Below are 125,035 nucleotides of genomic sequence, written 5' to 3'. Positions count from 1 at the left end.
CCATACACAAGCTCACACACAATAGATCAGATCTTTATCTGTACCGGCAGCACACACACCGTCTTCCTGTTATCTTATTTAAGGCCTTGTGGCATGTGCTTGTTCACTTGTATGAAACGGTGTGTACATTCTTGATTAAAAGGCTGGAGCTGTGTCTGACTGAACTCTGTGAATCTACACTTCAAAGGTGTAAACAACATCATTCTTAAAGTACTGTATGCTTTTCCCTTTTTCAGACATTAAAGATGAGAGTTCATCTACAGTATGAATCCAGTTCCAAGTCTGACTTAAACTTTATAATCTTTGTCATTCTATAAAAACCATAATAAGAATCTATACTACACTTCAAGTGTAAAAAAAAAAGTTTTATTGCAAGTTTACCTTTAAATTTAAATGTTTATAATAATTTAGTTAAATTTTTAAAGAATATTTGCTGTTTTTCTGTTCAAATACCTAAACATTCTTAAATGAACTTACACTAACTTGAGAATTCATTTTGACTAATTTTAAGTGAAAATTTTCAGTAAACAAAAAGTGTTATTACTCCGTTTTTGAAAAGATTTAGCAACTCACAAACTTATTTAGAATTTTCAGTAAACGACACTTATTTGATTATTACTTTTGCTTGTCATGTAAATGATTTATATATTTTTAGAAATAAACATACAAAACTTTTATTTTATAGCTATTTTAAGAAAGTTTAGACATTTGTGCTAGAAAAACAAAACAACAATTCCGATGCTAGTATCGGAAATGCCATCAATACCAGAAAAATATTCTGCCATTGGTATTGGCAAGTACTTGATCCCACAAACCAGGGCAATTTTAAAACAATACATAGTTATGCTAGGCGTCATGATTTTGCCAAGTATGGTGCAATCCTGGATTAACATCCTTGTTGATCCTAGAACATCATTCCAGGGAAATGTAATCCATTCCATACCCTTAAACTCAAAGTTATGCACCCTGCATGATTCACGTTTAACGCCTGCTGCGCATCGCAGTGTTCGTGTTGTCAAGACAACAACGAAGACTTTAAGATGGAAGACAGACTTGTGGTTGCTGTTTTGAGTTAACTGGAGCTGTATGACTCACAAATCTTGAATATCACAATATTATTAATTATTAAAGTTATATTAATATCAACAGAAACACTCTCGCACAATACCCAGCTGATTCAGTGGTTGCCTAGCAACATAAAGCGTACCGCGCTTCTTTTTTTCGTCAACAAAAAATGCAGTGACATGCGCCTCGCTTTTCTGGAACGTAATTGCACGTTTGGTGTGATCGACCCTTTAGACCCCATTTACACTAATTTGTATTAACTTTAAAACGACATTTTAGAATACAAACAATCCACATCCAGCTGCCATTTTACCAAGCATTTAGTTATTTTTTTAGGACGGTAGAGGTTGCTGACAGGAAAGTATTGAGAGGAGAGAGAGGGGAAGGGTCGGCAAAGGACCTCGAGCCGGGAATTGAACTCGGGTCACCGTGAGCCCCATGGTGCTATATGTCGGCGCACTTAACCACTAGGCTATTGGCACCGACCTAACTAGCATTTATGATCAGTTCTCCATCCACAGTACACCGCTGAAAACACACATCACGTGACCAAACACACACACTCTGGCATGCGCTGCAGCAGCATATGCACACGTCTGAGTCCAGGCAGTCAGTGGGTGCTTTAAGCACAAAACTCCAGAGAGCAGTGCACGTAGGACAGTTGTACTGCTATATCGCGTCTCACTATAGTTGTTAAAGGTGATATTTATTTAATCTTGTCTCTATCTAACGACTCTTCTGTCTTTTGAATCTATCAGGTAAAGTGTCACAGCGTCAGTACACTGCTTCAGTCTTTCACTTTTACACTTGAACTTAGTAATTTTAGCAAAAAACCTCAAATACTGTTAGTTGGTTCCTGTTGGTTGTGCACATTTTGTGCTAACCAAGTTTGTCGACACCATTATAACGACACAATCACTCTGCCTATTCATGCCAGTCTCGCAAAAAAAGTGATTGACAGGTGGTAATTTGTATGCAACTTATCTTTTTTATTATCTTCATTTATGATTTGATTGCTTATGAGTAAAACAAAGACAAACTAGTGTTATATTTGGTCCACGTAAACCAAACAGTAGGCTGCAAATGATTAATTTGCTATGAATTAATTAACTATACATAATTAATTCACCGCCACCTAGGACGACGATACCATCATCTATCGCGATGTTTCACATTAGACATTGTACTATGCCAAATTAGTCGACATCACACAACACTACTGTAAACTATTCTCAAAATCAGAGGGGATTATTAGTTGGATAACAATAATGTAGAAGTGCATAAACCAAACCACAAGCCTAAACGTAAGAAACTGTAAATTCCTTAATTGTGATTGGCTGATTAAAATTTTGTTCCAGGGTCAACAAAGATGTTAATCTAAGAACCTGATCCAAGATGTCCTACTTGGCGAAACCAGGTTGGCGTAGTTATGCCCACTAGCCGATATAGCTTAACGTAACGAAAGCAAAAAAGAAGCTACAAGAAGCTACCACCCTTGTTAGATCAGTGTAGAAGAAATGAGAAATGGCACCTTCAACATTAGCAACTTTAACATGAGTAACTTAATAAAGCATTTGTAGAAACCTTATACTGCAGAACACAATGGTTTCAACCCTCATTTTAAGCTCACAAGATAAGCAGTGACAAAGTTGGAAACTTCCTTAAAACAAAAAAAAAAATTCAAAAACAACCAATGAGCCATAAAGATTATCTTTATTTTGATAATTATTCCATTTTATCATTTTGCCTGACCAGTATACATTACCGTAAATGCCTTTCATTTAACAAAATTAGAGGTTTGGAGAAGAAAAAGAGATTATTTTATTATAATATTCACATAGAATGTTTTGTAATTAGATCAGTACTCTGTATCAGCCAATGCCTCGAGGCCAGGTATTGAATCATTTCAGACAACTAAAAGCATCCTAAAATCTTAAAATATAGAAAATATAATCAACATATACATTTGGGAAGATTACACTTTGGGTCAGGGTGTCTGTTTTGAAGCACACACTTGTTTTCATCACTGTTTCAAAGCTGTTAGCATGATGTACTTTAGTTCTTTGAATTTTCAACACCAGGCCTGAACGGCAGTGACACTATCCAGAACATGTCTTTTCTGCCACTGGAAAGTGCTGTGGGTTTATGGACAACCTGTGTGTATACGTGTGTGCTATGCTAGCAGGCTAATGGAGGCTAAATCATAGAGAGGGAGGCTACAAGCTCTTCTCTCTGTTAGCATACATCAGATTTATCTGCTCTTAGTGCTTCAACTCTTGCAAATATGAACGCTGAGTGCCTGTACATCATGCTTCTGCTGCAATAATAATAACAAAGTTTATAGCACCTTTGCTTAGTAGAGAAATGAAGAATATAGCTCTTCATCCTCTCTGTCACCGGGCTATCTTTCAGTATGTGACCTTCTATGGTTGCCAAATATTAGAGGGATTTTTATTAGTAAATATCTTGCTTTGGCTTCAATGATAACTGCTGGCGTAATGTTGAAGCACATCATATTTCATTGATTGTTTTGCTCTCTTGAAGAAAATACATCATCCTTTTGGAGTAATAAAAATATATGAATGAAATCACAGGAATTAGGAGAGGAAATGGATATGATCATCTATCCTTTCCATGGTAACATCATCTGGCTTAGTAGCAAGAGTAAAAAATAACTTTAGTTAAAGCAGATGCAAGACACTGTAAAGAAAAGAAATGTGCAGAAATGCTACAAATTTTCAGCCAGGACATCATCCATTAATTCTGCATAAATTACATAATTAAAAACCTTTTTATATAACATGGTATGCAGCATATATTTTCTCAGATTTAATGTTAAAAGAGCTAAAACTTTAAAAAAGTATAAATACCTGCTATAAAAATGTTAAAATATTTCAGGATAAGATGACAATAAAAATGACGATTGATATTAAGCATATAATATTTACTATTGTCACAATCACCAGCGATCAACCGTCTTAAATGGCTGGAGAATGTTCACACCCACACGAACTACAATCCTGCCTCAACATGAACGACAAGTCCTGTCATGCAACACACTCACACCTGCTCCAAGTCTCCATTGATTACACTAACACAGCTGATGCTGCTCGTGTACTGACTACACTATACAGCTGACATTCTCTTTGTCTTGTTAGGTTTACACCCTGTAACATTACAAAGCATTTCCTGGTATATTTTCTACGTGTTCAGACCCTTGCATTGTTTTATCATTTACCCTGTCTGCCGCCTGTACTGACCATCTGCCTGTTACCTGACGACACCTCCGGTTGCCTTGTTTGTACCCGCTTGCGCCTATTGTTGAATATTCCCTGTCTTACTACTATTCTGAATAAAACCTGCAAAAGGAATCTCACTTCTCAGTCACTTGTCTCCCTTGTGGTTACAACTACAATTTAAACCAGCGGTACCCAAACTTTTTCATAGTAAGGGCTTAAAACCAAATATCATTATGAGCCATGGGCTGAAGGTAAATATACTAAACTATATTATATAAAAGGTGCCATGGGTAATTTCCTAATTCATTTCATAATATTTAAATAATCAACAAAAACATTACATTAAATTTTATTAACTAATTCAGTATAGCTTTAAAAATTATAACTTATTGCAATAAAAACCTGACAACAGTGGAGTTCAATGCTAGAACCACGAGTCAAGCAGAATCTCACCAAAGCCGTCGTATTGTCCTCTATCCATGAGGTGACAGTATGTATATTTAAACTAACTGATAAATTTACAATATTGAATTGAATTGTTTAATTTTGTTAACTTTTAACAGTAAAGCAAATAAACAAAAGGTTACTTTAGATTTAAAATTTTAATCTTTAAACCAATGGTCTTAAACTCAATTCCTGGAGAGCCGCAGCTCTGCACAGTTTATCTCCAACCACCTCCAACTCACACCTGCTTAATAGTCTCTAGTAGTCTTGAACAGAAAGTAAACTATGCAGAGCTGTGGCCCTCCAGAAATCGAGTTTGAGAACTATGCTCTGAACCAGTGTTTCTCAACCACGTTCCTGGAGGACCACCAACTCTGCACATTTTCTATGTCTCCTTGAAAGGGTGTCCAAACTCGGTCCTGGAGGGCCAGTGTCCTGCAGAATTTAGCTCCAACTTGCCTCAACTCACCAGCAAGGATGTTTCTAGAAAGCCAAGTATGAGCTTGATTAGCTAGTCCAGGTGTGTCTGATTGTGGTTGGAACTAAACTTTTCAGGACACTGGTTCTCCAAGACCGAGCTTGGACACCGCTGCCTTAAACAAACACACCTGATTCAGATCTTCAGTTCATCAGCAGAAACTTAAAGACTTGTAATTGGTGTGACAGACAAAGAAGATATCCAAAACATGCAGTGTTGGTGGTCCTCCAGGAACATGGTTGAGAAACACTGCTCTAAACCATCCCCATCAGTTTAACTCTTTTCTCAGAAGGGATGGCTAAATCAAAAGTTACCATGGGTCAACTTTGGCCTGCAGGCCCTAGTTTGGGTATCTCTGAACTAAACTAAAATTAAAAACAAAGATTAAAAATCTAAAGAAAATTATTTAAGTGATAATACATGTAAAAATAATAATAATACTTTTTTGCCTATTAAAAAAAGACATTTAGATAATTTGTTATCTTCTTGTGGACTTTAGTTCAAGAAGTTTAAGTGCTATTTTGCGAATATAAATATGAAATACTAAGACACACAAAGGTGATGTGGGGGCCAGGCATGGGAAGATATCCGTTTTCAAGGTATACCGCAGTTTGGAAAAGTCAAGGTTTAAAAACCACTAAAACTTTCTGTAATACTGTTCCTAAGGCTCTTAAAGTTAATTTTTTTCAAAGTTTTTCATATTAAAAGTAAAAAAAAAAAAAAAGCAGGATCTCCTCTAAATAAAATAAATAACTCCTGTATATCCTTGAAATAATATTTTAAACAGTGTATTTCTTGAATCTTCTGTAAACAAATATTTTAAATGTGAATAATCATTTAATATTCTTATATTTATTTAATATATGAATATGTAAATGAATATGTGAATGTGAATAATCATTCAATATTCTTATATTTATTTAATATATGAATATGTGAATGAATATGTGAATGTGAATAATCATTTAATATTCTTATATTTATTTAATATGTGAATATGTGAGTGAATATGTGAATATGTGAATGTGTGAATATGTGAATGTTAATAATCATTTAATATTATTATATTTATTTAATATGTGAATATGTGAATGAGTGAATGAATGTGTGAATATGTGAATGTGAATAATCATTTAACATTATTATATTTATTTAATATGTGAATATGTGAATGAATATGTGAATGAATATGTGAATATGTGAATAATCATTTAATATTATTATATTTATATAATATTCTTATAATTTATATTTTTAAAGTTATAAAAGTATAACATTTTAATATTTTCTATTACACATGTAATAGAAAATATGCCATCTCAGGCCATCTCCGGTGCAGCTTCCAATCATTGCCAATGCAGTGTAAAGGTACAATTTTTGAGAGGTGCACATGTACGCAAGCTTGCAAAGACTGCGCCACACCATAGATGTGCATTCAATGCAGAGGTATAAATCAGCCCTAACAGAGCGGGGTCATGTGACATGCGGTAGGAAAAGTAATTAAAAAAATTGACCCGAAAAATTTTGATTGATTATAGGTTCTGAATGTCGATTTCGATTACTTTTCAATTAATTGCCCAGCCCTAGTAGTATAATAAATATTAAAACATTATAAACACTTACATTTTAGAGTGAGGCAGTTTTTTTTAACTGTATAGTTGGAGTTTAACTCCCATTGAGAGTAACGTTTACTCCAAAATTTACTTGAATCTTCATGCATCAAAATGTCAAGCTTATCTGAGGTCATGCTGTACAATGCCAACACTGAGATGATCCACTTAACCAGCACTCACTGTCTCTTCTCCTCCCAGAGGAATGCAGGGCTGCTCAATTAATTGCATTAATTCAGCACATAAATTCCGGTTATCAAGGGAGCGAGTCAGATATGAAGTGAGGGAGAGCGTCTATCTGTCCCGGTGGGCCGAAGCAGAGAGAAGCCTTTCACAACCATTCAAACACAAAGACCAAACAAAAACAAACCACACATAGGCCATTTCTTTTCACTGGTCAAGCACAATGCACTGCCATGAAAAGGAACAGATTATTCATCACAGCTCAGAACAGTTGTTGTTTTAAAACAGATTGTATCCAGAAAACTCTGAAGAGCGTTGATCTGTCAGTGCCCTTGAAAAAGAGCCCCTTGGCTGCTTTATGCTCAGTGAACAGGGGAATTTTAATCAGGATCCTTTAGTCCAGGAACATATTTGTCACCTTCCCAAAAACAAATACAAACAACATGACTCCCTAGAGTAACAACGCAATAAACTTTCCTCCCATTTCAGGGAGACTAAAGGCCGCTGACTGCCAGTGGAGCTTCAGGAGGTGATGGGGAATAAATGAACTTGTGGGACGTCCCACTTTAGCATTTACAGAGATGCAGGTCAATACAAGACTGGCCTGTGTTTTTCCAAGACATATTTTCAAGTGGACTGTGAGATTTTTGTATATTATGCAAAAATGTCCAGAAGCATTCACTATGTGATGCAGTAAAATGACTCAATGATTTCAGTTATGAGAGTAGAAATGATCCCTGTATGGGTTTTTGTTCTTCTATGTTTGTGTTATGGTAAAGCTAAAGGAACACTCCACCTTCAAAAAAAAAAATAAAAGACTTAATTTACAAGTCTCCTAGAGCTAAACAGTTGACTTGTACCATTTTTGCAGCCATTCAGCTGTTTTCTTGTTCTGATGGCATCACTTTAAGCTTAGCTTTCAGTTTTGCCAGTAAAATAATTTCTGCTTGGTGCAGCCATTGTACCGCAGCAGAGTTTCTTGACTATTACATCAAAATGAGAGTACAGTTCCTAGCAATGATTGACTGAAGAAGACTCACGCTTTAAATAGTAAAATTATCAAAACTCTTTTTTTATTTTTTTATTTTATTTTAGTTTTTACAAAATGCTAATATTCAAAATCGGATTCAATTCATTATGTTAAGCAATGCTAAAAGTTACCCCACCAGGATAATAAAATCAGCTGAATGGATTTAAAAACGGTTCACTTCAACTGTTGAACAAAACAAACCTTTTTCAAAAAGGAGCAGTGTTCCTTTAAGTAATTGAGGATTTTCTATGTGTGCGCAAATGTGATGCTAATTTTAAGCAAGCTGCACTTTTCTATCGAATTTACTATATTAAATATTAATCCAGTTCAGGCTATTTTACATTTTAGTCTATTCCTGGGGTGAAAAAGCTGTATTTTCAATTATCATTAAAGTTTTCGGTGTGACATGATTAAGAAAACATGATGATTTGCAAATAATTTAATATTATCTGTATAATAATAATAATAATAATAAGTAGGCTATTGAAATAGCAATTTATAGATTATATTTATAAAGCTTATATTTTCTATAGGCTACCCATCAAAATAAAACTTATGATCCTCAAACTTCTGAACATTTAGTATAAACACCAAGTATGAAGGCTAACTGAAAACTCTTATAGCCTGCAGTAACGTTACCTATACATCGAGAAGTACCTAATAAACCTTTGTATTCTGTAAACTCGGTCGATCGTTTGATATTTAAGTTCAAGTAGGCTACTTTGTTATATATGAATACTTTTTAAGAAACTAGTAGCTATCACTGAGGTAAACATTTTGATTGGTATCAAAACTTTCGTACAAAACAACTCCAATGAATCATCAACAATAACAACCAACAAAGTTAACGGATTACCTTAGAATAGCTTGAATTGCGCCGTCCATCAATTCTTATATCGTTTAAAAATTCCTCTGACAAGACTTGAAATCAGATTTCCCTGTTAGTTCACGTATCTTATGGTTTAACCTACGTCGTTAAACACTCGCGATCTTTAAGTGTAGATCCTGATTGGCTGTCATCGTTCATCAAAAATAAATGGTTCTGCACGGGATTCACGCCATTTAATTCATTTCTCCTATGGACGAAAGTACCACTTTTCATCAAAACCGGTTGTTAAAAGATAATATTTTCAGCAGAAATATGTTTGTTTTGGTTACTAAGAAGTGTGGTCTATAACAATCAGGTGTTATTTTGTATCAATGTAGAACAACTTCAATATAACATCATTTTAAACAAATGTTTGTTACTTTTGACCCCATAGGCAAGGACAAAATAACACATGGGTGGGTCGAAAGAAATACAGTATTTGCTAGATTTACTGGCTTAACCTTCATTAACTCATTTCTTTCGACTTAGTCCCTTAATAATCTAGGTTTGCCACAGCAGAATGAACTGCTAACTTATCCAGCCTATTTTTTACTCCACACAGAAATGCCAACTGACCTAGCCGAGACTCGAACCAGCAACCTGCTTGATGTGAGGCGAACTTGCTTACCACTCCGCCACGTTGTCTTTCTTAATCTTGTCCAGTTCCATCAAATGTTTCAAAAGCAATTCAGTAATGCAAAATGTTACAATTTTCTACACTTTTTAAATATTTTTATTGATATTGGCAACATGAATCTATTCCATAAAATATATTTATCAACAACAATGAAAGCTCCAATGTGCACTGAAAAAAATGATGTCTGCAAAATTGGTGCAAACTATTTTTGTGTGTTGAATTTAAATAAACAAATAAAATTTAGTAATGTTCAATTTAATTAGTTTGTTTAAATTCAGCCCAAATAAATTGTTCACAACCACTCAACTAAAAAAAAAAAGTAAATTTAAGGAATCATCTTTGAATTATGGCTGTTAGCAGTGGGACATAAATAACAGGGTTACTTTTGTCCCCACAGGACCTCTTGCCATTTAAACCTGATTCACTTTTAAACTGAAAAACTCAGAGACCGCACACTTAAGGAAGTGTTATTGCACTGAATAAGATGTAGATTGATCATTACAGTGCTGCATGAAAAAAGAAACACCACTTGTAATAAGGAAAAAATAACCGCTACAATAATTTACTGTTGCACTTAAAAACAGAAATTTGGATCTAAGTCTCAAAATCACATGATATTTGGCAGCTTTATCAAGGGTTGCATGCATGCTGTGTATGCTGTTATAGCCTGAAATTCAAATGTTGTCAGTACTTCAAGAAAATAGTTGTTACTTTTATCCCACTTTTGTCCCCGCTCTTTTCATAATTGCATTGAATTAGAAATATTATTAAACGTCACTTGGTCTGAACAGGCCTTAAAAGTGTGCTGAATATAGACAAGGTCAAATCCAATCATGAACAAGGCAGAAAATATAAAAAGTTGCAAAAGCGTTAACTGCAAAACAGACACTTTCTGATATACTGTAGCTAGATATTTCAGTGAAATAGCAAAGAAAACAAGTAAAACACACCATTAATAGTCCTTAAGGACATTTTTTTTCTTAGTTTTGTGATCATTTCAGCTGTGTAATGCAACCAGCATACATCTTACAGGTAATATACTTGAAATCTAAAATAGACTAAACGACAACAACAACAACAAAAGGTTACAGTAAAGTCCAAAATGTTTCTGAAAATTGCTCTAAATGCATCTGTCAAATGAAACCGGTTTGCATTTTTCCTTCACTGAAAATAGTAGAAATTAACTATTAAAAGCTAATAAATATACTTAAAACTTAAACATGAAAAATAATAAAAATGAGACAATGAACAACACCTTAATGGTTAGTGTTTCAATTTTATTCTATGTATAAAAAAGTGCAAATTCTGCACAATCTGCAATGTTTAGTAAAGATCCAAAACAGATCATCTGTACATGAACATAAAAAAATCCACATTTTGGTCTTCGTTGTGAGAGCTTTGTAAGATGAAATGCCGGGCTTGCTGTGAACAGAATAGATTTACAAAAGAATAAATAATATTAACGAATAAAACTTTTACTGCTTTGTGTTATAAAGTAGCACCTTTACACTCTTAGAGGTATGAGGAATTAATTGAGACAAAAACGCATTTCCTTGCTTTATCCTGCATGAACTTCCAGTGTTAAGAATTGCTTCAAAAATAGCAAATGATACTGCAAACAACTTAAATCCAAGGTAGTTTATGTTTTTGACCGGGATATATATTAAAATGCAAAGCTGTCCATACTTTTTCCGTCTCTGTTTTAGAAAAGAGCAGATAGTTTGAGGAGATTTCATTTTGATAATACTTGATCAGGGGGAAATATTCATTTACCAGCTGAAAATGAAAATGGCAACCACTTTTTGAAGTGATTCAAAGAGAAAGGTTTGTCTTTTAACGTAAATAATTATGCAAAATGTAGTCTTTTCAGATCGTTCAATCCCACCTTTTTACAATCTCTATTCTGCATAGGTTGTCACTGCATCATAATCCCACGATATTTCTCTCAGTTCCTTTATCCAGTGTTAAAAGGTGATTCATTCTTCTCTTGCTTTGAACTTCCTGCTGATTCACCGTTTTATTCTTGAAGCTAGAAGAATCCTTTAACAATCCTCCATCTTTTCCCTCATGACTTTAAGCAGAAGTAGATCAGCAGGGTGTGAGAGGTGAGAATGGCTTTGGCTGCGGGTGTTTTGTGAAAAGTGATTAGTGCCATAACTCTTATTGTCCCTGGACACACTGATTACATAAATAAGATATGTGTGTGTGAGATTGCATCCCTCTGAACATCTATCTGAGAGAGAACAAAGGAAAGAGACTTAGTTAGCAGAATGTACTGAATATCATTATCATTATATTTGAGACATTTTATGTATTATTAGTTAGATGCTTTTACCAATGTATGAACAGCTTGAAACAAAAAAGACTTTCTAGGTGGTTTATGTAAGCCTATAGGCTGACTTTTATTTGAAGATAATTTTACTAGGACAATCAAAATGATGTGACATTTACACACACTCCAATATACCTTCCTTTTCATTCAATGACATAAAATAAATGCTTATTTTCCAGATAATTGAAACCAAAAGTGCTATTCTTTTCTAAAACATCTATTTATCAAGGATATAAGATTAATGTTAATTTTAATTTACAGAGTCATCTATAAACAGCTAAATTTAGTAAACATTTGGATCTTAATCTTGTTCTACATGTCCATTGTTAGTATATTGGTGCAAAAAATGTAATCAAAGATTGAAAAAAAAACATCACTGAAGTATTTCAGGGCATTGAATCATTTATGTGATTTAATGAGTAACACGAAGGCAAAAATAAGCAATAAGTTGGTGTCTGCACTTAATGGCCATCACTAATAACAAAGACTTCTAATTTCACTCATTGTTCTCCTATACAGCAGAATGAACCAGCAATTGCTCTGGCACATGTTTTACATGAATGGATATCCTTCCAGCCATAACTCGGTACTGAGTACAACCCATAGTGCTGGGAAACACCCATTCACTTTCCCATTCACACACTATGGACAAATTAGTTTATCCAATTAACCTATGGCTGCATTCCAGTCCACTTTTAGACACGCATTAGCAAACTTCCCTTTATATTATCCCTCGGAGGAATCCCCGTCACCATTTTGATGTACGTTAATTAGTGCGTTCATTAGTTTGGTTGAATTGCACTAGAGTTTACCCTCTTGGTGCCGTTTGTTTGGGCTGGTGTGAATGATGCAATCACACTCGAGTGCTCACTAAAAGCAGATCTAAAAAGCGTACCGAGACCGTACCAGGGCTTTATCAACAATTTTAAACAGAGAGAGTGGAGGGATTACCTAATGAATCGTTGGCAAGATTACCATGTCGCAGTTTAGCTAAATTAATTCATGCCTCTTGCTGAAGTGACTTGTGATGCGCCTTTTTTAAAACATTGTTGGCCATTCTCGAAATCTTTAGTTTGTCTAAAGTGATGTATACAAACTTTATACTGTAGTATACTATGACCAGAGATACAATTAGCCAGCGCAGTCATCCCTCCAAAGTAAAAAGCGACATTTTGTGTCTGCCAGTTTGTTTACTTGCCATTTTCCTGCACGTTAATTATGGCCAATCAAAAAGCAGTTTAGAAAATACATTCAATAACATCTGGCCAATGAGTGATGTGGATTTTGTCACATGGCTGTATTTTGGTTCTTTTCAACTAGTTTGGACCAAAGCATCAGTGTGGTGTGAAAAGGACATAAAACATTAGGAAAATGCTACAATCTATCATTTGCTGCCATTGGTCCAGACCAAATGAACCGAACCACAGATGTGTAAGCACCCTAAATGAAAAAAGGAAGCTTACATAGACATCGATTTTGACAGAGGGAGCGAGTCAGCTTTATATGTCAACTGCAGTTTCTATACTGTATGTCCCAGAATACAATGGGATTGTGAAGTCACAACAGTGTAGTTCAGCGTAGTCAGGGGCAGACTTAACCAATAAGCGAAGTAAGCAGCCGCTTAGGGCCCCATGGAGTTAGAGGGTCACGACCAATGCCAAGAAGCCTATGTTAATCATTGAGATTTTAACATTATTACTTATTTTAAAAACTGAGAGCCCCCGTAATGTAACGTTCCTTCCATACTGCACATGCATGGGGTGTGAGCACTTCACAGACACTGCCAGTCTGCCATCAATCAGAGTAAAGCTGAGGTAAAGGTAGGTAGAGTGTGCAAAAGTGAGAATTTTGAGAACATTTTGGGGGGAAAGTAGAAATAAGACAGACAAAGAAACGCAGCTACCTCCACGATCCTGATTTCTGTTTAGGTCCCCAAATCACTAAGTCCACCCCTGAGTGTAGTAGCCATTGACGTACATCCTAGGGAATTCGACGTAGGGAAGTTAGCAGGTGAAGGGCATACAAAAATGGACTGAAATGCAGCCTATATCGCATATTTTTGAGGAAACTGAGTACCCACATTAACACAGGGAGAATTTACTAATTCCACACAGAAAGGCCTCCTGGGACTTGAACCTGTTGCTGTGAGCCAACCTTGCTAACTACTTAGCCACCATGTTAAGTCTAGAAACAGTACATTTAGACGATACCTCACCTTTTTGTTTGTGTTACATTAGCAGAGCTCTCATGGCAGATTTGCTGATGCGATTGCGCTGTTTTCTCCTCTTTTTCGGGGGTTGAGGAGGTGGTCTGGGTGGTTTGTGTGGAGGTTGATGATGCAGAGGAGGAGATGTTGTTCCTGCTTGCAACATAAATAACAATTTTAGCGTGATCATGCAGTGTTGTGTGATATTGTTCAGCTGTTATTAAATACAATCACATTTGTCTTATTAATACACACATTAAAGAGTTATCCATTTGCTACACGCCAACTTAACAGCACAAGTTGGTGTAGGCGTAAGTGTTACTTCCTCTTCCTGTTGTGCATGTTTTATTCAAATACATATGACAGACACTGGCTATTGATAGAGTCAAACTGAACTTGGTCCAAGTGTGCCCCGATGTGCTCATTCTTAAAACACCACTTACGTCAAGTGGGTAATTACAACTGACAAAAGCACAGCTGAGAATGAGCAGAGGAATTTCCCTCTTCAACCTGTTCATAATGTAAGAAAATTGACCTTTTTTCTACATACTTTAGAAAATGTGGCATATGTTTCTGACATGTGGATAAAACATGAGACAAGATAACTCACAAGGTACATTAATTAAACAACAAAAATAAAACTGTCAACTATTTGCAAAAAAATGGCAATGCTATCTAAGAGGAATGTGTAACTTTTAACTAAGGACCCTATCATGCACCCGCACAATAAGGCGCAAGACGTATTTTTAGACCAACGCTAATCCCTCAATGCACCACGTTATTTAAATAGTAAATCCATCTGCGCCACTTTGTGGACTCATGGGTGTGCCGATCTATAAAGGAGGTGTGTTAAGGCACATTGCTATCCTGAGAAACTGAAATAGACTGCGCAATTGACCAGATGACAGCTGGTGTAAAGTCCAGTGCAGAGCACATTAGTTGTTTAATACACCCAGTATGCACAGCAACACAAATATCTTTACAAATGAAAAAGAATTAAAGGATTAAAATATTACAAAAAAATATATATTTTCCACATAAAAATAAAAGGGATGCACAGTTGCGCAGTGGGTATGATGTTTGCTTTACGGCAAGAAGGTCGCTGGTTCGAGCCTCGGCTGGGTCAGTTGGCGTTTCTGTGTGAAGTTTGCATGTTCTGCCCATGTTCACGTGGGTTTCCTTCGGGTGCTCCGGTTTCCCCCATAGTCCAAAGACATGCGCTGTAGGTGAATTGGGTAAGCTAAATTGCCAATAGTGAATAAGTGTGTATGGATGTTTCGCAGTGATGGGTTGTGGCTGCAAGGGCATCTGCTGCATAAAAACATATGCTGGATAATTCTGCTGTGGCGACGCCTAATAAAGGGACTAAGCCGAATAGAAAATGAATATATAAATATAAAAACCACTGTCTCCATGCCTTCTTCATCTCGAGGGGGCTTTTACAGTTTATGACAGTTTGCATTTGTATAATGTTATTATTAATATCAGTATTATTTATCATATGCATATTTATATTTGTTTTAATTAAAACAAGTTTAGATTTGTCCATCGGTTTTGGAGACGTATGCATCACCATATGGGGCATAAGAATAGGACATGTGTTTGTATATAACTCAGTTTTTAACACACTTCGTTATTATTGGTTATTTATTAATTTTCTGGAAATTAAAACTGAATTTAGAAATAGTTTTGAAACAAATCTTTGCACTTAACAAACGAAATTAACTATATAGGCTAATGGATTTTTTCAGTGGAGCGAGTTTCCACAGTTTCATCAATCCACGAAAGTAAAAGAGTAAAGTTAAGAGTTAAAGTAAAGCAAAAAGTCAGTGAAGAGGCAGAATGGAGGAGTGTCGTTCTTTATCCTCGCTGCATATGGTCTGTTTAACTGTTTTCTCGCTAGTAAAGCATTCAGTTTTTCCACTTACAAAGTCTACCATGTAAAAAGCAAATGTGACATGGTGTGATGCAACTGACTCTTAAAGGGAATAGGAGATTATAAACTAGTATATAAACCAAAATCATAGACTGAAGATTACGACAAAAAGCCAGTAAAACTCTCCTTACCCACTTTCTCCTATTATCGTCAGCTTAAACACCCTAACATCACTATGGACAATTTAATATTAATAATTTTTACCAGACAAAGACAAAACATGCAATAATGGAGGACCTTATGTTATCGGTGTCTTACCTGTCCGTTGTGTGGTTGTATAGGTGTGTTGTTGTTGTTTGTGATGGAGCTGCTGCAGTTTCTTATCTGGCTGTACATTGGTCTGTTGCACTTTGAGGTGAGGTTTGTGTTTCTCTTCATCCATGAGTTTGTGCAGAAGCAGAAGGTCTTCCGCCTCGTCCACCTTGACCTTCTCCACATCTGTAGTCTCACCTCTTAACTTCTTAACACTCTCCTCAACAGACACAAACACATCTCCTCGATTCAGATTGGCTGTTTCTGTGGCGTTGGAGTATGTCCGATTCATCGTTCGCAACTGTTCATTTAGTTGCGTTAGGTTTGACTGGTGCTTAAAAGTCTGATTGGTGGTTTCTGACACACCATTGTTAAATTCAGAAGTCTGATTTGTTATATTGCGGTTAGTGTAATTTTGTGATTCAATCTGCGTAATGTTGCGCAATGAAGTATCAGTTTCTTCTTGCTCAGTATGATTGGGAATAGGAGCCATCGTTCCCTGTGTTGATGTGTCATTCGTGGTACTGTGTTTTCTTACATCCACAGGGTGACGATGATGGCTTTTACCCCCTCCATATTGCGTTTCATTTCGAGTCCAGGCATCGCGGCCAAAATGGACAGTGTCTGGTGATTCAGAGAACCTGTCTTGGGGCAGCCAGCTGTGGCTGAGCAGGTCCTCCAGGTTTAGCCTCTGGTTGTGTTTGAGTTCATCCCTGCGATGGAGATCCTCTTTGGGTCGACTTTTCTCTGAACGATCACGTGCGTCTAGTTTCTGGCTGGATGACTTTCGGCGATGTGCGGGGCGAGGAGCAGGTTGACAACGACACTCTACATGATCCAGGACAGAGACCACTGCCTTATCATAGAGCGGACGCTTTTTCACGTACTGTATCTTCATCACCTGATGAAGAAGAGGAGAGGATATCAAAATGAAAAAACAAGGACCGACACATAATCATGAATATATGATGATTAATAGGGGTTTTAAAAAAACAATGTCACAATTTATTTTGGAACTTGATTACCCGCGATTTAAATTATATTATCTGATTCTAGAAATCAAGTACTTTTATTCATATTTTAATGTTACTTTAATATTTATTTAATGATTATGTTAATATAAGAAAAAAGAATTCTATGTGATAAATGAGTTAAAAGTAATCTAAAAGCAGTCACAGTATATTACACACAATATCTACTCTAATAGATTACTTTACGAACTCTAATTTTTGTCATGGAAATTTGTGATCAGCAGTAGACTACAGATTCAAACTTACCTACCCAGCATAATATAGCACAAAGCAGAAATACAAGTACCATGTACAGTAAGATCTGCTGCAGTTCAAACCAAACGTCAGAATGGGGAAGAAAGGTGATTTAAGTGATTTTAAAAGTGACATAGTTGTTGGTGGCAGATGGACTGGTCGAAGTATTTCAGAAACTGCTGATCTACTGGGATTTTCAAGCACATACATCTCTAGGGTTTACAGAGAATGGTCTGAAAAAGTAAGAATATCCAGTGAGCGGCATTTCTGTGGGTGCAAATGCCTTGTTGATGCCAGGGGTCAGAGGAGAATGGCCAGACTGGTTTAAGCTGACAAAAAGGCAACAGTAACTCAAATAACCACTCATTACAACCAAGGCATGCAGAAGAGCATCTCTGAATGCACAACACATCAAAAATTAAGGCCGGTGGGCTACAGCAGCAGAAGACCATACAGGGTGTCCACTCCTGTCAGCTAAGAACAGGAAACTAAGGCTACAATTCACACAGGCTGAACGAAATTGGACAATGGAAGATTGGAAAAATGTTGCCTGGTTTGATGAGTCTCGATTTCTGCTGTGACATTTGGATGGTAGGCTCAGAATTTGGCTTCAATAACATAAAAGCATGAATCCATCCTGCCTTGTATCAACGGTTGTGGCTGGTGGTGGTGGTGTAATATGGTGGTGTGCGGGATATTTTTTGGCACACTTTGAGCCCATTAGTACCAATTAAGCATCATGTCAACACCGCAGCCATCCTGAGTATTGTTGCTGACCATGTCCATCCCTTTATGACTACAGTATAGCCATATTCCGTTGGCTACTTCCAGCAGGATAACGCATCAAGTCATAAAGTGTGAATTATCTCAGACTGGTTTCTTGAACATAAAAAGGAGTTCACTGTACTCAAATGGCCTCCACAGTCACCAGATCCCAATCCAATAATGCACCTTTAGGATGTGGTGGAACGGGATATTCGCAACATAGATGTGCAAGTGACAAATCTGCAGGAACTGTGAGATGCTATCATGTCAATATGGAGCAAAATCTCTAAGGAATATTTCCAGTTTCTTGTTGAATCTACGGAGGATTAAAGAAGTTCTGAAGACAAAAAGGGGTCCAACCTAGTACTAGTAAGGTGTACCTAATAATGTGGCCAGTGAGTGTATTTTGTATACAGTCAGGATCAGAGTGCAAGCATCTCTGCATTTTTAACAAATGTATTTTTTTCAACTACTTTTTAACTGTTGATCATATGTTTTTAAATTAAAGGCAAAATTTGTCTGATGCATTATGAAAGTATCAAATCCTTTATTAAACTAAATCATGACATGAACCCATTGTTCATTCATTCATTCATTCATTTTCTTTTCGGCTTAGTCCATTTAGTGATCTGGGGATCTATACGCAATACGCTCAGCGGAATGAACCGCCGACATGAACTCATAGTAACCCACCTTAAAAGCCTGCACCTAAATAGAGTATGTGTATGTGTGTGTACCTGTAGGTATCTTGTGTGTGTGAGTACAGGAACACACTGCAGGGTCTTGGTGTTACAACAGCCTGAGCAACGCTGCACCTCCACGCACGGAGGCCACAACAGGAAATCTGCATTGCTACGGTCCAACATGGAGCGCGTGACCTCTATGACCTCAGTCCTGACCTTACAGATGGCTTGCTGAGCAGGCTGAGCGTCTGCAGACAAACACAGAAACACACAGACAGATAAACAATATGAACGACAAAACTATGAGAGGGACTGAATGTATATAGAAGCTCAGCGGTCAGTAATAGCAAAATGAAAGATTCCTTCGGCTTAGTCCCTTTATACATAAGGGGTCGCCACAGTGGAATGAACCACCAACTTACTCAGCATATGTTTTACGCAGTGGATGCCCTTTCAGCTGCAACCCATCTCTGGGAAACACCCATACACATTCACATTCACACACATGCACTACAATTTAGTTTTTCATTTTTCATTTTTCATTTTCATTTTCTTACTACAATTTAGTTTATTCAGTTCACCTGTACTGCATGACTTTGGACTGTGGGGGAAACCGAAACACCTAGAGGAAAACCATGCCAACACAGGGAGAACATGCAAACTCCACACAGAAATGCCAACTGGCCCAGCCGAGGCTTGAACCAGCAACCTTCTTGCTGTGAGGCGACAGTACTAACCATTGAGCTACCGTGTCACCCCATTTCTATTCATTTTCATTTAATTTCTTTCCTTAATAGATCATCACTCATTTTCTCTCTCCTGGTTTGCTCTTCTCTCCACCTTGTTCCACTCAGTCTCTCAGAACAGATACAGTACTAAAAAATGTCTTATTCCAGAAAGTGCTTGTTCAGCATGCATAAGCAGTAACACAATTGTGCTTGTGTGCGTTCTTCAGATTCTCTCCAAAATCGTGATTACTGTATCTGGGAATAATGATGATCTGACAGATTTGCTGACTTTGACATTGTTATTATGATGAGTAGGAACTGAAAGTTGAACTCATAACCTCACACACAATCCTTAGTCAATAAAATACATCATAAAAGTGCTTTAAATAAATTGTAATTTATGCACCGTTAGTCTATCAAACACACCTTTGAGGGGAATAAACCTACAAATGGCACATATTTATTGTGGTTTGTGTACATTGAATGGATAAATCTCCGAAAATGATAATTACCTCATAGATTACCTCATGTGTTTTTGAACCATTATGGGTTTTTCATTCTGTTGAACACAAAAGATGATATTTTGAAGAATGTTCTGGCACTAATCAACTCCATAGTAGTGAAACAAAATTACTATGGAAGTCAAAGTGTGCCAGCAACCATCATTTTTCAAAACATCTTCAGCATTCAAAAGAAGAAAGAAACTCAAATTGGTTTTGAACAAGTGAGTAAATGATGGCTGTGTTTTAATTTTTGGGTGAACTATCCCTTTAACCTGTTATAAACCTAAGTGATTTTGCACTCAGAAATAACTTCAAATAATAGCAGCTTTATAAAGTTGAATAAGCAAATATTACAGAAACAATTGAGAGAATAAAAGAGAAGTGAACTGACCTAGAAGACTGCGCGGCAGACGGTTGCTGGAGTCATTGTCATGATGGCTGTCAGGCTCGACCTCTGGAAAACAAAATCACAGCAACTTTCAAACACCACTCAGTGAAATAATAGTGAAAATACATGAAATCGGCAAAGTACAATGTCAGACCCTTGTGGAAAAATACAACACCACACACTGGTCAACATAAGAAATTACATCAAAGTGAACTGGCTTCTCAAACAAGATAAAATGTGGGGCAGAACTTCATTTTGCAGTGAAGATGTTAGGATGGTTGTAGTTTTACTATGGTTTTTTTAATCCTGACACCAAGTTTTGCTAAAGATGAGCGGAAAGTTATTTTATTAAAGATCATGAAAGCACTTGAATTACAAAACAAACACACACACAATAGCCAATAAATGATTTTATGCTGACTTTGTGATGCTCTTTTTGACAGTCTGCAAGGTTTTACACATATACAGTTAAGTGTACAGTGCTATAATATATGACGTCAAATAAAGCTCTAGGTAAGAGTGTCTGCTTAAATGTAAATGAGGATGGTATACATAGTTAGTTCAAAGTCAAAAAGGAGCTTTGTAATGTGCATTCAAAAGGCAGTCTCTTTGGGTTGATGTAGCCCAGGGTTATAATTAACATTTTTATTAAAGGGCAATATTTGCCTTCAGGAATGTCAGAGGTATTTTGAAACTTTTTCAAAACACATTACAAATGAGCTACATATTCAACAGCATTATCTCTAAAACATCAAATATGTTTATTTGCAAAGCACTAAAGTGTCTAGAGAGTCAGTGAATCTATAAATTAGACAATGAACAGTAGCTGGTTATGTGTCAGATAGAAAACAAAGGGGTCATTTTCATTTTTGTTGTTGCTTTTTATATATTGTTATTTTATTTATTTTTCTTTGACAAAATTTCAGTTTCTATAAAATGTCTTCTCAATATAGCTCACGGATCATTTATTATACTTTGTTATAATTGCCTTTTTTTTTGTAGGGGTTGGTAGAAACAAAAGCAAGTTGTTTTCTTTTGTTTTCTCTTTGTCTCTCCTGGTCTGCAGCATGTAAAAGATGACAACACACTGTTAAATCTAGCACAACATGGCTTTAATAGGTGTTGTTTGAATCCAAAATGTTGAGGGAGTTCAGAAACGATGCTTATTTATATAAAATACCTTCCTTTGGAGGATACTTGACAGATGTTTTTCATGCTCGAAAATGTAACATTAAAGACGTTTTCAGTGACATTTACATTTAGTCATTTAGCAGATGCTTTTGTCCAAAGCAACATACAAATTGAGGAGTCATAATAATAACCCTTTAATACCTTGGCCATTTTAGCACTTTATAAGTCATTTTCTGCCAAGGGGGCTAGGGATAAATATAGTGTATAAAAGATTCTTAAGAAGACAAATCTTTATCATTTTATCACAAAATATTTTTTTCTTATTTTATAACTGAAGAATATTTTGAATTTCCAAAAAACGTCTTAGGAATTTTCTTATTATTTATGGTAATATTGTTCCTAAGACAAAACATTTCACTTTCTTAAAAATAATGCTCTTTAAAATCATTTTAAATAACTCCTTAAAGGGTTGAAACTAAAAATTTTCAAGACTGAAAATTCTGTTCATTTACTCACCCTTTACGTAAACAACCTGCTTGAGTTATTTTTTTCTGTTGAAAAAAAAAAGTGATTTGAACAATGTTGGAAACCTGTAACCATTGACTTCCACTATGTATGCAGAGGTTTCCAACATTTTTCAAAATAGCATCTTTTGTGTTCAACAGAAAAAGGAAACTCATAAGTTTGGACCCACTTGAGGGTGAGTAAATGCTTTTAAGGACCAATTTTAAGATCTTGAATTTCTTTTGAAGAATTGCACTTATTGCAAAAAATTCTTACTAACTTCTCAGGATTAATAATCAAATGGTTTCTCCAAAATATGCGGTACAGTAAATAAAGAATGCATGGTGCATAAGATCTACAACATGTGACAAATTCAGAGCTACCTATGGATTTACCTATGGATTCAGAGAAGAGCAGAAACTGCAGGTCTTGAATTGAAGACACAGATCCAGCCTTCACCAACTCAACCACAGCGGCCGGCAGAGGATCAGCCTGCAAGAGAGAGGGACAAAAGAAAAGCAAACATTCACTACAATCAAATACATGTTTGTTCATATGGTTTAAAGTAGTTCAATTCAAAAGGTTGGGATCAGTAAGATAGTCCTAAGTAATTACTCTGTCAGTAAATATGCATTAAATTATCAAAAAAGGCAACAAAGACTTTCTGTTTTTCAAACTGCTGTTATTAGTCCTTATTAATCAAACAATCTTAAATTAAAAAAAAAAAAAACAAGCTAAAAATCTCTTATTTGGTGGAATTTAACGGGTAGAGCATGATGGGTAATGCAGTTTGACTTCCGCAGTATTTTTTGTTCGTACACTGTAAAAAAATTAGTTTTAGTGCATTATGGGATGCTGATCTCTGCTCTGTCGACTTTTGAGGTTGAAAATTCAACTCTACAGTTTAAGTAAGTGACTTTTATTGACATTTTAGTACTTATTTGAAATAATATAATGTATAACAAATAATATAGAGAGAAATAAGTCTGTAAAATAACAGAAAATGTACTGGCAGTTTACTACAAGGCATCACGGTTGTGCAGTGGGTAGCACAATCGCCTCACAACAAGAAAGGTTGCTGGTTCGAAGCCCCGGCAGGGTCATTTCTGTGTGGAGTTTGCATGTTCCCGTGTTCGTGTGCAGCAATCCCTGATTAATAAAGGGACTAAGCCGAAAAGAAAATGAAGGAAAGAATGAGTTTACTACAAGGTGTTTGTACCGTAATATACAACACCAACCCAGACAATCTATCACTTTAAACTTTCAAAATTGTTCAAAAAAATTTTAACTTTTTTTATCTTTTCAAGGTTGAAAGTTGTTGGAAGAAATATTAACGTCCCATAATGCAACTTAAAAGTATAAATAAATATGGAAAAATAAAAACATGAATCACAAAAAAACTGAAATCTGCTCATTTATGGCTTTTTTTTACTGTGTAGGATAGATGTCAATGGCTGTTTTTTTCCCAGTGTATGTTCTTGAGAATTTTGTGTTGAACAGAAGAAAGAAATTCATAAAAAAAAGTTGAGAACCGCTTGAGTTTTTCCTTGTGGAGCCGAAATGATATAATGCACACATACAAAAGCACGTGACTGTGTTGTGTGTTGGAGTGTGTGACAGTGAAACAGAGCACTATGGATGCTGGTTTGTCTCAGGGTGTCAATGCAGGTCTTGGGGACACAATGGCCCTGTTCATCTAGCATGTCCAGACAGGGGCCACTGACCCTCGTCTCCACCGTCTCATCTGGCAGCATTTATGCAGGACACAGGAAAGAGGTTAAGGAGGAAATGGGGGATGGAGAGACGGAGAAAAGGTGAGTTTGAGGAGGAGATGGATGAGGGAGGCTGCCGGAAGGATGGAGTATTTCACTAATCACCGCGATAAGGGAAATCGGCCACATTACTGGCTGCTGATTCAGATGGATTGGCTTGGGCAGAACAAACGCAGGAATACGAGCGTGCCAGGAGTTAAGAGGCATCCTAACTTTGCCACACCTCCTGCAAAGGAATTAATATTAAATAGAAATATATGAATGGTGAATCACTTGTGTATTTTACACTCTTGGGAGCAGCACAACAATCTTGTTTTGACGAAATGCATAAAAATTTGTGAATCAGAGTTTTCCATCTTTAGTTTCTGTGTAACATTCTTAAGCACTCTCTCATCTGGAAAAAAGCAGCAACAGATCCTGTTTACACGCATAGCATGAAGATCACGAGAAGATCATGAGAAGGTTCCTATTTACACCTGCCTTTTATATGTCTTTTCTGACTTCTTTGAGTGTATTAGGACTATGGGTATGTGTACTGTATGTATGTTTTTATCTGATCTTTTAATTTTTGATTATCTAATAAGGTCAAGTAAGCATGCACAACATACAATGTAAAAAATGCATTATATACTTTACTAATTAAATAGAGTAAACATACTGCCTTAAAAGCAACAAATTGACTTTACATAAAGTGGGTAAACACGTTGCAACTTGCATTGTAAAATATTTGCTTTTAAATTTACAGTCAATTATTCATTCATTCAATTACTTGTCGGCTTAATCCCTTTATTAATCCGGGGTCGCCACAGCGGAATGAACCGACAACTTATCCAGCAAGTTTTTACGCAGCGAATGCCCTTTCAGCCGCAACCCATCTCTGGGAAACAACCACACACGCATTCACACACACAGTCATACACTACAGACAATTTAGCTTACCCAATTCACCTGTACTGCATGTCTTTGGACTGGGGAAACCGGAGCACCCGGAGGAAACCCACGCGAAGGCAGGGAGAACATGCAAACTCCACACAGAAATGCCAACTGAGCCAAAGTTCGAACCAGTGACCTTCTTGCTGTGAGGCGACAGCACTACCTAGTCTCGCCCTTACAGCACACTGTCTCGCCCTTACAGTAAATTACTGGCTAATAATTGCATTGCAGTAAGGTACTGTATGTACATTCAAAGTTAATTATTGTGACGTACTTCAATATGACAATCATTCTGTCAATATTTTTAAATATAAAAAAGTACCTGTACTAGCATAAAAGTTAATGTGTATAAATTTCTAAGTTGAATAAAACACTAATAGTGTCTGAAATCCTATAACTAACACGTAAAAGATATAGGCAGTTTCACAGTAATCAGAATGCCTGCCTTAATCTCACAATAAAATTCTGCATGCGTAAAATGTACCGTTACATTTTGTAAAGTGAGACTAATGTTATGTGAAAAATTACAGTAAAGTGAAATTCAGGGAATTTATTATAGTGTGGAACTGTTAAGTTAAGTAAATTTTTATATATGCAGTTAATTTACTTGACTTTAAGCAATTGGTTTACTCACTTTTTTAAAGTAAAGTCAACTAATCATTTTTATGTTGTAGAAGACAAAAAAATTACAGCAAATCATAACTAGCATGTGTGTGTGTGTGTGTGTGTGTGTGTGTGTGTGTGTGTGTGTGTGTGTGTGTGTGTGTGTGTGTGTGTGTTTGTTTCATCAAATTTTCATTGAGCTTACAATTTTGTAGACAATATTTATACCTCTCTCTTTGGTACGCTTCAACAGCACACTAGTAAGTGTGAAGAGAGCAAATGCTTTCTGTTTGAACAGATTCAATCACATCAGCAATTAAAGCTGCAAAACCAAACTAACTGAATGTGCTTTAAGTGGACAAAGGTTTGCAAGCTCAAAACATTTTGGACGCCATTACATTACATTATAACAACCCTATGATTCATAAACCTTTATAAAAGGTCACACATACACTCTAGATTGCTTTATGGCTACTCAGTGTAAATATATTCTGTAGCATCACACTTACACAAAAAAAACACAATGAACATAAAGACACCAGATGGTCGACCAAAAACCCACACAATGAAGAATAGAATAGAATAGAATAGAATAGAATAGAATAGAATAGAATAGAATAGAATAGAATAGAATAGAATAGAATAGAATAGAATAGAATAGAATAGAATAGAATAGAATAGGACAGGACAGGACAGGACAGGACAGGACAGGACAGAAAGGATATTTGTATTTCTCATATAGGCCTTCCAAGTACAGTATATTTCAAAAACATTTACACAACACCATTTTCAACTGAAATTGGAAAATATTTTAGGCACTTTGGTACTTAGCAGTGACCTTTTGGGGCCTGACAATGCAAAAAAGTAAAAAAAAAAAAAAAAAACAGGTTTAAGGTTTTAAGTTGGTTTCTAAGTACAACCCCCCACCCACACACACAAAAAACACAATCATGTCCATGTAAATAAAAAATAATTTTGGGAAAAACAGCAAGTACTTGACAAATAATCAACAATGGTAATTTATCGATTCTTACGTGTGCTGGCACATAGTGGTTTTGCATTTGTAAGTGTGGTTGCTGAGAAAGTATCCTAAATGACTCTCTCATTTATGTATTTTCTTTGTCTGAAACATTTCTTCTAAACAAATGATTGACATCTGTATTTTTATTTTTTAATAATATAATAGCTCTCGAATCATGTGGTCTGTTTACAAGTCTGGTTTTGTTTGAAACTAGACATTGGTTATTCTAAACAAATGATTAAAATCTTTATTTTGTTACATAATATATTAAACTGACAAAGCTTTCAGCCTTAAGCACAGTTTGAGACAGAACTCTGATCTCTGAATAAACAAAAATTCTGAAAGAAAAGTGACTTTTCAAAAAGATAAAAGCAATAAACAGGACAATTTCTTCTTATTGGGAAAGGTCTGCAAGCAAGAACTCAAACTCGGGATGTCTGAGGAGAAATTTAAATATATGTCACCACACTATCGGCATCAACAATTAAGAAGAAATGTAATCAAGTTTTTCATTTGATCTAGCTACTGGCTATAAGATATTTTTCCTAATGTACATTAGCAATGTTCCTAATGTAGAAAAGTCAACATGTTTACTCTGAAGTGGACGTTTTTAGTTATATTTATTATATTTTCTATATGTAAAATAAAAAATGTAAAAATAAAAATGAATGAATTGCAGCATTTTGCATATTCTTTTACCAAAACAAACCAACACACTGATGTGTGATGGTTGTTTGTTGCTTGATCACCAATGCTGAACCGCACAACCCCTGAGCTCTCTCCCAATATCATCAGAGAGCGAAGGATTCTGGGATTGTGGAGGAGTGATGGAATGCACAGCCCATGTTGGGGAGTAATGATACATAATTACACATCTGCTGACAATGCTCTCTCTCTCACTCACACACACAAACATGCCCATATCTATTGACACATTCAAATGTGCACAACTATCAGTTTGTGTAGCTGCAAAAAAAAGGACAGCATGTCTGATTGTTTACCTTTTTATCTGTCAATGAAAACATATAATCGACTGAATGTGCAATACTACGTCTATTTTTTACCTAACAGGATTTTTCCATCCAAGTCGCACATCATAAAAAGATGAAAAATGATGTTCTTACATCGGGGAACTCCCAAAAAAATACATCTTAAAGCTGAGAGGGATCATAATCACAGCTTTTGAATAAGATTTGATCTTCCGTTTCCTTTCGAACAAAGAATTATACTCATTTTAAGCATTAAAATTTAAACACATCCTTCCATGCACTAGAGGATCTGCATGTTTCAGAGACGATAGATAACGATCCAATCTCTTATGATGTGTCACAATCTCTGACTTCTAAATAATAGGTTGAGGGTCCTGCGGGGTCACAGAAATGTCATATTTTGATTAAGTGCCTCATGCAACACAACTGTGATGGTCAGAGGAAGGGCAAACAGATTAAAGCTTGCAGACTCTGGGTGCTAAATGTCAACAATCATTAAATTACAAGCTTCTGGAGCCTTCAGGCATCAGCTCACAGAATCATTCGATTCAAGAGCCTATGAAGAATCCTTCATACGGCTTTATATGTGTGATTTATGATTTTGTGGGATGCCAGTGGTTACACCAGAAGACTACAGTAGACAATCGTGTGGCAATAGAAATATTCACAGGAGCTTTGATGCACTAGGAAGAAAAACCCATCCTATGTACACACAGATGCTCTCAAACGACTGACAAAATAATGGTTTCACCAGAAATAAAGACAGTAAAAAATAAAAAATGTCATTTTAATTCTGCATGCTGTTGATTCTAGCATGAAATACAAAATAAATCGTTTTACAGACTCTTCATGCATCTTTAAAATCAAGTGTTCCACCATATTCAGTATATAGAAGTCACTCAATTTGAAAGGATTTCTACATGCCAACAATGTCCTAAAAACATATTAAGGATTTTTCCAGGAATTCTAGCATTTAGATGACAGTGCTGTCAAAAAGATGCTGTTCTATGCATGATAGCCATTAGCTGGGAATGCCACTTTGTAAAGAAACAGAAAGCATCTGCACACAATCTGTCCTGTAGTCAGCCATCGTAGCTTTGATTGTAATGCATCTCAAATGTTTGTAGACAGAACATAAAATATATGCACATCGTGACGCCTTTTTCACAATATTGCATTTTGTTTTTTACACAGAGTGAGTACCATTTCTAAAAACTTGTACTCTAAAACTAAACTTTGCACATTCAGATGTCTGCGTTTTCAGAGAATGGTGTTGTGTAAACACTTCCTAAGCCTGGGTTTACACAAGTGCATTTTCATTTTAAAACACTCAGTCAGACTTGTGTTATGATTTTGTTTTAAAACTATGTGGCATCTCTGTTCACACTATACAACCTAAAGCAGTGGTTCTCAAACTGTGGTACGTGTACCAGGGGTACGCAGGCTTCCTTCTAGTGGTACGCGGAGGAATGAAATATGTCATGTACATGATACACACATTTACACACAAAATTTATCAAAAATTATGTATATAATATGTCATATATGACATAAAGCCTATATTTCTGATGGAATTTGCCACATTTTTTTTAACTGTGCAGAGTTGTAGCTGCTTTACTGGGCATAATGCGCTACTGTATTTCAATACTGCTCATTTTGGTGGTACTTGGAGAGACAATTTTTTTTTGAGGTGGTACTTGATGAAAAACGTTTGAGAACCACTGGCCTAAAGCACATGATACCTGACCATTCATGCACACTTGGCACTGTGCATATGTTCCCAGCTTCCATACTTGCATATAAGTGAGTCTTGATTAAACTGACTACAATATGCAGTTATACAGAAGACTGGTCAGTGAGTGATTTTGCATAGCTACATCTTCATTTAATCTGTCTATATTGAAAGGGAACCACATTTCCAAACTAAAATGTGATCTTCAGTGTTTTCAAAACACTCCATTTTGGTCAAAGATTGCAAAGTAGCGTGGGCACCAGGTGTAACTGTAACAAAACTGATGAAAACAGTCCAGAATATCCCACTCAGAGCTGTTTTCTGAGGTTGTGGATTCAAATGAATTAAATTAATACAATTCAGTATCTTGATTAAACCAACCATTTTTCAGGAGACCTTAAATGATCACCAGAAGCTATCATTTAATTGGACAATAGCAATTAACTTCAAAGTTTCACCTAAAAAAATATTTAAATGTTGTATGGAAGGAAAAATCCACCTACAGATGACCTGACTGTAAGTAAATGAACAAATAATATTTACTTTTAGATGAGCCTCCCCTGTAATTACTACTTCATAGTCAAAGATTATTTATAGACTCCTATAAATAATTATCTTCTGCATGCATTTTTCTTCTTTTCTTTTGCCATTCACTTTTATATTAAACAAAAATGGAGGAAATTATAACAGATAATCGTTTGTTTTAGGTTAACTAAATCAACTGTGCATTCAACCCAACAGGAAGCACTGACTGAACCCTCCCTGATTGTAAGTTGAGATTGATCAGAAAGTTGATGACTGATTCTTACCTCCGCACTGCCAAACCGCAGACACGCCGCCGCAAGTACCGCGAGAAGAAGCGGAATCCGCGACCTCATCTTGCTGCCGTGCCGCTGCGGGGCTCCGCGGGACAGCGCGCATTTAGAGGGAGAGAGAGACGCGCACGAGACGCTCAGCACCGGGGCTCCACTTAACGCGAGCAAATATCGGCTTAATTAAACTGCACTTTGAGTCCCTCAGCGGCTCTGCAGGCTCGACATTCCTCTCAGTGCGCAAACATTCAAATTGCCCTCCACGGCAGAATGAGTCTCTTTTCTGAGGAGCAAGTGGCCCATTTGAAGTCCTTTGTAAGCAGTTTGCGGATTAAAGTGAAGAGTCTTTTTTCCCAAGCCAAACACAAAAATCCTGGATTCCTCAGCTGGCGGAGTTTATTTACATGGTCCAGTCCAATAAAGACGACTAGTACTGTGATATTAGGCCTATCTAATAACAGTCATCTAACATACCTGTTTAATTATGACAGGTCGTTCAATTTACATAGAGTCTTACAAGTCAAACAGGGCTTTATTTATATTTATATAATTTTTTCGTATAATAATAAAGTACAGTGCGCGTGCGGTCCTTTAGGTTTACAAAATTCTCTTCAGCTATAAACTCCACTTCACCGTTGATAAAGTTGCCTTTAAAAAAGTTGTATACTAAAAGGTCTTTCCAGTCCAAGATGCTCCACGTGTGAACGAGGGTGCCTTCGTCTTCGCATTGTCTGTAATAAAATCGACATTAATGTTAAGATAAATATAACTCCTGGGGTTGCAGTTTTCCTTATCAGTGTCCAGCGCGTGCGCAGCCCCGCGTGGTCTGTCTGTGCGGGGTTGATTATGGGACTGTGGCTCTGAGGAGGATTTCAGGGGTCTGTATGTGGACTCTTATCTTGCCCTCCCCTTAAAGGCAGGGCTGCAGTCACTGAGACACACAGAGAGAGAGAGAGACAGAGAGAGAGAGAGAGAGAGAGAGAGAGAGAGAGAGAGAGAGAGAGAGAGAGAGAGGATGGGAGGCGGGTGAGGAGGTGCTGAAGACAGAATGTGGATGCCTGGAATTTACATTAATGGTAGAAACATCTTGTGCACGAGAACAAACATCACTTTATTATTATTAATAAAGTTCTTATTAGTAAAGTTCCAAATATAGCATACAATTTTCATACTTTTCACTCTTAAGTTTTTTTTCCTTTGACAGGTCATTTTTCTGTAAAACATAAATGGACATATTTGCAAAATATTCTTGTTCACTCAAAAAATAAGTCATTGGATAAAATTAATTTTATTTCCATCCAATAAATTAGTTTAGCACCAACATAAATAAACTGTTTAATTGACTGCAATTGAGTTGGTCCAACATGACTTTATCAAATAAAAGAACAAATGTGTATTTTTATTGAACTCATCCTCAAAGGTCTGATAATATTATGTATGTCTGTTATGTGTCGTAAATTTCTCTTTCGAAGTTTTATTGAAAGTTATCCTAAATTAACTAAAAGAGCCATTTTATCACATATTTATTGAGTTACATATACATTTGATTAAGACTGATTTCAGAACTCATTGAGCAGAGCAAGAAAATGCATTTTTGCTAATTGAGCTGCCAAAACCCAAAGCATGGGTGCTTCAGCAGGCGGTAATCTCAAAACTCAGAGCATCAAACTCTTCTAAATCTTCAAACTAAAGTGAAGATTAAACTCCAACAAGTCTTTCTATTAACTTTAATCACCCAAAGATTACTTTTATTGTTAACATGTCCCTATCTTAATTCAAAGACCATGCAAAGCATGCTGGGAACTACAAACCCCCTAACCAAGTAGTTGGACCAATACAATTCCTTCATGTTGTCCCAACACAAGACACTTAATTTAATGGTTTACAAGTTTAAGTGGACTGAATATAAAACAAATTAATTGGCCAAAGAAATGACTAGAATTAAGTAATTTCGGCTCATTTTAAACAAGTAGCTTAATCAAGCAACAGTAATCATTTTTTGAGTGTTCCTATGGTTAAAATGTTTAATTATTTCACAGAACATAATAGTTATACTGAAAGTAGGCATGCAGAAAGATTTTATTTGTCATTTATTCTGTATTATGTCTCATATAGCCTATTAACACATTAGTCAACATTTGACGTGGATCAAAAAAGTCAATGAAAGTTGTGCACATGGCAAGAACAGATTCTGGTATTGTTGAATATACATTTTGGTTTAAAGAAAACATTTGTGATCTGATTTGAACATTTGGGTTCTGATCCACAAATGTTTACTAGTATGTGTTTCTATCAATCCCAGCGCTGCTGCTTATTCTTTCTTACACTGTAAAACCCAACAGCCAACTTTATCAAAAGAAATGAGTGTAGTCAATTCAAAATTGACAAAGTTAATTCTACTCCTTTGAACATAGTTTTGAACTCAGTGTTGAAGTTAATGAGTTAATTAAATACCTTATTACTTTAACTTTAATGGAGTAAGTTCACAGTACTCGGATACTGTAGATTAGTGTTTTTTTTTACTTAAATGGTTTGTAGCAGTTGGTTTCCTCAAACGGGATGAGTTGCCTCATTGGGTTTTAGAGAACTCAGTTGGTTTGAGTTCTCTTCATTTATTGGGTTTTACTGTGCTCAAATAGTTTCGTTTACTCAAATGGAGTAAGTTTCTTCAAATGATTTGAGTTACCTTAACTTTTTGGGCTTTACATGTTTTACTTGATATGTCAACATTTAGAAATTTGCATAAGGGGGGGAATACAACATATAAAGTTCAAACTATGCACAAAGTATGAATAAACAGTGATTATATAACAGTGCATAAGTTAATGTTTCATTAGCATAAAATGAATGGGAGGCCGGCTAACAAGCGGACTAGCATTCATTCACATTTAAATGTAATTTTTTTTTATAGCATTGCTTTTGGCGATGCAGTCAAAAGCTGTGTCGAAATACCAGAATTCTTAAAAAAAGCTATTATAAACCTATGACATTTAAGATTTGCACAATGGGTGTTCGAGTTATGAAACCAAGAAGCCTGGAGTCTAAAGTAAAGGTGACAGGAATAGCAATTACATAATGAATTAATGCTAATCTTAGCACATTAGTTTGATGAGTACATTATAAAGACCATTATCACGATATATAAAGACAACTGGGGCGGCATGGTGGGCGATTTACTTTTCCAGGATTTTATAATCTACTTTTCTGTTTTGGAGGGAGTGTTTTTTCACAGCAATGTCTTATTTTGGTTGCCTGGGGAAGATTTCATCAGGTATTATGTAAAAGGACCATCTTTTTTAGTCTAAAGAAAGTTTTGAATTTAAAACAACCCTTTTCTTGTTGTTCTGATGGAAAATGTTCCATCAGTGTTAAATGTTCATTATAGTACTAATAATACCATAGTATTAATAATAATTCACTAGTACTATTAATAAAATCCTGGATCAAATACTGTATCTCAAGGTCAGGATGTTAAAGTGTGCTGCTGTTTTTGCATGAAGGCCTAAAACACTTTTGACCATTTTTATGTGAAATTATCCCTTAAAGAATACAACAAAAAATCATTTTACCAACTAAACAGAACTTTGCCTTTAAAGTATTTTAAAAGTATTAATTTTCATCAATGATCATTATTTTTTTAAATGCGGATTTATTGTAGATTCAAACACTGTAAATACTATACAGTTTCAATGTGTTATGCAATGTTTTATAAGGTTAAAAGACTTTTAATTCTATTGTAATTGCACAGATTTACCACCAAAATAGCACTTTTAGCAGCTGCTCTCAACTTATGCTTAATATTATTGCATATTTAAGGCATTTCCTCTTAAAAGTTGTCAGTAAACCAAGTTTATGAGCAAAGTCTCCTAGAAAAATGTGTGGGCAGCTGCCAGTGGCTTCACACAAAAGAGCAGTGTGGTCAGACATCCCGATGAGCCCTGCCAGAGAGAATTATGACTGACACGCGTGTGTGAGCAGATATGATCTGTCTTATTAGGAAAAGGACAAGTCGAGAGGTCGAGCGAGAACAAGGCCAACTGGACAACCTCTCGCAACTAATCCAATATCTCATTTATCTCTCTGCTCCCTTTCCCTAGTTCATCTTTTTATTCTCGATTCATTTCGTGCTGTAACTCCCACACTCCTGCCATTTCTTTGTCTCCCGCTTCCTCTCTCCTTTTCCACCTCCTCCCTCTCATCCTTTCATCCTTTTGATATTGCACCATTCCTCTTTTGCTTTCATCTGTATTATGTGCCCATTTGTTCAAATCCGTTCATGATTATGCTCTTCGCTTTGTGCGCACGCCGAGCTTTAAAACGGCATTTTTCTGTCAATGACGTTTGAAACTGCACTATGTTTGCTTATTTTTCACATGATTTTACATTTACCAGGTGACAAACATGCAGGTTAAAAAAAGGTAACTTTACCTTTAAGTTTGATAAAGAAAATAAAACATCTACACTGTAAAAAGTCATTATTTACTTTACAGATATTCTTAACTGCTTTGGCTCAATTCTCGATAGAAATTTTTGATTTTCAAAACAATAAGTTTAAGGGGTGACACGGGGGCGCAGTAGGTAGTGCTGTCGCTTCACAGCAAGAAGGTCATTGGTTCGAGCCTCAGCTGGTTCTCTTGGCGTTTCTGTATGGAGTTTGCATGTTCTCCCCGCATTCGCGTGGGTTTCCTCTGGGGGCTTTAGTTTCCCCCACAGTCCAAAGACATGCAGTACAGGTAAATTGGGTAGGCTAAATTGTCCGTAGTGTACGAGTGTGAACGTGTGTATGGATGTTTCCCAGAGATGGGTTGCAGCTGGAAGGGCATAAAACATATGCTGAATAAGTTAGCGGTTCATTCCGCTGTGGCATCCTGGATTAATAAAGGAACTAAGCCAAAAATAAAATAAAGATGAACAATAAGTTTAGATATATGAACAATTAGCTTATTGTTCACTTCAGATTGTCATTTCTTAATGATTTAAGCAGATTGTCATTTCTTATTGATTTAAGCAAATTGCAAATGCTTTGGCACATGTGCAAACAGTAAGTACAATTTTCTGTAGTTTGAAAAAAAACTAATTGCATATGGCTTGTTGATCAAACCCAGCCTGATCTCACGAGAAAACGTAAGTATTTTACGTTTTGCCAGTTTAGTGACTAATTCGTACAAATTCATACGAGTTTTTATTTTAAAAAGGTGGCGTGGCACCCAACCCCACCCCTAACCCCAACCGTCATTGGGGGATAAACAAATCGTACTAAATTGTACGAATTAGATTGTACGAATTCATACAAATTAGCCACTAAATGAAAAAGTTACGAATTTCCGTGAGATTGTGTTTTGTTAAACCTGATAAGTCGACTCTCATTTAAACTCATTCAAACTCTTCACAACTTTTCGATCATTTTTCATTGAGTAAGCCATCACACTCAAAACAATTTAATTTATTATCAAACACATGTATACACACATCTTAAAACCATAAATATCTAATATTGATATTGTTTGTAATATCTGCTACATCACCTCTAATTTCAACACAATTTGTATCATCACCAATCAAGTTTGCAGATAGATAAATTGCCACCATAGTCAAGCTCTTAGCAAGCCGTACTCTCTCCTTAGCAATCCCTATATCTGTCATTAGCCAGAAATAGGTCGGGGGAGATCATCGAGATCTAACTGAGCTCAAACTCCCCTCTAGCCCTGTTAACAGGAGGGAGCCCAAGGATCGAGGATCTCATAAGCTCTGGGCTCTCTCCCGGGACAGCATGCCAAACAAGCTTACAGTTTTTCTCAGTCGCTTTGGTGCATTTCTCATACACTATTTACATTTGCACAACAGTTCATGCATTTCTCAAAACATTTAGACACTTGTGCACATCATAATAGCAGTTTTTCATTCTTTCCAACAAATTTGGACATCAATTGCTTCCATATAACTCTCTACTGTTTTATAACATTATCATTTGCTTATGTCATGTCAGTTAAAATGAACTAAACTTGTGAATGCTGAATAGTCATTCCATATAAAACTAACAGTCCTCATTTCATTACTTGAGTCTTTACATACAAAAATGTTGAGTCTTCTGCAAACCTTCATTGAAAGTTGAGTTTTTTGTCATTACAAGTTGTTTCACATGTGGCACGGTGGCTCAGTGGTTAGCACGGTTGCCCCACAGCAAAAAGGTCAATGGTTCGAGTCCCGAATTAGCCTCTTGGCCTTTCTGCGAGAAGTTTGCATGTTCTCCCCGCGTGGTGGTGTGGGTTTTCTCTGGGTGCTCCGGTTTCCCCCACAGTCCAAAGACATGTGTTATAAGTGAATTAGATTAACTAAATTGGCCATAGTGTATGTGAATGTATGGATGTTTCCAAGTACTGGGTTGTGCTTGGAAGTGCATCAGCTGTGTAAAGCATATGCCAGAATAGTTGGTGGTTCATTCCACTGTGGCGATCCCTAATAAATAAGGGACTAAGCTGAAGGAAAATGAATAAAGTTGTTCCACATGGCAAGAGTAGTGCTAATGTCGGTGAGAAATGCATCCAGATCTTTCCAGATTATTTAACATCATAATCACGGCGAATGTTCTCACTGTGATGTCATAAGCATTTTCGCTACTGGACAGGATGCAGTACACGAGTAACAGCAGGACTCAATGGACCGGATAAAGACCGGAGTGGAGCGCTATTGTTCAGAAGCGCAGAGCCATTACAGCACAAAGCCAGCTGTTGGGGCTTATGGGTGTGTGTTCACTCGCGGAGTGAAGTGTGGCAGATCAATTAGAAACAGAACACAGGACTCGATCTAATCCAGTGAACACTGTGTTTCCATCAGCCTCATCACTAAAGCTCATGTTACCCTTCAGCAACAGCAAACTGCAAACATGCTATACTTTGCATTTTAAAAATTACACTAGAGATTTCATTTAACTTTACAGGGAATATTGTTGACATTTATTTTACTATAATAATCACAATAAATTCATGTTTTTAATGCTGAAGGGAAGAAATAGATGCATTCATCTTAAAATGATTACTGTATGTTAGTATTTTAAAGACATTCATTGAATAAAATCAAATATGGATTAATTGAAAACAACATGTGACCATGGCCAACAAAAGCAGTCATAAGTGTCAATTATTCATTCATTCATTTATTTTCTTGTTGGCTTATTACCTTTATTAATCCGGGGTCACCACAGCAGAATGAACCTCCAACTTATCCAGCACGGAACATCCACACTCACATTCACTCACACACACTCATACACTTTGGACAATTTAGCCTACCCAATTCACCTGTACCGCATGTCTTTGGACTGTGGGGGAAACCGGAGCCCCCGGAGGAAACCCACGCAAATGCAGAGAGAACATGCAAACTCCACACAGAAATGCCAACCGACCCAACCGAGGCTTAAACCAGCGACCTTCTTGCTGTGAGTTGACAGCACTACCTACTGCGCCATGGCGTCACACACAATGGATTGTGATATTTTATATATTTCCTTTCTATAAATTTGTTTATAAAAATCTGGTGCAGTAAAAAAACACATTTATAAACACTTGACAGATCTCAAAAATAGTAGTTTTATAGTAAAATATTAATTTGTTTTATATTATGAACTTTGGGAAAAAAATTTATTTTATTTTTTGTTTTTGACAACTGAATAACAAAATAAATGTTTAAGCAAAATATTGCTTTCTAAACTCCTCTGAAAATACAGCCTTGTTACTGTGTTGTCTAAAAATGAATATAAACGTCACCTATTTGTTATTCTATTATTGTTTTGTTTTTATTGTATTGTAATTGTTGTTATGTATTTTATTATATTACATATTTATGTAATTTATATTAATTTAACTATTTTTTTAACTCAAACATTATAAATTATCCAGGAAATTAAGTGTGTATTTTCAAGTCTCTTAAACTTTTGAATGGATGGTTTTGTGTTTTGGACCTTTTTTATGTGCTGTTATATAGTAAATAATATTTATTTAAATCTATTTAGGGAAAAAAAAACTTTTAAAGCATAAGGTTTACATTACATAACAATACTAAAGAACGCTAACAATTTATTTAGTCATAATTTCTAAAGGTTTCACTGATTTAAAGTAAAAAAGCTTCTCTTTGCTGTAAAGAAAGTTATAAAATATTGAGACATGAGATGGAAAGTCATTGGAATGAGATCATATAATAATCACACTATATTCATTGAATATGATGAAGTAATGAGTTATGACAAATGTTCACTCCTCTGCACTGGACCTTTCACTGCAGACGTTTTTTTGAATGGGCCAATTGTCATCATCTCTGCAATGATGAAGAAGCTCCAGTTGACCCTTCTGGATTACTCATTGATTTATTCTCATCAAACAACATGTTATTGTTGTCCTTTTCCGACCGAATTGGTGACTTTTTTGCAAGTGAATGTGCATCACCTCTCAAACAAAAAAAGGTTTTCCGTTGCCTTCCTCCACACATATATACACACAATGTTACAGCCCCACTGCTCCCTGGATTTCCACATTAAAAAGAGAACACCCTCATCGCAACCTGGCCAAAATAACAACACATTAGTTGTTCTGTTATACAGTACTTAACTTCACAGTCAATGTGTATCCCGAATGCATTTGTGGTTCAAAACAGAGCTAGCAATACTTGGCTCACAATTGATTGTAATATTTGACTGGTTGCTAGGCTAATGATCCAACACACTGAAGGAACATTTACACAGATTTTTTTTTAATGTAAGCAAACAAACACTATTAACCAAGTCGTCATGTTTGCATCTCATAATAATGCAGAGATCAAGTTAAAAGTATAAAGGGACAGTTCACCCAAAAGTCCAAATGTAGTCATTATGTAGTGGTTCAAAAACCATTATGAGTTTCTTTCTTCTGTAAAAATCTAAGAAGATATTCTGAAGAAAGCTGGAAATCTGTGACCACTGACGAAACCACTGACGGAAAAACAAGTACTATGGAATTTAATGGTTACCGATTCGGGGGGTCTTAATAAGTCGCTGTTACGATGTGTGGTCTATTGGATTTTCACTGTAGAATCATTTGTTTAAATGAGGAGTTAAATATTTGTCGTTTTCTTTAAAAGGTGGTCCACAGTGTAATTTTGATGCTTGGTTATGTTTCTAAGATGCAAAGCAATGTGTGATCATACTTCATTTGTAGAAAATATATCCTACTTTGATTATATACTCAGCTAACATAAAAACGCCCGCCCTCAAGAGGCTCTGATTGGTCCACTAAAATAATGTGCTGTGATTCGTGGATTGGCTCCACGTCACTCCTCTACAAGCATGCGCTTTTGCGCTGTGTAAACAGTCAAGTCAGAACAGCTGTTAGCAGCATTAGCTACCTTAATCAGACAGAAATGAAGAACACACAGCTAAACCTCACGCCTGCTCTCTATAATAACATCTGACAAGTGTCTTTCACATAAAATCGGAATAAGCATATGTAAGTAATATAATACGTTCACATATCTTTTGTGAGTTTATTATTTGAGATGTAGAACGCACAAAAAGCTATGTGAACAGAAAGCTAAAATGCCATCCAAGTTCTGTGGAAATTACAGGTGGTGGAGTCACGTAACCGGAAGCCCATGTGATCTCACTAGCCCAGATACATTTTTTTGTAGTCCCTAAATTCCTTCACTGTAGGCTTCATTCATTCATTCATTCATTCATTCAATTTCTTTTCAGCTTAGTCCCTTTATTAATCTGGGGTCCCTGTATTAATCCAGCATATGTTTTACACAGCGGATGCCCTTCCAGCTGCAAGCCGTCACTAGGAAACATCCATAGACACCCATTCACACTCATACACTATGGACAATTTAGGGTGTGTCAGAATCCATATTTGCTAATTTAAGGATGGGAAAATCAGCTTTGCGCCGTGGCGCATGGTCTAAAAGGGTTGAGCTTATTTTCTTAATGAGTTATAGGTGTGCTTTGAGAATAAACCAATCAGAGTCTCATCTCCCATTCCCTTAAAGAGCCAGTTGTGTCATGCCATAAGCGCATTTGCTATTTACAGAACGTAAAGTAAGTCGCAAAAATTGAGCATTTCACAAGCAAACAGTTAACAGTTGTTTTAACAGAAAACAGTTAAACAGAGCATCTGCTGCACAAAAATGAGAGATAATCGATCTACTTTCACTTTCGCTCTCGTGGATAGGGAAACCTTTATGCACAGACATCAATTAGTCTATAAATAACTAATTGTGTTTGTTAAGCACAAATATTTGTTTCAAAACTATTTCTAAATTCATTTCTAATTTCCAGCAAACAATACATGAACAATAATAACGAAGTGTGTTCTAAAACCTGAGTTATAAAACACATGCTGTGCCCCTTATGGTCTAAAACCTGCAGGTGGGCAAATCTAAGCATGTTTTTAATAAAAAACAAATATAAATATGGATATAATAAATAATACTGCTAATAATAATAACAACTTTATACAAAAGCAAATTGGTATAAATTAACTGAAAAAGCCTCCCGAGATGAAGAAGGCATAAAATAAGTGGTTTTTCATATTTATGTAGGCTAGAAAATAATATGTTGTAATAATTAAACCCTATATATTTATATCCTATATGTATTCTTATTATATCATATATATAGGCCTATCCTTAATATTTAAAATTTTTCATAGGTAAAGATATTTGCATATTGCTCTACATCTTGTGTGTAGGCTATTAAGCAGTGTGTAAGCAAGGCGCAACTCTGCGCTGGAGTTTAGACCGGGTTGGTTTTGGTCTAATGAAAAATCTATTATAGTTTCTCAAAATAGCAACGCGCCAGCAGTGCGCCTCAGAACGCCTTCCTGTTTAGACCAGAACGCCTATGGGCGCACATATAAGTGCAAATGCATTTGCTATTTAAAGAGCGTGGCGCAGCGCCCCACTGCCAGCTTCACAGAATTTCTACAAAGTGTGTTGTATACTGTAAACTTGCAGACTTTTTTGGTCACATCCATAACGCATGTTTATTTACATCGTTTAAAAAAACATGCTTTGAATTTTTACTGCAAATGTCACATTCATAACACTGGAATTGCTCACATACAATTTCTCAAGTCTTTATGATTATTAATAAAGTTGAATGTTTAAGGGCCTAGATTATATGATGAGCTCAGTGTCATCCCTCTTCAGAGTAAATCTGGAATAATATGTGTGTCATTGCTTTTTCTGTATGCCAAATTATGTTTCCTCAGAATCAACCAAGCTAGGGTTAAAAGATTGAAATCAACTGTTTCCTGAGTTATTTGCCATTTTATGTGTTAAATCTTTTAATGTAATTTTTTTTGTATGTAAGCTACCAGTTTTATATCAATAATACCTGTTTATGATCAGTTTGATTAGACGGCTGAGGAGTACGCTGCTCAGATTTTAAGAATTAACAGATTAATATAATAAAAGTCTTAAACATATATATATATATATATATATATATATATATATATATATATATATATATATATATATATATATAATTTTAGGATGAATCTGTGTCTATTTCTCCTCTTCATCATTGAAAACTTATAATTGTGAATTATTTAAATACATTTTAATAATTTTCAAAGTTAAATGAAATCTTAAGTGTAATATTTAGCATGAAAAGTATAGTGGCTGTCTGACTTTTGTATGTGACGCTTAAGTAATCATTAGAAGATATTGTTCAAAATTACACACAAACACATGGAAATTTTAAAGTCTATCTGTGATTTAAAAAATCAGGTTAAAAGCCCTATATGTATGACACAGTTGATGACATTATGTGAGAGTATAATTGTTGTTGTTTTGAGATTGTAAGCGGAGCAGCCTATGGACTCTACAAGAGTGTTAAAGCTGATTTCTGCTGATGAAACTGCAAACCATCTTCAGTAAACTTTTTTTAATTCAATCTCTGACTCTGGCTCTTCTTCATTTGACAGACTGGTCATTTTGGGTTAAAACTGTTGGTTCCCCTACATAATATTGGCCACAAGATTCATCTCCTAATTTAAGGTTCATGCACATACTAATTTTTCCCCTTCATTCCTTCTCTATTGCTTCTTAATTCCCCTTTTCTCCCTTTCTTAATCCCTCAGTCCCCTGCTTTGCTGATCCAAACACATGGATGGGAAAGAAGCATGAAAACAACCCACACTTGGTTTTAAATCTGGATTGTGATCCTTAACCCTTTATTACGCCAAGAACCATTTATGGTAACTGCATTGACATTGATTTTAATATAATGTTTTATAGTTTAAGTCATAAAAGTTCAAAGTTCTTGTAATAACCCCCAGTAGCACTCCAGGGTTTTTCCAAAGAGTATTTCAATGGATTTAAAGGGTTAACAGCACAGCCACAAAGAAATGATATTCCATAAAATTGTCTGTTTGCATCTGAATTATACACAGATATTCTGTTTGTGGCTGGATGTTTTTCGAGGATGTTTTTAGATTCTGTTGGGAACAGCGTTTTGAAAAGTGACTCACTCGTGCCATAGCTAGCCAGAGCCAAAAAACCTTTGACCTCTTCTGAGTCTCTTAAAAGATCTCAAATATTTTATCGAGCGTAGTTCACATTCTGCCACAGATAAAGCTTTCTCTGTCTCGAAAAGCAAGACGATCGAGACACACTGTATGAAACTGCACAAACTGTACCACAAGTGTGTATTCCTGGGGGCTAAATAACACTGTTTAAATCACTGAATGAATTAAGAATTCATTCCCATGACTTATTAATTAATGGTCACTAATTATAAACACGTTGAAAAATTATTCATTTGTGGCCATAAGTTAAGTTTGAGTTTCCTTATATCAATAAAGTCTGTCTGTTTGGAAGTGTGTGTATATAAATCAGAAGATACGGTGCAGCAATGCCTCTTTGAAGTGTGTTTGAAGATTTTTATGGGCAAAATAAAAATGTATAGCAACATCATTCAAAATTATATATTGTATGTTTTAGTTTCAACCATGAACTACACAAGTTTGTGTAAAGATTTTGACTTTCGGTCATAAAACTGCGGCACGTAAGGCTATGATTGATGGCAGAAGGTTTTAAATGAAGCTGCAGGTGTCTCGCTGGAATGACTGTAAGATGGAGAAAGTCTGTTTGATTTTCGGCCTGTGTGTGTGTGTGTGTGTGTGTGTGTTATGCTGGGAAAATCCCCTGCAACAAAACCCCTCCCCCGGTGTTCGACCTACCATGCCAGCCAAACAGAGACAAAAATGCACAACATTCTCACACAGACAAATACCAACACTTACTGGAGTTAGATTCACACACAGTTCCTAAATGTTCTGTGGTAATTATAAAAGGTTTATATTTGGTTGCTGACCGATTAGCGCAGTATTCCAGTTAAGCTAACGTATTTATTTATATACTTGCATGTTTTATCCAACAAAGGTTTAAGCAGGTAGGTGAAACATTTTTGACAGCATCACCCTTGTTCCTTGACAAAAATTAGTTTGCATTGTTCTATTGGCTTTTGAAAACTATCCTTGTGAACAACAAAAGTTCATTACATGCTTTGTTCATTATGTTAGATTATAAACTTAAGTCTTGGAAAGTGTAGTAGTGATTGGATGAGTTTGAACTGCATTTTTGCAAAACGTGAAATACGCTGCTGTGTGTACATTTCATTGCACATTTCAGATGACAAATCTACTAGAGGACGCTGTCTTACATTTGCAAATCAGAAATCCGCCACTATGGGTACATTAATACAGGGGCTTTTCATATCACCTGGACCAGTGAACAGCTGACCTAAACCCTTCACCAAATATAAAATATGTTTAAAAGTAATCTTGTTCTGAGAAAATTGTGATTTTCTTTTTATCTTTTTACTGCTTTTTACTGTTGTGCAAAAAACTGCATGAAAAGAATCCTTTATTATCATCAATTATATGTAACTGCAATTACTATTAGTGTGAAAAAAAAACAAAAGTCTTACCTAGTTTGACCTAAAAGCACTAAGCCAAGGTGTAACAGGTCTTGCTTTTAGGATTCAAATGAGATTTTTTCAATAAGTCATGAAAAATAAATTCATGACATATTTTTTTTTTTTTTTTTTTGGACTAGTCTTAGCGGTTTCAGGAATTATTTTAGCCATTTAAGAAAACATTCACATTTTTCCTACAAAAAAAGCATCATTCCATGTAAATATATATTCTGTATCCTTTACATAAAAACACAACAAGTAGACAGTTGGCCATTGGGCTTCGTTGGTCTATTGATCAGTGTCAGTCCAGCTAGTTGGTTTGGTGTGTTCTACACATTGCCTTTTATCGGGTTAACATCAGATCGCATTAGCCTGACAAAGCACGTACTGTAAAATCAGTGTTGTGCATCAGCTGAAGAGAGTGCCCTGACTGGTTGTTCAGCAACAAATCAAATTGTAAGTGTGAAATAGGAACGTAAACAAATCAAGTCAAGAAAAAACACAAAGTAGCTGGCTGTAATTTTGCTACATTTCTAAAATATTGCCAAACAACAAGGATTATTAGATAATCAGACATGTTTGCAGGACTGAGGGCATACTCCGACTAGGTTTAGTTGCCTTGAACTGTGCCAAAGCACCATTGGCCCCCTCCCCTCTCCCCCAACAGCCTGCACTCACACTGCATTTTGCCTTCAGAACCGCAGCACACTTATGTCATTGATGATGCGACTGTTTAGTTTAACAGAAGAGAAGCGTTCTCGCTCAGCACAGTGGAGATTGCTTTAGTTATATTGTTTTGTATTATTTTTAGTCGTTTGGGATGCAGAGACACAGTCAAATATTTTGATGCTCAAAAATTATCATATAAGTCCTTGTGGTGCACATATTAGAAGGTTTGCTGAAGGTGTAGCTGATGTGCAGCGAGGTGTTTTTGTCTTTAATAAACTAGGACAGTTTGTGTTCATTAAAAAAGTAAAAATTCTTAATAAATCCATATGAAACAGTCATAAAAGTGAAGTCACATCTTCGCTTTCGGGCTCAGGCTCGCTTTGCACTCACACTACAAGCATACTGTACCAAAGCGCAATCGAACCACGCTCTGGCACAACTCTTTACACCTGGCCAGGGCTGGCCCAACTGAACCATGTTAGGGTGTGGAGCACTCACACTTGTCAAAAGAACCAGGAAACGCACCTGGGCATAATTCGAATTGCATAGTGTGAGTGCACCCTGAATCCCTCCGTGGTGACAGTTACTGTGATAGTGGTATCGCCTATCAGAAGTCCTGAATTTCTATTGTGAACTAGACTGACTGCCCTCTGCAGGTTGAAAGACACGTCCACTTATGCAGGCGCAGAACGCACATTGTCCTTTCAGTCGGCTGTTGTCCAGTTGTGTACTCATGGCCGGCTTTTTATTCCAGACCGAACTAGACAAGGTGACAACACAATTAGGTTTTGTTGTTGCTAGTTGTTTGGTGTCGACTAGGTGTGGTACCGTCCAATAGACAACACTAAGTGTCAGGAATATCTTATTTAAGCTTTGTTACAACTTATTTGCATGTTTCTAAAACAAAAGCAAGTATTACAACACATGTCCTTTTTTACAGCTGTGCTAGCATTGAGTACAGATTTCCATCTGTTTTTTATTGTTGTTATGTGCACGTATTTAAACTGATTGTAAAATATTTATGCACGTTTTTAAATTGAATGGTACAGTATATTCAGGTATGTTTAAGTATATCCAGTACTTTGTTACACAATATCCCATAATCAATTTACATAAAACAGCCATAGTTTAATACAAAAACATCTTACTTTATCCGGATTTGAATGTCTGCGTGTATGTTTCCATTAGATCTGGCTATAGTTTTCCTCCAGCACGTGCTCCCGGGTATTAGGTGATCTGAGAGGATGGATGACAAGTGCTTTTCCTCGCTCCATCAGCAGCCCTGCTTCCATCGCTTCTCAGGTTCCTGCACTGTGTGGAATGTGGCTTTGTCCCACTGTAAAATGAAAAATGATTTTAGCACAGTAACTGAGAAGCTTTCTGACTAATAATCTTGAAAGTCAAACCAAACATGTTTTGTCTCGTCTGCAGCCACAGATGTGATAAGAGGTTTAATGCTTCATAGTATTTCTCACATTCAACATAATATAGCACTATATTTTATGGTACTAAATTTGTTACTGCTACACTACAGTTTTCTAATTACGCTCAGATCAAAAGTACCAATCCTAACTATGAAATCTCTATAAATTGTGGTTTTTACAATATTAATTAATGGATGTTTCTGCTGGCAAGGTGAAATGTCAGAGCAGAAAAAAGCAAACACACAAACATATATTTGACCCTAGACCACAAAACTTTTTTATTGAGATATATACAGTACAATGATTAAAACAGGGTGATGCAGTAGGTAGTGCTGTTGCCTCACAGCAAGAAGGTTTTTGGTTCGAGCCTTGGCTGGGTCAGTTGGCGTTTCTTTGTGGAGTTTTTATGTTCTCCCTGCTTTCGCGTTTCCTCCGGGTGCTCCGGTTTTCCCCACAGTCCAAAGACATGCGTACAGGTGAACCGGGTGGGCTAAATTGTCTGTAGTGTATGAGTGTGAATGAGTGTGTATGGGTGGTGCCCAAAGATGGGTTGCGGCTGGAAGAGCATCCGCTGCATAAAACATATGCTAAATAAGTTGGCCATTTATTCCGCTGTGGTGACCGTAGATTAATAAAGAGACTAAGCCGAAAAGAAAATAAATGAATAAATGATTAGGATTTCCGTTGATGTAGTTTCTGTTAGGATAAAACAATTATTGGTTGAAAAACAGCTATTTAAAATCTGGAATCTGAGGATTTAAAATATTTTTTTAATTATAATTCAAGGAATCATTTGTTTACTTTATTTAAAGGTTTGTGTTGTTAATCTTTATTTTTTTCATTTTGGAGATTTGCACCCACTGCATGCCTGAGGAAGCTTAAAAGGCCTGGGTGTGGCCAACTGGAGGAGGGCCCGCTGGGAGCACATGGTCTTTAGACCTTTCCTTCAGTCTGTTTGGTGGCCAAAATTGTTTGATTTTGTTTATTTAATATTAGTTTTGTGTTCAGATTAACTCTACAATAAACCAACAAATGAAGCCTTGTCATTCCATGTAGTATTTTTAAGTAAACGTCTAAACCCCTCAGCAGACCCAAGATGTGACTAATATGGAATTTGGACTAGGGATAGCAGCAAAAATAGTCTAAACACCCCGCTCTGGATTCATATGGATTGAGTTTGAAAGGCTAGGCCTGAGCATGCTTCAAGATTGGTATGTAGAATTTCAATTGTAACTGCAAGAAGTCAGTATTCTGGATTGAAGAAATCCTTCATTCATTCATTCATTTTCTTGTCGGCTTAGTCCCTTTATTAATCCGGTGTCACCACAGCGGAATGGACCACCAACTTATCCGGCACATTTTTAAAAAGCAATTGCCCTTCCAGCCACAACCCATCTCTGGGAAACATCCACACACACACACACTATGGACAATTTAGCCTACGCAATTCACCTGTACCACATGTCTTTGGACTGTGGGGGAAATCAGAGCACCCTGAGGAAACCCACGTGAACACAGGGAGAACATACAAACTCCTCACAGAAACGCCATCTGAGCCGAGATTTGAACAAGTGACCCACCGACCTTCTTGCTGTGAGGCAACAGCACTATCTACTGCGCCACTGCATCGCCGATTAAAGAAATCAAAATGCTGAAAAAAATCAGCTTCAAAGAGGTCTAAATTAAGTTCTTATCAATTCCCATGACTAATTAGAAATTTAGTGTTTTGATGTACTTACAGTAGGAAATTTACAAACTATCCTACTGGAACATGATCTTTACTTGAGAATGCTCAATAATTTGACCACAAATTTGCCACAAATAGATTCATGCAACTTAAGACTGGCTTTTTGGTCCACAAAACATTTATAATTTTTAAAGAATCAGTATTTAACAAGTTAATAAAAAGTTATTAAAGACACTTTTAAAACAGAAATCAATGTCCAATAATGGAAACTGAAACTGTGAATTAATAAAACTGCATCATGAGATAATGATTGAATCAGATGACATTTAAGGTTCCCATTGGGTCACACTGTATTTTGATGGTCCGTTTGTTAAATTTAAGTTACATTGCATCTACATGCCAACCAGGCCCAGATTGGCTAATCGGGAGTACAGGGAGAATTCCCGGTGGGCCGGTCTGTTTTTTGGCCGCGAGGGCCGGTTTCCCTAGCTCCAAAATCTATTTACTTGTATTAAATGTATTTACTTATTTACTTGACCACAGCCTTTTTATTCAATATTTTACCGCAGCTCTGCTCTTTTTATATATGTGTATAAATTGTGGTCCAGTGGTTAGCACATTAGGTTACGACGAAGCTGACCCGGGTTCGATCCTCGTCTAAGTAATTTCATTTTTTTCATATTTATTGTTAAGACATATAATACTGTTAGGGTTGTTGAACATTTGAAGTTCTAAAACAGCTGTTTTCTCAAAAAAAAAGACGTGATAGTGTCATTAGAAACTTATTTGGAAATGACCTTATTTTAATATAGTCAGTCATGAACTGAGGTGGGCTGGTCAGGAAACTCCAGGGCTGAAAAGGAGTCCCACTCCGGCCCTGATGCCAACTAATTTTCATTAGATTAAATGTAGACTGTTAGGTTGGGGTTAGGGTTGGGATTAGTGTAAGTTGACATGTACTTGCTCAGTTTTTTATAGTCAAGGAGCAGTATCAGCAGATATTAAGCAGACAGTCTTCTTATACTTAAATGAACCTTTCAAAATAAAGTGTTTCCATACATTGTAGCAATGAAAATTGTGTATTAATCTTTAGATAATATTTTTAGAGTAAATATTAACTTCAGCATTTACTAGTACATTACTCAAATCAAATAATACATACTAACATTAAAACTATCTAATTAACCTGAGTTAACTATCTCTGAACTCGATTTATTCACTAAACATTGACAATTAATAAACCTTGTATCAAATATTTCATTTATATATTAATTAAACACTAATTAAATATTATAATTGATATACTGTACAGTATTGCCATTTCTTTCAGTTGTGTAGGTCAAAGCTTGGCAGAAGGCTAGACGTGCCGTCTTGCAACCTGTCTTTATTTTAAGCCGTCTACGTCGACCCAGTTACAGTGTATTGTTATGCATTTCCCACAATTGTGACGTGGATAAAATCTAATGCTCGACTGACACAATAGAAAACATTTCAAACTATACTCTGAAAACCATTGTAAAACATCTGCAATCATTACGTCTGGTGCCTTTAACTAAATGAAAACATTAAATGATGTTTAGGACAGAGAACTCTTTAAAGGCATTTGAATGCTCTCTTTTACGTACAGTATACTTTAACCAATTTCTCAGAAAAACATCCATTTAGATTTTTTTATATACTTTCTATGGGATCCTATAAAATACAATTATCTAGTTTGTTGGTTTGGTCTTAAATTAGCCAGTATGAAAAGCAAATTTGAACTATTCTTATCGTTTATAGTGAAAACAAATAAATGCATTTGGAGAAAATATAATATAAAATTTGAAAAAACAGGACAAATAAAAGAGGCTATATAAATTGGTCAATAATAAGTGGATTGTTGTAAAGGTTGTAGAGCAACACACAAAATAAAATGCTCATAGCAGTGTGTGTTCACTTTACTGGGTACTGTACGTGATTCATGATCGTTTGACATCCTTTACCTCAATGACCTTTGACCTTGTTTACTACCAACTACAGTGGTGCGAAACTAACGAGGATGTGCGTTCTTCATCTTTTCTCCTGTGTGCGTGTGTGTGTGTATGTGTGGGAGGGGGACTTCCACACTGTGTGGTATTAATATCCTCATGCCTCCATGCCTGCAGGGTTACTCCTCTGCCAGGAAACACATGACCTCAGCACACCTCCTGAAGAGCCTCCACCTTACACTCATGCATACTGTACACACATGGACACACATACAGTAGCAAATACTGTCTTACGTGCCTGCCGTTCCACACCTCAGATCTGAGGCTCTCAGTCTGGCTTGGATGATGATGATGATGATGGCCACTGTAAAATATTTAAAAAGTTGTAGGTCAGTACAAGCACTCCAACACTTCTGATCAAAATCAGGTATACAGTAAGTGTAGTGAGAGACAGCACTAAGTAGACTTCCAGATGACTTACAGGTGCATACTGTTGTACTTCCTCCTGTGAGGACGTCATCTGCCACTTTTCATTCTGTCCTTCCTGTTTGCACAACAACTTCCTGTGAGCTGTCCTGTTCTGCTGATGGATAGCCTAGTTCTAGTGTGCTGCCGCATGGTTTGTCCTATTTAGAGGACTATCAGCCGTTTAGAATGCTTCTCAGAAGCCTGTAATATTATTATTTTCAATTAAAAAGCCCATTATTTTACAAAATTTATTATGGATAATGATAATGGTGGCAACAGTAAAACATCTACGGACATTTTTAGCTATTTCTGCACAGGATTTTGTACCAAAAAAATCTGTGGTTTTATGTGGAATGATTTGGGGAGTAGCATAACTAAAAACTTAATTCATGAAATAAAAGATTATACCTTTAATAACTTTTATTTATTTTTTACAATGCAAATCCAATTAGATTCACTTAATTGGTAAAAAAAGCAAGTCTCTCATATAATATATCTACCAAAAGACAGAAAACATTACTTTACAAACTGTACTGTAAATAATTCATATGAACATTTCCATATTTGTTAATAATAATAATAATAATAATAATACTGCAATTAATTAATAAACTGAATGAATGTAAATTTACACAAGTAAATAAATAGACTCGATGGGCTTAAAAAAAATAATAATAATTTGCAGATTTCGTGTGGGCCTAATAATATGTAAATATGTCTTTATTTAGCTTCCTGCACTTTTTCGCCATCTCTACCTGAAGTTTAGTTCAGCTGATATTTGGATACTGTGCCTTTAAGACTTCAATAAATGTAAATTAAAACACTGTATTCCTAGGGCTACACAATTGATAATTTCTGCATATGGTAATGTGTGCATCTGCAATAGTCACATTGAAGGATAAGTAATGTCAAGTTACACAGTTCAGAAAACATGAGATTTGTTTATTTATGAGTTTAACCACAATGAAGTGAAAGTTTATCATTTGCTTGTGACAGTAAAAGTATTTTGAAGGAGGTTTACAGAATTTAGACACAATGAATTATACTATTTAAAAAAAAAGATGCATTTTATTACATTATTTTTAAAGCTATGTGTAATGCGGGGAGTGACACTGACAACAGAGGTGAGGATCCACATGCAGGTTTATTAGCGAGGTCAGGCCAGCAATGGTCAACACAGGGGCAAACAGACGTATACAAGCAGTCCAGAATCGTAGTCAATAGGCAGGCAGATTGTCAGAGGCAGGCAGCACACAGGATTAAACAAATAAACAAGGCAAGGATAAAAAACACAGTAAAGCAAGACAAAGGAAATGTGTTGTAATGTCACTAGAACAGATAACAAGACTCAGCGACTGGAGAGAGTGTATGTGCTTCTTAAATAGTGTGTGTAATCAGTCCTTGACAATCCTCCGGTGCTGCGTGTGCAATCAGGCAGGATGAGGAACATGTGTGTGTGTGAGAGGAGAGCATGTAAAGGGTTGTAGTCCAAAAATGGCAGATTTGTAGTCCGTTAGTAATACTGCATGTTTTCCAGCGGTCTATGGAGTTCAGATCGCTGGTGATCGTGACACTATGCAGCTGTATTTTACATTTGAGAATACAATATCTGTACATGAATGCTGTTTAACTCCCCAGAAAAAAAGTGTCCTTGAGCTCTGGAAAGGCGCTATATAAATAACAATTATTATTAAAACCATAAAGCACTTTTTATTTTGTTCTTTGCTATTGTATTTAATCGATGCTTGCAAATTATTTATTTTTGCACAATTCACTCCCAACAATCAATTAAAAAAATAATGAATTCTTTCCAAATGGAGCCATTCAAGTCATCAGATCAAATTGTATTTATATTACAATATATTTTGCAGAATATCACAATATTGAAATGTCTAATTTTTCCAATATCGTGCAGCTCTAATTTTAATCAAGGGTTTACCTTTGATTAGAATCAACTATCTATGTTCTCTGACCAGCAACAAACTGGTCTAAAAAAATCTCTAAACCACATAAAGCTGGACTAGCAAGGAAATTTATGTTGGTTTGAGCTGGTCCTGGGATGATATGAACATATCAGTTCTGTAAAGAAGAAATGAGAGAGTAATAGGAAATCCACTGATCTGGAGAGTGAGTTAAAGTAGCTGGCGTCAGGGCAGGGTTCACTCTGAGGTTTCCAGCAGCAGGGAAGGGCTCTCTTGAAGCCTTCAAGCTTGAAGGCAGGGCTCTCTCTGAGGCTTTTCACGGTATGGCCGCAGAGCTCTCTCACACTCAAAGACAAAGCAAATTGTATGTGAAAACAATGCTAGCTGTCTGACCGTCTCAGGGAGGGTGGGCAGAGGAGCCTTGACTGGCCTGGTTTAGTACTGAGACGACCCTGAGATGGCCATACAATAGTCTTCAATAGAGCAAAATACAGCACAATGCAATACAACACATAATCTCTAGACATCTTAGATATGGGTCTAAAAAAAAGCACAATTCAAAAATAAAATGGAATAGAAATGCTCTCATTGCACACATCCTTTTCAAGCTTGTGTTCTTGATGTTGCTTTGGTTGAGCTTCCCCTGCTTGAACATTTTTATATTCAAGATCAGGCCTTGATCAAATAACTGAAGGTTCTAGTCTGTTCATTGGAAATAGGTTCACTTTCCTGTTTAGTTCCACACCTGATAATATAAATAAACCAGGTCATTAAACTTATCAAGATTACCTAAATCATTCAATACCCAATTATTTTCAATCATATTCCTACAGGTTCAATTCAATTCATGTTTATTTCTATAGTGCTATTAATATGTAGATTGTGTCAAAGCAGCTTAACATAGAAGTCCAAGTACATTGAAACTGTGTCAGTCCAGTTTTCAGAGTTGAAGTTCAGTTTAGTTAGTTGTATATTTGTTAGGTTATAAACAATGTTAGGTCAGTGTATTTTAATTTTCACTGCTGAAAGTCCAAATACTGAAAAGAAAATCCATATATGTACATTTCCACAAGCCCCGAACCAAGCAAGTCAGTAGCGAAAACAAAACTTCACCAATTGACGAATGTGAAGGAAAACAAACTCGAGAGAAACCAGGCTCAGTTGGACACGACTAATTCTCCTCTGGCCAAAGTGTAGAGCTTCCTGTGCTGAGCTGCAGTACAGGCACCGGAGGCTGAAGAACACTGGACGTCCATCGTGGAGAAACTGCAGGTGTGAGTAGGTCCCCAAACTCTCCCTATTGGTGTCCTAATCTGTAGAATTTAGCTCCAACTGTTATTATTCAGAACATACCTGAATCAGTAATCAAGGTCTTCAGGTTTCCACAAATCACCCAAAGCACAAAAATGTTCGATCATGAATTTAGTTTAAGCTAGAATAGAGATTAGCTTAAAGCCTCATCGTTCAAAACATACTTAAACCAAGTTTCCAAAAGCCTTGCTTCAAGAGGTTCAATGTCCTGCATAGTTTACCTCCAATCATTTACATGCATGATTCAGATAATCAATGTCTTCAAGACTCCTTAAAAGTTTTATTCACCAAAGATGTCTTCCAACCCCCAGAAGTCCACTTTCTTGCAGGATTTAGCTCAAACCTTCATTAATCAGTACATACCTGAACCAAAACTTTTACTCCCCAAGGATGTTCAGCCCTGCACCTAGAGGTCTACTTCCCAGCAGAGATTAACTTCAATCATCATTAATCATATCTGATTAAAAGGCAATTAATTTCTTCATGATGCCACAAAACTACCAGTCCTCAAAGATGTCCAATCAAGCTCCTATGGATTCACTTTTTGGCAACAGCAGAATTTTTATCTAGTCTGTACAAACTATTATGCCTTTAGTTTTCCAGTAACTCTAAAACTTTTAATAGTGTGTTTGTTTGATTAGATTTTTGCATTTTTCTTTCTTCATACAAAACCACTATTATAACTGAGGGTGGATTGAGGATTAACCTAAAGTTGTAATATCCCAGTTTTTTACGTGGCCATTCAACCTGTAATTGCTTGTCAACTGCTGGCTAAATTTGAGGTCCTTGTGGTAAAAAGCAGACTCTGTGGTTTTGTGTTTCTGCTATCTGCCTTATGGTTTTCTTTAAGGTGGCTTAAAACTAAAGTTGAAGTCTCTACAACCATTGCAAAAAGTCTAACATCAGCCGATTTCTGGCACTCCACCAACCATTATGCCTGCTGCTGTTTTTCCCATCATCCTTTGCACCTTACCGTCCTGAGATTAATAATGTAGTATTCACATCTCACGTTCAATTGCAAAGAACTGCTCAGAATACCATGGTTTGACAACAGGTAGCAAAAGCATGCCTGAGCCAACCTATCTTCTCCCTGTTGCTTACGCTCCAAATCCCACTTTCCTTCTCCTCTCCCTCACTCGTCTTCTTGTCATCCAACAATAACACAACATGCTGGCTTCCTGCATGTTGGAGGAACAATGGGAGGATAACTTTGATGGCGTGTGCGAATTTGCAGGAGTGCTTTTATCTCAGCCTGTAATCTCCTGGAACGCAGTGAGAAGGGTCTGTGTTTCTGAAATAACTAGAACATTCGTTTTGAGATTCATTTATCAATGAAGTAAATTACCAAGAATTTTTTTAAAGTGTAATTCTTCTTAACAGAAGTGAAACAAGAAGAGATGTAGACATAAAAATCACCCTGACCAATCACTTGTGCACCACTGCTGACTGCAACAGCTACCTCAGGTCATTTTAGTTAAAGAGCACCTATTTTACCCCTTTTACAAGATTTCAGATAAGTCTTTTGTGCCTCCAGAATGTGTCTGTAAAGTTTCAGCTCAAAACACCCATCAGATTATTTGATATACCTTTTAAGAATACCAAGATTTTCTGATCTAAACGCAATGTGGCTGTATTTGTGGCCTGTAACTTTAATGCTAGTTCTCCCTCCCCACCATTTCCACATGCCTGTCAGAGTGTGCCTCAATCTCCATCTTGGCTGTGTAAGAGAAACAGCACAGTGACAGACATAAAGGAAGCAGATCTCATGTAACGTTTTTGAGAAATACTACAGTAAAAACTTGTCCTGTTTTGTGGATATGATTTTATGTGTTACTACGGAGACATGTTAATATGGGGCTGTCAATCAATTCGGTGGGCGAGGAAACCACACTCCTGTCACGTTGCGGTGGGCCACAAAATGGGAGTGATTTGGATCCTATTTTAATGTTAAAAATTAAAAAAAGAGACTTTTTGTGTTTCTATCACACCAATATAACTGCGGACACACTATACCTACACACATTTCTGTCCAAACAGCTTACTAAAGATGATTTTCATAGGTGCCCTTTAATGGTAAATTGTCCTGAGCCCATTAAACTCCTAGTGTTCAGAAATATGGCATACACCAGGGGTCTCAAACTCGCGGCCCGCGGGCCATTTGCGGCCCTCAGTGCAATATTTTGTGGCCCGCGCCGACCGCTGTACACTGACAGAATCAGCGGAGCGGGGAGAGAGAGCGCTTCCAGCTCCGCTGATTCTATCCGTACACAGCGGTCACTGGCATTCCCCGCCCGCCGTGTAAACACAGGAGCGGGGATGCCGGTGACGTCACCACGCACCCCGCCCCTTTGTTAGACGCTGTGACGGGCGGGAAGAACCAAGGTAAGCTGTTCCCGCCCCTGCCTGCCACTCAGCTACATCCTGCATCTTACAGGGCTCGAAATTGCGACCATTTTGGTCGCATATGCGCCCGAAAATTAATCTATGCGACCTCATTATATATTTGGGCGCATTAGTGCGACTGCTGATAATGGTTGTAGTGCGACCTGTTTTGATTTTTTGTAAAAACATGCTGAATCGCTCTTCCCTGCCGCTATATTGGTTCATATTAGCTGTCAATCACTCAAGGCTTTCCGCTGTCAGATGACAGGGAAGGAGCTTTTATGACCACGGGAAATGCAAACGGCTGAAGAGTAAAAACTTAAAGCACACAGGTTTGCAAACCCCACCTAAAATTGAGGTTCAGATGAGAGCGATCATGACACGTCACGTGGTGAATAATGATCCACCAGCTGAGATCAATCGAGTACGCGCTTCTTGGAGAAGGTGCCCGAATCTCGATGCGTCGCATTCACTGCGTGTTCAGCGCAAATTTCCGCTAAAAGTCAAATCTAATACTGTACATATCATCGCCAAAGAAGCTCGCCTTTACTAAATTTACACTGAAACTGCGTCTCATAACAAACAGCGGTATTCCGCCGGTGGTCATCGCAAGAATCTTGCTCTGCCTGCTCATAAATTGGGTCGGCTGACTCGCCAGCTTTTCCACTAACACAGAAAAATGAAGATCATCTCAGACTGAACCTTTAAATTGACACAAACTGAAACCAAATCTTTTAAAGTGATAGAAGTGAGACTTTACTTTCTTTCTTTTGTCTATTCTTTTTTGAGGTGTATATTATTTTTATTTTTTTATTTATTTACTGATGACTGCTTTGCAGCTTTCATTATTGAATTGAATGATTTATTATAATCTTTTGTTTGTTTTGTAGCAGAAATATTATTTATTAAATTGACATGCATATAAAAACAGCAGTACAAAATAAATATTTCTTACTGCAATGCTTCATTTTTGTTTGATGCAAACTATACATTTATTTTTCATAAAGTAACAGACTTTTTATAGCAGATAACCTACATTCATGCACATTCAAGGCAGTATCATAATGAGAAATGTAATTCATTTTTACTATTATTGTCATTTTCATCATCATTAATATTCTTTAATTATTAGACATTCATTTTGGAATAATTGCACACAAATATCAATGTCTTCGCAGCATTAGTTAGATAGTTGTTTCTGGTTTTTGTCAATCCTATTGATGTTGTTTTAAAATACAATAAATCCCTTAAAAAGCAATTTGCAGCGGTGCTCAATCATTTTTGGTGGATGCTCCTAAATTTTTTCTGGTGCTCCTAAATTTATTTTGGTGCTCCTAAATATTTGAAGTTGGGAGCACCGGTGCTACCAAGTAAAAAAGTTAATTTCGAGCCCTGTCTTATATATATTATAGGTAGATACAGACTGGTACAGACTGATGTGACTGGAGTGGGGTGAATGGAAGTTTTGAGTGAGTTCCCCCACTTTTTTCCCTAGGACTAGGTCTTTTTGGGAGCACATATTTGTGTGAGAAGTTATTCTCCACCTTGAACTTCAATAAGTCAAAGTACAGGTCTAGACTTAATGATGATCATCTTCAAGCCATACTGAGGGTCTCAACTGCTTCCGCTCTAAAGCCAAATGTGGTTCAGATTTGTGAGAAGAAGCGCTGTCAAGTCTCTGGCAGTAAGGAGTAGGCAAAAGATGCCATGTTCAGAAGAACTGTTCATAATCTTCACTCAATGTTCTATTAATGTTCAGGACACTTCATGTTCAGAAGAAATAATTAAAACTGTTAATAATGGCATTTGAGGAATTTTTTTTGTGAAATCCCTTATGCGGCCCAGCCTCACCCAGACTTTGCCTCCTGCGGCCCCCAGGTAAATTGAGTTTGAGACCCCTGGCATACACACAAAGGATGATCTACGGGTCGTTTAACTGTCGTTCTTGTCTGACAAAATGGGCTTCTTTCTCATTATGAGCCACAACCTGGCAAACATGTCTTGACAACGGGAAACACTTAACACAATGTACTACCACTTTAAAAACAGAGGTTGCACACCTTGTCAGACAGAAAATACATATTAAGATGCACAACCACTTAGATTTATGAGGCAAAATAAGAATAATCCTGTCAGGATCTACTGCAGCAATGCACTTCTTTATCAACCTGCCCTATCTGACAAATGGGAAAATCTAAAAGTAAGTAGACAAAGCAAATATAAAAGCGTATTTAACATATTACTGATAGCTAAACAAATCTAGAGGGTAAAAGAGTAAAAAAAAATGTTATACTTTTTAAACGGGAGGAAGGTAACTTTTTACATCCAATTTATTGTCAATCCATATTCCTGCCGTCTTTCACAAAAGCCTCAAACCCATTAAATCCCCCCCAAAAGACCTCCAGTTAAAAGCACAATCTGTAATTTTGGCAGCCGGTAGCCGGTTAATGGAAGTAAAAATCACACTTCCTGAGAAAGCTTAGTGCACTTTCCTGCTTATAATCAAAAGTGTGTGAGACTCATCATGAATTATGTCAACAGTTAAAGATACTACAACTCTGGGTCAGTTTAGTCAACTGTAGTTGTATGTAAAGCAACACATACACACACACACACACACACACACACACACGCGTTTAAGAGCAGTCTATCTTTGTCATCTCAAAGCTGGAGTCTTAAACAGCAGACAATGGTGGACTTCAATTCACACAGTCCTTCTGATGTGTCAGACATAAACTCTCTCTCTCTCTTCCTCTCACTCTCCGTCTCCCTCTCCCTCAATGCTTCCATTTATTCCATTAGACACAGGGTATTCCCTGGGTCATCATTGTGTTGGTATCCAGGTTGCCAATGGCAACAGTCCCATCGTTTCACCCACACTCTGACACCATGTCTTTTGTCCAAACATCTGACTGAGAGACATAGAAAAGAAACAGTGAAGCAGCGAGTGGGCAGAGGAGAGAGTGTGAAATTAGTCACGCAAATGCCACCGAGCACAAGTGTGCCCCCTGTTGGTGGAGCAGACAGAGCAGGTCTGTGGGAGGACTGTGAGTGAAACGGATTGTGAGGAGAATCTGCAGGTGGACACATTCTCACACAGTGCCAAAATTCCTCAGCCAATCGCATCTCTTTCTCACTTACTGACTCGATTTCTTGTACTTTTGCATTCCACAAGGAATAATCTGAAATTCAGTCAATAAATGATTTAATTCTATTAATTAATAAACAGAAATTCAATCCTTAGTTTTAGTTAAGTATCATGGATGAATGATGAATGAAACTGTTTGAGCATTAATACCTCTTATATGGCAGGAATATGAAAAAAAAATGTTGCTGAAACTGTGGTCACTGAGGATTTATAAACTGTAAGTAAATGGCACTTTGAGAGTCAAAAGTCATGAACTTGCTCTGGACCATTTGCTTAGACTATAGTTTAAACCGACCATAAAAACAAAATAAATAAATAAAAAAAAGTCAACAACATGCTCATAAATAGTTATTAGGTAAGTGGTTGGGTTTAAGTATTAGGTAGGATTAGGGATGTAAAATAAGTTCCTAGAGAATATGTAATACAAGTTCATACATTAATAATAGGAATGCAACAAACCACTTTTTATTAATGAGAATTAGAAAGATCTTAGCAATGTCTCAGAAGGTCTCACAAAATGGTTTCAGGTTTGACCAGAAATCAATGTCTGAAATCAACAGTGTAAAAATGGCATTGAATTATCTGAATCATTTACACAAAATTTCCACTTGGAAATAAAATCACCTGATGTCAAATCTTTCATTAGACCACCTGTACTTGTGAAGGTGATATACACTAATCGGTCACTTTATTAGGTACAGTACACCGGTCCAAATGCTCGTTAGCTCAAATTACTATTCAGCCAATCACATGGCAGCAACTCAATGCACTTAGACATGTAAACATGGTCACGACGATCTGCTGCAGTTCAAAGGGAACTTCAGAATGGGGAGGAATGGTGATTAAGTGACTTTGAATGTGCCAGCCGGGCTGGTATGAGTATTTCAGAAACTGCTGATCTATTGAGATTTTCACGGATTCACGGAGAATTTGCAGTCAACAACATGAAAGCATGGATCCATATTGCTTGTATCAATGCCTGAACGCTGGTGGTGTATTGTTGTGGGGGTTATTTTCTTGACACACATTGCACGCATTAGTACCAATTGAGCATTGGGTCAACACCACAGCCTACCCGAGTATTGTTGTTGATCATGTCCTTCCTTTTATGACCACAGTTTACTCATCTTCTCCCAACTTCCAGCAGGATACCGCACCATGTCATAAAGCGCAAATAATCTCAGACTGGTTTCTTGAACATGACAATGAGTTCACTGTACTCCGATGGCCCCCACAGTCACCAGAAACTGTAGATTCGCATCATGGATGTGCATCTGACATATCTGCAGCAACTGCATGATGCTATCATGTCAATAGAGACTCTCTGAGAAATAATTCCAGTACCTTGTTAAATCTATGGCACAAAGGCAATTTTGAGAACAAAGGGAGTCCTCTTTAAAAAATCCCTCTTTATATGAATTATGTTTCCAGATTTCTAACAACCTCTGCATGTCTAAGATCCAGCACCAGCTCTAGCTTTCTGTCTCTCTCTCCCCTTCTCTCCTTTCTTTCTCTCTTGAACAGAGGAAACTGCAATACAATGATAACGGTTGTGAACACAATAGACCATAGGAGCACATTCACACCGGCTGGCCAAGTTTAGCTCAGAAAGGTCAGCACACACAGACCTCTATTCCATTATTCTCAACATCATCCTTTAGTGGACGGCAGTCAGCTAATAAGAGCGGAGCGTGTCTTTTTTAGGACAAGGAGGAAAGCCTGCATGACGTGAGCGCTTTGTAGCCTGGGAGAGTTCTGGTCCGTATTCCTACAGGGTTTTATTTTTTGTCAAACTGATGTTGAATCATCACGATACATCTAAAACTACCGCAAAAAAAAAAGTTTTTTCATACTGCATCATCAATTGGCATTGTTGGAGTCACAGAATGTAAACACTGCCTGAATCAAATTAAATTAACATATTTTGGCAATTATTGCTGCTGAATTTGGAATATTGTTAGCATATTTTGACGGTACTTTTTGGTCGGAACAAAACAAAAAACATTTAAAGTCGATTTAAAACAAATCAAGCAGAAAAAAGAAAAAAAATCTAAATGTAAATAATCTAAAAGTAACAAAAAATATTTGTAGACAAACTAAATCAGGGTTTTCAGAGCAAGAATCTTTACAGCATACATGTTTGTTTTTATAATTTCTGGACAGCTAGGTGAAATATTAGGCTAATAACTTTATAATTAACACATGCTCACCCTTTCCTGCTTAATGAGTCCTTTTCTACATGATTTAGTAGATTCTCCACATTATTTTAATGGTTTAAACAGCGTAAACAGGCAGAACAATGTATTCAGTAGTATGAATATTGCCAGTTTCGCCATGCAGGCAACTGACCAAATCACGATGTAAGTGCAAACCCTCTATAATCACAAAAATCTAACTTGCAGCAATCAGTTGTTATGTTTCTGAAAATCCAGCGTGGGGGAAAAAGCATTGGGCCCACAGGATTTGGCCACATATTTTCCACTTGAGACACGTTTTATGAACCATAAAACATTTATTAAGTCATAAGGAAAAATCTGCAGTCATGTCATCCTCACCAACAGCTGTTTAATTAACTTTCTTGCAGATCTGCCATCCTGTAGTATGACTCTAGTGTGAGAGATCATCAGTTATATATATCTGAATAAAAGTATATATAAATGCAAAATTAACATCCCATTTTAGTATATCCTCTTCACAATTAGATGCTATCAGCAATACCTTGCTTTAAAACAATAATAATAAAATATAATATATGTAATTTTAGGTTTATAAGAGGTTACTTATCAAATAAGGCTGCAAAAATGTGTCTCAAGAGTTCACACTTAGCTGATGATTGATAATAAAGTATGTTTGGCATGCTGTCCCAGGAGAGAGCCCTGAACTCAGAAGATCCTTAACCTTGGGGCTCCTTTCCATTTCATGAGGAGAGAGAAGAGTCTGAGCTAGGTCTCGAGAGCTCCCCTGAATTCATTTGCTCTGCCTTTTCCTTGATTACTAGGGGTTGCCAGGGTAGAATGAACCATCAACTATACCAGCATATGGCTATGGGGTGAATGCCTAGTACTAAAACACTTACATACTGCGCCAATGTGGTTTTCCCTTCACTTTTACGGCATGTCTTTAGACTGTGGGAGGACCCGGAAAAAACCCACGCAAGCACGAAGAAAACATGTAAACTCCACACAGAAACGCCAGTTGGCCCAGCCAGAACTCGAACCAATGACCTTCTTGCTGTGAGGTGACAGTGCTAACCACTGAGCCACCATGCCACCCTGTTCTGGATTAATCTAAGAAAGAAAGGGAGGAGTAGGGGTGAATGGGAGGACTCTTCAAAGCGAAGATGACTAACGTAAGAATATCTGTGTTTATGTGCGTTTGGATTCGTCTGATTGATAAATCATATAATAGCTAATGCGGGACCGGCCGTGGTCAATCATAAGCATGTGATCCTCTCGAAATTAGTTTATGAATAAACTTCACTTAAATTCTACGATGCCCTCTCATATGATTTTGTTTGTCTGATAAGTCGGTCTAACACAACATCTACAATTTTAAAACCTCTGGAATGATTACGTAAACAAGCGCTTAAAAGTTTAGATAGAAAACTGTTTTCATCACTGAACTATTTTAAAAACCCATAACCTGCTTAGTTGGGAAAACATCATTAGGTTTGAAAATGGCTTATGCATGGTTTAGCTCCTCCCCTTCTATCAGACTTTCCAGTGTAAATCTGTAGAAAACAGAGTGACTCAGGTTCAGCTAGAACTGATTGCATTATTCCATTTAGACAAACATCTTTTGCTCAAGCTTGTTTTTTTTTAAAGCATCACATCAATTCAATTCATGTTTATTTCTATAGCGCTTTTACAAAATAGAGTGTGCCAAAGTAGCTTAACATGGAAGATTTTAGTAAATTGAAACTGTCAGTCCAGTTTTCAGTGTTGAACTTCAGTTTAGTTCAATGCAGTGTGGTTTAATTTTCACTGGCAAAAGCCCAAATACTAAAGGGAAAATATATCGATGCTCAGCTCCACAAGTCCCGAACCTTGTAAGCCAGTGGCGACACCAGCGAGGAACAAACTTCAATTGACGAAAGTAAAATTTGATCAGAGGAATTTGATACCGCAGAGAATCTGTATCTTTTTTTAGAAAATGGCTTCTTAATAATCGACATTTTGATCACAGCTTTTTGATGCTGTTGTTGCAGTGGCTGTTTTATCTTGTTTATTTGAGTATAGTTTTTAGTTTGAACTTGTATTTTTTTTGGCATGGCCTTTATCAAAGAGACCACCAATAAAAACTAGTCTTTGGGCTAATTTGGGTACATTTATGTTCTTGGGGAACGTTGATTAATGTTAAAGAAAAAGGGAGATCAAGCTTTCTCTGTACAAGCGCTAAAATGTGAAATGGACTACCTTTTATTATATTGGACTTAATTCAACCAGATAAAACCCCATTGAGATCAAGATCTCATTCACATGACTTATAAAACAACAACAAAAACAACAATAATAATAATAAAAATAATAACAACAACAACAACAAATAAAAATATAATATAAAAATACAGTTTAGTTATTGAGCTATACTACATTACAATATGTTAAAAACACATACATTGAGAAATTGACTGTTGCTGTTTGTTATAGAGGATAGAACGAAATGATTTGATAGGGATGAGTTCAGACCTTTTCAGTTCAGACTGAGGCGTATTCCAGGATGAGGGGGCGGCATGCATAAAAGTTTGATTCCCGAATTTAAGTTTACCTGGGGAACAGTCAAATAATAAGATTCAATAAAAAATAAAGGCCATACTGGCTTTTTGACCTGTGAAAAATGGAACATATTGGGTATAAAGGCACCAGACCCAAAAGAGTCTTGAAGTACCTTCTTACATTCAGAGAAGGCCACTCAGCTTTGGCATACAGTCACAATGGTGAGTTAGTCTACAACAGCCTGTAACAAACCTCAGAGCACTGTGATAAACAGAGACTAAAGACTGAAGAAATTAGGTTATTGCAAATTCATATTAAAGATCACCATGGTCAAGCAATGGTATAAATGTTTACGAGCTTTAAGAGAGTTAAACCAAGTTAAATCAACCTCTTTTTTAAATATTATTGTCAATGAGAATCAATCATATATCACGAAGGAGTATCCACCAACATCGTCAATGTACATGTCTGCCTTGGTTATTCCTATTGAGCAATCAGAAAAGTAAAAAAAAAGGAAAGAGTATCTGATTTAACCCTAATTACCGTAAAGAATGTAGACAGAACACCTAGGTTTAATTTTGGAGCCAATGTTTCAGCAGCAGCTTTTGAAATGTCATCAGGGTTACATAAAGGAATAGTTCTTCATTATATTATCTAACATGCTTAAATTTCCAGTAGCAGCTCCTTAAGGCATCTGGTCTGGGGAAAAGGTCGCCGTATTCAAAGAAAAAGGTCTGTAAAAGGTTATCACAGAGAATGGATGAATATTTATACAGCCTTTTTATATGGGGTTGGAGGAAGTTCTGCAATCTGATATAATTTAATTTACCACATAAATTAACAGTTTGGTAGCTTCTTAATATAGCCAGGTTAATGATGTGTAAATACTTTGTAAAGGCCAGGCTCAGCTGTTATCATATTGTGTAAAAAGTGCAGTTTTTGTTTAAATTAATTTATGCCTGCATTAAGCAACAGTGTGTGTTAAGACACCGGTAGATTTTCTACTAACTGAAATGGTTCAAGACTCCATTAATTGCTCTAAAATGGTGCTTTGAATTAACAATGGAGATTTAGGGTGAGAATCGTGAGATGCATAAAAAATTTGTCTCACAAGCATTTTATGGATAAAACTTGACAAAAGTCCATTTGAACAAATGTCTTGGGTTTTAATAAATTAAAAAATTTACAATGGAACTGTAAGAATGTTTTTTTTTAACTAAAGCGGTTCGAACTGTAGTTCTGCAGAATGACTAAAAAGTTATCAGTATATGATGGTGAAAAACCATACATTTCTAGTCAAACCATCATTCTGCAATCTTATACCAAAAACGGAAATAAGAGCAGTTTTAAAGGCTTAAAAATGTGGGAAAGCGTTGCTATTATGTGACAGTATTGTATTGCAATATAGAACAACTAAGTGTTAAAGTTAAATCAAAAGTAATTCAGAAATACTTGAAAATGAAATAATTTTATTTTATTTTTATTTTATTTTACAGATAATAGACTCCGAACTGGAGAGGAGCAGAGCAGGAAAAGAGACAGAGAAAAGTTGAACAATTATTTTGTATCTTTCTAGACCATGTGACCAAAGTGACCAATCAACATGACCACACACATGGCCCTGATCTAATCAGTATATGCCTTTAGAGTCAGTATGGCCATTCCAGTGACGCTCCAGGGACAGACGAGTCTTCGCTGAGGCCATCTTCCAGCCTCAACCACGGCGAATGAAGCTCTGCACAAGACTTTTGGCCAGCGGAGAAATTAAAATGGTCGTGCCCAACTGAGTCTGGTTCTCAAGGTTTTTTTTCTTCACTCCCATTAGGTGAAGTTTTTTTTCCCTCTCCGCTGTCGCCACTGCCTCGCATGGTTCAGGATTGGTAGAGCTACGCATCGATGAATTTGCTCTTCAGTGTTTGAACTCTCAGTAATGATTAAATCACACTGAACTAAGCTAAACTGAACTGAACTGAACTTAAACACTAAAACCTGAGCCACACTGTTCCAGTTACTATGACCATTTATGTGAAGCTGCTTTGACACAATCTACATTGTAAAAGCGCAATACAAATAAAGCTGAATTGAATTGAATTGAATCTTGGTGAAAAATACATTTTTTGCCATATGAACAAATGCATATGATAATTTTTAATTCCTACAGGACTATTTTTATAATAATTTTACATAATTTGTTGTATTGAACACAGTAAGGAAACCTGCTTCCACTACTAAAGTAAAATGTTGTTATTATGTCTATTTATTTTTTAAGTCTGACTTGTGATTGAACGAGTATATGCTATGTAGACAGAATTGTAAGATGCTTACTGGTAATTGCAAGAAAAAATAGCCTGAAAAATAGCCAGAACTGGCAAACATATTTTTCCTCTTAACTGTGTGATACAAACTTGGGATTCGCAACCGCTTAGAATGTTATCACACGATTGAATGGGTGTTATCAGTGGTTATCAGCTGATAGATATGGGCCAGTAGGAGCCTTCTGCGCCTACTGGTAGGCTCAGAAGGTTGTTATTATCCTTCCGCATAGTTAATCAGCTATACTAATAGAGAAGACTCCAGATCCAGATCTGTTTTTACATTACTGTGATCGTCATGTTTAAGGTTGGGGTAGAAGTTAATAAAATACAATTAATAGGAAATTTAATAAGTAATATAAATAATTTTTGTTAACTTCCGGCCACAGCCTTATGTGATCTATCAGCCTGATCTCACGAGAAAACGTAAGTATTTTACGTTTTGCCAGTTTAGTGGCTTATTCGTACGAATTCGTACGAGTTCAGTCGTACGAAATGGTACGATTTTAAAAAGGAGCTGATTAACCATATGTATTGATGATAACAGCCTTCTGGCCCATATCTATTAGCTGATAACCCCCTGATTGATAACATTTAAATCGGCAGGGATTTTAAACTATAAATTACAAATTGGATGGGGAAAGGCTTACAAAGAGTTTATATCTCCTACTTCTAAAAAGAAAAGTCAAAACAGCTAGATGTACTGAAAAAAATCTGACTAGTGGGATTTTCTTAACCTAAGCTTTCATACAGCAACCATTTTGCTTTGTGCAACGTGAGGAACTAGTGTAAGACTTTTTTTCTTTTTAATTTTCAAACTTTCCTACATGTACACCTGCTGATAGTAAAACCATCCACATTGTCAGGAACAAGACAGCACAACAAGCCAAAATGTAAAGCCTCTTTGAACAGCTCCACTTTCCCAGAGAGTGAAATGTGCTCATCTTATAGCTGCTAAGATCCATGTGAAACCACCGCCACGCCACACATCAAACATAAATGCAAAGAGCCCGAGGCCCAGCCGTTTCAAAGCACACATGCACCCTGTGTCTACCACTAAACAAGAGCCCCATCTACCCAGAGGACTTTGATGAACCACATGACTGCTTCACCCAAGCCAGAGAAGCCAGGAGCTTTAGATGTTTAAAAAGGAATATCTTACTCAGATACACCCATATTCTGCCCTCAGTGCATGGGTAATTATTGTTTATTGCACTAACAACACTAGAAAAAGGAGAAAGATCGAGAATCGGTTTAGTTGAGCTGAACTCAAACACTTTCTACTCTCTTCTGAAGTCTAAAAGTGAGGATAAAAGCTTAGTTTGTCCTTGTGTTAAGTACACTGTAAAACCTTATAAATAGAGAGTATTCAAAGAATTTGTTACCACTGATCGCCTCAAAACATTTGAGTTAACTAGCTGGTTTCTGACAAGTAGGCTCACTAAATTTGCAGCTGCAAAAATTAAGAATTCCTTAGATTTTTAGCCCATTATTGACTATTTATTTACAGTTAATGTATGTATATTGTATGTATATTTATTATTGAACAATATGTAAATGTTTAGAGGCGCAGTAGGTAGTGCTGTCGCTTCACAGCAAGAAGGTCACTGGTTCAAGCCTCGGCTGGGTCAGTTGGCGTTTCTGTGTGGAGTCTGCATGTTTTCACGCACATCTCTAGAATTTACATCTCTAGTGTTTACAGAGAATGGTCCAAAAAAGAGAAAATGTCCAGTGAGCGGCAGTTCTGTAGGCACAAATGTCTTGCTGATGCCAGAGGAGAATGGCCAGACTGTTTCAAGCTGATAAAAAGGCAACAGTAACTCAAATAACCACTTGTTACAACCAAGGTATGCAGATGACCATCTCTGAATGCACAACACATCAAACCTTGAAGCGGATGGACTACAGCAGCAGAAGACCACACCTTTGGGATGTGGCGGAACGGAAGATTCCAATCATGGATGTGCAGCCGACAAATCTGCCGCAACTGCGTGATGCCATTAAGTCAATATGGACTGAAATCTTTGAGGAATATTTCCAGTACCTTGTTGAATCTATGCCAAGAAGGATTAAGGCAGTTCTGAAGGCAAAAGGGGGTCCAACCAAGAACTAGTAAGGTGTACCTAATAAAGTGGCCAGTGAGTGTATATTTTGATCTTTTAGTAGATTACATAAAAGGCTGACTTTGTTTACCAAACAAGTGCTTCTAATTGCATTATCATTACCCTTAAATAAAAGTTTTTAATAGTCATTGTTTATTTATTTTGTTTATTTCGGTTTTCAGTTTTATTTCAGTTTTCATAATCCTTTCAAAATAGTTCTACATTAAAAATGAACAAAGATTAGCAAAACATCTGCATCAAAATAGTAAGAGTGCAGATTCTGTCTGGCCCTCAACATCACATTCATTCTTGCACCACAACAACATGTTTGTGTCGAATGTTGTGGCACATAGGTTTTATTAACTCTCAGTTTGTAGCACTAGCAGTAGTAAGCAAATGCATGTGTTAAAGAGACTATTTTTATACACTTGCGTTAATATAGTTGAGAATCAAGCAGTATATATGGTCTTAAATCGTTTTTCATGTCTTCCTCAACCAAACCACAGGCTCGTCACCACAATAGTAAACTTACAAATTGCAACATGATTCAGACATTAACAGGGACACTTTAATTAGAGGTTAAAGCTGAGCTGTAATCTGCAAATGCAAAAACACATAGAATAACACTTCATTTCAACACTTATTTTCCCTACACACACTGTAAAAAATGCTGGGTTCCACACAATTGATTTCTCTTGGGAAAACATAAAGAAATTAAGTTAACTTATTAGTTTTTTACTAACATAAGTGAATTGAACAAAGCAATTAAGTTCCCCCCCCAAAAAACCTCATTAATAAGATATATGCACACAGACTTTTAGTTTCAGCCAGCTTGCCTCAGCCGTTCCGATGAACTGTCTTTCCATTATAAAAATGTCATGCTTAAGGTCTGATTTCTTTCTGATATTCTCTGCATGATAGATTTACCATATAAAGTAGGCCTCAGACCGGACAAAAAACACTTTTCCCCCCACCATGTCTTTAAAATATGACAGTTTACTTTACTCCAGTATTTTCAATAGAGTTTCTGCGTTCGCCTGCTGATCCGGACACGCTAGCGGTTACTCGGTCTTTCATCTCGTTTTACAACTAAACTAAACAACTAAAACATGCTTACTGTAAGTCTATTTAATTAAATGTATTATAATTACAACATCATTGCTGTAAAAGGAACCTTGTGAAATTGAAAATAGTCACATTAAGCTTTCACCTGAAGTCTATCATTGGCTAAAAAACACAAGCTGTGCATAGCCCAATGTGTTGTTTCAACTCATTTTCAATAAGCAGCTTGAGAAAACAGCAAACATCATTTTTTGAGTTAATTCGGTCAAAAATCACTCTGGGAACTACAAATCTGCCTTTACCTTCTGAATTTAAGGGTGTGTCTCAATCAGCTCCCTCGTTCAGTAGTCAGGAGACTGATCAGGGAGTCAGCCATTTGAGGAGCTGTCTCAATGTAAAAACTCTTCCAGTGCACTGAAACATTCACTGTAAAAAATGTAGGGTTCCACACAATTCATTCATGCTGACCCAATAAAAAAAAATCAACTTAGTTAACTTAACGCTTTTAACAAATTTTTATGGATTCAACATAAAAACATTAGGTTTTTCCATTGAAATCTCAAAAATTGTGTTGTTTTATTTATTTATATATATATATATATATATATATATATATATATATATATATATATATATATATATATATATATATATATATATATGTTATATACACACACAAAACACACATTAAATTTAAATTTAACCAAATGAACATTAGATGGGTACAGCTTGATCTAGCAAACATTTATAAATAGTTAATGCCGGTGTAGGAAACTATCAAATTATTTAATGATAATCTACTTTTAAAAACTTTAGAAAATTAATATATGAAAAAATGTTTAGTTCTGATGTGGTTTATAAATTTCATTTTTAATGTTGCACAATGAGGATGTTCTCGTCACACTCGATGTCCCAATAAACAAAGCACTACCCTTTCTAGTGCACAAATTAGTGTAAATTATGTTTACTGTTCATTCAAACTACTTATTTTAAATGATATAATTTTTAACCCAATAGGGTATATGCCGAGCTAGTGCTGTTCCCATGCTGATACACTTCCGGTGACCTGTTATTGTGAACTTTTTTCCATTTTATACGGTTTCTTATACAGCATCGATGTTGTAATGTCATTAAAATACATTCACTTAAATAAACTTTAGCATTTATTTAGTTGCTCAAGCGTAAAACGAGACAAAAAGCTGCTTACTCGCACGTGCCCGTCAGAATCGGCAGGCTTACGCAGAAGCTCCATTGAATATAGTTGGGTAAAATAAATGCTCATATTATAAAGATATGGCGGGGGAAATGTAATTTAACGCAGAGCTTCTTGTACAATCTGAGACACACTTTAAATCGGATATCACTCAGCTAGTGGAGATCGCTGATTTTTAAAGAAAACAGATCTTAAACGCACCGGATTTTGCATTGGCATTCAGGGGTCCGTTCTTCGTACGTGGATTACTCAGTTAGCTGGATTTGGATATTGACGATTTGACACGATCCAGGATCGTTTCGTTCTTCAAAGCTGATCCGAGAGTTGTTGTCATGGCAACAGTTCTGCTAGGTCAAACCTGATCGGGAGCAGGTTCAATTCATGTAAACAGGATTAGATCGGCTCAGTTCAAGCAAAGATAATACAGAAAGTATGTTCCGAATTCTGATATTTTCTTACAGTAGTAGTTATATACACTTGGGAAAATAATACATAATTTTTAAATATATATATATAAAGTTATAGTCATTAATAAAATAAATAAAGTTATACATATTAATAAAACGTATGCAATCTGCACCCTCGAAATGAAAGTACAAAGACTGCCATCTGGTGCAAAGAGAAAACTTATTGATATGAACTTTTTAGATCGCTTTAGAACAAATTGTGTATAATAGAAATGCACAATATGTGACTTTTTTTGAAGCAATAATACATTTCAGCAGTCATAAACATGTTTTGACAGTTAATATGCCAGTGATTTGATGCTTCACAAAAGTTGCAGACACCTTTACCAATATGAAAATGCTTTTGTAAACAACCAGTTATTCTTTATACACCGATTAAAAAACGGCTACATTAATAAAGAAAATCTTTTCTAAATGTAGAACTAAATGCATTGATTTGCATTGAAATACATGATGAATACTCTTGTCTTGACAAATGAAAGTATAAAGCCTGCAGCTCACAACAAATGTGGAAAGTTCTTGCGTGTCATATTTAACAAACCATTTACTGCTAATTTGATGTAATTTTGCTCACATGGATAATTGAATATTAATCAGATGATGTCATTACGCTGCTATGCCGTCAGCCAATCGTTGCATTGCTGATCATGATTTCGAGGATCGATAGATCTGTCCTTCATAACACACGCAGCGATCTCAGATCAGTTCATCCAGACCAAGTGTGCCGCAAGCCTACATTTGAGTGAAGGTTTCGGCCGTTAGATCGCCCCCTGGGGGCTGGCTGCAGTACAAGTCATAAAGCCCGCCTCCTCCGTGTTAATGAAGGAGACTTGAGCCCAAATAAAAAAAAATATTACACTTGCAATAAAATGTCCCGAAAGATAGTTCTGGTCGATTAAGGCACTGGTTATTGTGCTGAAATAGGTGCAGATCTTCATTTTTGTAAACAGTTTGTTTTTAGCAGTAATTTAATGCTGGGCGTGTCATCGTGATACACAGCTGTGATTGACAGTTTCTCAAAGCGCGGCGTCTGAGCTTCGGCAGGAGACTGAAGTAGACTGAAATGTTATTATTCGATTTCTGTGTTATTTTACCATGACAAAATGAGTTCAGCAGTAAACTATAGTTTCTGACATACATGATCCTGGTGGAACACTGTTTATTCGCTAAGTTCAGGGCTTTTTTCGGGCTTTATTAGTTTGCTGATACACGCCTAGCCACCCAGATAGCAAAACACAGTTCCGGCTAGATTCTCGCCTGCCGGAGACTTATCTCTTAGAGCTCAGACTGACTAATGTTACCTCTGCTGGACCTACTCCGGATGCCTGGACTCACTGCCCGATTCCAGTCCGAGTCAATCGAGCCTGATGCGGCGGCCGAGCGAGCAGGCGCTGCCGCATGCGAGCCGGAATCACCCCGCGACGCCGCGAGTAAGTTATGCGCTGCGGCCTGGAGCTGGCGCGATTGAATATATAAAACCCTCATATTTGTTAACGTTATTACATCCATTTGTGTTGATATGACAGCAAACGCATGCTGAGAAGTTCGGGGGGCGTAGTTGATTTTACATAAAGCGTTTGATTGGAAGCTCGACTCTGCTCATTTTCGCGGCTCCTCCTCTGGCTCCATCAAACAGTCCTTCTGCGCATGTCTGGCTCCAATTTCAGCAGTCTTTTGCGACAGTTTGTGCCCGTCAAGCAGGCGTTTTGCCCTCAAGGCGTTCAATGGGAAAAAGGGCTGTCGCGTCGTCCATATTTTTTACAGTCATTGATCCAGACATTCTAATCTGATTCGCGAACTTGTTTGAAGAACCAAATTAGCGAGAGATCAGTTATCAAGATTAAAAGATCCAGGATCTGCCAAATCATCTTAGATCATTTAAGCGAGGTACGAAGAACGGACCCCAGTTCGCCGGAAGCACTTAATCCAGGTTACTGGCAAATTAAAAGTCCTATTAGCATGCTTCGGCATATACCCTATTTGTGAGGTTTTTTGGAACAAATGAATTGTGTGGAACCCAACATTTTCAGACCATACCATTTCATGAGATTGTTCACCTAAACACAATGGGCCGTTTTCACATATTTACAGGTTTCTCCACAGTAGAAGGCATCATAGTTGGGTAAACTTGGAAAATTATTAAATGGGATTACCACAAAAATATATATATTTTTTGCATTTCAATTTGCTCAAATAACAAAAGAAAATGTCAACGATGGTATTTCCATGACTTTATTAAATCTACATTTTATTAAATCTAAATCTTAAAAAATATGTAAATATATATGGAGCAGTATGGTGGCTCGGTGGTTAGCACTGTCACCTCACAGCAAGAAGGTTACTGGTTCAAGTCTCAGCTGACTCAGTTGGCATTTCTGTGTGGAGTTTGGGAGAACATGCAGTTTCCTCCGAGTGCTCCGGTTTCCCCACAGTCCGAAGACATGTGCTATAGGTGAATTGAATAAGCTAAATTGGCCTTAGTGTATGTGTGTGTGTAAATGAGTGTGTATGGGTGTTTCCCAATACTGGGTTGCAGCTGAAAGGGCATCCACTTTGAAAAATATATGCAGGATAAGATGGCTGACTATTCTGCTGTGGCGACCCCTGATGAATAAAGGTACTAAGCCAAAAAGAAAAGGATTGAATAAATATATTTATTAATTATAATAATTATTATTTATATAATTTTCTATAAGGTACACTGAACTCTTTTGAAAATTTGAGTAATACCAACTAATTTCATTAATTTCTCGGTTCAGTTTTACATTTTGTCATTCAAAGAAAAACAACACATTGAGCCTCACACTGAGACATCTGACAGTATGCCAGCAGTCAACAGTGGCATGTGCCAGTCTCATCTGTGTGTGGGTGAACAGAGAGGATCATTATCAGTGGCAGAGGTCATAAATGTCTGTGATTATCTTTATCCATACGCCAACTATGATAATTATGATGTCATTTTGTGCATTTTACACTATTTATCTCTCTTTTTTCACCCACTCCACAAATCCACCACATTTCCCTTTCTCCGCATCTCTTTATATCCACTGCCATAGATGTCTGGGTATTTGACCCCAAAAAATCCCCACCTCCCAGTCCAGCACAATACCTCTACTCTATGTTGGGTTGAGCTGCTTTGAGTTGGAATGGACAGTTGAGCTGAGCCATGTGGACTCCATCACTTCAGACTTCAGTTTTCACTGCACATAATCTGTTTCTTTGCCCACAAATGAAGACTCAGCTAAAGTGTACTCGCCCTAATGTTATACTATACTTTCCTGACCCTTTTAGAACACAAAAAGAAGATATTTTGAAGAGTGCTGGGGTCCAGACAACATTGGAGCCTTCCGACATTTGTCAAAATGTCTCCTTTTGTTTTCAGCAGTGAAAAGTCCTTCAGGATTAAATCAACATGGAGGAGGGTGAGAGTGACCTGGGTGGACCTGTAAAAAAATTTAGAAGTCTTCTCAAAGGTTGAGAAGACTTCAAATGAGATCACTTCAGATAAGAGGACCTGCAAAATGTGAATTCTGTCTTACTATAAAAAAGTTAATGGTTATTGTTTGCTGTTTTTTTAAATGTCTTATTTTGTGTTCAACCAAAGAAAGAAACCCAAAAAAAGGTTTGGAACCTCTTGAGAGTGAGTAAATTTACATTTTTGGGTGAACTCTGCCCTTAAATTGAAATGAACAGACCTAAGTTAACTTGTAATAAGATGCAATGGAATTAGCTAAGTTCAGTTTGGGTTTAAGCTTAGATTTGTTGCACACATTTAAGCAAGTTTTGATCTGATAAAATGAGACATCTTCAGATGCAGTGAAATTAACGAAGCAATTCAGTTTGAGTGTTATGATTCATTGAGTTTATTTGATGAGCATACTTCAATGTGACTGAGATGAGATGCGCTACACTCAGTTGAGGCAAGTTTATTTGACAAAATATTACTTCAGATGTGATCAACTAAGCTGAATAAATGTGACTTTACTTGAGATCAAAGACAAAGCGATTACAGTGGTTTAATTAAGCATATCAGTTGGCATTTGAGTTGCAAGTGATTTGACCTAAAGTAAATTGCTAACACTAAATGCAATGACCTTAGATCAGATTACTTATTCTGATTCAACTTGAGATTGAGGCAAGTTCGTTTGATGAACCTGGATGACTTCTGATGAGATCATATGATTCAAAATGAGATTAGCAGATTTCAATTCAAGTTTGAATTGAGATGTTATACTTTCATTTAATGAACTAAGATGACTTTAACTGAGAAACTTTAACTGAGGTAAATTGAAATGAGATGCAGAAAAATCAGTTGAACTGAGCATAATTCAGTTTGAATTTAAAGGGATAGTTCACTCAAAAATCTGTTTTTAAACCTTCTTACCGATTCCTTTAATTAAAAAAAGAAGACATTTTGAAAAAGGCTGGAAACTGGTAGCCATTAATTTCTATAGTGCTACAATCATTTGAGGCAAGTTAATTTGACAAATTAAGCTGACTTGAGATGTGATGCAAAGAAATTGATGAGTTGAGCAGAGTTCAGTATCAGTTAAACAGCTATTTGAAATTATTTGATGAAATGAGATGACTCTAGGGCCCGGTTTTTCAAAAGTAATCCACTAGGATTTTGGATAAGGGATTTGATCAAATCTTGAAAATGGGTTTTTCAAAAGAAAAAATGGATTACATAATCAAATTAAATCACACAATCCAATCTTGAGTTTGATCCGGATCAAACCTTTAGTTTGGGTTTTTCAGACCTTTTTTGTAGAATTTAGATCACTTTGATCCAAAAAATCTGGGTTAAACTGATCTCATCAGAAGGGTGGATTCAGCAAGGATTTCATGCCCAAAATGTAATAAAAGCTTTAAAAATGTATCAAATAATACTATATTTGGATCATGCAATAACTTACAATATATCCTATTAATTAATTAGGTTTTAATTGTATTTGGTAATCTGTCAGGTTACAGTGATTATGTAGGCTTTAACGTATTCAGCCTTTCAGTATAGGCCTACAGCAAAATAGAAAGAGTTTGGCCTCATAAAATAATACCCCAAACAGCTGTCAAAATTTACCAAAACAATACATTTTATTCTGTCACTAATTGATATATATATTCATCACAATGGAAAATATTTTTGTTTTTAGAATATTTATTAGTGATGCACGCAATGATTACAGAATAACCAAAAAAAAAACTGCAAAGAATGGCAATGACTGATTTTTTAAATCCCTTTTAGTCTCTTTTTGCAATTGTTGAAAGTGAAGAAGCACAGCTTCAACTGGCAGAGGAACAACTGACTCTGACCAAATTGCAGCAAACCAAGGCCAGACTTGAGATCCGCCTCCTAAAGGCTACGCTCAGACAAGCTGCCTTCTCCACATCAGATGAGGAAGTCTGAAATTATTGTTGAGTTTTTGACATTAAGTCTTTTTTTTAATTCACAAAATCTATATTTAAAACTTGTTATAAATATCCTCAATGTAGTGTTTGTGTTGTAGTTCTGCTGGAAGACTATGGGGGGAGGTATTTCTTGTTTTTACTTTTTTAAAATGTGTGTTTTCATTTCAAATAAAAATAAACTCATATTGACCCCACACTGGCTATTCTACTTGTTGCTCTTTACATATCTATAGTTCTACATTGTGATTTCCTATCCTGTTTGAGCATTGGTTATCCAAATTTAGTGATCCTGAAAAGTTCCTATGCAGATCAGATTGATCCAATCCGATGTTGCTGTGAAAAACTGGCTTATAAAGTAGCTGGAATACATGATCACGGATCGCAAAAACAGGATTACTAAATCCGAATAAATTTAATCTGGATTAAACATTTTGAAAAACCGGGCCCAGGTGAGATTGCTTGGGTTTAGTAGACTTGTGTTCCGTTTTAGTTTAAATTGAGATTTTCTATGCTCAGGAGAGTTGGTTGGGCACAGCAAAGCACAGTTCAAAGTCGCTGAGCTGAGCAACTTAAGGCCTCAGAGAGGAGAGCTATTGTGTTGGACTGGCAGGTGGGGATTTTTTTAATGGTTCAAGTGCCCAGGCGGCACAAAATTTGGGGCCTAGAAAAAGGGTAAAAAAACAAAAAGCAGTTGATAACAAGTTGGAACATGAGATGTTGTTCTGGACATACTCATGTCAAAAAAGCAAACTCATCTATACATTAGTTTGTAGTAGAAATCCTGATCTTGTAAATAATTCTAACTTAAACTTTAAAACTTGTAGTTGTTTGATCATGGCCTGGCTTCATCTTTTTACTTCTGGATTTTTAACCATAATACAAGTTGTTTGTATAAAATGTCTAAAGATTATCTTGATTGGCAAAACATGAACAAACTACACCAGCTTCAGAGCTATTAGTTTTTATTTTTTCCAAAGAACTAGATCGATGCTAACTTCCAACTTGGCCAAAATGGCAGCATGCTATATTCTCTGATGTATATAACACCGATATAAACAGAGAATCACACAGATCATTGTGTTTACTCGCATGCAGAATAGAGCGGCCTTCTGTTTGAGTAAACCTTGTACACGGTCACAAACATCCTGAAGTGTGTCGGGCCTGGTCACATAATTATATAATTAAGTGCTGTCTGATTGTTCTCCAAGACACAGCACAGAGGCCATTTGCATGTGTATCTGAGCGATTAGGGACTTTTCAGTGTGTGGAGGAATGTGGTGCGCTTGGCATTTTTGAGTAAAAGGGCAGCTCTCCGCTCGAGAGTGCCAGAGCAGCGGGATGAGATCATGACTGGAAGATGCCCACTCGCTGGATACAGCGACACAGCTTTTGCCCCCTCGCTCCCTCTTTCCTAACAGCTGGGGGAATTCCAGACCTGTTAGATTATGGATCGAGGAGATTAAGGTTTTTAGGGCTAAATCAGATTTTATGCCTCACGCCCTCATAGCTGGAACATGTTAAACTTGACGAACCGACTCGCTTTCTTCCGTACACTCGCTCTCTCTAGGCAGGATTTGGCTGTTTGCTGATAAGCGATGCATGTATGAGGTGGCAGGCAGGCCGTTTGCTTTGCAGATAGTAGGCTACTGCTATTGTTGCCCAGCAGGGATAAGAATAATCTGGAATAACGCAGGCGTGAATGAAGATTACAGTCAAGGTGAAAGGCACAGTGGATTTGAGGCCTGCTGCGCTTTAAAAACAAAGATAGAGCAAATGCATGCTTGATACAGCCATACAGAGGTATTACATAAGAGTCGGCCAGACCTGATGCCCTTTAGCCAAACAGCACATAGCCCATATCTTAACACCAGAGCCCTTTGACTTCGCCTCTGAATTAAATGTCTGTTAAAAGGTCACAGAGATGCCATGTGTAAATTTCATAAGGATAAAGATGGCAAATGTGAGACACTTTCGGGCTGAATAAAAGAAATTGGTCGCATAAAATTTCCCTTGAACAAATAATATATGGAATACAATTTAAATATAACCAATTAACAATTCCGTAAAAGATTCAAACCACAGATGTGCTTTTGCTTTAGCGTTGCATGAGCTTAATCTGTGTTGTTCAGATGTGAATCTTGCCAAACTTCTTCAATATTAAAAAAGCAATTGTTATTATTCATTCAATCATTTTCTTTTTGTCTTAGTCCCTTTATTCATCAGGGGTCGCCACAGCAGAATGAACTTATCCAGCATATGTTTAACACAGAGGATGCCCTTCCAGCTGCAACCCAGTACTAGGAAACATCCATACACTACAGCCAATTAAGTTTTTTTAATTCACCTAAAGCATATGTGTTTGGACTGTGGGGAAAACCAGAGCACCCAGGTAAACCCACGCAAAAATGGTGTGAACATGCAAACTCCACCCAGAAATGTCAACTGACCCAGACGGGACTTGAACCAGCGACCTTTTTGTTGTGAGTCGACAGTGCAGCCACGAGTCACCCTTAATATTATTCAATAAAAAGCAATATTTTAATCCATGAGATTCCATTTTTACAATCTATTAGTGACTTCAACGTTTGTTTTACCCTACATTCATCACTGGTTTTGAATTACACACCAGCTGTATGCTACTGTATTAAACCCAGCACGCAGTACGACCATGTTTACATGACCGCAATGACCCTGTTCCCAAAAAATACACAAAACAAGCAGAAATTCAAAGCAAATTGAATGTAAAAAAAAACACTGATCATAAAAAGATATTAAAATAGAAAATAGAAAGAAGAATCTCATTCCCAGGACTTTTCAACATGCCTTCAAGTTGCCTTCATTTGCCCCCTTGTGTCCCTCTCTCTCCTTTTTTGTTCTCTGCGTTTTTCCCCACCCGTTGAGAGCAATGTGTATGTGAAAGAATGTCATCGTGAGACGCACAAACTCCTCTCATGTGCTTTCCCATCCAAATATTAGTTCCAAATCAGTTGGGTCCAAATTCACAAGCTTGTTTTGATTGGCTTATATTACATCAGGCCAGCTTGTGCCATTCGTGAGTCGGTCTATGAGTAAACTAAGAGCTATACAATATTTCTCAATTTCATATTAAACCTACACTATTTTTGTAATATTTAAATCTGCAAAGAAAGACTATGCACACTTACCTGTGAGCTGAAAACATGCACACGAGTGTCACATAAATATATAGGATTACCTCGGGCCTATAGCGCCCTCTGGTGTTTGCTTTCTGTACATGCGCTCTCATTACGTGTTCAGGTCACGTCGTTTGTTATTTAATATCGCAAATAAAAAAATTAAATAAAATCGCATATTAATTATAATCGCATATTGCAGCTTTTGCTATAAGAACTTTACGTTTTTGTGACTTTAGGATGCTTGAAAGCTGATGGGTCGATTAAACGATGTTGAGAAAATTTTAACTTTTTATTTGTACTAACCCGAGCCATAAATAAAATAACAAAAGGGCCGGTAAACACCTAAAAATCACTTAATAAAAGGACAGTTCACCCCAAAGTTAAGCTACTCTCAAGTGGTGCCAACCCTTTATGTTTATTTAATTTCTTTATCACAAAGTAGATATTTTGAATAAAGAAAACGAGCAACTGATTTGGAGTCAAGGGTGAGTAAAAGATGAAAATACATTTTTGTGTGAACTATTCCTACAAAACCTTGTATACACCCTCGATAAATTGTAGGCCCACTACTTAAAATGTTAAAGGATAGTTAACCCAAAAATTAAATTTGATGATAATGACCCTCAGGTCATTAAATAAAAGGGCCACACGAAATCTGCGCGCACAGGGATAGATCCGTAGATTTCCTCTGATTTTTAGCCCATCATTGAGTCAATCTATTTTCTTGTGTAAATGTGTGTAAATTTACATTTATTCATTTTTTTGATTAATTTCACAAATTTCATTGTGCTATAATAATGGCAATATAATATTAAAATGTTCAAATGATTTATTTACAATAGTTTGTAAAGTATTATTTCATAGTAGGCCAATAGTAGATTTTGTTTTGCCCTAGATATAGGTGTGTTTTCTGAAGTAAAGCATTTTTTATTAGGTCACTGGTTCAAAAATGCAATTTAATGGCTACCGCCACTTTGAGATTACAAAAACAAAAACATAGGCCCACAGACAAAGCTAAAGTACTGTAATACCCCTGGCTCCTGACAATAAACATTATTTACAGCATTATTTCCTTTTATTCGAAGCCTCTTTAAACAGCGGTGTGTTTAACGTCTGAAACGTGTATAAATACCAAATGTGTTAATGCAAGCACACATGTTAAAAGTTATAGTGGTGTAAATATTATCCAGTTTCTTACACACCTTTTCATAATTGAATCATTTACAGTTTTCTTTGATAATGTCCAGATAAAATATACACTTTGAACAATATATTTAATGACATCATGCAAACAAATCATTAAGGCTACAAAATAACTCCAGGATGAGGTTAGTTTGTTGTACAACCAAATACAATACAACACAGCTAAAACAAAAAATGTCTCATTCTCTCAACATTATATACCATTCTAACTTTTGAAGGAACATATCAATACAACAATATAAAAATATACACAAGAATTTAGTGCAAGATTCTCATATAACTGATTTGTTTATGTAATATGGTATAAAATTGGAGTGTTGTTTGTAATTATGAATTTAGCAAAGTCATGCAGGTTACAGTTCAATGTCATAACACTTTGTTTCTTGTGTGAGTGTGTGTATGTTTCCAATTACCAAAGCCAAAACTTGCCAGCTCTTCTTCACTGAACGTCCTGTACTGTCCACACAACATTATCATTATTAGCAACTTTTAATCCCTCCTTTTGTACAGTGAGCTTGTGGAAGTCAATGTGTCTGAACTCTGCTGCAAAAACCCCAAACAGCGCAAAAAAACACATGACCAGAATCCACTCGCATATAGCAGCTGCAGAGCGAAACCCTGTGCTGTGGAGGACAAACACTGAGAAGACAGAGTTAAGGACAACACACAACTCATTTCAGAACTCATTTCAGTGATTAGGAAATTTTATCATGGAACCGAAGGATACTGCAGATGACCATACAAGTACACTGGCTGCAGAGGATGAACCGCACTGGAACCAACCACTTATTGTCACGTGATGGAGGGCTGAAATATGTAATAAAGGCCTGGATCCAAAAGTATGCTAAACCCAGAAAGAAGGCCATGAGTGCTCCAAGCAGATGAACCTCTTGGATTATGGTTTGCTAAATGGACACACATATCATATAAATTCATCTATTGTAATAGAACATACAAATGTACAGGACTGTCACAGTTATAAACAGTAAAAAAAACAAAAAGATCAATGATGGATACTTCAAATTACATAATAAATTAGAATTTCAAATACACAATAGACCCTTTCCAAAAGCCTGTTAAGATGTGTTTAACTGTCATCAGCATCTTAAATTAATGACAGTTTTTAATATTTAATATATATTTAAGTATGCACATTTATCAAAGTCATTGTCAGTGTGTATTGAGGGTGAGAAAGCTCTCGGATTTCATCAAAATAACTTAACTTGTGTTAGACTATTGTAATGCGTTACTATCTCGTAGCATGCACATAAAACACAAATGCTTTTGAAATCAAATCAAAAAGATTGTTAGTCTGCATTATTTAGGGCAAACAGCTGGGAAAACTTCCCAAAAAACATTATAATTTGTCCAGCGTTCTGCAGCCTCCAGCGCCTAGACTACAGCTGTGCACAAGAAGTCTGGCCGGAGGAGAAATGGTTATGCCCAACTGAGTTTTTCTCAAAGATTTTTTTCCTTCACTTTCGTCAATTGGTGGTCTTGCATGGTTTGGGACTTGTGGAGCTGAGCATAGATAGATTTGCTATTCAGTGTTTGGACTTTCAGCAGTAAAAATTAAACCACACTAAACTGACACAGTTTCAATTTACTAGAACTTCTATGTTAAGCTGCTTTGACACAATCTACAATGTAAAAGCGCTATAGAAATAAGCATGAGTTTAATTTAATTGTTCCAAAGATGAAAGAAAGTTTAAAGTGATTAAAATGGCATCAGGGTCTGTAAATAATAGAATTTATTTCTTTGGGTGAACTAAACCTTTAAGATACTTTTATTTAATAATATACTTTTGATGAAATCTCAGAGCTCTCTGACTCTCCATAGACAGTAAGACCTTCAAACTAAATCTAAAGTGGTTAATGTGTCTTTAATGGTTCAATCATAATGTTACGAAGTTAAAGAAATAGTTTTTTGTGCACAAAAAACACTCAAGCATCCCGCTGCCGACATATACCCTGAATGCCTCATATACTTACTATATAGAGATTTACACAAAACTGAAATTGTCATACTGACATATTCACTGATTTATAAGAACCAAATTAACCTTGCTTAACACAAAAACAAAATGACAAAGGGTTCACAATAGAAAATAAGGAATTCATTTTCTGGGTGTTTGATATTGTTGTGGTTTGAAACAGTGACGTCAGAAACATTAGACAGGGTGGATACTGCAAGTCCACTATAACCTTCAATTCAATTCAATTTCAATTCAGCTTTATTTTTATAGCGCTTTTACAATGTAGATTGTGTGAAAGCAGCTTCACATAAATGGTCATAGTAACTGGGTCAGGGTAGGTCAGTTTTTAGTGTTTAAGTTCAGTTCAGTTTAGCTCAGTTCAGTGTGGTTTGAAGTCATTATTGATAGTCCAAACACTGAAGAGCAAATTCATTGATGAGTAGCTTTTCAGTAGAATTAAGTAGAGTTAAACATTCAGTAGAATGTTTACTTATGTGGCAAGCATGCATAACATCATTTATACAACAGTTCTTTCTGGTTCTCAAATCTGATTGGCTTAAATTTGTGCAGTATTCTTGGATAACAGCACTTTTCCAGCCTTTTCACATGTATATCATGCCACCCTCAGCAAGTGACGGGTCATATTTGTTTGTTTATGAAACATAAATGTAAAAAATATACTGTAAGAACAAAACTTCAGATTCCCAATCACTTTCTTGAGGAACCAAAATTGGTTACCAACAAACATCTTCATTCGTGAAACACAGAAGAAAAAACGTCATATACATTTGGATTGACAATAATGACTAAATAGTTATAATGTGTATAATGACTAGATCTAAATACACTTTTAGTCATACATTCTCTGGTCAAAAACATCTCATTTTCTTTTTATAAATTCTTAGTATGGTGCTGTTAACTTAAGGTGTGGGGAAGGACTCAATGGTTTGAAATAGGGTCATGCACATAGCCTGGTAAATAGTTTAACCACAAACTAAAAAAAATTTTAATAACTGAGCAAAGCATAGACAACTGTTGCTGAAACCCAATCTCCATCAGGTGGCAGAAAAGAACAAACTTTGTCAGAAACAATATTCATTAAGGGAGATCATTCATTCTCCTCAGGCCAAATGAACACACATGGTGTGGTTTATGATTCCAAGCAGCACAAATTGTTAGTAGTCCTGTAGCATCTATTTGTCCACTATATACTGTACCTGAAAGTTTCCTAGAATAGAAATCCCAATGCTAGAGATGAAGCCAAGCACCAGACCAGCTGTGTTTAAATGAGATGAACGGCCCAAATCACGGATCTGCTGAAATCTGATCACGACAATCCACAGAGCTAAAGAAAAAAAGAAAATAGTTGTGAAAAAATGTACCAGATCAGAGGGTCTGTAACTATTTTTTAAATGAGGACTTACCTAACACACAGCAAATGTTGCATATCTGAGCAAACAGGCAGCTCTGGGGGGTGTATGCACCACATGTGCTGGAGGAATGAAAATATGCATGGATTTTCAATGTAAAAATCTCAATTTTATCGCTCTGGAATGTCTTACAGAAACAATTCTTTAGGGAGCTCTTTTGATGTTGTATTTATATTTTGCAATCAGCCAGGGGAATTTTAGCTGGAGAACTGATAGTGATTAGAATACATTTGCCCTATTAGGTATAATAAAAATAATAATAATAGAATAGAATAATATTAAAATAGAAAAAATCCAAAAAGGAATAACTTGAGACAAATCAAAACAGATAAAGGTTTGGTGAGTGGCTTTAACCTCAACTTACGGTCAAATGAGGACACTGACCATTTAAAAAATATATATAATAATAAAATAAATAGCCTATTTTAAAGGTACATACCTGATGTAAGGGAACTCTATAGTTATATTAACAGAGTTATTAGAAACTGCTATGGCATACCTGCACACAAATAAATACAAAAAACAGTCAACTTAATAAATAAATACATACAGAAAGAAAAGAATAACAGAAAGTAAAAAGAAACACTCACACAGCCCAAAGGCCAACAGTCCCAAAGACTGCCAGAAAGACAGGAAGCAATGCCCATGCCCACATGATGAACCAATCAGATCACCTGTACAAAGACCATGTGTCTCATTCTTTATGTATGCGATCATGTTTATTGCCATATACTGAACAAAGTCTTCATTTTCAAAGTCTTTTTTTCAACTTAATTCACATTACATGCAGTTCTTTGAAATTAAAATGAAAACATAACAATGCCATTATGAAGAAATACATTTTGTAGATAAGGCGAAACACGTGAACTTAATAATCTATTACTTCATTCATCATGTATTATGAACTGCAGAAAGTATTTACTTATATGTTTACAACCCCACCATTAAGTTAGCGCATTTTTGTCAATGCACTTGTGGTTGTGTAATTGACCTTTAATGATACAGGTATTTTATTCTGTGCATCTTGGGTATTAAAGCCTCAAAACTAAATTTTCTGGCAGCATTTTTCCAAGCTGCATGTCTGCCAGTTTTCTTGAAATACTAAAGATTAAAGTTTATTGCTTCAATGGGGTTTAATATTATTCTCTTTCCCGTGTATTATTTTCCCAGGCCAGTATCACAGAATGACATTCTTCTTGACGCTTTGGCTTCTTTTATGAACGCTTCATTACCCTTGAGTATACTATTCCCTACCACCGAAGTTTAAAATTCTGTAACAGTTTTCATTACATTTATTTTTAAATAAGTAAAATTCAGTGTAAATGACCCCTCCCCCCTCATGATTGTGAAGCGATTTGGGTGTATGGCCATACACGATAATTGCGCTATATGAATACACCCATTACATTTCATTACATGAAACACAAAAAAGTGAAATAAAAATGTTTCATATCCACATACTTCATGTATGTGTTTTTGATTCCATGTGCTTTCCACATTTTTTTTTTTTTGCAAGCACAGAGATCAAACTCAACCACTTCACAAGATTCAGATTCAGAACTCTCTCAAGAAAGCAGATCTTTTTCTATGAGCTTACAGGATTACAAAAACCTATAGCAAACTAAATTACAGTTTGGGGTCACTTTTTGTTTATTAAAATTATAAATAATTGCAATAGGCTTTAAAGAATAGTGGCAGTATAAAAAAAATTATTTAAAAGTATCTGGCTTCCTAAAAAATATTAAGCACCACAATTACCTTCAGCATTAATAATATCAAATAAATCCATCTTGAAGAAAGCAAACGCCTCAATTGCAAAACAGTACCCTTCTTATTAACATAATGCTGATATAAACAAGTGCATTTCCTTCTTTTGGAGAAATTATAAAACTCACAAACCTTTGTTATCAACTATATCAGTCAAACGAGATGAAATAACGCACTTCATGAATGCAACCAGACAAGAACGTGCTACAAATCAAAAGTCTAACTTTAAAAGAGCCATTATGAAAATGCATCATTTACAAAACAATTAAAACTAAAACTGTAGTTACTGTAGTTTTCTAGACTAACCGTGGTACTTACGTTACTAGAAATAATTACCTTATGTAAATGGTAACGATGTTAGGCCAAAAAAGCGTGGTTACTACCGTCAGTTTGAAAAAAGCTAAATTATGTTATTTGTCGAAAAAGTTAACGGATGAAATGACTCTCACCATGGGACGAATCGAGCTGGAGCACCTGTGGACAAATAATCCTGTTATTGAGTGAAAAAACGACGAGAACAGGCCAAACTGATTCAATTGAAAGTCATTTACAGGTTTTGAAGTGTGACTGTGGACTTTGCGCTAGCATTATTGATTTATAACCATATGATAAGCCGTTTAGAAGGATGTGTATGTGTTTGTAGACTTACCACAATCTTCCATATATCACGTTTCGCCTTTTTACTTTGCCATGATAGATTTTGCCACAACACCTTATCTGTCATTTGATAGTCTCCTCCTCATTATTACAGTACGCCATTAAGTGTCATGGTAACAGAAAGACCTTTTATACGTTCATTATTACGTCAATAGGTAAATAACTCATAAAGTAGCACCAGCCAGAATCTGTGTATAAATCTTGCAAGCTAACTAAAAAAGAAAGTAGCGTAAAAGCAACTAAAAGCATAATAAATTTTGAAAAAGGATAATACCTAAAACAGTTTACAATGCAAATTCAATTTGAACCACTTATTTGGTAAACAAAAGTCTCTCTTGTAATATATCTAGCCTACTAAAGAGAAAATATTACTTTACAAACTGCATTACAGGTGAATCATAAACATTTGCAATTTGTCAATAATATTATTGACGTTAATATAAAAACTGAACAATATTTACACATTTATGCAAGTAAATAAAAACAAAACTCAATGGGATAAAAACAGATTTCTGTATGCAGATGTGGGCCAACATAAGTTGACATGCACCCTTCTGAAAATTAACTGCAGTTTTATTAGCGTAGGAGCCTAGTGCAAGTATGTTTTAGTGCATTGATTACAATGTTGTATGTAGCAGTTAATTCAGAGAGCTTTTTAGCGCATTATCTTTAAAAAATGCCTTTTTGATTTCAAATCTACAGCTTCAACATGATAATGGCATAGTAATACCAAGATTTTATTTGAAGTACCTCAAAATGCTGTGATAAATTTATTTAAGCACACTATGGTATTACTAGTACAATCAATTTGATAACATACTTTATTTATTGTGACGGCACTCTTTGGGACATTTCACCAATATTCAGTATAAACACAAATTAGGGCCCAATCAAAACAAACATTCAAATCTATGTCCAAAAATAGTAAAATATTTAACAGGGTTTCTACAGGTTTATTCAAATTAAAGACTTTAAGACCATTTTAAGACCATTATGAATGATTTTAGACTTATACATGGATAAACAAAAAATTTAACTTAAAAGATTTAACTAAATATCTGTTTCTAATAGGCTGGTTACTTCTTTAAATATTAGTTTTATTTATTGAGGATAATGTAAAGGGATGCTGCTTTTCTTTCTATAATTATGGAAAAAGTAATTATTATCTGTAAAAATGAATTATTGGTGATTCGGTGTCTCATATTGGGTAGCTTTACTTCGACATTGGAAAAGTAAGACCTGTTCAAAATGATTTAAACCTACAACACAATATTTCAGTGAAATTAGGACTTTAAGGCCTGCAATTTTACTTTAAGGCCTACAAATGATTTTAAGTTAAAAATACATAATCAACTTTATAACACCAAGCCTGCGCCACAGGTATTCATTTTGTTTTGCCTAGATGCTGTAGATTTACTTGACTCTCAAAGTGCCAGCAGCTGTTGACTTGCATTTATGAATCATTACAGCTTCAGCTAAAACTTTTCTGACATTAGTACATTTCTGATGGGTGTAAAATAAATCATCGCAGTACCCAAGCAAATAACTATTACTATTATTACCACAATTCATCTTAGAAAATTAAATGTTGATTAATGCAACTTTGAAAAAAACAAAAGCTCACAAAAAGTTGCAGATTGACATTTATTCATTGTCATACAGTTCTGATGTGTCAGTCATACAGTCATTTGCGCTTCAGAGCTCCAGTTCAATCTTCACATCCATTTTACTTTTGTATGGCTCTAGAACAGGCCTGACCTCCTCAGACAAAAACCTAGTAACCTGAGAAAGACACAGCAATGGGAAGAGGATTACAGCCCATCTAATTCATAAAACATTATTGATAATAATCATGTGATAACATAAAGTATGATGAATCGGCATGTCTAGTGTGCATGTGTGTATACCTGTTGTGGAGCTCGGCCGATGAAGGTTTTGGGGTCCAGTAAGGCATCCAGCTCTCCTAATATGGGGGCGAAATATGGATCAGCTTGAACCCGAGCCAAGAGGTCATTATCTCCTCCTTCCTGTTTGACTACGGCTGCAGCTTGCTGGGACAGCACACGGATCTTCTCATGGCAGTCCTGAGTGTTTGCAGCACAGACAACAACATCAGTTATTAATGATACAATCAGGTTCCAAACAAGATGAAAAAAGACACTACTTAAAGGGATAGTTAACCCAAAAATACTAATCTACAGTTAATTCACCCTCAGATTTTGTTAAGTAAAGAAGATGTCTAGGTTAATCAGTGGTCCTTAGTGATTCAGTTAGTGTAAGTCAATGGTTCGTATTTGAGATTAAATATAAGCATTTATACAAGTCTAAATCAATCCATGTGGCTCCGGATGATATACTGAGGCCTTATTAAGTAAACAATTGGTTTAAGAAATATAACATTATTTACAATATTATTTAATTGACTTGCATTATACAAAATCACCAAGGACAATGGATTCAGCTAAACAATCTTCGTTAATGTTCTACTAAGAAAAAACATCAGCTATATCTTCAATTGCTTAAGGGTCAGTAATAAAACTGTAAATTTACATTTTCTTTATGGCTTTGTCCCTTTATTTATCAGGGGTTGCCACAGCGGAATGAACCATCAACTTATGCAGCACACGTTTTATGCACTGGTCCATACACTCTCGCATTCACACAAATACACTATGGCTAATGTTGCTTGTTCAATTCACCTATAGGTCATGCCTTTGGACTGTAGAGGAAACCGGAGCACCCAGAGGAAACCAACCTGAACATATGGAAAACATGCAAACTCCGCACAGAAATGCCAACTGACCAAGCCGGGGCTGTGAGGCAACAGTGATACCCACTGCACCACCGTGCTGCCAGCAAATTTAAACTTTGAGGTAACTTATTACTTTAATCTGTGGATGCCATTGTGAATTCTGTCATTAAGATGTCTAAAATATCTGATCTCATAAATAATTAAGTCAAGTGACAAAGATAGGCACACTCTCAAATAATTATGACAAACCAGCATTGATTACTGGTCACTTGCAATATCACAACTTGTAGAAGTGACGTTGATTTTTAAATTTTTTTGAGTACACCAAGTTACTCTTTGGTGTGGGAAGAAAAAAAGATTGAAAAAAAAGATGAGCAACACAAACACGTGTTGAAAATGTTTTATTATTTTAATGGCATTTATTCTGACCTGTCTGTTTCCTCCAGCCTTCACCATGGCCATGATAATGTTTTCAGTAGCCATGAAGGGCAGCTCGTGACGGATGTGCCTCTCAATCACCTATAAAAAGTGAGAAAAAATATAGTGAAGAAAGTGTAACAGAGTTGTCAATGTAATGTGATGAATTATAAAATGTATAGAAATGAAGTAAAATGTACATAAATGATAAATTATCTTCATTAGAGAATTTTTATAGTTTAAATGCCATTAAAGGGATAGTTTACCAAAACTTTAAAAACTCAACCATAGTATTCAAATCAATTCTTAACATTTTTAAAATGTTAACAATAGATGACCATATTTAACACCAGAAAGCTTCACTAAATTATGATACAAAAAGCTTTACATATACTGTAACAAAAATGACAATAAATGCTGTCCTTCCAAAACCTTTCTCCAAAACAAAAAAAAGCATCATGATTTCAACAAAAATATTAAGCACTACAAGTGTTTTTAAATGTAATAATTAAAAAATGTAGTAAATCGAAATGATTTCTAGAAGACCACACAACACAAGACTGGAGTAATGATGCTGAAACCTCAGCTTAGTCATTGCAGAAATTACATTTAAATATAGTAAAATAGATTTATAATAGAATAAAAAGTAATAACAACTCACACAAGATTACCGTTTCACTGAATTTAAGATAAACTGAAATCTTGAAGAGCATAAAAATATTGGAATAGTAGTGTTTATGCAATTAATCATACAGCATAGTTTATCAAAGATCTAAATCTATAATTGCTAATCCAAATAAATTTGAATATTAGCTGAAAAACAAAACCTTTACTAAGAGTTACACACACTCACCTTAGGATAGACCACCAGGCCTTCAGTGATGTTCTGCAGTGTGCTGAGGATGATATCAGCTGTAAGAAAAGCCTCAGGCAAGGAGATCCTCCTAAATGCACACAAAATCAAAAGTTGAGACAAGATCCTAAAGTGACATTTTCACATTAAACGGTGAGAGCAGTGCCTGTTAGCGCTGTCGTCCAGCGTTCTTTCCAGCCATTGCACTGCTGCCGTCTGCAATGGATTGGACACCAGCGCCATCAGGTGGCGGGCCAGACTGCAGCAGCGCTCCGCACGCATGGGGTTCCTCTTGTATGGCATGGCACTGGAACCTAGAGACGGATGAAAAAATGAGACATATCAGAGAAGAGGTTTTATAATATGATCAACACTCTGTCTCTCACATACAGACTCACCAATTTGCTCTTTCTCAAACGGCTCCTCAATCTCTTTTAGATTAGCCAGCAGACGGATATCAGTGCAAATCTGCAACAAAAGAAAAACACAGCTGCAGAAACAACGGTGATACCAATAAGATATTGCCTAATTTCTGCTTTTTTAGGTCAGTTGCATTTACCTACTCAATTTATTTTACCTACTTTACTTTTTTCCTTAAATACTTTACTTGCCTTACTTTATTTTACCTTACTTGCAGTTGAAAACAAAATTAAAGCCCTCTGAAATGTAAAACATTTTTAAAATGAGTTTTTATTAAATGACAATGTTTAAATTACTTTTAGTATTTTAGTATTAAAGTATTTATGATTATATATTATTTTGTTTCTTTTGGAGAAAGTCTTATTTCTTTTAGTTTGGCTGAAATAAAAAAATGTAAAATATATATAAACAAATTATGTAATCAACCTTACTTGCCTAGTGAACTTGATCAACCTAGTTATGTCTTTAACATGCATTTTAATCTTGTATTAATGTTGTATCTTGCAGAATAACAAGTAAAATAGTATTGGTTTTGAAACTAGTATGTCTTAAATGTGCTTAAAAATCCCTTTTTAAACAGCTCATGGTAAATATTTAAAAAATAATTAATTTCACGAGGAGTCTATTAAATTTGCCTTCTTTTAAATCTGGCTATTTTGTGGGAAGTGCAGTGCACTATTCTGTGCTTCCAAATGGCTCTAGTTGTGTCACGTTGTGTCTGGTGGAGACAGACAAATTGCTTGTTGCTGGAATCGTCATGTTGCTTACTGTTAAGTAAGTTACGGTGCAAGTTTTATCTAGAATACAGCACAATTGTGATTCTTCACCTTTTAATACATCTCCATGTATATGACCTAAAAGACACTTTGCTTACCAAGCAAACTTACTTTTACCAGAGATTGTATTTGTCATGTGTTCTCTGCTCAGTGTGGATGGTTATAACAGCTCATTTACAAAGCATTCATAAAAATAGTCTGAGTTTGTTATTTATGTCTGACCTTGTGTATTGTGGCTGCTAGGCTGGACAGCACACAGAGCGAGTCAATGTCCACCTTCCGACTGTACGTCTGACCGGTCACCAGATATGATCTAGAAAAATAAAGGAAGGACTAATTAATAACATACACACAAAAACATATAGACTGTTAGTCTTTATCCAGCAATACACTATATAATATTAAGCATTTAAAAGCAATATAAATCATTTATTATGTAACAGAAGCAGAAATTAAACAATGTGAGCATACTTTTTAAATCCAGCCATCTCAGTGACCATCTTATCCAACTCCTCCACCTAAAAGAGAAGAAACAGGCAAAAAAATAACATTGGCTCCTCGACAGAATTTTATTTTTTTCTACAAAATGGCTACAACACTGCAAGTTCCTCAAAACATTTTAAAGATAAAATAAAACAATATTTTAAATGTTTAAGAAGCCATTTTGCTCATTGTGGCTGCATTTATATGATTAAAAAAGATCCAGTGTCACATCTTGTTAAATATCACTTTAATGCAATAAATTGTAGTGTATTTTTAACTTATTTCTGTGATGGCAGATTACTCCAATCTGTTATCAAATTATTTTAATAAAAATAAAATATTACTGTAAATGCTGATGACGACAAAATTATTTTATTATTAATTTAGTTCATTCTAAATTGTTATAAAAGTTGATGGCAGTTTTACAAATGAATATTATACTGATTATTAATTTGGTGGAAATTACTATTCATTTTTTAAGATTCTTTGATTAAAAAAAACTGTTCAAAAGAACATTAATTTATTTGAAATATGTCGTTTTATTGTCAATTAACAATTTTAATGCAGTTATTTAATGTATTTTTCCTGAAATAAACTATTAGTTTATTCCTATAAATAATTAACATTTACTGACTATAAACAAATATATTCAGCATGTATGCTTGCAGCTGTTAAAAACAAACAATGACTTGCCTAGACCATAAAAAACTATTTAAAGCATTCGATTTTTGCTTCATGTGAAGTGGTTACAAATTATTGAAATTGAAAAATCAAAGTTAATTTGTCTTTCTAAGTCTGTACACTTTCATTTTATGAAAAGAAAAATTAAATATTGATTAATGGAATGTGATGCAACGATTTACATCTTTCCGATTGGCTACTTCTGCCTGTGGACTGTATATCTAATGAGGGGGAGGGGCTTGCTGCTCAAACAATACACAGACTCTGACGTGAAGCAGCAGCAGCTCCGTGTTACCTGTGTTTTAAATAACATTATTGTCCCACATCAGATATGACATTTTAAAAATTGTAATCAAAATGTGTTTAATATATGTTAGGGATATGAAAGCAACAAGTGTCATCTATTAAATTAACTTGATAGTATATATATATATAAATTAAAGAGTTTGTATTCATACGCTCTGCACTGTAATTCCAATGGCAACAGTGATAATTTAAATGTCACCTGAAGAAACGGGAAACGGTTGCGTGATTGTATAATATATGTATTAACATAACAACTAATAACAAAGGGTACATAGTTACTAAGTAAAAGTAAAGTGATATTTTAAGTCTCATTGTTGGTTAGAATGTGTGTGTATGTATATATATAAAGAGAAATATATGTGTAGGTCGGTTATATGGATATGTGTGTGTTATATGACAATTAAATTAAAAATAATTGGTTTATGTAGATTTTTATAACGATTTTATAGCAATGTGAAACAGTAATGTGCAGGAAATATGTATGTAAATATTTTGTTATATATATATACATATATATATATATATATATATATATATATATATATATATATATATATATATATATATATATATATATATATATATATATATAAAATATCTGTGAAGATGTTTACATATGTTTTACAATGTTGTGAAAGTATACTGTTAAGTGCATTCATTTAAAAAAAAAAAAACACAATACATAGACTGTGACGCAAAGCAGCAGCAGCTCCGTGCTTCCTGTGTTTTTAATAACATTATTGTTACTCATCAGGCGGTGAGGGCGCTACACGTTTTCAAAAAAGGGACAGAAACCTGTCAGATTAGATAAAAAATATCTTAATTCATGTTCCGAAGTTAAAGGGAAAGTTGACTCCAGAAATGAAAGGTCTGCCATCATGTACTCATCCTCCACTTGTTCCAAACCTGTTTTTTCTTCTGCTGAACAGAATAGATGATATTAAGAAAAATGTTGAAATTTGTAACTATTGACTTCCATGGTGTATAATTTTTTCTACTATGCATGTCAATGATTGACCGTTTCCAGCATTTTTCTGAAAGTTTTGTCTAAAAGGAAAGTCATAAAGGTCTCAATTGATGAAAATGAGTTAACAGTGAGTACATTTTTATTTTTGGGCAAACAATCCCTTTAAATAAGTCTTATAAATTTAAATAACAGCGGAGTGTGAGCAAATGATGGCACAAATGAGTTTGTGTTGAATTAACCCTTCAAGATCTAAGAAAGCCAGTGTTAAGACCAAAATGATAAATAAATGAATGTATGAATAGTTGGACATCATGCAGCGGTGGTCACCTTGTCATGATCCCCCTGGAAGAGCTGCAGGAAGCTGGCCTGAGTGCCAGTGGTTCCTTTAACACCCCTGAAGCGCAGGTCGTCTCTGGCCCGCTGAAGGTTTCTCATGTCCATGAGCAGATCCTGCAGCCACAAACAAGATCGCTTCCCCACCGTCGTCAGCTGAGCAGGTCTGAAAACACGGGGAACAAGCAGGAAAAATATGGGGACGAGGAGAGGGGAAATAGAACCCAAAACCAGAATACTTTGCTGTATTAAATCCAAAACAGAAAAGGTATGCTGAAAAATAGACAAGCAAAAGAGGAATATATATATAGTGCTGTCACAGGATACAAAATAAGTAAATAATGAAAAAAAGGAGGAGAGTGGTGTTAACAAGCAGAAAACAGAAGAAGCGAGCATAGAAAATTGGTTTAAAAAGTAGGGAAAAGCAGTAGAAATGTTAATTTTACATGCACAATCAAACATGCTGTCATTTCCTTATATATGATTTTAAAGCACATGCACGGGAGCATCAGTTTACTTACTGATAGTGGGTGAAGCCTAATGTCGTTAGGTCAGCGTACTTCTCTGCAAAATTCGCCAGTCTGTCAATGACACGAGCCAACTGTGGGAGAGAGCGACTGTACATGTCAATACATGCAAGTACTACTCATAGAAATGCAGTGGATAGTTATTATGGAAGATCAAGAGAAACAGATATTCTTTTAAAGAGATGAACAAAACCAACTGACCAATGCATCTTTTATTTGAATTTTAAACCTTTAAGACAAGATAAGTCATTACTAATATATTTTATTTCATTTTAAAATAACTTTAATGGTTTTAAATCACTGTAGATAAAAAATTTCAATATACAGTTGAAGTCAGAATTATTAGCCCCATTTGAATTTTTTTTCTTTTTTAAATATTTCTTAAATGATGTTTAACAGAGCAAGAAAAAAATTCACAGTATGTCTGATAATATTTTTTCTTCCGGAGAAAGTCTTATTTGTTTTATTTTGGCTAGGATAAAAGCAGTTTTAATTTTTTTAAAAACCATTTTAGGGACAAAATTATTAGCCACTTTAAGCTAATTTTTTTTTTTATAGTCTACAGAACAAACCATCATTAAACAATAACTTGCCTAATTACCCTAACCTGCCTAGTAAACCTAATTAACCTAGTTAGACCTTTAAATGTTACTTTAAGCGGTATAGAAGTGTCTTGAAAAAATATCTAGTAAATATTATTTACTGTCATCATGGCAAAGATAAAATAAAGCAGTTATTAGAAATGAATTATTAAAACTATTATGTTTAAAATGTGTTGTAAAAATCTTCTCTCTATTAAACAGAAATTGGTGGAAAATTTAAACAGGGGGCTAATAATTCTGACTTTAACTGTATATGTTGATTTGTGAATTTAAAAAGGGATTTAATAATCCAATAATGCAATGGTTCCCTAAGGAGCAATTTGATTGAAATGATTTACTGAAATGATTAATATCAGGAAGTCAAACCTTGGGCAGCAGGATATCAAATCCATCGCGTAGCATAATCAGATCCTACAAACAAAACACAATACACAACAAGAACATTGTCATGATTTCAAAATGCAATATTAAAGTAAGATCACCATGCATTTTCTAATAAAAGCTTCATTTATATCCTGCGTTTTAATCATTTGCAAATGTATTTCATTGATGTTATGTTGTCATATTCCCTCTATAATCAAAATATTGAGACAAGTCTGACATCACGTCACAGTTTCTGGGTGCAAACTCTCTATCTAATACTAAAAGCGAACAACAAAGGGTGTTAATATACACTCACAGTGTGCTGTCATAGTAAAATACAATCATGACTGTAATGTTTATATCCATGCCTTAACTCTGATAGTCAGACAGTAATTCATCTTTTATAAATCATTAAACTTGGGATGTAGTTGTCTGTGCTGATTTAAAAAAAAATAAAAAATTTTGATGGTTAGTATTACCCTCTCTCATTTTTATTTTCATTAAAAACCACCATATATTGCAATTTTAAAAACTCAAAATAAATACTGTATCACTGCAATTAACCAATTTAGGAAAAACTAAAATCTAAATGCTTAAGCTGTATTTAAAAAATTATCCTGTATTCCTTCCACTATTGAGAACACAGAGCTGACATTTGAAAATCAACTGTACCCATTAAAACATTAATTTAATATATGCACATGAAATAATACAAACTTAAGCAAACAAATCCAAAATTAAGGTATGCATGTTTATGTTGTTTGCCACAAAATTGCAATAATGCTGCAAAGAAATTTTCTTCTTTCTTCAATTTCAGATACAAAATTAAGTGTATATGTCATTCATTTTATTTTACATTTTCAGCTCACTTGATAATTAATGAGCAGGTTCTTGGCCCTGGATAGAAATAAGTTGGCCTTACCGTGTTGTCACCCACATAACAAGAAGTAGCACCCAAGTGGATGATGGGAGCAGCGGTGGGACAGCATTGAGCGAATGTGTGCACATGAGCCATGACATCATGCCTGAGCTTCCTCTCCTCCTCCGCAGCCATAACGAAATCAATGTCCTCCGAGTGAGACTCCATCTCGCTTACCTGAGCATCGCTTATGGGGAGGCCCAAAGACTGGATAATGGAGAGAAAAAGAGCTGTGCTGAAGCAAAGAAATGAAACTCACGAAACAAACAAAAAAAAAACATTCTCTTTCTTAATATAATGCGTTTAAGAGTGACAGATTAGTAAAGCAAATGCAATGAAATAATTCTCAATCAATGATTTTTCTGTATATATGGAAATGTATGTAACTTTTTCGGGTTAGATGAGGGTGTAGATTTATTTATTTATATACACATCTGCTTTTTGTATGTTTGTATTGTTTTGAAAAGATGTTTACAAAATATACATAATTTTACACAAACTTAAACAACACAATGAAAGTTGGCTTATTGGGCTACATTGTAAATCAATATTTTCACAAAAATTAAACAAATTTAGTTAGTTAGCCAATATCAGAGATTTTCTTCTAAGTGATAATTCTTTAAGTGTCTTTTACATTTTAATATTTATTTGTCAACAAAAGAAACATGAACTTTTTAATTTATAAAAAAAGATTTGAAATATTATTCGGACCCCAAAATTTCCTAGGAGCACCGAAGACGCAAAAATAATATATATTGTCGTTTGATCTTATTTTGTATGGTGAGGGTCTAACAATTTTTTAATGTAATTATATTCATACAAATTTGTCCCCCACACCAATAACGGAGCAGTCCAGCAGTCAAATCAGATGCAGATTTACTCTTAAACAAACTAAATAGTTTATTATTTTTAGTTATTTCATTTTAAAAATAGAAAAGAAGATTGAGTGATCTAAGAAAACACTGCAAAATAAACAAAAAAAAAAAACACAAAGGGTGCATATTAGGACTGTTGATCCCTTTAGGGTCCCCAAATCACTAAATCTGCCCCTGTATAGAGGAATGTTAACTTCATCTTTAGCAGAGAGAGACACTCAAGATAAGCCTCTCTCTGGTTACCCTGACATTTACACTAGTTATTTTGGAAACACACACACAGTCACTCGCTCTTTCCCAGGGCTTGGTCTTGTACAGTTTGTGCTCTAGCATATTCCAGGGACTAGATCGGTAAAGTTAAGCAGTGTGACTTTTTTTCAGAGAAAGAATTGGTTTGAGAAGTGAACAAAAAACAGTCTGTCTCAATAGGTCAAAAAAGGACCACCATGTGACCAGATAACTTTGTTCAATTAACATTCTTCTCTACACTGTGGACTGTGGTTTATTTGGAGATAATGGGTGACCACACAATCTCTGTTCTTCAATATCAGTCAATATGTTGGTGTAAAGGAGGTCGGACACTGCATGAGCCACGCATAAAACATTCAGTTAAAGTTGGTTTTATGTTCACACATTCGGCTTAATAATATTGTTTCAGAAAAAAGTATTCTTTGCAAATTCTAAATAGTGAAATCTTATTATTAGCCAATGGCTATCAAAGTTACAACATTGTACAGAGTCAGTGAATTAATGCTTATGTTATTTTCAAGTCATACTTTTTATGTGGTTTCAATCCAAATATTCAAATTACTGTGGTAAATAACATAGGGAGCATGTCAAAAGTTCTGAACAAATGTGCGAATATAATCTATAATGAAAATAAGTTTAGATTTTATAACGTTATGTATCCTTGTGTATCCATTTAACATATTGAGAATTCATTTGTAAAACAGATAACATTTTCATGTACGTTTTGGTTATTCTTCTTATTATTATTATTATTATATAATAAAAAATTATTTTATAAAATTTAAATATTCATTGTTTTATGATTTATTTTCTCTAAAACGTTTCCACGAACACTTCCCTTGCAGTTTGAGATCATTGCCACAGCCACAGAGTTCAGTAAGTTAACTTACTTTATAACGTTACTACATTATCATCAGTGTGTCATATTTCACTGTTACTTGTGCACTGCCTGGACCACTTGTTCAAACATGAAAAATTACACCATAACTCACCATTAACGTTACTTAATTTAAAATAACAAATTTTAGACTATTTTTAGACTAGTTGACAACCTGAGATATCCTCTCATTCAAGGTCAACAGTACTACACTTGGCATTCAGAGAATCACAATACCAACTTCAATAATCTAGTTTAGACCGTCTGTAAAGTATAAAGAGAAAATAAATAAAACAGGAAATAAATAAAACAGACCTTTTCGGCCTTCGCGAGATAAATCCACAGCTTTCTCCATGTGGTAAATTTTTTCCTGTCACTGAAGTTGTAGGCCATCTCTTTGCTGGCGTACCGGGACACCAGCGGTGAACGGTATTTCAGGAACTCTTCTCCGGATCCCTCCATGCCTGCAGCGGTTAAACGGAGCGCCTAGCTCGCACACGGACTGCACGGGAACCGCAAGTCTGCATTAAGTTTTGTTCTTCTTCTTCTTCTGTTATTTGCGGCAGACAAGTCCCATTTAATGCCTTTTGCTGCCCTCCTCAGTTCATCTGAAGAACTCTCCTTTCACATTTTGTTACTGTTGTAGCCATTTTGTGCACTCTTCATTTTCTCATAAACATTTTAAACGATAAAAAAAGTTAAAAAAGTAACTTTTTTAACCATTTTAATAGGTTTATTAAAAATTAATCAAACCAACAGAAGTGTTTCATAAATGCAGATAAAATGCTTTGCCTTAAATAAATACAGGCTAAGTTGCAGGCTAAGAGATAGTTTATCCAAAATTTACTCTCCCTCAAGTGCTGTGTGTTTCTTCTGATGAACACGAAAGAAAATATTTTTAAAAAACTAAAAACCAACTTTCCACAAATAAATATCTTGTGTTTAACAAGAAAGAATATCAAACAGGTTTGTGACAAGTGAGAAAATGGTTCATTTTTGAGTGATTTAACCCTTTAACTCACGTTGAAAAATATAAATGTGTAGTTACTTTCTAAGTAAAGTATTGTGAAAGCATGTGTAAATGTTATGATTATTCTAAGATAGGCTTAAAATTGTATCCCCAGATTTCTTTTAACTGAGAGATTTTTTCAACACATTTCATAGTTTTAATAACTCATTTCTAATAACTAATTTATTTTATCTTTGTCATGATGACAGTAAATAATATTTGACTAGATATTTTTAAGACATTTCCATACAGCTTAAAGCAGGGGTGTCCAAACTCGGTCCTGGAGGGCTGTGTCCTGCATAGTTTAGCTACAACTCTCTTCAACACACACCCCTGTAAGTTTCTATTATACCTAGAAAGAGCTTGCTTAGCTGGTTCAGTTGTGTTTAATTGGGGTTGGAACTAAAATGTAAAAATTTCCTTGCATGCTCTGTTAAACATCATTTGGAAAATATTTAAAAAAATAAAAGAAGGTTATATATATATATATATATATATATATATATATATATATATATATATATATATATATATACACACACATATATAACCTTCTTTTATTTTTTTTATATTTTCCAAATATATATATATATATATATATATATATATATATATATATATATATATATATATATATATATATATATATATATATATATATATATATACACACACACACACACACACACACACACACTCTACCATTCAAAAGTTAGGGGTCAGTATTTTTAAATGTTTGAAAATAAGCTTATCCTGCTTACCAAGGCTGCTTTTATTTAATCAAAAATACAGTACCAATTGTAAAATTGTGAAATGTTTTTGCACTATAAAATAACTGTTCAAAACTAGTTTATAATTTAATATAATAATTAATTCAGTGATTTTAAAGATGAATTTTCAGCTTCATTACACCAGTCTTCAGAGTCACATGATGCTTCAAAAATCACTGTAATATAAATTACTATTATTATTATTGTTAATATAATAATAATAATTATTATTATTATTATTATTATTATTATTATTATTATTGATGGTAATAGTAATAAAAGCAATATGACTGGAGTAATAATTTAATTTATAACTACATACAATAAGAAAGCAGTTATTTAAGATTTTTATAAGTACGTAACTATTTATTGTAAGATCGTGTATTTTCTGTAATAATTTATGTAGGTTTAAAAAGAAAGCAAACAATTTGTACTGTTTGCTCTGCCTTGGTGTCCTTCACTCCCTCTAGTGTTTCAGTGCTGCGGGTGTTTAGGTCATGCTGCAGAATCAGATAGGTGGAGCTAAGCTTTGTCTTTTTTTGTTTTCATTGGTCTAATGACAACTATTTTGTTCCACCCGTAATCATAGGATTAAACAATAAGTGACCACACCACAGTCACTATCTTTTACTAGAGTACCTTTGAATAGAGGGGGGCCACTTGCTGTATAATACATGTCAAACTTAACCCACTAACTCTCATACTTTTACAGTTACATGTGGGGGGTTTTCGCTCACTCCCCTCACATCGCTCTGCCATTCTTCCTCCTTTGCTCTGTGTGCTATCTGTCAGTGCTTGTTGTATCTAATGAAAGACGGTAAAAAAACAGGGAGAAAGGTTGCATGGTTGTGTTCAGTGAGTGAGAGAGAGAGAGAGAGAGAGAGAGAGAGGACTGAGAAAAGAGGGGTGAAACATGTTTTGAGCACAAGCAACTTGCCTGCCAAGACAAAACAGCAAACGAGAGAGAGAGAGAGAGAGGAGGAGGAGGAGAAAGGGAGCAGGAAAAGGAGACGTCGGACCAGCTTGATACACGATGGCTACAATCTCTTCTGATTTAAATGCTGGTAAGTGACATTGAAATTTATTTTTAATCCATCTCATCGTTGTTTCAGACAGTCTTTCAGTTTGCGATCTTACCTACCCACACAGCTGACTCACTCTTCCTCTACATTACATGTGCTTCCTGTGTCTCTGGGGCTTTCTAAGGTTGTCTGGAGAGTCAGTTTACCGTTGTATAATGGCAGATTTCCACACAAATGTCATTCACTCTGATTCTGGATCAGCAGGGACTATTAGAAAAAATGGTGAGGGTTATTTAGCAGAAAGATGGGGGAGTTGCTGCTGAAACTGCATTGTCCCAAAATCCAGCAAGGACAGGTGACTGCGCTCTTGCAGGAAACTAGACGAGCAGAGACAGAGACAGGAAAGAAACCTTTCTTGCACTATCAAATGTAAGTGTTTTAGATTATGTTAAGACCACAAGAATGATTCAAGATTTCATCAGCTTATTCAGACTTGGTAAACAAACTTGGCTTGCTGTCCTTAAAGGATGATCAGCTTGAGTGCTAATTTAGAACATCCTATAATAGTATCATACCAGACAAAAGTATGAGAGAAATGTAGCAGTAGGTGAAGGTATGCCTGAAGATTTGTCACCGAGACTGCTGTTATGCGTGCAGATGACTGACAGAACTAAATGCTTATGTTCCCAAACGTCATTAAGGATCAGCATTACTGTTGCTTGGGGACATTTTGTAAACCAAATCCATTCATTTAATAACAATCTTTGTGATCTGGTATTTCACATGAGGGTGAAATAGTTTCTCACTCAGATTTCCCTCATGTGTAGTTGTTCACAAAGCCCGAAATAAAACTGATTGGTCTGAAAATGGCTTCTGTGAAACCATTTCAATGCTTGCATATTTTGGCATGCAAACATTTGCTACAATGTTATTAATACATTCATTCATTTATTTTCCATCGCCTTGGTTCTTTATTCATCAAGGGTCGCCAAAGCGAAATGAACCGCTAACTTATGTTTTACACAGTGGATGCCCTTCCAGCAACCCAGTACTGGGAAACATTGGAAAACACACTCATTAACACTCATACACTACAGCCAAATTAGTTTATTCAATTCACCTATAGTGCATGTCTTTGGACTGTGGGGTAAACTGGAGCACCCAGAGGAAACCCACACCAACACAGGGAGAACATGCAAACTCCTCACAGAACTGCCAACTGACATAACAGGGACTCAGTGACCTTTTTGCTGTGTGGCGACAGTGCTAACCACTGAGCCAATGTGTCGCCAAATAACAACAGTCCAGTTTAATATTGCAAGAATGAATCGTAGGCTACGAAGATGTAGTTTGACATAAATGTCAGCATAAAGAAAATCTTTGTTGTAGGTGGATTGATTGAATTGCAAAAAAAATTCTCTTTTATTTTTATCTCACAGAAGAAGATGGATCTTCGTTACCAAAGCGGCGCCTCTTGCTGCTAGGGTTCCAGGGCTCTGGTAAAACCTCAACAATGAACACCATCTTGAGCCAAGATAATAAACCTGACAGTTCCCAAACAGATCCTAAACACTGGGTGGACATATTCACCTGGCGACTGTCGATTACTGACACCCCAGGATGGAAGCTGGAGACAGAAAACATGCCTGACAAAGCAGACTCTAAGAACCAGCAGTACATCATTGATCATTGTTTACCTGGTCCCCATGCCCTACTGCTGGTGGTTCCCATTGGAGTTCCGTTCACCGAACACCATTGGCAGGGTCTGTGGGCCCAACTTAGTGCATTGGGAGCAGGAATATGGAGGCACACCATGGTTTTGTTCACCAGTGCAGACCAGTTGCATCAAGACAAGGGTGTGGAGGAATTTATAGTGGATGGTGGGCCTGCACTACAGAGGTTAGTGGAGAGATGTGGCTGCAGGTATCATGTCTTGGATAACACCAGCTCAGACAAAAGTGCTCAAGTTGCAGAGCTTTTACAGAAAGTGGAGGAGATGGTGCAGGAGAATCAAGGCTGGTACTTTGAATTGGTGAGGCCAAGCCTCGGATTTGAAGATGAAGAGACTGAAATGGAAAAAGAAGAGGACAGAGACACAGAAGTGGAGAGGGCAGCAGCAATGTTTAGATCTCCACCAAGAGGTACAGTCCTTTCTATATCAATCTTCCACTGATAGCAATACAGAATGCTTTCTTGAAAGTTCATTTTGATCAAGTTCCTTTGCACAATTTTCCACTTTCTACCTTTTGACAGAGTTACGAGTCCTGTTAGTAGGCTGGCGTGGAGCAGGCAAGAGCTCTGTGGGCAATCTTCTACTCGGTGGTCATGGGTTTGATTCAGGACGCCCCACTGAGGTATCTGTCCGACATCAAGCACTAGTTGATGGTCGTCGCCTCACGATTGTTGACACACCAGGTTGGGATTGGTTCTCTGTGCAGCGCACACCCAGCCATGTACGAAAAGAAATCAAACAAGGGGCGGGGCTTCTTCATCCAGGCCCGCATGCACTCTTATTGGTCATACCTGTGGTCTCCTCCCTCACTCCCAAAAAGAGGCAGGCCCTCAAGAACCACTTAGAGATGTTTGGTGCGGAAGCATGTCAACACACGCTAGTGCTGTTCTCATGTGGTGACTGGCTGTACGGCACATCAATCGAGGACCACATCCAGCGGGATGGAGGTGAGCTGCTGAAACTGATGCGCCATTGTTGGAACTGTTATCATGTTTTGGACTGTACCAAAGCCAACAAAGACAAGACACAAGTGACTGAACTCCTGCGGAAAATAGAGGAGATGGTTGCAGAAAATGGACAGAAGCCTTTCCTACCAGTCAAATGTAAGTGTTATCAATCACTGCTTATTTAATTAGAGGATTTCACATCACATTATCTTTTCTGTCTATTTGAATATTTTCAATTTTATGTAAAAACTGATCATTGCATCCTTGTTTTACAGTGAACCAAGAACTAGATGATGAAGAAATGAGTGGAAGGTGCAGTTTGCAGTGAGAAATAAGAGAAAATAGAATGCAAATGCAAGATGAATGTAAACATTATTGATTTTTGCATCAAAAGACAAGCAGTATTAATGAAAATGTTTATTATCTATAGGGCCATTCACTCTGAATTTGACACAATCGATCACTTATGTTGACATCCGTATTACACAGAGGTACAAGATACATTGAGGTCTCCATTAGAAAAATGACAAGGATTTGTGAATATATTCCCATCAATATTATATATTTATTTTTACAAGTTTTACAAGTTAAAAAGTTCATCCAAAAAAAAAAAAAAATGAAAAGAAAAGAACGAATCATTTATTTTCCTTCATGTGGTTTTAAATTTTTTGAGTTTTAATCTCATTTTTAAAAAATACTGGTTGATGACACCCATTGAAATCCATAGTAGGAAAAAAATACTACTAAAGTCAATGGGTGCCATCAACCAGCGTTGTTTTTTGTGTTCAACAGAAGTGATGATGACGAAAAAGAACATTACCTGCCTTTAAGAACATTAAATTTCAAATTAAGCATTTGCAAATCAGTATTTTTATTTATTTAGGAACTGGATTTTTGTTACATTAACTTTTATTAAAACCACATAAATCACTTATAATTTTTAATCCTGTAAACAATTACTCAATTATTTTATTGCAAACGCATGCACGTTTTGTTACTTATTATTTTCAAGTGTTTTGTAAAATGAATGGTGGAAACAAACAAATCATATGACCAATATTATTCTATTTTTATAGTTTTTCATGTACATTCATTGTTAAATACAGAATTACATCAGAACATCTATATAGGTAAGTATGTAAACCCCAAACAGAGCTGGATTCTCATGTATGCAGTTGTTCAACTATGAATACTTTTTTGCTACTGAAGGTTGGATACTAATAAGGATAAACTCAGGACTCTGGTGTCAACATTATTTAATATATGCTGGTCGTTAAGTGCATGGTTATTACCATTGCATAGTATTTTTTATCTTGTCCACAAATATATACCACACTTGTTGATAGGCTAGCATTTCAACCTCAAATGTGACTTTCAACTGGATTGACACAACTGAAAGATTTAACTTGTCTGCTTTTCACTACAAATTTCCATATAAATAAAGAATACAATTTATGTTAGGTACAGCTTCAAGTGTGAACTCATTTGTAAATATTTAAAGGTTGCACTGAACAATTATATTTAAAATGCCAGTTTTGGTCTAAAACATTGACCATTGATCGGTTGAGTAGAAACTTCTAATAATTTATAAAACATTTATTTTATTACACTAATACCATGTCAATGTGTAAATATTCCTAGTCTAAATTGACTTATTTATGTGGTGAATGACAAAGCCATCTTTAAATATTTTAATTAATCATTGATGGTGCTTTATGAAAAAAAAAACAGACAAAAGAAAACATTATTTTTAGAAAGGTTTAATATACATATAAGGTTCAAGCTGGGTGATATGCAGTGAGAGGTCCATACAAAAACAAAATTCCTAAATAGATAATTCAGTATGTGTACACCAAACAATTTCTATTATTAAATCGTTGGGAAAGGTTAAATACAAAGCATTTCTACAGCATCATTTTAGGACTAAACATTTTTAATACACAATGCATTATATTAGAATACAGTGCATAGGATAAGATACACACGACTAAAAAAATACATAATATAAAGCTCTGTTGATAGCTGACATGCTAAAAAAAAAGCTTTTCTATTTAGAAACCGGGGAAGAAATCAAAACAGTTTTTTTTTCAACCCTTCATATAATACTTTCTTTTAGGACTAACATTCATAACTAGCATTCTGCACTTCAGGCTATGCTAAACCGTCAATTTTGCTCAGCTTCTGAGTCCTTTTATGTTCTCGAACTTCTGTTCTCTCTTGCCCTCTTGACTTCTTCCATTAGCTCTTTCAGGTACTGGATCTCCTTTGTAAGAGACTCAGCTTTTTCTGCCAGCTCTTGATTTCTCTCCTCGAGCACTGCACATTCTGACAGGAGCGTCTCTTGCTCTGCACGCTTTTTCTGTCTGTAGCGAGTTGCCGCAGTCTTGTTCTGTTCCATTTTCTTCAGCTTTTTCTTCTCAACCACAACCTTTGAGCCACTGGCTGACTTCACTCGTCCTGTAAGGGTAGGCGACTCTGACTGCTGATTTTTGGTGGTCTTAAAATCGTGGGAAAGGTAGGGCTTTGCTCTAGAAGAGCGGGACGGAGGACAGGATGGGGTTTTGGGTTCAGAGAAGGTTGGACTTGGGGAACTTTCCACAACCACCTCACCTGAATGGGTAGCCATTGCATTAACCTCCTCTTTGGGAGCAAGTACAAAAACAATGCGGGTCGGGGACAAAGAGAGGACAAATTTAGGAACCCGCAACTCTACAGGGGATGGACTCTGAACTTCTGCTATGTCCACCTCGCAACCAAGCTCAAGAGTGTCAGTAGGGGACTCAGGGGGAAGGACTGAAGGTGAAGGGACTGGAGAGGCTGGTTCAGACTTGATCTCAAACTCAGCCTGGGGCTCAGGGACCACCGAGGAGGAATCTAAGATTTCACAAGGGGATGGGGGAATGAGATGTGTAGTAACTGGAGTATTCAAAGTGAATGAAAGGTTGGAGAGTTGATCAATTTCAGGGACAGAGGCTGATGGAGAGGGTGAAGTATTGTCAGAAGCTACAGGCAGGGACTCCAGGTCAATCTGTGACTCCAGAGAAGCAATGAGCTCCTCAGGAGAACTGGGTGGATCCTCAGAATCATAAGAGTCTATCAAAGACTCCAGATCAAACTCACTCAGATCAATTCGTTCTGTCATCCAATCCATTCCACTAAACGAATGATCTGAAATAAAAAAATTAATTAATCTCACAACTGAATGCCATAAAATGCTTATGGAAAAGTATTTACAAAGAAATGATGTACGTTTTCAAATGTCTACACCTCACCTTCACCACTGTCTGTGCCACGATTATCTAGGCACAGCTCATCTGAGGGTAACCAGGGCAGAGACACCGGATCAAGCCCAGCCTTCTCCCCCCTCTGAGGGGAGGGAGGAGTACAAGGTGGGGAAAGAGAGGGAAGTGAAGAGGAAGAGAAAGATGAGAGGGGTGATTCAGCACCTCCAAGAGGAAGAACCTCTTCATCTTTATCTAGAATTGACCGCAGAGGGTCAGCCATCGGTGATGATGGGTCCCAGAGAAGGACCTCCATATCGTCCAGGCCAAACCGTGAGCTCATCAAAGACATGGCTGTCTATTTCAAGTGGAATCAGAGAATCTTCTACTGAGAATTCAAATAATTTCGTGCTGTCGGGTACAGCAAAGATCAGAGTTGCCACAAAGGACCTGTAAACAAAACAAAAAAAGTAGTTATTCTCTTATATAACATGACTTAAAAGAAAACTAAATAAACAGACTCTAGGAAAAGGCCCACAAGTTATTTCTGACTCATAATCACACCATCAGCCCACACCCTTCTCTACCCATATATGGGCATTTACCACGTGATGTTCTTTGTCACTTCCAGTCAGCAGACTAGCTTCCATTAATAAAAAAACAAATACAAATATACCCGAGTCAAGTCACGTTAGGCTACTCTTTTCATACAACACTAAAATTAGGTGAACACAAACATTTTTGGTAAAAACATAGTTCAACGTCCTATTGCTTTATTAAAATGGGCAAATCCGCCATTTCAGGGACTCGCCGCTCCCCTTTCAGGAACGTGCGCCATTTTATAACGAGCACGCAATAACAAAGAATAATAAATTAAACAGTCCCACTCAATTTAATTGAATTCACCATTATCTGAGAGATTTGACACTCATTTACTAAATAAAACATATACGTTAAAGTGGATTTTAAAGCAGAAATGACTATAAATTCATCGAATGATCTTGTCATTGTCAGGTTGACACATGGCGCGCTAAACCCGACTCCAGACGACATGTAATGACCCCATTTTCACAGAAACCATTTACCATGATCTATTATAAACATAATATGAATACATTGTTTGACAATCACGACTAAAATAAACTGGACACATTAATGCTTATTTGGCTGAACTTCTAACGCAACACTTCCGTCTCGCCGGCTACCAGACACGACGTAACATTTTAAAACAATCAAAAAAATTATACTTACGCCATTTTGATATAAATGTACTGAACCAGTGCACTATGTTGATGCACTGAGTTGTTTGCGCGCTGTCTACAGGCTGCAGTTCACACGGCCATTTCGGCGGAGAGCAGAATCGCTCGGCTTTCAACAACAATCAGCTTTGCAAGAGAACGGATCTGCCGGCGACGACGCGTTTCAAGTTTATATAGGACGCAGTACCACCCAGACATATCCTTCCGCCGGAGCGTTTCGTCTTGTGTTGTTGAGCACAGACAGCATATAGATCCATCACTTTTTATCAGTTTTGTATAATTTTGAGTTGGAAATTTAACCTTTAACAATTTTAGATCAGTTCAGAAATATTTTATGATTATTTTGTGATCTATTTTGAAGTCATTAAACTGACATGGCTTGGCATTAAGTGTATTGTGGTGTACTGTTTTGTCAAGTATGATAGATATCAAATAAATATCAACATTATATGTGTATATCGGTATCAATAAGTGACCAATAGATTTCGTGAGGACAAAGTCAAAACAAACACAAAAGCATGTATGAGTCATTTCAGGGAAGGTCGTCTGCAATTTCCGGAAAAAGTTGGTTTTATCGCCCTCTTCTGGTACAAAAACTAAAAACACGAGTTTTGCCTCGGAAATATTGTTTTGGAAAAACAAAAAAGGAAGATCGTTGTTCTTAGCGGTTGACAAAAATAATTAAAGGGATAAACTACTCGAGTAGAAACAAAGGAGAATTGGAAGCCACTTCCAGGAAGGTCAAGTTGTAGGTAATGTTTCTTAGGCTTTTACATAGAAAAATTCAAAAGAAAAAATACAGAATAAAAGATAAATCCACATCTTGAAAGCAATAATTTATTTTCTACAGAGGTATATTTGAAACAATGCATACATTTGTACAAAACTAAGTGTTTAATCACAGCTAAGCAAACTATTAAATTAGACATTGTGCAAATGTTTGACCATTTTATTAAACAAAAAGCAATTATAAACCCCCTCCATTTTCAGATTACATTTTATAAAATCTCTGTACAATAAATAGCAACCAAGATTAAAAATCTAAATGAAACCCGACACAGCAACACAAGAGGCTAAAATTGTGTATTATAGCAAGAGAGTTATTATTCAGAATATATATTTTGGTCTATTCAAGCAATGATGACACTTTGTTTTTATTTAGTTTTTCAAAGATACCAGCAATCTATGTTTAATATAATTACAGTATAAATTTGGAATAGACATTACTAAAAAACCTTTTAACATTGTAGCACAATGCTTGTAATAATTTTTTAATATGTTGAATCACAAGTGCTCTAGCTGCAACTGATTCACCATATAATATATAAGAAATAATCAAAGAATAACCACTATCATTACTGACATCTTGTGCTGCTATATGATTGGTTTGATTCCTTCTCTTTGCTAAACATTTGCTAAATGTCAGCCTTTCAAGGGTCGACCACAATGCAGTGGTGCTGTGTGTATCTGTGAAGAAACCTGATCTTTGGGTTTGTGCATGTCTTTGTTACCAAACATCAGTATAGATCAGTCATTAATTCAGCGATCCTGCTCTTGCTTCAGGCTCAGAGCTTCAGGCGATTGTAAACGGCAGAGGACGTCAATTGGAAGAGTGCTGGCCCTCTTGAGCTGCTTTACACACACATGCTAGTGTGTTTACACAGCGACTCTATTTTCCACTTTTATTGTTCTCATTAGCTGTCGTTTCGGCCTCAGGGAAAAGCTCAGGGTTTTCTGCTAGAGTAGAGCGGATTCGTTTCTTCTCTTTAAAGCGACCTGAATGCGAGACTTTCACATGTCGCCCCTTTGTTGCTGTTTTGTCCACAATGCGCTCCAAGCGGGCATTAAACTGGCTGTCTGTTGCAGCATCAGTGGTCCCAGATGCCTCTCCGCCATTGCTGCTGTGGTCTCCTGCGATTTCATACAGCACTTTTGGCTCCGATTTCTTTTTTCGCAGGAAGGTCAGTTTCCACCAGGCTGGGGCAGGTTCTGCGGTCGCCATTGTGTTAATGGCAGTTTCTGCGAAAAGGACAGAATGAGAGATATATCTGTGATTAAACACAAAAACAGCAGGCCTAAATAAGAAAGGGAACATGTTGCTTTTGTTTATTAGAAGACGGGTAATAAGAATAGTCATAAAGTGTAAACCGAGCTCTGAGAGTGTGAGCTAATGTTAATGTAAGATCTGTTTCTTATATTAGAAGGGACAGCCGCTAATGAATTTTTTAGTGTAATTCAATAAGCACCATATGGTAGAGGTATGCTAGGTTTTAACTTGTACAGATTCAGTTACAGGCCTCATGTTTCGCACACTGATCTGCAGCTATATGGCAGTAGGATGGAAATGCACAACGTAGTTCATGCTAATGCTAAGGAGCTTAGCTGCTACTTTTTATGTATTGGTTAATGGATCAATAATATTGGAATAATTTTGGATTATTATTAGCATTGGAATAATAAATATAATTAATGTTGTGAAATAATATGATTATTATCTAATTTATTCCTGTAGTGTTAAAGCAAAATTTTCAGCGTTATTACTCCAGTCTTCACACGATCCTTGAAAAAAATCTTTTTAATATGCAGATTTAATTATAAAGAAACAATTCTGATTGTGAATGTTTTTGTGTGTGTGTGTGTGTGTGTGTGTGTGTGTGTGTTTGTGTGTGTGTGTGTGTGTGTGTGTGTGTGACTAATGTTAAAAACAATTCATGTAAGCAGACTAGTTCTGGGGCTCCGACACTATTCAGCCCGTGACCCCTAAAATAACAATGCCAGTGACTCGCGACCCCCAAATTTCTCAGTTAAAAAATATACAAATGTTGCTCACACAAAAATAGGCTTACATAAACACCAACATATTGACAACACAAAAAGTGCAACAGTCTAACAACCATATCATTTTATATTCATTCATTAATTTGTTTAATTTAAGATTAACCTCAACTAATGAGAATGGTAGACACAGTGTTTTCTTGGTTTAATTGTAGAGACCGCCACTCGGAGATAGTCTTTTATGTTCAGTTGTGGCCTGTATTTATTTTTGATATATTTAATTGTCATGAAGGTGTCAGAAAGTTTAACCTGGTGCTATAAAATCAATGTGCTCCAGCTGATGCTTTTGCGGTGTTGTAAATCTAACGTAAACACACCAATCCTATGAAAAAAATAATTTAAAGGCTGATGGCTTTTTATTTGCATGTTGTTGATTTTTACTATTAACTATTGTTTGTATCTTCTGTGGGTTATGGTTAAAATATGCCAATACTAATAGTGTAATAAAATTTATTTGACTTCTGGAAATCACCAAGCGACCCCCTGTCAATGTCCCACAACCCCCACTTTGGGAACCACCAGACTAGTTTATGCATTCATTAAAGAGGCCTTATTTTAATGTGTTACTATTTTTCTTTTTTACAGTTCATACTGCACACATACTGTAACTGGGCCTGTATTTACACTAAAATCAGCATCATTTTGTTAAATGGATCCAACAATATGGCAAACTTTTAAAAACCCAACTTTATATACGTTTGTAAAACTTCCTCCATGCAGTCCTTGACTGAACAAACTCATTGTGACAACTGAGATTTGTGCCAGGCTTACTGTACTATATAACCCAACAAACAATTTTTTTGTTTAATCGACATCTAAACGTAGACAGCTTGGCTAAAACAAGACTAAACTGAAAATCTAATAGACAATAGCTCAAAACTAGACTAGTCGTCAAATAGACAGAATCGACAGACTATAAGTGCAGTCATTCATTTCTGTTTTTTGATGACTAGTCTAGATTTGGCCTATTCTTATACGTTGATTTTCTCAGACAGCGCAAATTCAACCTTGTTTTAGCCAAGACAACTATGTTTAGACATCTATTAGACATCTTTTGAAAGCAAAAAGTGCTTGCTGGGAAGGAGAGATTTACTTAACACCAGAGCGTGCAATCCTATAAAAGTGCTGATAGAAGAGTTCTGTGAATATTCTAAAGATGCAGAAATAAAAGAAACACAAAGACACAACAAATCAGTTTCATGATGTCTAATGCAGTGCATAAACCAGCAAATTAGGCACTGATAAAGAGTTAATGACAATAGGTGTGTGTAACCTACCATTAACACAGGCAGGGAATGAGTTACAACTTTCTATTTTGAGATGTAAAATAATGAAATGAATACCAGTAAACTCAAATTACCTCAAAACCTAGAAAATTATGTGGCATGAGTATATCCTGTTGTTTCTAAATAGGAAATTTCTACAAATGCACACAAAATTCCCTGTGCCCATCACTAATGTTTTACCGTCAAATGTTTTTTACATAATTTTCACTGGTACAAATGCTTTGTAAATCTTAGACTTTACTTATCGGGACAAATGGATTGTTTTTGTTGGTGTTGAAGCTTTGCTCACAGCAAATGGACTTTACATGACTCACTCATTTATGTGATTTTAGGCAGTCCATTTTTATGTTAAGAGTTCACAGTCCAGAGAGCGTGCACGGTTCATCCACAAGCTACAATGGCTTCTTTGAAGTAAACCATTACAATAAAGCAAGCACGCCTTTGACATACACAGCGAAACACTGTCCAGATGAAACTTCCTCTGGTATTGTGAGGTTTGCCACATGCTTATTCACACAAAGACAACAATACACAAATACTCAGAACTAGAATGTGATACCCTGGAACATTTTTATTGCTTTTCTGTCCTTGATTGTATCTCTCTCGAAACTGAGGCGGCCTTTTGTGAAAAGTGAAAATAAAGTCGCACACTCAAATTCACACTAAACTGCTGTAGCGTGTGGCACGATCCATTTACAGGAAAGGCTTGGCTCTGTTGCTTAGCAACAAAGTGGTCATTTTCATACAGTATGCTAATTTCTGTTCGCTCTCTCATGGCTTTGACTCTTGCTCTTGCTTTTATGTTTACGAGAGCAAACAGAGATCAGGTGGTGCCGGCCAGCTCCCTTTCACAGCTTTGTTTTTTCACCGCTTTAAACCTTTTAAAAAGAAGACCTTTAATCCAGATGGTTTTAATAATAAACCTTGTTGTATTGCCTCTATATTTGAAAAGTTACAAGTATGCATATTGTAAAAGTATTTGGCAAGGCGGTTAAAAGGGTGATGGCAATGAAACCAGTTTGATTTTTGACTGTTTTTGCAGATTATTTAGCATTTGATCACATTTAAAGTGCAGTTCATAGATTTTGAGATATAAAGCTGTAATATTACGGCACTCAAATGGACTAATATAACATCAGTTTGTGCCATGGGAAGAATAGTCAGAACTGAGATAAGGAAGCACTTTGCATGCAAAGGAAAGCATCATGGCAAACCACATGGTCTTGCTGACAAACGCAATGCTGTTGTGTGTGTAGTTTTCATATGAAGATAAAAATATGATAAGGCTCAGGGAAATCATTGATCATGAGGAAAGGCTGGTTCTTTCCGGGAACATGTAAATGGTCAGCAGGAACATTCTGCTCATTATAAAAAAAAAAATCAGATTAACTATGATTATTTTGAAAAAAAAAACCTGATTGTGTCACTAAACAAAATGTCTGATTTGTCTTGTCACGCAAAGTACAGGCAATGTAGTTTCTCTAGAAATCACAACTTCTCTGTATCACAATAAAAAGAACACAAAGTACATTTAGTACAAAGTGCATTTCAACAAAAAGCTCTCATGAGAAATATTAATCTCGGCAGATTTCTCGATGAATTAATTATTCCTGTCGGTGGTTGGAAAAAAAACATCAGGTGTTAACTAAAGGCCCTTGGAGAGCTTCACTTCGGGAACAGTTGCTCTCTGAGGGACTTTAGGTACATACTGCGTAAAAGTAGCCAAGTGATAAGAACTGTGGTGTACAAAATAGTTTTAAGAAAACATTTACTTGTATTTAGCCCATTCTGTAGGCACAAAAAGTGCATGCGTTTAATTTACAGACTATTATAGGTTTTTCTTACATAGATTTTTGTGACAATTATACATCTATCTTTCTTATTAAGTTGTAAACAGAATACATTAAAAATCGAGGTTATTTATTTGAAGAACATTGAATGTTTTAAGATCCTTTAAACAGGAATCTGTTTTAGATGATTTATTTGTAAAAAACTAAACAAGTTATTTAAGTACTGAATTCTATATAAAATGTGTCCACCAAAGTGGGTTCTTAAATAACTACACCCTGGGATTTTGCACTCATGCCATTGAATAACCATTAAAGGAATGGTACATGTTCTTTAAGGAACCAATGATTCCAGAATAGAACTTACATATTTTTAATTTTTCTCATGAAATTTCTTTAGGGGTTTGAGGGGAATGGTTCTGCTTATGGCATTGCTGAAAACTCTTTTGGGAAATAAGTACACGCAAAATATATTAACCCAACATTGGGTAAGATATGACAAACCCAAAACCTTTATGTGAAAACTTTCAATGCATTTTGAAATTAGCCCAAACGTTGGCTTCATCTATATTTGACCCAATGCTGAGTTAATACAACCCATCATTTTTAGACTGAAAAAGAAAATTGGACTCAGGGTAAACTACAAAGAAAAAAATACATTGCTTAGTACTTCAGTGAAGTAGACGATTTGAAAATATCAAATAAATATTAAAGTGGTTTCAAATGTTGATTAAACATCAAACATCCACCCCTGACATAAAGTAAGTGTAAAGCTATTAAATGAATGTGATTAAATTATTTTACATTCATTTTGACAAACAAAATTAGAAATGTTTGAGCTAGCGAGATCTCTGGCCTTTGAGACTAATCTGAGCAGAGTTCTCTTTTCAAATTAGACATGTGATAACTGGAATTTAATAGTCCAGGAGAAACTAAACAAAAAAGGTTTTAATTTTCCTTTCCAGTGGGGAGAATGGAATATTTGTGTTTGAATACAAATATTCAAGCACATGGTAAACAAATCAAGAAGGCATTACACTCACTAACCTCTACTGCGTTTGCATGTAAATTCGTAACAATTTTACTTCCTTCACTTAAACGTCCTCAATAATGGAATCATTTATTTTACTTTATGAATATACCACTATTCTTTGGAAAAATGCTCATTTTAAATCAATTTCTTTTATTATCAATGCTAGAATATATTTAATTTAAATTCAAAGCAACAAATGGTCAAATAAGGATGCCTCCCAAATGTTTTTGTCAAGATGGTTAAGTAAATTCAACATCATTACAAAGGTGTTCATCGAGCATGCTGAACTTGTACTGTTGACACAACTGAAAGAAATGTTTTGCATTTCAAAGTGTTCACTTGATTGCAATGATACCCTCTCCCCACACACACACACACACACACACACACACACACACACACACACACACACACACACCGGCTCGCTAGTCAGTGATAAAGGTTCACTGTTTGCTATAAATGTGTAATCAAATGTGTCTTCTGTTCAAAGGTCATTAAAATTCACAGCTATCAGTATACCTTTTTTGTTCCAGAACTTCAAAACTATTTCCTTCTAATCAATTATTTTTAGGGTAGAACTTTTTATTCCCATTAAAAAGCATTCCCACTTTATCATTTTTATTCCTTTTAGAAGACTTTTATCTGTACACTTTAATCAGTATAATTATAAATTAACTAACTGCAACTGGATGTCATTCCACAGAATTTTCCAGACAGGTCATATCTAGTTATAAGTCTCTCTCACCTGTACAGGTAAAGGTACGTCCGTTGTGACAGTTGTTTGTTATCTGCCTTTGAGGGTTCACTATCCTTCAGTTCAGTTCTCAATCTGGTTGATGCCAGCAGGTGAGGTCATCGGCCTGTAGGACCCTCTTTATTCTTTGGATCTGAATTAGTTTCGGTGTATCTCTGGTCTCCTGCCTCTTCCCCGGTTTGGCTGTCCTGTCCTTCTCTCTGGCAAGCAGGTGTAGATTCACAGGTGCGCGACTCCTCCCTTCATGCAGCCACACACACTCCTCCCTCTGCTGCCTGAATAAACAGCTTTAGGACAATAGCTGAGAAGATTGGGTGTAGAAGATTCATGACGGAATCAGCTTTTGATATTGCATTAGCTAATATTTAAGAGGATATAAAAGTTAATGGGCTTTGGGGAGTGTAATCAGAAGTGATTGTGTGAACGGATTTTATGAGCAGGTGAATTTATGTAAATATACAAACAGATAGCAATAAATGTATGTTGAAACGTCATTTACTCACCATCGGGTCATCCAAGATGGAGGATTTTTTTTTTCAGATGTTCATCCAATATTTTAGAAATTGGTCCTCGTAAACAAAATAATTAGACAAAACCAGACAATAGATATAAGACTTAAATGTAATGATCAGTGAGGTCAAAAAGAAAAAAAAAACTTCTTGCATTATTGCATTTAATCTACAGCCTCAGCAAATGCCCGTTTCCTGTCACATAATGAAGCATATCAAACATTAGGAACCTCTAAAAACTCTTCCATAATGAAATAAAGCATAAATTATATTGCTAATATACAGCAGTTTCAAGGCTGCAAAGAGAACCACAAGAATCATTTTGATGGTCAATAGCCAGAGGCAAATAATGTCCAGTTCCACGCACAGGCTCATTGTTTTGCTTCAGAAGTTCTCAATGTATCGTTTAAAGCTAAGGGTATTAATTTAGCTTTGCTTGTAATTTTCATTTTTCACTTGTGTCAGTAACTGCTGACTAGCATTTTATGAGTCATCAAGGATGTTGGTTTTAGCTATAATTCTTCTTTAATGCTGTACTGAATTTAAATAGTTATCTACATCTTAATAGCCTGAAGGTAAGTAAATTAACAGCCATTTAAAAATGTTGGTAAACCATTACTTTAGGGCACACTTCCTGTCACATTTTTAGGCACATCTACTTAATCTGTTTTAGCATTACTTTCCAATTTGTAGATAATAATAAAGTTATAGACATTTATGTGTAAGTATATAAAATAACTAATTATTTACTTCTCTTGACATTAAACATTTGCTATCTACCTATCCATCTATCTATCTATCTATCTATCTATCTATAGTGGGTATGGAAAGTATTCAGACTCCCTTAATTTGTTCACTCTGTTATATTGCAGCCAATTGCTAAAACCATTTAAGTAATTTTTTTCCTCATTAATGTACATCCCATATTGACAAAAAACACAAGCCTTGTTGATATTTTTGCAGATTAATTAAAAAAGAAAAAACTGAGATATCACATGGTCTTAAATATTTAGACCCCTTGCTGTAACACTCATATACTAAACTCAAGTGCTGTCCATGAATAATTTTAGCAAATGGCTCCAATATAATAAAAAATGAAAAATTTAAGGGGGTCTGAATACTTTCCGTAAACTACTCCAGCCCGCTTTTGCTTTACTCATTTCAAATACAAAAAATATAAATACTGTACAGATATTCATAGATATTGCTTTCAATTGGCACAATTAAATTACAAATTTGAACTGATCAAAAAACTCTGTCAAATCTTTTTTTTTATAGAATGTCAACTCAAATTATTTATTTAGCTCTTTCAAAATTACCAAAACAAAACCAAAGTGCTTTAAGGAGAAAAGCCTTTACTGTATACCTGAAATTACTAATAAATATTAAAACTCAAATTAAAACACTATATATACATACATATATGTTACACTCACTGCAACCCCACAGAGATACCTGTTCAACTGCTTGTTAATGCAAATATCTAATTAGCCAATCACATGGCAGCAACTCATTGCATTTAGTCAAGCAGAATGAAACAGTTAAGACATCAGCATAGAAAAGAAGGACCATAAACTGACAGGGTTATTGAAATTTTGGAAACTGCTTATCTACTGGATTGGCCAGACTGGTTCAAGCTGATAAAGGCAACAGTGACGCAAATCACTTGTTACAGTCGATGTCTAATGTACAACATGATGAATCTTGAAGCAGATCAGCTAATGGAGCAGAAGACAGCTAAGAACCAGAGACTGAGGCAATAATTCACAACGGCTTACCAGAATCAAGCAACAGAACAATGGAAAAAAAGGTTTTCTGGTCTAGTTGTTAATTTCTGCTATGATATTCAGTAGAATAGGTCAGACTGGTGTTAATAACATGAAAGCATGAATTCATCCAGTCTTTTCTCAACAGCCCAGGTATAATAGTGTGAGTATAACGACACACTTTGGACCACTTATGCCTAATTTCCATTCATAAGTGTGATTTAGTTCAGAACAGTAGTTTAGCATGGGTCACTTTCATCAGCTTTATGTTTCCACTCCCATTAATAGTCCATTAACTGTACTCTTACCCAGTAGTTGTGGTGTATGTCAGAAAGTTGTGATTAATGTCATTCTCACTTAAAGAAGAAAGCTATATGGTCGTTCACATATCACGTTTTCTGCCAACTCACTATTTCACATGTAGACACGTGGCAAGCATGCACAAATAAAGAGAGAAAGCTGCAACATGAACAGCCCGGTAAACGACAATAAAGGACAGCTTCTTGCTTCTTGACATAAGGCTCTTTGTTAGAAGATGACAACAAGATTTGCTTGAAAATGGTTCACTGCTGCACATAATCATTGTAATATTACATTTACATTTAGTCATTTAACAGATGTTTTTGTCTAAAGTGACACAATTATAGAGAGGTGCTCAGCGATTCAACAAGAAGAGGCAAGTGCAATTTTTACTTACACACAAGAAGTTAATTAAACAATTAAACAAAGGAACTGTTAGTGCTCAGAAAATTAAGTGCTAAAGTAAGGACTAGCTTATTTTATTTTAAAGAGAGAAGAGCGTCTCTACAGGTGGTTTGTCAAGCCCTTGCACCTGTGTGAAGCACACTTCATAAATGCACAATGTTCTTTTTAATAGATAAGCGATTTAAAAAAAAAAAAAAAAAGTGTCTGGTGCAAATGTGCAAAACTGGTGCAACCGTCGATTAAAGTGTCAAAGAGAGATTACAACAGTTGGTTTGTCAAAGCCCCTCACACCATTAAGATGTCGTGTTTCAACTGTGCATTAAAAATAGTGATTTTTTGTTGTCTTTCTCCTGGATTGTTACTTGCGCTCGTGACAATTCTCTCTAAACCAATACTGTTGAGCAGCAAGTCTAGCTCCATCTTTTTGGAACCCGTACTGCTGTGCTAGCTACCCTTAAAAAATGGTGCCAAAAAAGTTTGCTTTTTTGGAACCTTTGACAGTGGAAATTAAAATAATCGTGTGCCATACTGTATGGTACTAAACATGGAATAATGATTTAGTAGATCAGTTTTTTTTTTCAGCCCTGTTCCTGGAGGCACACCAACAGAACATATTTTGGATGTCTCCCTTATCTGAACTATTAATTTCAGGTTTTGGAGTCCTTTCTAATGTTTGCATGAGTTGATTCAGGTGTGTTTGATTAGGAAGAGGTTGAAAATGTACAGTATACTGCTGGTGTGCCATCAGGAACAGGGTTAGAAAACACTGTGGTAGAGTACCATTTAATCTATTTAAAGCCACTCAGTGGAAACATATCAGCTGAGCATAGTTTAAACACCATAACCTGAAGATTATTGTTTATGACACTGTTCATTCTTTACGACCAAAGTGTTATAAAATCCTATTATGCTACTTAAAACAGGATAAGACACCATATCAAAATCAAATCAAGATCAAGATTAAATCTCTAGTGTCTTGAGCATGACAGTAACTGGGTTTCCATCACCATGTGTTAATGCTCATTCTGAAGCACACACTCAGAAATAAAGATACAAAATCTGTCACTGGGGTGGTACCTTTTCAAAAGGTACAGGTGAACATTAGTACATTTAGGGTACACTTTTAAACTTTTAAGGTTCACTTTTTGTAACTTTAAGGTACTGTGTGGTACACATTTGTACTTTTTAGGGATTGAAATGTACCTTTAAAGACCTGTTAGAAACAAAAGTGTGCTTATTGAAAAGGTACCTGCCCAGTGACAGATTTTGTACCATTATTGAGAGTGTACTGTGAGAGAAAAGAGTGGAAATGGCAAATAAAAAAAATACATAATTTGCAAAAAAAAGTTTTTACAGTTCATTGAGGTTGATTTAGACTGTTGTAAAAACCAATAAAGATGCAAATAAAGAAAGATGGAAACGCATTTGCTGAAAACACTTCAACATACCAAATATTACACCCACAGGTCTAATCAGGTGTCGGTGCTTATGGTGTCTTTCTGGTGCAATTGGACCAATAATGCTTGACAATATTTCAAAGGTGCCCTCTGACATTCTGAAATGTCGTAGCCACAGTCTACTATGTATGGTCACTATAACCTTTCTGTATGTATAGTGGTCAACTTAATGTCCTTGTGACAGGGCACTCATCAAAAATTCTCCATTTCTTCTTCTGTGGCAGTTAACAGCATTATTTCAGAAATTGCGAGCTACACTGCCAGGACATTTATAACCTGTCTCCCAATATGCTTAGTTTACTGTTGGTTACTACATTACCAGTAAACTACAGTCAGCTGCTCTAACAACTTGATATGAACACACATAATTTAAATGTAAGATTTTTTTTAGGATGGACATATCACTGTACTCAATGACCTCCTCAGTCATTTCAATCCAGGGGAGCACCTTTGGGATGTCCTGGAATGGAAAATTTAAACCATAGATCTGTAACCGACAGATCTGCAATAACTGTGTCATGTGTCAATATGGAGAAAGAAAGTTTCCAACGCCTTGTTGAGTCTACACCACAAATAATTAAAGCAGTTCTATAAGCAAAAGAGGGGCTAACCCAGAACTAGTAACTTGTACCTAATAAAGTGGCCAGTGAGTGTACATGGTGGGCCATTTATATGGATGATACACCTCAATAAACGTATTGGGAATTTCACAAGAAAAACAATGGTGCGCTTGGTTTCAAACGTAACTTTATTCTTTCATGAGTTATTAACAAGCCCCCTCACATATACTAATGTGCCAAAAACAGGACATTAATATCACCAACCATTGCCATTTTATTAAGGTGTATCCATATAAATGGCCCACCCTGTATAAAGTATAAGGTATGCAGTATTTTTAAAGCAATTGTTCTTAATGTTTCAATATTCTATACAGAGTTTGGTGTGTGCTCATGTACTTTAAAAAACAGATGCACATTTGAAGTGAAAATGCTTAAAATAATTTTGTAAAATTATATGGATATAATATATTTACAATAGTATTGTAAATATGTGCACAATTATATTTCAAAATATAAACTCAAAAAATTAATTAAAATAACTTATTTAAAATGAGCTGCAACAGCACAATTCTTCAGTTTTTATTTGGGACAACTTAATTGTTTTATGTTCAGTTCACTAAAATGTGTAAAAGCTAATAAGTTAACTTAATACCTTTATGTTGTCCCAACACAAATCGACTGTGTGGAACCCAGCAAAATGCAATATATACAATGTATAGTGTAATAACAATGTGTAAAAGAAAGACAGGGAAAAAAAGAAAACTAATTACACTTTTTACCAGCAGAGGGCTCTTGTTTATAAAAGAGGTAATGGCCTACTCACCAGTCATGGCTCTGGCATCAGTCTGAACAGAATCAATGGCAAGACATGTCTGATGCCAGCATGCCCACTGGTGCGATTAGGGTGGTTGAAGGATACTAATGGCTGACTGCTGCCCTCACCGAGTATGTTAAGGAGGACTTGCCCTCGGACTGAGGTCTGCCTGGTTCATGGGGTGCACTGGCAGTAGGACAGTTTATGTTCAGTAACTTCAGACACATGGGATTAAATAAGAACAAGCCACATTTCATGGCCCACTCGAAAGGCGTGTGGCTGAGGGTCTGTTCAGCACCAGCTGGGCTCTGGCGTTGGTAGTTTACTCATTGCAGCCAAGACCTGCCTGTCCACTGTCTGCAGAAAACATAGTCCATTAATCATTATCTTATAGCTTCTAGTGGGAAACTTCATTTGGCCCGAAAAGAGTCATTTCCATTTTAAACAGAACATTCTGGGCATCCGCAACATTTGGCCTTTTTCTTATATCTGACTTTGGTTTGAGTTTTTGGCAGTTCAAGAAAATTCTGAATTTAAGAATCGTCTCACTTTAAAACTGATGAAAACTGAATTTACTCATCTTCAACAGAGATATCATTACTCCAAAACAACAAAATGGGTAAGATAACTTTTAACCTGATCAGTTTATATATGTACATATAAATATATGAAGACAGTTTTTAAGACATATTACACACAAATTCTACAACAAATTTTTTTTTATTAATATTTAATTAAATTTATTTTTGTTTTACTTCTTGCATAGGCTAAATGTTTTCAACAAATGTTCAACTCAAATTTTAAACTTAAGCCTCAATTTTAATACCATATGTATATTTATGCATATGTAAACTGTAAAATCCAAAAAGTGAAGGTAACTCAAATCGTTTGAGGAAACCAATTGCAACAAACCATTTAATTTCAAATACTAATCCTAATAATGAGTACTGTGAATTTAATCCATTTGAGTAAACAAAGCTATTTGAGCACAGTAAAACCCAATAAATGAGAACTCAAACCCACTGAGTCCTGTAAAACCCAAAAGTTAAGCCAACTCAAATCGTTTGAGAAAACGATTTCAACAAACCATTTGAGTAACAAACTAATCTATATGAGTACTGTGAACTTACTCCATTTAAGTTGAATGAGGTATTTAATTAACTCATTACCTTCAGCACTGAGTTCAAAACTCTTTTCAAAAAGGTAGAAATAACTTTGTCAATTTAAATGCACTAAAGACCAAGTGGAATGCTCTGTTGGCTGTCGCTTCGGTGTGACTTTAGCTAATCAGTTTTGGCCAATGTCATCTTTTGCTACTGCAATGTTTTTAAACAGAGAAAACATTTTACACATAATTTGTATTCTAAATCTTGAACTTTATTCTTAAAATAAAAACTGAGCGATAAAAAGGTGTAAGCACCAACAGATTGACAATTGAACAATTGAAATTGATTTGAATACTAATTTGGCTATTGTTGTTATCCATTAATTTTCAAATGTAATTTTACAAGAGATGCTAGAAAAATTGTGAAGCTCTAAATTAATTAATTCCTTTTCTTTTTGCCTTAGTCCCTTTATTAATATGGGGTCACCACAGCGCAATGAACCTAGAACTCATCCAGCATGTTTTACACAGCAGATGCCATTCCGGCTGCAACCCATCACTGGGAAACACCCATAAACATTCAATCACAATTATACAATATGGATACAATTTAGTTTAGCCAATTCACCTGTACCACGTCATTGGACTTGTGGGGGAAACCGGAGCATCTGGAAGAAACCCACGCGAACACGGGGTGAACATGCAAGCTCCACACAGATATGCTAACTGACCCAGCCGAGACTCGAACCAGTGACCTTTTTGCTGTGAGGCGATTGTGGTACCCACTGAGGTACCCATCGCGTTGCCAAGCTCTAAATTAATTATTATTATTTTCTAATGTTAGCTGATGTAATAAATATGTATTTTAAAACAAGTATTATTTTACATTTCTTAATTTGAAATCTTTAGGAAATATTTTGTTACATTTAAAAAGTGTGGTCAAGTTAATTCAACTAAAAATAATGCTTAAAATGTCACTGAAATGCAGTATTTAAATCTCATAATTAAATAGAAAATGTGGCATATACCTTCAAAAAGGTATTTGTGAAAAAAAGAACCACCCCGTTAACCAGGCTGGCTACTGAACTGAATTATGTTGTTTATATGTACCTTGTGCCAGATAAAGCGTTGCCTATGTTGTGTGTGCGCGCCAGCTGGTGGCCAGTTTCTCAAATTACAGCTCCATCTCTTGCAGTTCAATCTCTGCAGTCTTGTATTTGTCCGCCAGGTGGCAGTAGGGCCCGTCAGTCATCATTACTGCCTTGAACCACAACAAATTGAAAATGAAATTACTGTCAATCTATTGAGAGAATGAAGTTATGTCATTTCATAGTCCTTAGAGGAAAAGAAGCAGACAGATGGGCTACCGGTGCAGATAGAGAGGTTTTAAAAGAAGAGTAGAAAAAAGAGATGACACTGTTATGTAGGCTAGCTGTTTCTTTGTGTTATTCTACTGAATGAAATCCTCCCATCTCCCTTTTCATGTTCCATATTTTCCTTTTCACATTATTCCATAAACAATGGATGCATCAGAGAGAGAAAACAACAAACTCTGCTGACT

The 125,035-nt window shown here is 35.9% G+C and overlaps 8 protein-coding genes and 1 long non-coding RNA gene across 34 annotated transcripts in view; 1 reads left to right on the top strand and 8 right to left on the bottom strand.

The window, feature by feature from the left end:
- Positions 1-9,017, bottom strand: part of pvalb6 (parvalbumin 6) — a 137,443-nt gene extending 128,426 nt beyond the window's left edge. For all 5 annotated transcript variants that reach the window (XM_087242379.1, XM_087242380.1, XM_087242382.1 and 2 more), the window contains exon 1: positions 8,906-9,017. The gene's annotated coding sequence lies outside the window, so the exon portion shown is untranslated. The remainder of the gene's footprint in view (positions 1-8,905) is intronic.
- Positions 9,018-10,810: 1,793 nt separating this feature from the next.
- On the bottom strand, positions 10,811-30,965 carry pdgfbb (platelet derived growth factor subunit Bb). Of its 6 annotated transcripts, none has more exons than XM_087244354.1 (7): positions 30,107-30,965; positions 22,643-22,739; positions 20,616-20,678; positions 19,048-19,241; positions 16,287-17,181; positions 14,102-14,248; positions 10,811-11,787 (listed from the first exon to the last, which is right to left on the bottom strand). In XM_087244354.1, exons 1-6 carry the CDS (start codon positions 30,173-30,175, stop codon positions 14,115-14,117), a joined length of 1,452 nt encoding a protein of 483 aa, XP_087100480.1. In that variant the 5' UTR covers positions 30,176-30,965; the 3' UTR covers positions 10,811-11,787; positions 14,102-14,114. The 6 variants fall into 6 exon arrangements, with proteins under 6 accessions (XP_087100480.1, XP_087100481.1, XP_087100483.1 ...); XM_087244355.1 differs by having other exon boundaries at positions 10,811-11,783; XM_087244357.1 differs by having other exon boundaries at positions 14,102-14,245.
- Positions 30,966-44,190: 13,225 nt separating this feature from the next.
- LOC141381191 (uncharacterized) lies at positions 44,191-79,557 on the bottom strand. Of its 2 annotated transcripts, none has more exons than XR_015480786.1 (6): positions 79,480-79,557; positions 50,286-50,348; positions 50,099-50,168; positions 45,080-46,062; positions 44,611-44,992; positions 44,191-44,367 (listed from the first exon to the last, which is right to left on the bottom strand). It is a non-coding gene; the product is annotated as an uncharacterized LOC141381191 (long non-coding RNA). The 2 variants fall into 2 exon arrangements; XR_015480785.1 differs by having other exon boundaries at positions 50,103-50,168; positions 79,480-79,543.
- Positions 79,558-80,725: 1,168 nt separating this feature from the next.
- Positions 80,726-87,132, bottom strand: tmem150b (transmembrane protein 150B). 6 transcript variants are annotated; one of them, XM_087242782.1, is made up of 8 exons: positions 86,496-87,132; positions 86,296-86,320; positions 84,670-84,753; positions 84,519-84,578; positions 84,074-84,141; positions 83,867-83,994; positions 81,401-81,578; positions 80,726-81,312 (listed from the first exon to the last, which is right to left on the bottom strand). In XM_087242782.1, the coding sequence occupies exons 3-8, from the start codon at positions 84,732-84,734 to the stop codon at positions 81,113-81,115; spliced, it is 699 nt and encodes a 232-aa protein (XP_087098908.1). In that variant the 5' UTR covers positions 84,735-84,753; positions 86,296-86,320; positions 86,496-87,132; the 3' UTR covers positions 80,726-81,112. The 6 variants fall into 6 exon arrangements, with proteins under 6 accessions (XP_087098908.1, XP_087098909.1, XP_087098912.1 ...); XM_087242783.1 differs by having other exon boundaries at positions 86,183-86,320; positions 86,496-86,851; XM_087242786.1 differs by lacking the exons at positions 86,296-86,320; positions 86,496-87,132 and adding exons at positions 85,979-86,050; positions 86,165-86,193.
- A 996-nt stretch (positions 87,133-88,128) lies between these two features.
- adsl (adenylosuccinate lyase) lies at positions 88,129-99,536 on the bottom strand. Of its 2 annotated transcripts, none has more exons than NM_199899.2 (13): positions 99,219-99,536; positions 96,906-97,109; positions 95,987-96,031; positions 95,013-95,092; positions 94,486-94,657; positions 92,193-92,239; positions 91,944-92,034; positions 90,924-90,993; positions 90,692-90,839; positions 90,526-90,616; positions 89,685-89,774; positions 88,411-88,587; positions 88,129-88,285 (listed from the first exon to the last, which is right to left on the bottom strand). In NM_199899.2, the coding sequence occupies exons 1-13, from the start codon at positions 99,363-99,365 to the stop codon at positions 88,199-88,201; spliced, it is 1,449 nt and encodes a 482-aa protein (NP_956193.2). In that variant the 5' UTR covers positions 99,366-99,536; the 3' UTR covers positions 88,129-88,198. The 2 variants fall into 2 exon arrangements, with proteins under 2 accessions (NP_956193.2, XP_087098378.1); XM_087242252.1 differs by lacking the exon at positions 99,219-99,536 and adding an exon at positions 97,574-97,899 and having other exon boundaries at positions 88,134-88,285; positions 96,906-97,519.
- Positions 99,537-101,603: 2,067 nt separating this feature from the next.
- On the top strand, positions 101,604-105,843 carry si:dkey-110g7.8. Of its 2 annotated transcripts, XM_087244352.1 has the most exons (5): positions 101,604-101,746; positions 101,889-102,133; positions 103,144-103,845; positions 103,958-104,539; positions 104,659-105,843. In XM_087244352.1, exons 3-5 carry the CDS (start codon positions 103,218-103,220, stop codon positions 104,709-104,711), a joined length of 1,263 nt encoding a protein of 420 aa, XP_087100478.1. In that variant the 5' UTR covers positions 101,604-101,746; positions 101,889-102,133; positions 103,144-103,217; the 3' UTR covers positions 104,712-105,843. The 2 variants fall into 2 exon arrangements, with proteins under 2 accessions (XP_087100478.1, XP_087100477.1); XM_087244351.1 differs by lacking the exon at positions 101,889-102,133.
- Positions 105,844-106,127: 284 nt separating this feature from the next.
- atf4b (activating transcription factor 4b) lies at positions 106,128-109,009 on the bottom strand. Its single transcript, NM_001103192.2, is given in 3 exon segments — positions 106,128-107,551; positions 107,656-108,054; positions 108,856-109,009. Coding segments are annotated over 2 exon segments (1,278 nt in total). The 5' UTR covers positions 107,957-108,054; positions 108,856-109,009; the 3' UTR covers positions 106,128-106,574.
- A 670-nt stretch (positions 109,010-109,679) lies between these two features.
- On the bottom strand, positions 109,680-116,751 carry prr15la (proline rich 15 like a). Its single transcript, NM_001003478.2, has 2 exons — positions 116,550-116,751; positions 109,680-110,882 (listed from the first exon to the last, which is right to left on the bottom strand). Exon 2 carries the CDS (start codon positions 110,863-110,865, stop codon positions 110,533-110,535), a length of 333 nt encoding a protein of 110 aa, NP_001003478.2. The 5' UTR covers positions 110,866-110,882; positions 116,550-116,751; the 3' UTR covers positions 109,680-110,532.
- A 3,564-nt stretch (positions 116,752-120,315) lies between these two features.
- The window catches only part of LOC147845621 (uncharacterized), a 23,654-nt gene continuing 18,934 nt past the window's right edge, over positions 120,316-125,035 (bottom strand). For all 9 annotated transcript variants that reach the window (XR_015480767.1, XR_015480769.1, XR_015480770.1 and 6 more), the window contains 2 exons: positions 124,585-124,735; positions 120,316-122,726 (listed from right to left, as the gene is read on the bottom strand). Coding sequence is in view for 1 of the 9 variants with exons in the window: in XM_087244353.1 (XP_087100479.1) it covers positions 124,719-124,735 (17 nt within the window). In the remaining 8 variants the exon portion in view is untranslated. The remainder of the gene's footprint in view (positions 122,727-124,584; positions 124,736-125,035) is intronic.

The sequence above is a fragment of the Danio rerio genome, chromosome 3 (genome assembly GCF_052040795.2).
Source record: "Danio rerio strain M-AB ecotype USA chromosome 3, GRCz13ab, whole genome shotgun sequence".
Lineage (NCBI taxonomy): Eukaryota > Metazoa > Chordata > Actinopteri > Cypriniformes > Danionidae > Danio > Danio rerio.
The sequence above is the reverse complement of the archived record's forward strand: the minus strand, read 5'-3'. Positions and strand labels throughout refer to the sequence as shown.

What these genes read in the sequence shown, in the direction of transcription:
- pdgfbb (XM_087244354.1), bottom strand. Translation starts at nt 30,175, where the DNA reads ATGAGGTCGCGGATTCCGCTTCTTCTCGCGGTACTTGCGGCGGCGTGT. An exon ending in TGCGGTTTGGCAGTGCGGAG is followed by an intron (nt 22,740 to 30,106) that starts GTAAGAATCAGT and finishes TCTCTCTTGCAG; the next exon opens with GCTGATCCTCTGCCGGCCGC. An exon ending in GCTCTTCTCTGAATCCATAG is followed by an intron (nt 20,679 to 22,642) that starts GTAAATCCATAG and finishes TTTGTTTTCCAG; the next exon opens with AGGTCGAGCCTGACAGCCAT.
- adsl (NM_199899.2), bottom strand. Translation starts at nt 99,365, where the DNA reads ATGGAGGGATCCGGAGAAGAGTTCCTGAAATACCGTTCACCGCTGGTG. An exon ending in GTTATGTGGGTGACAACACG is followed by an intron (nt 96,032 to 96,905) that starts GTAAGGCCAACT and finishes TTTTGTTTGTAG; the next exon opens with GATCTGATTATGCTACGCGA. An exon ending in TTAGGCTTCACCCACTATCA is followed by an intron (nt 94,658 to 95,012) that starts GTAAGTAAACTG and finishes CCGTGTTTTCAG; the next exon opens with ACCTGCTCAGCTGACGACGG.
- si:dkey-110g7.8 (XM_087244351.1), top strand. Translation starts at nt 101,716, where the DNA reads ATGGCTACAATCTCTTCTGATTTAAATGCTG. An exon ending in CTCTTCTGATTTAAATGCTG is followed by an intron (nt 101,747 to 103,143) that starts GTAAGTGACATT and finishes TTTATCTCACAG; the next exon opens with AAGAAGATGGATCTTCGTTA. An exon ending in GTTTAGATCTCCACCAAGAG is followed by an intron (nt 103,846 to 103,957) that starts GTACAGTCCTTT and finishes ACCTTTTGACAG; the next exon opens with AGTTACGAGTCCTGTTAGTA.
- prr15la (NM_001003478.2), bottom strand. Translation starts at nt 110,865, where the DNA reads ATGGCGACCGCAGAACCTGCCCCAGCCTGGTGGAAACTGACCTTCCTG.
- tmem150b (XM_087242782.1), bottom strand. Translation starts at nt 84,734, where the DNA reads ATGTGGGCATGGGCATTGCTTCCTGTCTTTCTGGCAGTCTTTGGGACT. An exon ending in ACTGTTGGCCTTTGGGCTGT is followed by an intron (nt 84,579 to 84,669) that starts GTGAGTGTTTCT and finishes ATTTGTGTGCAG; the next exon opens with GTATGCCATAGCAGTTTCTA. An exon ending in ATAGAGTTCCCTTACATCAG is followed by an intron (nt 84,142 to 84,518) that starts GTATGTACCTTT and finishes TCATTCCTCCAG; the next exon opens with CACATGTGGTGCATACACCC.